This window comes from Triturus cristatus, chromosome 8, assembly GCF_964204655.1.
Source record: "Triturus cristatus chromosome 8, aTriCri1.1, whole genome shotgun sequence".
Classification (NCBI taxonomy): domain Eukaryota; kingdom Metazoa; phylum Chordata; class Amphibia; order Caudata; family Salamandridae; genus Triturus; species Triturus cristatus.
In genome coordinates this window covers 1,424,342,466-1,424,486,644 of record NC_140591.1, presented here as the reverse complement: position 1 = coordinate 1,424,486,644, position 144,179 = coordinate 1,424,342,466, and the positions used below count along the sequence as shown (strand labels likewise).

The 144,179-nt window shown below is 45.8% G+C and overlaps 1 protein-coding gene across 1 annotated transcript; it reads left to right on the top strand.

Moving 5' to 3' along the window:
• Positions 1–47,086: 47,086 nt before the first annotated feature.
• LOC146805863 (proteasome subunit alpha type-5-like) lies at positions 47,087–109,206 on the top strand. The gene is made up of 10 exons (XM_085623191.1): positions 47,087–47,301; positions 68,332–68,398; positions 76,271–76,397; positions 79,251–79,318; positions 81,682–81,789; positions 82,245–82,303; positions 82,534–82,636; positions 90,059–90,145; positions 90,787–90,902; positions 108,159–109,206. Exons 1-9 carry the CDS (start codon positions 47,273–47,275, stop codon positions 90,862–90,864), a joined length of 726 nt encoding a protein of 241 aa, XP_085479317.1. The 5' UTR covers positions 47,087–47,272; the 3' UTR covers positions 90,865–90,902; positions 108,159–109,206.
• Positions 109,207–144,179: the final 34,973 nt, after the last annotated feature.

The window sequence follows — 144,179 nt, the reverse complement described above, 5'->3', positions numbered from 1 at the left end:
CCCCTGTTCCTGTTTAATAGCACTGCCGTGAGTCATTAAGCTGACGAACTCGTGGATGAAGCACCCGCTTGCCAGTGAGAGGTACCCATTACCTGAGAAAGATGTTGGCAGCCTACCCAGCAAACCCCACATTTGAAAGACTGTAATCTCTACTGATGACGGTTAAAGAACCAGAAACAATTGTCTAGAGATAAGCACTATCTGCGCAAACTGTGGCGAAACACTCGAACACTCTTGAAGCAAGCAAGTAACTGAAACTGCTATTACCACAATGTCAGGGGCGAACCGTGCTGGGAGGTGAAGCGGTGTGCTTCCACCCCTGTTCCTGTTTAATAGTACTCCCGTGAGTCATTGAGCTGACAATCTCGTGGATGAAGCACCCGCATGCCTGTGAGAGGTACCTGACCTGAGAAAGATGTTGGCAGCCTACTCAGCAAACCCCACATTGGAAAGACTAATCTCTACTGATGATGGTTAAAGAACCAGAAACACGTGTCTAGAGATCCGCACTATCTGCGCCAACTGTAGCGAAACACTCGAACACTCTTGAAGCAAGCAAGTAACTGAAACTGCAATTACCACAATGTCAGGGGCGAACCGTGCTGGGAGGTGAAGCGGTGTGCTTCCACCCCTGTTCCTGTTTAATAGTACTCCCGTGAGTCATTGAGCTGACAATCTCGTGGATGAAGCACCCGCATGCCTGTGAGAGGTACCTGACCTGAGAAAGATGTTGGCAGCCTACTCAGCAAACCCCACATTGGAAAGACTAATCTCTACTGATGATGGTTAAAGAACCAGAAACACGTGTCTAGAGATCCGCACTATCTGCGCCAACTGTAGCGAAACACTCGAACACTCTTGAAGCAAGCAAGTAACTGAAACTGCAATTACCACAATGTCAGGGGCGAACCTTGCTGGGAGGTGAAGCGGTGTGCTTCCACCCCTGTTCCTGTTTAATAGTACTCCCGTGAGTCATTGAGCTGACAATCTCGTGGATGAAGCACCCGCATGCCTGTGAGAGGTACCTGACCTGAGAAAGATGTTGGCAGCCTACTCAGCAAATCCCACATTTGAAAGACTGTAATCTCTACTGATGACGGTTAAAGAACCAGAACCACGTGTCTAGAGATCAGCACTATCTGCGCCTACTGTGGCGAAACACTCGACACTCTTGAAGCAACCAAGTAACTGAAACTGCATTTACCACAATGCCAGGGGCGAACCTTGCTGGGAGGTGAAGCGGTGTGCTTCCACCCCTGTTCCTGTTTAATAGTACTCCCGTGAGTCATTGAGCTGATGAGCTCGTGGATGAAGCCCTCGCATGCCTGTGAGAGGTACCTGACCTGAGAAAGATGTTGGCAGCCTACTCAGAAAACCCCACATTTGAAAGACTGTAATATCTACTGATGACGGTTAAAGAACCAGAAACACGTGTATAGAGATCATCACTATCTGCACCAACTGTGGCGAAACACTTGACACTCTTGAAGCAAGCAAGTAACTGAAACTGCATTTACCACAATGCCAGGGGCGAACCTTGCTGGGATGTGAAGCGGTGTGCTCCCACCCCTGTTCCTGTTTAATAGTACTCCTGTGAGTCATTGAGCTGACGAGCTGATGGATGAAGCACCCGAATGCCTGTGAGAGGTACCTGACCTGAGAAAGATGTTGGCAGCCTACCCAGCAAACCCCACATTTGAAAGACTGTAATCTCTACTGATGACGGTTAAAGAACCAGAAACACGTGTCTAGAGATAAGCACCATCTGCGCAAACTGTGGCGAAACACTTGAACACTCTAGAAGCAAGCAAGTAACTGAAACTGCATTTACCACAATGCCAGGGGCGAACCTTGCTGGGAGGTGAAGCGTTGTGCTTCCACCCCTGTTCCTGTTTAATAGTACTCCTGTGAGTCATTGAGCTGACGAGCTCGTGGATGAAGCACCCGTATGCCTGTGAGAGGTACCTGACCTGAGAAAGATGTTGGCAGCCTACCCAGCAAACCCCACATTTGAAAGACTGCAATCTCTACTGATGACAGTTAAAGAACCAGAAACACGTGTCTAGAGATCAGCACTATCAGCGCCAACTATGGCGGAACACTCGAACACTCTTGAAGCAAGCAAGTAACTGAAACTGCATTTACCACAATCTCAGGTACGAACCTTGCTAGGAGGTGAAGCGGTGTGCTCCCACCTCTGTTCCTGTTTAATAGTACTCCCGTGAGTCATTGAGCTGACGAGCTCGTGGATGAAGCACCCGCATGTCTGTGAGAGATACCTGACCTGAGAAAGATGTTGGCAGCCTACTCAGCAAACCCCACATTTGAAAGACTGTAATCTCTACTGATGACGGTTAAAGAAACAGAAACACGTGTCTAGAGATCAGCACTATCTGTGCCAACTGTGGTGAAACACTCGAACACTCTTGAAGCAAGCAAGTAACTGAAACTGCAATTACCACAATGTCAGGGGCGAACCTTGCTGGGAGGTGAAGCGGTGTGCTTCCACCCCTGTTCCTGTTTAATAGTACTCCCGTGAGTCATTGAGCTGACAATCTCGTGGATGAAGCACCCGCATGCCTGTGAGAGGTACCTGACCTGAGAAAGATGTTGGCAGCCTACTCAGCAAATCCCACATTTGAAAGACTGTAATCTCTACTGATGACGGTTAAAGAACCAGAACCACGTGTCTAGAGATCAGCACTATCTGCGCCTACTGTGGCGAAACATTCGACACTCTTGAAGTAACCAAGTAACTGAAACTGCATTTACCACAATGCCAGGGGCGAACCTTGCTGGGAGGTGAAGCGGTGTGCTTCCACCCCTGTTCCTGTTTAATAGTACTCCCGTGAGTCATTGAGCTGATGAGCTCGTGGATGAAGCCCTCGCATGCCTGTGAGAGGTACCTGACCTGAGAAAGATGTTGGCAGCCTACTCAGAAAACCCCACATTTGAAAGACTGTAATATCTACTGATGACGGTTAAAGAACCAGAAACACGTGTCTAGAGATCATCACTATCTGCACCAACTGTGGCGAAACATTTGACACTCTTGAAGCAAGCAAGTAACTGAAACTGCATTTACCACAATGCCAGGGGCGAACCTTGCTGGGATGTGAAGCGTTGTGCTCCCACCCCTGTTCCTGTTTAATAGTACTCCTGTGAGTCATTGAGCTGACGAGCTGATGGATGAAGCACCCGAATGCCTGTGAGAGGTACCTGACCTGAGAAAGATGTTGGCAGCCTACCCAGCAAACCCCACATTTGAAAGACTGTAATCTCTACTGATGACGGTTAAAGAACCAGAAACACGTGTCTAGAGATAAGCACTATCTGCGCAAACTGTGGCGAAACACTTGAACACTCTAGAAGCAAGCAAGTAACTGAAATTGCAATTACCACAATGTCAGGGGCGAACCTTGCTGTGAGGTGAAGCGGTGTGCTTCCACCCCTGTTCCTGTTTAATAGTACTCCCGTGAGTCATTGAGCTGACGAGCTCGTGGATGAAGCACCCGCATGACTGTGAGAGGTACCTGACCTGAGAAAGATGTTGGCAGCCCACTCAGCAAACCCCACATTGGAAAGACTAATCTCTACTGATGATGGTTAAAGAACCAGAAACACGTGTCTAGAGATCAGCACTATCTGCGCCAACTGTAGCGAAACACTCGAACACTCTTGAAGCAAGCAAGTAACTGAAACTGCATTAACCACAATGCCAGGGGCGAACCTTGCGGGGAGGTGAAGCGGTGTGCTCCCACCCCTGTTCCTGTTTAATAGTACTCCCGTGAGTCATTGAGCTGACGAGCTCATGGATGAAGCACCCGCATGCCTGTGAGAGGTACCTTACCTGAGAAAGATGTTGGCAGCCTACTCAGCAAACCCCACATTAGAAAGACTGTAATCTCTACTGATGACGGTTAAAGAACCAGAAACATGTGTCTAGAGATCAGCACTATCTGCGTCAACTGTGGCGAAACACTTGAACACTCTTGAAGCACGCAAGTAACTGAAACTGCAATTACCACAATGTCAGGGGTGAACCTTGCTGGGAGGTGAAGCAGTGTGCTCCCACCTCTGTTTCTGTTTAATAGTACTCCCGTGAGTCATTGAGCTGACGAGCTCATAGATGAAGTACCCGCATGCCTGTGAGAGGTACCTTACCTGAAAAAGATGTTGGCAGCCTACTCAGCAAACCCCACATTTGAAAGACTGTAATCTCTATTGATGACGGTTAAAGAACCAGAAACACGTGTCTAGAGATCAGCACTATCAGCGCCAACTATGGCGAAACACTCGAACACTCTTGAAGCAAGCAAGTAACCGAAACTGCATTTACCACAATGCCAGGGGCGAACCAGGCTGGGAGGTGAAGCGATGTACTCACACCCCTGTTCCTGTTTAATAGTACTCCCATGAGTCATTGAGCTGGCAAGCTCGTGGATGAAGCTCCCGCATGCCTGTGAGAGGTACCTGACCTGAGGAAGATGTTGGCAGCCTACTCAGCAAACCCCACATTTGAAAGACTGTAATCTCTACTGATGACGGTTAAAGAACCAGAACTGCATTTACCACAATCCCAGGGGCGAAACTTGCTGGGAGGTAAAGCGGTGTGCTCCCACCCCTGTTCCTGTTTAATAGTACTCCCATGAGTCATTGAGCTAACGAGCTCGTGGATAAGGCACCCGCATGCCTGTGAGAGGTGCCTGACCTGAGAAAGATGTTGGCAGCCTACTCAGCAAACCCCACATTGGAAAGACTGTAATCTCTACTGATGATGGTTAAAGAACCAGAAACACGTGTCTAGAGATCAGCACTATCAGCGCCAACTGTGGCGAAACAGTCGAACACTCTTGAAGCAAGCAAGTAACGGAAACTGCATTTACCACAATGCCAGGGGCGAACCTTGCTGGGAGGTGAAGCGGTGTGCTCCCACCCCTGTTCCTGTTTAATAATACTCCCGTGAGTCATTGAGCTGACGAGCTCGTGGATAAGGCACCCACATGCCTGTGAGAGGTAACTGACCTGAGAAAGATGTTGGCAGCCTATTCAGCAAACCCCAAATTTCAAAGACTGTAATCTCTACTGATTACGGTTAAAGAACCAGAAACACGACTCTAGAGATCAGCACTATCTGCGCCAACTGTGGCGAAACACTCGAACACTCTTGAAGCAAGCAAGTAACTGAAACTGCAATTACCAAAATGTCAGGGGTGAACCTTGCTCGGAGGTGAAGCGGTGTGCTTCCACCCCTGTTCCTGTTTAATAGTACTCCTGTGAGTCATTGAGCTGACGAGCTCGTGGATGAAGCACCCGCATGCCTGTGAGAGGTACCTGTCCTGAGAAAGATGTTGGCAGCCTACTCAGCAAACCCCACATTTGAAAGACTGTAATCTCTACTGATGACGGTTAAAGAACCAGAAACACGTGTCTAGAGATCAGCACTATCTGCGCCAACTGTGGCGAAACACTCGACACTCTTGAAGAAAGCAAGTAACTGAAACTGCATTTACCACAATGCCAGTGGCGAACCTTGCTAGGAGGTGAAGCGGTGTGCTCCCACCCCTTTTCCTGTATAATAGTACTCCCATGAGACATTGAGCTGACGAGCTAGTGGATGAAGCACCCGCATGCCTGTGAGAGGTACCTGACCTGAGAAAGATGTTGGCAGCCTACTCAGCAAACCCCACATTTGAAAGACTGTAATCTCTACTGATGACTGTTAAAGAACCAGAAACACGTGTCTAGAGATCAGCACTCTCTGCGCCAACTGTGGCGAAACAATTGACACTCTTGAAGCAAGCAAGTAACTGAAACTGCATTTACCACAATGCCAGGGGCGAACCTTGCTGGGAGGTGAAGCGGTGTGCTCCCACCCCTGTTCCTGTTTAATAATACTCCCGTGAGTCATTGAGCTGACGAGCTCGTGGATGAAGCACCCGCATGCCTGTGAGAGGTAACTGACCTGAGAAAGATGTTGGCAGCCTACTCAGCAAACCCCAAATTTCAAAGACTGTAATCTCTACTGATGATGGTTAAAGAACCAGAACTGCATTTACCACAATGCCAGGGGCGAACCTTGCTGGGAGGTGAAGCGGTGTGCTCACACCCCTGTTCCTGTTTAATAGTACTCCCATGAGTCATTGAGCTGACGATCTCGTGGATGAAGCACCCGCATGCCTGTGAGAGGTACCTGACCTGAGAAAGATGTTGGCAGCCTACTCAGCAAACCCCACATTGGAAAGACTGTAATCTCTACTGATGATGGTTAAAGAACCAGAAACACGTGTCTAGAGATCAGCATTATCAGCTCCAACTGTGGCGAAACACTCGCACACTCTTGAAGCAAGCAAGTAACTGAAACTGCAATTACCACAATGTCAGGGGTGAACCTTGCTGGGAGGTGAAGCGGTGTGCTCCCACCCCTGTTCCTGTTTAATAGTACTCCCTTGAGTCATTGAGCTGACAAGCTCGTGGATGAAGCTCCCGCATGCCTGTGAGAGGTACCTGACCTGAGAAAGATGTTGGCAGCCTACTCAGAAAACCCCACATTTGAAAGACTGTAATCTCTACTGATGACGGTTAAAGAACCAGAACTGCATTTACCACAATGCCAGGGGCGAAACTTGCTGGGAGGTGAAGCGGTGTGCTCCCACCCCTGTTCCTGTTTAATAGTACTCCCATGAGTCATTGAGCTAACGAGCTCGTGGATGAAGCACCCGCATGCCTGTGAGAGGTAACTGACCTGTGGAAGATGTTGGCAGCCTACTCAGCAAACCCAACATTTGAAAGACTGTAATCTCTACTGATGACGGTTAAAGAACCAGAAACACGTGTCTAGAGATCAGCACTATCTGCGCCAACTGTGGTGAAACACTCGAACACTCTAGAAGCAAGCAAGTAACTGAAACTGCAATTACCACAATGTCAGGGGTGAACCTTGCTGGGAGGTGAAGCGGTGTGCTTCCACCCCTGTTCCTGTTTAATAGTACTCCCGTGAGTCATTGAGCTGACGAGCTCGTGGATGAAGCACCTGCATGCCTGTGAGAGGTACCTGTCCTGAGAAAGATGTTGGCAGCCTACTCAGCAAACCCCACATTTGAAAGACTGTAATCTCTACTGATGACGGTTAAAGAACCAGAAACACGTGTCTAGAGATCAACACTATCTGCGCCAACTGTGGCGAAACACTCGACACTCTTGAAGAAAGCAAGTAACTGAAACTGCATTTACCACAATGCCAGTGGCGAACCTTGCTAGGAGGTGAAGCGGTGTGCTCCCACCCCTGTTCCTGTATAATAGTACTCCCGTGAGACACTGAGCTGACGAGCTAGTGGATGAAGCACCCGCATGCCTGTGAGAGGTACCTGACCTGAGAAAGATGTTGGCAGCCTACTCAGCCAACCCCACATTTGAAAGACTGTAATCTCTACTGATGACGGTTAAAGAACCAAAAACACGTGTCTAGAGATCAGCACTATCTGTTCCAACTGTGGCGAAACACTCGAACACTCTTGAAGCAAGCAAATAACCGAAATTGCATTTACCACAATGCCAGGGGCGAACCAGGCTGGGAGGTGAAGCGGTGTGCTCCCACCTCTGTTCCTGTTTAATAGTACTCCTGTGAGTCATTGAGCTGACGAGGTCATGGATGAAGCACCAGCATGCCTGTGAGAGGTACCTTACCTGAGAAAGATGTTGGCAGCCTACTCAGCAAACCCCACATTTGAAAGACTGTAATCTCTACTGATGACGGTTAAAGAACCAGAAACACGTGTCTAGAGATCAGCACTATCTGCGCCAACTGTGGCGAAACACTCGAACACTCTTGAAGCAAACAAGTAACTGAAACTGCATTTACCACAATGCCAGGGGCGAACCTTGCTGGGAGGTGAAGCAGTGTGCTCCCACCCCTGTTCCTGTTTAATAGTACTCCCGTGAGTCATTGAGCTGACGAGCTCGTGGATGAAGCACCCGCATGCCTGTGAGAGGTACCTGACCTGAGAAAGATGTTGGCAGCCTACTCAGCAAACCCCACATTTGAAAGACTGTAATCTCTACTGATGACGGTTAAAGAACCAGAAACACGTGTCTAGAGATCAGCACTGTTAGACCTGCCAGCCCTTTGGCTGTCCCCTCCTCATTCTTCTTCCTTTACCCTCTAATTTTTCTGTCCACTAATTTTTTTGGTGTTGACTTAGAGGCTCTGGGTGCCCCATTATCACTAATTGATGGTGTGGCGCAAGGTACTTCCCTAAAATGGAGGGAGAGTGAGTGCTCCTCTACAAAATGGTGGCCTAAACTATCACCTCAGAGACTGGGCCATAGGCTGACATGAGGAGTTCCAGAACCTTCTCGGCCACTCTGGACAGTCAGGGCCCAGGCTATATATAGAGGTGAGGTGCGTCGGCCATTTTGTGTGAAGTTAGGTAGTCAGGAGTAAGGCACCTGAGTGGGGAGGTAGGTGCGCTGGAGGGGGGAAACTGACTGTTCTTAGGGCCTGCTTTCTTCCCCCCTCGGTTGACACTGCCCCCTACCTCGTGACCTAGCCCTGCCGTCAGCCTCTGACCCTGGGATCACGTTAACCTTTCTGTGCTCCCCGCCTAGCCAGGACCCCTGAGGAGAACCGGGGAAAGGAGTTAACACCTACGACCTAATCTTCTACTTCCCTGACTGGGCTTGGGCCCCCCCCCCCCTATCTTGATCTGCCTCTGGCGTGTGGACTGCCACCTCCAACCCACCTGCCCTGAGCCAGGGCATCGCTGTGAGGAAGAAGGGATCGCTAGGCACTGAGAACATCGCCACCCCTTAATTTGTGTGAGGAAGAAGGGAGCGCTAGGCGCTGAGAACATCGCCACCCCTTAATTTGTGTGAGGAAGAAGGGAGCGCTAGGCGCTGAGAACATCGCCACCCCTTAATTTGTGCCACCCCCGTCGGGGCTGCACCAGAGGGTAACTTACCGCCGTGGCCCTGGGCCGTTTCGCCTGTTCCTGCCATCCTTGGGCCCGCGGGGAGGTCCGGGGCCCCGTCGCTGCCGTCCTTGCCTCATCGACGCGGCTCTCTGTGAGGAGAGGGCCGCCGGAGTTCAAAGAAGCCCGCGTAGGCCTGAAGCTGTGATCCACCGTCACGTGACGGGGGCAGACTGCACGACGCCGCCCCCGCCGCTGCAGGATTCAATCTGTGAGCCGCGCCCCCGCAGGCCGCACTGCCATTGGCGGCTGCGGGTGCGCCTCTGCCGGATCCCTCCCCGGTGCGGAGCTGACGGGGAGATCTGCCGGAGTCCCCGCAACGCAGGACTCCCAGCCGACATCTGTGGGCCCGGGCCCGAAGCCTCAGAGACCGGCGCAAGGGCCTGAAAAAGGCCGAAGATACAGGTAATCTCCTGGGAGGAGGGCGGGAGGCCCACAAGGCCCGGAGCACGCCCCTCCCCCGGGGAGATCCAACGTGAGGCCCCCTTCGACCCCAGAGCGTGACTGAACTGGACCACGGTCCCCCTTCACGAGGTGCCCCACGGGGAGAAGGGTCCAGTAGGTGCCTCAAAGACTTGCCATTTGTTAAAGCGCTATTGATTCCTGGATCACTACGTTATGCTGGAGGGCCACATCTGACGTGTTATTGTTTCCATAATTGAAGTGCGAATGTTCTGCCAGGTGCAGCGCTATGTGCAGCACTAAGTCTAATAACTCTATTTAAGGTGCTATGAAATCGCTATGTGCAGCACTAAGTCTAATAACTCTATTTAAGGTGCTATGAAATCGCTATGTGCAGCGCTAAGTTTAATAACTCTATTTAAGGTGCTATGAAATCGCTATGTGCAGAGCTAAGTTTAATAACTCTATTTAAGGTGCTATGAAATCGCTATGTGCACCGCTATGTTTAATAACTCTATTTAAGGTGCTCTGAAATCGTTATGTGCAGCGCTATGTTTAATAACTCTATTTAAGGTGCTATGAAAGCGCTATGAGCAGCGCTATGTTTAATAACTCTATTTAAAGCACTATGGAATTTGCTGTGCTGTGTTTGACCACCAGATGATGCGCTTGATTTCATACCAGGTCTAAGATATTTATGCAATGCCAATCTAGTCACGATGAAATGTTTTGACCCTAACGTGATGTAGGTAAAAACTGATTGGTTTCATTTGATCGAAAAGAAAAACATGATAGAAGGAAAGATAAAGCTTTTCTAATTTTTCTAAATTCTCTGGTGTAGTGTCGTTTTTAGTGGTGGTACGCTGGAGTGCTGAGGTGAGTGGGATGCAAGCACGACATGTTACTCTGGAATGAGGCCTTTCCACTTGAGCCAAGCTACCCTAGAACTTTAGGTCCAACAAGTTGGTGTTCAGCGGTGGGATTCTGAGCTTGTGCTTGCGTCCACTCATCAGCAATTCAGTGTGCGCCACGCACCCTACACCTGATTTTTGTTTTTATTGGAGTTTTCTCCAGGTTGTCTCCCTGATTGGATTCTTTTGGATTTTCCGAAATTATCCCAGTCCTGTGGTGTGGCTTTCTTTTGAAAGAAGATTCCTCTTACCTTGAGAGTTCTTTTCCGCATTGTTAGGGCCCCACCTGACAGGATGGAGTTTGAGCTGGGTAGTCTAGAAGAGTACACTATAACTCAGCTAAAGGAATTCTGCCAGGAGAGGGGGGTATTTTTCAAGCGGGGAGCAAAAAGAGAGGAGCTCCAGACTAGCTTGAGAGCCTGGGTGATGGCCCACCCTAGCGGGGGACGGGAGGAGGAGGGACCGGGACCGGACACCACGGAAGGGGCAGAGTCACTTCTTCCCACTGAGAGCAGCAATAGGGTTGCAGGACCCAGGGCGCCTTCAAGCGCCGGTAGTAGCGCTTCAGGGGGAAGCCTTTCTTCGGCTGACTTAGCCGACAGGAGGGAGGAGAGGTAGTTCAGGATGGAATTAGCCCGCTTGGAGAAGGAGAGGGAAGAGCGGAGGTTCCTTCATGAGCTCCATTTAAAAGAATTGGATCTCAAGGCCCTTCAGTTAGGGACCCCCAGTAGTCCTGTTGGTGGCAGTGTACAGAAAGAAGTTCCCAGGGAGCCTAGACCCCACTTACCAAAGGACGTAGTTGCCAGCTATGGTGTTGGGGATGACATCGCCAAGTGGTTGGCTGCCTATGAGGTCTCCTTACGAGCCCATGGGATCCCGGAAGCTCAGTGGGGGGGTGGTCTGTACAGGTACATGCCTCCAGTGGGGAGGGATGCCCTTTTAGCCCTAGAACAACGGGAGCAGACCAATTACCCCACCATGAGGGTCGCCTTGATTAGGAAATTTGGGCTGACCCCTGAGAAGTACAGAGATTCCGGGGTAGCCAGAAGCTGGACGCCCAGAATTGGGTGGACTTCCTGGACTACGCCAAAAAGGCTTTGGAGGGCTGGGTGCAGGGCAGTGAGATGAAAGACTACAAGGGGTTGTATAACCTGTTTTTGAGGGAGCACCTCCTCGAGAAAAGTTTTCCGGAGCTGCGTCAACACCTGGTGGACAGCAAGCTGACTAATCCTAGGAAGCTTGCAGAGGAGGCGGACATCTGGGCTAGTACCCGGGTGTCTTCAAAAGGAACAGGGGGGGATTCCCAAAGGACTGGACAGGGCGCTCCCCAGAAGAAAGAGGGGGGAGACAAAAAGAAGGAGTTCCCTAAAGGCCCCCAAAAGAGTTCGCAGGGAAAGGGATCAGGTTTCCCCTTTAAGGTTGGCCCCCACAAACCCCCTTATCCTGACCGTGGTCAGCAGCCTAGGGTTGTCCGTTGCTATGAGTGTGGCGAGATTGGGCACTACAAGGGGGATACCAAGTGTCCCAAGAGACCACACCCTCCCACTGGAGGAAAGACCCCAGGGGTGGCGAGTGTAGTGCTCGGGGAGGAGTTGCCCCTAGATAAGGGAGGTGAATGGGCAGGGCTAACATTAGTGTCCCTGGGAGACTGCGAGATGGTTCCTAAGACCCATGAGCCCTCGAATACTAGCAAGTACAGGCAATGGGTCACCATCAATGCCCAGAGGGTGGAGGCTCTGAGGGACACAGGAGCCAGTAGGACTATGGTAAGGAGTCAGCTGGTGTCCCCAGAGCAGGTGGTTCCCAACGTAGTCCACCCGGTTGTGATGGCTGACAACCGAGAGGGTCACTATCCGGTGGCCCAGATTCCCTTTGAGTGGGGAGGGGTTGCGGGTCCTCTTCGAGTTGCGGTAAGCCCTGCCATGCCAGTCGACTGTCTGTTGGGAAATGACCTTGAACATACGGCCTGGAAGGAGGTTGAGTTCAAGGCTCATTTGGAGATGTTGGGGTCGCCTGAGTGGACCTGTGCCAACACGCGGTCCGTGACTGCCCGGAGGGGGAGTTCACAGAGTTTGGAGCCTGGGACAAAGGCCCAACCAGCTGCCAACAAGGGTAGATGGGGACAGGGGAAGCCTGCCCCGGCATCTGCACCTCGTAAGATGGATGGGGCAACTGAGGTGGTCTCGGAGTCCACAGAGCGGGATGTGACTTCCCTGGAGGGCTTACCTACCCCTGCAGAATGGCAGGTGGAGGGAGGACCTACCAGGGAGGAGGTTTGTCGGGCCCAGAAGGAGTGCCCCACCCTTGAGGGCTTACGGCAACAGGCCGAAGCCCAGGCAGCGGGTAACGATCCGGGGAACTTCCACATATATTGGGAAGATGGTCTCCTCTATAGCGAACCTAAGGCTCCGGTGCATGGATCATCCCGGGCCTTGGTGGTTCCCCAGCGTTACCGAGCCTTCCTTTTGGAATTGGCTCACGAGATACCCTTGGCAGGACACTTGGGACAGGACAAGACCTTTGCTCGGCTTGTCCCTCACTTCTACTGGCCTCAGATGAGGATTACGTCCGACACTTTTTGTAGGACATGTGTCACCTGCCAAGCTAGTGGGAAAACAGGGGTGAAGCTGAAAGCTCCCCTGGAACCACTGCCTGTCGTTGGCACCCCCTTTGAGAGGGTGGGCATCGACATTGTTGGGCCATTGGATCCACTAACGTCTGCCGGTCACAGGTTTATCCTGGTTCTGGTGGATCATGCCACCCGGTACCCAGAGGCTATTCCTCTGAGGACCATTACCGCACCTGCGGTGGCACGGGCCCTGATGGGGATTTTCACCCGGATGGGGTTCCCCAAGGAACTTGTGTCTGACAGAGGTACCAACTTCATGTCAGCATACATGCGGGCTATGTGGAAGGAGTGTTGAGTTACCTACCGGTTCTCCACCCCTTATCACCCTCAGATCAATGGTCTGGTGGAGAGGTTTAATAAAACCTTGAAGGGCATGATCAGGAGTCTGCCCGAGAGCCTGCGGAGGAAATGGGACGTCCTCCTGCCTTGTCTACTGTTCTCCTACAGGGAGGTACCGCAGAAGGGAGTGGGCTTCAGCCCCTTCGAGCTGTTGTACGGGCACCCTGTACGAGGACCCCTCAGCCTGGTGAAGGATGGATGGGAAAAGACTCCCAGAAAACTTCCCCCGGATGTGGTGAGCTACATGCTGGCCTTTCGTAGCCAAATGGCTAGGTTGTGGAAACAAGCTTTCGAAAACCTGGAAGCCAGCCAGACGGTCATGAAGGAGTGGTATGACCAAAATACTCACCTGGTGGAGCTGGAGCCTGGCCAGAAGGTGTGGGTCATGGAGCCTGGAGAGCTTAGCGCCCTCCAGGATCGTTGGTCAGGCCCCTTTGAGGTGATTGAGAAGAAGGGCAAGGTCACCTATGTGGTGGATCTTAAGACCCCCAGGCAGCCCCATCAGGTGCTCCATGTCAACCGCCTCAAGCCCCACCAAGAGAGATCAGAGGTCACTTTGATGATGGTGACTGATGGGTCAGAGGAAGAGGAAAGTGAACCTCTCCCTGATCTTTTCGCGTCCCAAAAGAAGGATGGGTCAGTAGAGGGAGTGATCCTCTCACCATCTCTAACTCCTGAACAGCGGAGAGACTGCCGCCAGGTTCTGGAGCAGTACGCTTCACTGTTCTCACTTATCCCGGGAAGGACTCATCTGTGTACCCATGATGTGGACACAGGGGACAGCCCACCTGTGAAGTCCAAGTCCTACCGCTTGTCGGATAAGGTGAAGGCTAGCATCCATGGTGAAGTCACTAAGATGCTGGAGCTGGGAGTAATTGAACCTTCAAGCAGTCCCTGGCCCAGTCCGGTGGTACTGGTACCCAAAGCTGCCCCGCCGGGCACTACCCCAGAACTCCGGTTCTGCGTCAATTACAGGGGACTGACCTCTGTGACAAAGACCGATGCTCATCCTATCCCGAGGGCGGATGAGCTCATTGACCGGTTGGGAGCTGCCCAATATCTGAGTACCTTTGACCTTACATCCGGGTACTGGCAGATCTTCTTGACAGATGGAGCAAAGGAAAGGTCAGCCTTCTCCACACCTGAGGGTCACTACCAGTTCTGCGTGATGCCCTTTGGGCTCAAGAACGCCCCCGCCACTTTTCAGAGGCTGGTGAACCAGGTCCTCTCCGGGATGGAGGCTTTCTCGGTTGCTTACCTGGATGACATCGCCGTCTTCAGCAGCAGCTGGGAGGACCATTTGGGTCACCTTCAGGCTGTCCTTCAGGCCCTGCAGCAGGCAGGCCTGACGATCAAGGCCAGCAAGTGCCAGATCGGGCAGGGGTCGGTAGTGTATCTCGGTCACTTGGTGAGTCGGGGCAGGGTGCAACCCCTCCAGGCCAAGATTGAAACCATCATGGCCTGGGAACCCCCCAAGACTCAGACGGAGGTCCGAGCCTTTCTGGGCCTCACCGGTTACTACCGACGCTTCGTCAAGGGGTATGGTACTATCGTGGCTCCCTTGACTGAGCTTACATCAAAGAAGCACCCTCGACGGGTAATCTGGACCGAGGTGTGTCAACGAGCCTTTGACACCTTGAAACAAGCAATGTGTGCGGCGCCTGTCCTCAGGGCCCCTGACTTCTCCAAGGAGTTCATCGTCAAAACGGATGCGTCGGAGCATGGCATCGGGGCAGTGCTGTCGCAGCTCAATGAAGAGGGTCTGGACCAACCTGTGGTTTTCCTATCCAGGAGACTACTCCCCCAGGAACAGAGGTGGAGTGCGATCGAACGGGAGGCTTTCGCGGTGGTGTGTGCTCTGAAGAAGTTGCGGCCATACCTGTTTGGCTTGCACTTCCTGGTTCAGGTTCAACCGGCCGAAAGGTCCTACAAGCGGCCCACAAGTAAGGAAACCCCTGGGGAGGAGGGCGGAAGGCCGGAGTGGCCCTGGATTCGCCCCTCCCCCGGGGAAGTCTCTCCTTAAGCCCGGTGAGCCCCATTGCCCAGCAGAAAGAGTAACTTGGCTCCTGGCCCCTCCATTCTCACCCTGTGGAAGACGTGGTATACACATAGTAAGCCGGGCACTTTGGGGGTGTACAGGAGTTTGCTAATGAATGCCAGATTAATGTCCTGAAAGGCCAGTTTGCCTGCTTCAAGGGAAAGCCATGTTCTATGCTGCAAAGACCAGCCAGGTGTCATGAGCATATTTAAGGTTATATTTCATGCATCGAGGTATTGCCAGAATTGTATGCTATGTGCAGCGCTTAATGTAACAACCTGATTTTACGCGCATTGTGATTTCTTTGTGCAGTGCTTAATGTAACAACCTGATTTTACGCGCATTGTGATTTCTTTGTGCCGTGCTTAATGTAACAACCTGATTTTAAGCGCATTGTGATTTCTTTGTGCAGTGCTTAATGTGATAACCTGATTTGAAGCGCATTGTGTATGCTATGTGCAGTGCTTAATGTAATAACCTGATTTCCAGCGCATTGTAAATGCTTTGTGTAGCGCTACGTTTAGGGACTTTATTTAAGGCGCCATTGAGTTTACTGTGTTGGATTGAATCACCAAGTGGCGCACTTAATTTCATACCAGTCGAAAGTAGAATAGTACTGCTAATTTAGACACAATGATATGTTTTGATCCTGATATGCAGAAGATAAAAACTGATTGACCTCACTTGAAAGGAAAGGAGATACATGATATAAGGAAAGATAAAGCTTTTCTACCTTTTCAAATTAATTGGTGTAGCGTCATTTTTAGTCGTGGAACGCTGGAGTGTGGAGTGTGTGTGATGCAAGCACGACATGTAACTCTGGAGTAAGGCCTTTCCACCTGAGCCAAGCTACCCTAGGACTCCAGGTCCAACAGACACACCACCAATATTGAAAAAAAGCAAAAGAAAGTGGTATTTAAAACAATCTGTTCAAGAATCATTTAATGCCATCAGGGCAAGGCTCTGCAGAACAGAGCTGGTTTTATCAGGGGGCCCCCTGAAAGTCTGGGGCCCTGGGCCGGAGCCCACTTTGCCCATGCCTTAAAACGTCTCTGGATGGCATCGGCCTTCAATGGATGCAACAATCTCCCATCCAGAAATGGCAGCTTCCGAGGCAGCAATTGTGACCTGGGGAAAGAAAGGAGGCCTTGGCAATAGTCGATCCCAATGATATGGCTCGACAAACATGACAAGTGGCAGAGCACTTAGAATCAGGCCTGGGCCCTGGCATGGAACAGGAGCTGACAATTTACTGTACGTGAAAGAAAATGTGAGGGAAGATAGCAGCCCATCACGAAATGGTGGGCATGTAAATGCAAGTAACAGGGTGGCCAGAGACACTCCTGCAGGCAAAAGGGCACCAAAACCCACACACCAAAATAATTTGAAAAGGTGACTCACAGCCCCTCGCGTTGGATCGCAACTTGGAAAACCAAAGGCATGCACATTTTAGTAAGAAGCACCCAAAGCTGCTCAAGCGGCAAATGATTTCTAACAAATAGTAGCTAGTTATAAGTTTGAATGTGGAAAGATATTTATATTGAAGTGTTTTAGGATGTTCAGAGTAAAGCTGGGGATGATATTGATAGCGTGGTTAGTTGTTAAAGGAAAAAGTAAGATTCCGATCACCTTCCTTTCTCTTTTCCCAATGAATGCAATATAATTTTAGAAGGGAGTGAAGCAAACTATATTATGGGGTTTGTTATGCACAGTGATGGACATATCCTTTTTTCCACAGAGAGGTTATTGTGAAGATGAATCCCTGATCTTCAAAAATGTAGATGAATTTTGCACATTCGGTGAATGATTAACATCAATTAACACAAACTTCAAACACAACACATTAAATAGAACATTTTGCTTACATCTAACTAAGCACAGACATGACCTTTGGGCCGTGGGACATATTTTACATAGAATGCACGTAACCTAACATGTAATTGCTGTCCCTATAGTTGTGTGGCTCTATTTATAACTTGGTCATCGGAATGTGCTACAAAGACGATGATGCTGGGCTGGTAAACAGGAGAGAGGAGAGGGGCAATACATCTTCACTATTGAGAGGCTCAGAAGCGCACCATTCAATTTATGAGGTCAGGACTGTTGCACCCATGCGCCCTACAACTACTGCGCTGATGGGGACCCTGGAGGCTGGAACATGGGGGCTGCGGGGCCTATATTACGTTCTACGCCTGGCCCTATGATGCATGTGACTGGCGTGTCCGGTATGCTGCCCATTATACTGCAGACTCGGGGCTTGTGCAGAGCCGGTGTTACACCGCAGGTTCGGCAGGTACCGTCTGGTGTGCATGTAACACTCGGGGCTTGTGCAGAGCTGGTGTTACACCACAGCCTCGGTAGGTACCGTCCAGTGTGCATGTAACACTCGGGGCTTGTGCAGAGCTGGTGTTACACCACAGCCTTGGTAGGCACCGTCCAGTGTGCATGTAACACTCGGGGCTTGTGCACAGCCGGTGTTACACCGCAGGTTCGGCAGGTACCGTCTGGTGTGCATGTAACACTCGGGGCTTGTGCAGAGCTGGTGTTACACCACAGCCTCGGTAGGTACTGTCCAGTGTACATGTAACACTGAGCCGTGCAGTCTCTAATTCATCAGTACCCTTTATCCATCCAGATGTGTAATAGTTTGTCTTCCTGCAGGTAGCTCAGTTCTTTCACTGAGATCCCCATCCACGTCCTTTCCTTCCCTCCAGCTGTGGCCGATAATTTTGGAGCATTTAGCAGAAGTCATTCGCTGGCAGTGGCAGTTATATTGCAGGTGTATATTTAAAAATCTGCTTGCATAAAATTTTTAAAGTTTACCAACCTCTCTCCTTTTCCCTACTCACAGGGACTGCGCACAGTGGTAGTAGAACAGAGATGGGGAAACTTTCACTTCCGGGTTTACTTGTCATTAGTATAACAGGCTAGGTGTGCACGAAGGTGCCCCTGTGGTTGAGTACAGTATGTGTGGGGTGAACAAGGGAGTGGTGCATTGCTTTCACAATTAGTGCAATTACTATAGCGCCACGCGGTCCGATAAAATATCTTCAGCTGTGACTCCACCCCCCACCCTCTGAGACTCCTCTGACAGACTCACCTGAGGCCTGGCCTGCAGCTTCAGTAGCAGAAGACTGGGAAGGTTTGCAGGGGGCTAGCAGTAATTAAATTATGGCCGCACGGTCTCTCTGAGCCATTGCACTTCGCTCACACTTTTAATGGTACCCTATGCTCCACCCTAATGGTGAGGACCGCGCAGACGCGCATCATTTACTTAATGACGGTGAGCGTAACGTAAGTTATGTAACTTACATCCCAGACGGATGTGTGTAGTCACCAGGTCTCTAACTCTTTCTGTGTAGTGAGAGCTACTTCTGCTCAATGAAAATCGTCGTGAGCTACTAAAGGCCAAGCAACTCGCGTATTTTCACAAGAGATTCTACCATGCCCAGCTTCATTGACTTTAAGCCTAATTCCTTTGGAGCTCATAAAGTGGTTTGAACAAAATACTCAATTACCTTTTGGCATCACAAAATTAAAGCTGGTGTGGGCAACTAAAGAGGAGCACAGCAGAATGGCAATGTTCAACGGCTCGTTTAACTTTAAGAGAGTCCCGCCCTGTGAACAGCTCAGGGTACTTGAGACAGATCGGCACCCACTTGGGATGAATATTCAAGAAACTATTGAGACCAGAATGCCCCTGGGCATACGCCCATCAAGGGCGGGACTCTCTTTCAGTTAAACGAGCCGTTGAACATTGCCGGTTTGATCACTCACCTTTCAGCCCGTGAACAAGAGCACAGGAGTGCTCGAAACGCGTTGGGCATCAAATTTTGATTTGAAGGGGTTTCAGATACTGTTGCACTGCTGTCCATCATTAAAGGCTGTGAAACTTCCCCGCGAGGTGGCGTTTTTCAAGGGCAACCTGTTTTGTGATATATATATATATATATATATATATATATATATATATATATATATATATATAGTTTTATTAAAAAAAGGCATGATAGATACATAGAAAATTCGCGGTCAGGTTGACATATAGTGGAACTGCAGCTTCTCCAGCAGCACACCCGCAAATCCACCAAGCAGGACAGCACGCAACCACCTCAGATGCATACTCCTGAACACCCGCTCCGCACGCAAACACGCCGTCAAACTCTGGGACTTGCTCAACACGTCCTCCCCGACTCGCCTTCCTGACAGAGCCTTGGATGAACGACTCCTCGGCCCCTGACATCGCCATAGCCATCGCGGATGGCTACAAGATCACCCGCAGAGACAGCACCAACGGAGTAGGAGGTGGAATCACCATCATCCACAAATCCACGCTCAAGGTCTCAACCAACTCCGACGACACCCTCAACACCGCCAAACACCTGCACTTCCAGTTCTGCACTGATCCCAACACCACCCTAAGAGAAACTCTGATCTACAGGCCCCCCGGACCCAGACCACAGTTCAGCGACTCCATCGCCGACTTCGTCAGCACGCACGCCCTTGAGTCCACGGACTACATCCTCCTCGGGGACCTGAACTTCCACCTCGAGAACAACAACTCCACCACCCTGCTCGACAACCTCGCCAACCTCGGACTTAAACAACTTGTCACGACTCCCACCCACTCTGCCGGACACATGCTTGATCCCATCTTCTCCGCAAGCTCCCACGTCTCCTTCAGCCACACCACCGAACTCCACTGGACCGATCATCGCTGTGTCCACTTCACCTTCGAGAAGCCTACCACGCACCACCGCACCCAACAGATCCGCTGCCACTGCTGGAGCAAAATCACCGAAGACCAGCTACACACCCCGCTCGCCCATGTTGCCAGACTGCACAACCTCAACATCATCTCTTACGCCGACTACACACAACTGATCCTCTCGCTCACCAAGGACCCTCTCATCGCCAAATCCAACCTCCACGAAGGAATGAAAGCCATCGCCGAATGGATGAAGAACAGCCACCTAAAGCTGAACTCGGACAAGACGGAGGTCCTCATCCTCGGCTCCACCCCCTCTGCCGGGGACAACTCCTGGTGGCCGACCGCCCTGGGAGCAGCACCAACACCCACCTGTTTCAACACCCTCCGCATGCTCTGAAAGATCTACAGGTGGATCCCCACCGACACTAGAAGAACGGTCACCCAGGCCCTCGTCAGCAGCAAACTGGACTATGAAAACGCCCTCAATGCGAGAGCCCCGGCCAAACTGCTGAAACAACTGCAACGCATACAGAACGCCTCTGCACGCCTGATCCTCGACATCCCTCACCACAGCCACATCACACCCCTCCTGAGAGACCTGCACTAGCTTCCCGTCAACAAGAGGATCACCTTCAAGCTCCTCACCCACACACACAAAGCACTCCACAACACCGGACCAGCATACCTCAAAAAACGGCTCACATTCTACACCCTGAACCACCAGCTACTCTCCGCCGACCTCGCCCTCGCCACCATCCCCCGCATCCGGAGAGCGACCACCGGCAGCAGATCATTCTCCTACCTCGCTGCCAAGGCCTGTAACACCCTCCCCATCCTCCTACGGCAGACCGAAGACCTACTTACCTTCAGGAGGCTACTCAAGACCTGGATGTTCGAGCAATAGCAGCAACCCCCCCCCCCCCCAGCACCTTGAGACCCTCACGGGTGAGTAGCACGCTTTACAAATGTCTTGATTGATTGATTGATATTTACAACATTTGCCCTTAGATACACGTGACAATAATCAGACAACTCATTTGTTTAAACAGCTACATGATCCTCTGTGACAGTGTCTCTAGTCCGTGGGGGCGCACAGATTTCCGCTCTATAGGTGTTCCACAGGCCCCAGACATTCATCCACTTGTTCGGGCATCCCCATGCCTCGTAGATGGGTTTCTCTGTTACCATGCACCAGTCCATGTCATTGGACCAGTCCACGATTGTCTGCGGATTTGGAGCCCTCCAAAGCCGTACAATGTTCCGTTTTGCAACTCAAGCGTCACCCAAATCCGCTCCCTAGAGTTCAGGTCGGTCGGGTCCCAGATGTTTAACAACGCCAACTTGATGTTGCCGTGAATCCCCTGCCCCAGTGCCTCTTCCATGCGGCCCACCACCCGTTCCCAGTACCCCTGGATAACTGCACATTCCCAGATAACATGTATGAAAGTGCCATCTTGCCAACAATTTCTCGTACAGCAACCATCCTGGATATATCCCATGCGAACCAACAGCGGCCCTGACAGATAGGATCTATGAAGCAGCTTAAGTTGAACCAGTCAGAGCCAGGAGGAGATGGCTACCTCACAAGGAGAGGCCACCACCGCCCGCCGCTCCTCGTCATCCAAACCCACAACATCGTGGTCCCATCTAGCCCTCAGGCTGATCAGAGGGTCAACCATATTGTTAATGAGCTTCTTATAGATAAGGGAGATGGCCTTTTCAGACAGATCCCCATCAAGTATTCTGTCCTCAAGCGGGGAGGAGTCAGGGAGGTCAGAGCCTCTGGGAAGAACCGCAAGCAAAGCATGTCTAATTTGAAGATACCAAAAGTATTCTGCTTTGGCAAGTTCATACTCCCACTGCAACCGTGCGAAGGGCACCACATCCCCAGACTTCCATAGGTCGCCAATCCATGATATGCCAATGGTGTTGCATTTGTCAAAACCTTCAGACCGGATCAGCCTGCCGAGCTGATCACTGTGCCATAGTGGGGTGGCTTGTGTGAGCCTACCCTCCCACCCCAGACTCCTGTTGGCCGCCTTCCAAATAGCCACTGCATGCCCCGTTGGGCCAGTAGGGACAGGTCGTAAGGGCCGAGCATAGAGCGCACACTTGAAGCTGCCCCCCAGGAGGAGCCATCGGTCAATATGATATGCGAGGTCGTTAGGCGACCGATATGTGCACTGATTGATAGCCGCTAATTTGGCAGCCCAGTAATATTTCTTAACATTAGGGAGCACTATCCCCCCATCGAACCAGCCAAGCGTAAGTTTGTGAGTGGCAATACGTGGTGGTCTGCCCTCCCACAGGAGATCCCGAATTACATCAATGAGGTCTCGGAAGTAGGCTGCAGGGACCGAGATAGGAGCGCTTTGCAATGCGTGTAAAAATCTGGGCAAGAACATCATTTTGAACAGGGCAGCATGCCCCAGGAGCGGGAGCATCTTCCAATGCAAAACGTCGACCCTGAAGCGCGCCAGCGGCGGTAAAAGATTGCTTTCATAGGACCAGGAGAGGTCCCTTGAAACCCAGATACCCAGATATCTGAAGCCATCAGCCGCTTCAGTCAGCTGACAGCCCCGGGGAAACCTGGGCCGGTCACCAGAAAGGACATAGAGCACCGATTTGGACCAATTAATGGAATACCCTGAGAACCTGCCAAAGACACAGAATATATCCAAGACTACGTTGAGGGAGGCCGCGGGGGAGGCTAGGTAGAGCACGATATCATCCGCATAGAGCGAAATGCGGTCCTCCCATCCATGAGTCCATCTCAGACCCCGGATTGCGGGGTCCTGACGGACCCAGGTGGCCAAGGGCTCCAGGGCCAACGCGAAAAGAAGCGGTGATAACGGACAGCCCTGACAAGTGCCTCTTTCAAGAGCGAAAACGGGGGACTTCCTGTTATTGATAACCACTTGTGCCAATGGCTGGCAATAGAGAAGGCACACCCAGCCGATGAACTCAGGTCCAAACCCCAGTTTGAGGAGTACTGCAAACAAATAAGGCCATTCAATGGTGTCAAAGGCTGACGCAGCGTCCAGGGACACCACGACTGCGTCCTCTCTTAGCATGTCTACCCTGCCCAGAGCCCCGTGGAGCCTGCGCAGATTGAGAGAGGTATTTCTTGCCGGTATAAAACCCGACTGGTCCGGCTGGACCAGGCGTGGTAGGACCTTGAGTAAACGGGTGGCGAGGAGCTTCACCGGGACTTTAGTTTTGCAGTTGAGCAATGAGATGGATCTGTGCGATGAGCATTTATGAGAGGGTTTGCCCACTTTGGGAATGACGACCATGTTCGCGAGCCTCTGATCCTCAGGCAGAATGCCCCTGTCCTTACTATCCTGAAACATGGCCACAAGATAAGGCGCACACTTGTTCGCCTTGATCTTGAACAGTTCTATCGGTATACCGTTAGGACCCAATGCCTTCCCACCCCGCAAGTCATGGATGGCCTTCACAACCTCCTCCACCGTAATTACAAGATCCAAGTCAGTGCGCTCCTCCTCAGTGAGGAGCGGCATTGAGAAATATCACAGAGAAGCGAAGCGGCATCATCTTCAGAGTGCACCGTGCGAGATGTGTAAAGGGACTGGTAATATTGGCCAAACGCATCTGCTATGTCCTGGGGCGCGGTGAGAAGGGTCGGGGTATCCGTCTCCAGTTCCACCACCACTCGCTGGGCCCTATCCCTACGGTCCAACCAAGCCAGCAATTTGCCCGCCTTGTCACCCACATCATATATCCTACTGAGTGTGGCCTGATGGTGCGCTTTAGCGTCACCGAGGCCAGATCGGAAAACTCTTTGATTTTTACACGGAGCTTCTGGCATACTTCGACTGAGTTGTTCGATCGCACCTTACATTCCAGGTCGAGGATCTCCCTCTCAAGGCAAGCCATAGCGGCCCTACTTTCATTTCGTCGCCCCACAATATGGGCCAGTACTAACCCCCGAATTACGACCCTGTAAACCTCCCAAAGTACCGTCGATGAGTCAACCGATCCATTGTTATCTGGAAAATAGAGATCCATCTCGGCCAGAATTTTATCTCTAGCAGAAGGATCCATAAGATACCAGGAGTTGATCGGGGCCACTCGGCCCACTATTGGCTCCCCAACTTCCACAAGACAGAGGATGGGCAAATGGTCGGAGATTCCCCGGGCGAGAAGTTGAATATCCCTGACCATATATAACTGATGGGCAAGCGTCAATACATAATCGATCTAGGACATGCTACGAGGCAGCCCGACAGAAACGTGCATTGGTATCGGTAGGGTGTAGGCCCCTCCAAACATCAACAAGGCCCATTGTGCCAAGAAAACTATGGATCCGCTTACGAGAGGGCGGCAGATCTCTCTGAGTCCATCTATCAAGTGAGTCAGAAACAATAGAACTAAAGTCGCACCCAATCAGTAATCTGCCATCCGGCAAGCCCAGAATGAGGTCACCAAGGTCAATAAAGGCTTGGGAGTGATGGCCAGGAGGTGTATAAACCAAAACAAGGTTGAGCGTGCACCCCTCCCACGTCCCCGAGATGGCTACAAATCTGCCCAGAGCATCGTTACGGACCGAGGCCACAGTCAGGGGGAACGATTTGCGGACCAGGATGCCCACTCCCCGAGAGCCGGAGCTGAAGGCCGAGTGGGCCACCAAATGGAATCCCCAGCGGGAAAGGGCTTTGCAGGCATTGCCTAACAAGTGCGTCTCCTGCAGTAACACCACATCCGGGGCATGACGCTTCACAAACTGGAGAACCACACCCCTTTTAATTTTATCGGCCAACCCGTTGACATTCCATGTCAGCAACTTAAGCTTCTGTCTGGTCGCCGTACCCATTGATCCTCACTAAAGGAAACAGAAGACCGGAGAGATCCACCAGGGGCGACCCTCGTAGGGAGAGTGCCCTGAAGGCCACACGTCTGTCATGGAATTATTCCCTAAAGACGAAAACCCTGCCACCGCCCACGCGTGAGACCTGTCGATCATGTCATGCCTGTAAAACGAAGAAAAAACAACATGCTATAAAACATGTCCCCCCCCAACCCAGAAACCAGGCCCAAAAGTCCCCTCCTTGCTTGGCGGTGTCAAAATCTCCCGCCCCCCCCCCCCCAAACTAGCGGAGTGCCTATCGCCCACCCTCACTAAACTTGTGGGTGATTGCGTCAACCGAATACCCGTCCTAACAACTAGCAACTGGTACATATATTGCAACAAGGTGAGATTAAGTAGAAGCAGCTGGCAAACCCCCCAGAAAACTATTTAAGACACTATAAAGGGCCCAAGGATCTATGAGAAGTCACATGAAGTCCGCTGCGGAAAAGTCCATAAAGAGGCTCCGCCCCAGCCCAAAAACGCAGCCCACATCGCAAAAATGGGGGGGGGGCAATGTTATGTTAAGTCCCCGGATAAAGGAGAATCCCCACCATAACTATGGAGCCTATATACAGACTGGTCACTCCAGTCCACCAGCCGCAGCGTTGTGTTCCTCAGGGGGGGCACCCCTGCCGGGAGGGCTCGAGCCCCTCTCCATCCTCGCTCTCCGAACACAATTACTCTTCGGGCCAGCCTCACGCCACCCATCGAGCCAGTCCCAGACCTCCTCAGGGGTGGTGAAAAACCACGCCTTCCCCTCCGATTCCACCCTCAGCTTGGCATGGAAGAGCATGGCATATTTCAGTTCTTTCTCACGTAGCGCCTTCTTCAGATCCAAAAAGCTGCACCGTTGACGTTGCACCTTGAGGGTGAAATCTGGGAAGAAAGTCATGCAGCTGTTCTGGAAGGCCACAGGAGTTGCTGACCGGGCACATTGCAGGAAAGCATCGCAGTCCTGAAAGTTGAAGATTCTGGCTATCAACGGCCGAGGGGGAGCCCCAGGCCGTGGCCGTCCGCCCGGCACTCGATGAGCCCTCTCAACAGAAAAGAAATTGGAAAGACCAGTCGGTTTCAAGTAGGTCGTGATCAATTCCTCCACAAAAAGGTCTGCAGACAGCCCCTCCGCCCGCTCCGGCACCCCGATTATGCGGACATTATTGCGTCGGGAGCGCCCCTCATATTCGTCCAGTTGAGCCTCCAGTTTCGCAACGTGCGCTTGCATGGCCTCCGTCTTGCCCTGCAAGTCAGATGTGTCCTCGATCAGAGAACTCGTCTTCACTTCCACATCTTCAAGCCTTGAATTCATTGAAAGCATGTCCACCCATATGAGGGACACCTCCGAGGACACAGCAACAATGCGTGACTGCAATGACGTATGCACCGTCGTGATGGCCTCCATAATGTCCTGCAGTGTCAGCTCTGTCTTTTTACCATCCGCCGGTGGTTTCACGGGTATGTCAGGTCCCTCCTTCAGGCTCGCACTGGGGCCACCATCCCAGGTAAATTTAGTCAACTTGGCTAGCACCGCCGCCTTCGAGCTTCATCCCCCCGCCATCGTAGCAAAGTAGAGAAATGAGGGGTGGAGGATTGAATGTAGGCTGCGCACAATCTAGTACACCCAATGAGCTGCAGCCAGCCAGCTCCGGTGAGACAATGTGGATCAGTGGGCACCAGGACAGACAGGCTCTGACTACACCCTCGGGCACACCTAGCGGGGTATCGTGCTCCGCCGCGTCCCAAAGTGAAGCTCATACCAGGGCTCGGGCCTAATAGGTCCATGCGGCCCCTGAGTAGGTCGGGGCCCAGCACCCCCAACAGCACCCAGAGGCCCGAGCAGGCCGCAGCACACTATGCCCTTCCCCCAGTCCCACGGGGGGAATCAGGACAGTTCCAGGTGTGTTCGGCAGTTGCCCGAAACCAGCGCACCGCCGCTAGTCAGAGCAATACCCCAGCCGAGACACAGGCAGCGCAGCACCGAGGAAGCGGGAGATCCAGAGGGGGGGCAGCACCAGAAAAGAAGTCACCCCACTCCAGGGGGGCGCTGGGCCACAAACTGTCCAGATTGGCTGCCCCTACTCCCAAACAGCACGGGTGGTGCCGGGCACAACCCCCGGCCGGACAATTGACCAAAGGGCCGCCACTCACCAGGACCGCCAATGGAGGCAGGTGAAGTCCCCAGCAACCGGCGATGAGCAGGCAGTCTGGTGGACTCAGGAAAGACGCTGCTTCTGCAGCTGAGGTCGGGCGCCGCCTCTGAGTATGCCAGAGCACATAAATCGGCAAGCCCCAGCCATTGGGATTGTCCGCCAGCCGTCAGAGCACCACAGGGCTGCTGGAGCCGGGCCGCAGGTCTTCACGTTACACGGACCGCGTCTGCTGAAGGGCGGCACCTCCCCCGGCAAAACCAGCGATCGGCGAAAGCTCAACTAGTCCGGGACGGAGGGTCACCGGAGTAACAGCATCAGATCCCCAGGGTCACCGGTGGCATAACGGAGCAGCACTGCACCAGCTGCCGGATTGATTAAAGATGGATATTCACAGAGAACGGGCGCGCTCTGACGGAGTCGCCTCAAGAAGCGGCCATTTCCCCTGACGGTTGGCCGCGCCCCGCTTTATATCTAATATAGCGCGGTGGCAGCTGACGTTAAAATCAAAGGGCCTTGCCTGTACCGAGCCGCTTTCAATGACTACTACATGATAGGCGTAGGTGGGGAATTGTCTGGACCCATCGAAATTGGAAGAGGAGTTAGACAGGGGTGCGTTTTAGCACCCCTGCTTTTTATTATTTATATAAATGGGCTCAGTAATTATCTCGCAAAGTCTAGACCGGACGTACCCTTAATAAATGGCAAAACCATACCCGCTCTTCTATATGCAGACGATACGGTGTTAATGGGCCGTACGCCAAACTCACTCCGTTCTTTGGTTCTTAATTTTACCACATTTATGGATGACCTGGACTTACGAGTCAATTTTAAAACATCTTCTATAATGGCATGTGGTCCAGTTTAACGACAATTGAGTCCCATACAGGTCGGGGGAGAAATACTTATTGTAACCAATACCTTCCCATATTTGGGCGTGACCTTTGCTGCGAATGGCTCATGGTCTGGGCATTTGGTCCAGTCCTCGAGCAAATTCTCAAAGGCCGCGAACTCGATTTTAAGTATTCCCAAACCAAAGAGATCAGGAGTTACTAAGGCGATTGTTAAGATTTTTAAACTTCAATGTGTCCCAGTGGGAACTTATGGAGCAGAAGTATGGGGCATTGGGAACAGCATCTCCATTCAGCAAGTAGAAAATCGGTTTTGTAGGAGACTATTAAATGTGCCAATTTTTACGTCCAATTTTATCACACATCATGAATTAAATTTAAATTTTATCTCGGATTTTGTCAGTTCCCGACCAGTGCTATTTTGGCACTCGGTCTGGATGAACAAATCAGCGTTACTTACGCAAGAGATATTAACTGATTGTTTAATTTGTGATAGGGGGTTGAAGATCCCGTGGATTTCCTATATATATACAAATTTGCGAGAAATAGGCATGGATAACATCTTTATTAATCCTACCCATGCCAGTAAAATTAAGAAATCCGAATTAAAAGAGGCATTAAGTGCACTGTACTCCTTAAGGAGACTTAGGAGGGAGCAAGAGAAACTCACAGTTACGAGGTACATGGATATAGCAGTACCCAGATACCCCCTTGCATTATATTTAACATTACAATTGACAAATTGGGAAAGAAGTCTTCTATGTCGTCTGAGGGCTGGAACCATTAGGTACCTGTTAAATTTTCCTTTGGGCTACCAGGAAAGTACGACCATGATGAGCTGTCCCTGTAATGGGCAAAGTAAACAAAGTGATTTGCACTTCTTTTTTTTCTGTAATTTCTACTTGAAATATACAAAACGGTTCTTAATTTCTTATTTTAAAAAATTTAGACCAATTAATTTGGTCAAATCTTATCAGGCACTGCTAACACTTGAAAATGAGGAAATAATCCTTTGTGTTTGTACTTTTTTAAAGATTGCTGTCCATGCGCGTAGAACGATGGAAATGTGTAAATAATAATGCGTTTTAATCTATATGCTTTTAGGGAAATTAGATTTATTCGTGTGTTAAAAGATGTGCTTTTATGAGTTGTTACAATTCGAATAAAGATTTTTGAAACTGAAACTGAAACTGACTACTACATGAAGGCAGATAAAAAGTGCAGTGTAGTTAGTGAAAGCAGCTCAGTGCATGCAAGGCCCTTTGATTTTAATGTTGGCTGCCACCGCGTTTTACATCAGGCAATGCTGGGACTGAGGCGCTTGCACTGAGCGGCATGCACTGAGCCGCTTTACATCTTTGGTAACCATGCTTTATATCTAATAAAGCTTGGTGGCAGCTGACGTTAAAATCAAAGGGCCTTGCTTGCACTGAGCCGCTTCGCCATCCGTGGTAACCACGCTTTATATCTAATAAAGCGTGGTGCCAGCTGACGTTAAAATCAGAGGGCCTTGCATGCACTGAGCCGCTTCACATCTTTGGTAACCACGCTTTATATCTAATAAAGCGTGGTGGCAGCGGACGTTAAAATCGAAGGTCCTTGCATGGGCTGAGTTGCTTCACATCTCTGATACCATGCTTTATATCTAATAAAGCGTGGTGCAGCTGACTTTAAAAACGAAGGGCCTTGCATGTGCTGAGCCGCTTCACATCTCTGGTAACCACGCTTTATATCTAATAAAGCGCGGTGACAGCTGACGTTAAAATCGAAGGGCCTTGCATGCCCTGAGTGGCTTCACATCTCTGGTAACCACGCTTTATATCTAATAAAGCGCGGTGGTAGCTGACGTTGAAAATCGAAGGGCCTTCCATGCGCTAAGCCGCTTCACATCTCTGGTATGCGCTGAAATCAAAGGGCCTTGCATGCACTGAGCCGCTTCACATCTCTGGTAACCACGCTTTATATCTAATAAAGCGCGGTGGCAGCCGACGTTAAAATCGTAGGGTCTTGCCTGCGCTGAGCTGCTTCACATCTCTGGTAACCAAGCTTTATATATAATAAAGCGCGGTGGCAGCTGATGTTGAAATCGAAGGGCCTTGCATGCGCTGAGCCGCTTCACATCTCTGATACCACGCTTTATATCTAATATAGCACGGTGGCAGCTGACGGTAAAATCGAAGGGCCTTGTTTGCGCTGAGCCGCTTCACATCTCTGATGCCACGCTTTATATCTAATAAAGCGCGGTGGCAGCTGAGGTTGAAATCGAAGGGCCTTGCATGCGCTGAGCCGCTTCACATCTTTGGTAACCACGCTGTATATCTAATAAAGGCAGGTGGCAGCCGAGGTTGAAATCAAAGGGCCTTGCATGTGCCGAGCCGCTTCACATCTCTGGTAATCACGCATTATATCTAATAAAGCGCGGTGGCAGCCGACGTTAAAATCCAAGGGCCTTACATGCACCGAGCCGCTTCACATCTCTGGTAACCACGCTTTATATCTAATAAAGCGCGCTGGCAGCCGACGTTAAAATCCAAGGGCCTTGCATGCACCGAGCCGCTTCACATCTCTGGTAACCACGCTTTATATCTAATAAAACGCGGTGGCAGCCGACGTTAAAATCCAAGGGCCTTGCATGCACCGAGCCGTTTTACATCTCTGGTAACCAATAACTGCAGATACAAAGCGTGGTCAGTGAAAATGGCTCAGGGCACGCAAGGCCCTTTGATTTTAACGTCTTCTTCTACTGCTGTTTACATTGAAAGGCAGATATAAAGCACGGTGCGGTGCCAGTCCATTAAAATCAAATGGCTTTGCAACCACGGAGCTGCTTTACATCTCTAGAAACTGTGCTTTAAATCTAGTAAAACACAGTGATAACCAGCGTTAAAATCAAAGGGCCTTACATGCACTGAAATGCTCCGGATTGGTGCATTAGTGTAAAGCCGCGCTAGGATTGGAGGAATACAGAGTGACGTAGACGCTCCGGATTGGTGTGTTAGTGTAGAGTCGCGCTGAGATTGGAGGATTGTAACAGTGACGTAGACGCTCCTGATTGGTGCATTAGTGAGAGTCGCGCTGTGATTAAATAGAATAGCGGTACCATTGTAAGAAGGCTAAACGGTACACGGAAACCGAGAAAATGTATTATCAACCACCGGAAAAGGAAAAGAAGACATGGTTTGGAAAAATTAAGAGATGGTTTAAGAAAGACAAACCAGTTAAGACTAGGGAAGGACAGTTACTTCCCCCACCGAAAACCCCCGCATCTCAAATGATTGCGAAATATGGGTATCATACTTGTATTTGGTTAGACAATTGGGTAAAATACACCAAGGACGATGGAGTCCTGGCGTTTCCAGAACATGGTTCCTTTAATTTGGCGGTTTTAAGGAATCTACATGACAGAATGGTGAATTTAGAGCCAAGTCCTAGACCAACGCAGTTTGAGGCATTGACGGAATGGGAAGACGAAATGCATGAACGAGAAAGGCAGAGAAGTGGTAGGGCCTACCGATATATGTTCGGTAGACCGTACGGACATTAGACACATGACGATCGAATGAAAAGGTGGCGGAATGCAAGCATGACTGAGGGTATGTTTCCTATAAGAATGGCAGGAGAGAATGAAGGGAGAAAATGCACAGAGAAAAGGCGAAATGTGGAATCGAGTGGGTATGAGGCGAATGAATCGGAAGATGATGTTCTAAATGATGTGTTTTATAAAAACCCACCACCGTATCGACCAGAACCAAAGGCATTGTCACCAAGTGCCCCGATGAGAGAGACATTACGTACAATTAAAGCAGAAACCATGTCACCAGAATTAGGGAAAAATAACTCAGCAAGAGAGGTAGAAAGACAGACAGAAAGCAGAATAAATAGCAAAAATTCAACAGAACTGGCCAAAACTACTCTAGAATTGACTGAGAAAATAAGAGAATTGACCAAAAATCTAGAAGCAGTAACGGTCCCGGTAATGATAGGTCCAGTAATGCCTATATTTGAGAAGCAAAAGGATAGCGAACATTGCTTAACACTACCATATAGGAGCCAAAGTCAAATTGAAAGCCCAGAACGGACTCAAATTGAGAATCCGTGGGGACCGACAATAAATATGTTTGAACCGAGTGTTTCAAATAATCCATTTGTGAATCAAATTTATGCTGAAAAGAGTAGAATGACAGTGGAGACATTATTAGAACCACAAAAAGCCCCAGAACAAAATAATGTAGAAAACCCGGTAGGGCCCTCTGTAGAAGAATTAAGTGAATGGCTCAGGGGGCTACAGAAAAGGGATCAGGAATCCCAGTCAATAGATGTGGCCAAATTACGAATGATATTAGAAGAATTAATAGTAGGAACTATCCCTACTAAAAAATTGAAAAACTATCAGGATGAAGAATTGTTGTTTCTCTGCAAGAGTGCAACATGGAGAGCGAAAAACTTGCATGAAAGATTAGAGGAAATTGCAAATGAGATGGGAGTAGATTTTGACAAAGTAAAAGCACTGCAAAAACCTTATCGAGTTGATTTCACTGAAAAGGACATAGAAAATATGAATACTACAGGAAGGATAGGTCAGATTAAGGACATAATCAGTTTGTTGAGAAAATGGGGAGATGTGGACAAATGGAGAAGTAAGTGGTATAAAAGACACGATAATACCACAGAAAAGACAGCTGCAGCATTTCCAGTTAGAGAAAAAGAGAAGGTTGCGACAGAATACCCTATGAGAGAGATTTCAGGAGGAGGATATGTACATGTTCCATGGACAAGACAGGACATTTTGTCTTTCACAAATGATTTCCCTCGACTACGCGAAAAGCCCGTCGAGTGGTATCGGCAGGTAGACAGATTTGTAAAATTGTCAAAGGTATTATGGATAGATCTGAATAGTCTATTCGATATAATAGTACCAGCAGATTTGTGGACAGAGTGCAAGTTGATGATCAACTGGCCAACTCAGGAGTACCCTAGGGATCCTAAAACAGGAGCTCCGGACCCTGAGGTAATGAAAAAATATGAACAGTTTATGGCATTTCTGAAAAATAAGGAACCCCCTAAAGAGACTGATTGGGTAAAAATTGACAGAACCCATCAGGAAAGCAAAGAGTCAGTACATGCATATTATGAAAGGCTAATTCAGGCTTTTAAGCAATTTAGTGGAGATGAGAACCTGAGTGATAAAGATGTGAGTCATTTTGTATAGAGATTTGTATATGGTTTACGCCCAGAAATTGGTGATATGATAAAGCAGCATACAGTTGATTGGCAAAACAAGAAAATAGATGAAGTATCGAGACATGCTAAGTACTTCAGTGATGAGACTGAGGCAAACCAGCGAAAATTGAAAGAAAAGGCAATGTGGGCACAGATGAAGGTAGCTGAACGACAGGAAGCTCAGTTGGTAGAACAAGCAAATAATCCGGGAGCAAGACCGAGATTTGGCCCAGGGAAAGGGAAAGGCAATATAGAAGAAGCTAAAAAGAAGTTCCCTTGTCACAATTGCGGTGAGTTAGGGCATTGGAAATCCGAGTGTAAAAACCCTCCAAATACTAATAATGAAAATCGATCATTGAATCCACAGGTGCAGAAAGAGGTGGGTGGTCAACTGCAGCAACAGCAGCAGGTGGTTAACTCCCAGAATCAGGTGCCAAAACCACCTTTTCCACAGAAAAGAAACTCACAGAAGTATAGTAATGAATCGGATTCTACAATGAAGAACAGGTAAATAAACCATCACGCGCTTGCGCTGTTTCGCAGTACTGGCTGCAGAACGATGAGAGTGATTCAGAAATAGGTTATTGACGGTGCCGAAGGGAGGAAGATGAGTGCGTACTTGGCGCAACTCTAGAAGTAGACCAGACAGAACCATTTGTAGATGGAAAGGTTAATGATGAGAATATTACTTTCCTAGTGGACACTGGTGCTACTCGATCAACTGTTAGATCAGCTGATGTGAAGAATATTCCTCTCTTGGATGAAACGATCCAAGTAGTTGGTGTATCCAACCAACAGTTAAAAACATACCTTCCAGAACCAGTAAAGGTTAGTATAGGGAAATTCGCTGAAATGCACCGCTTTGTAGTGTGTGACAACAGTCCTGTAAATTTGCTAGGACGAGACCTCTTGTGCAAAATGAATTGCACCATATTTTGTACTCCGGATGGAATAGATTTTGAGACACCAGATGAGGATGTGTTGTATAAAATGACCATAGCTAACAGAGAATGTGAGACTGTTGGAACATATGCAGTGTTTAATCCAGATGAACTGCCTAAAGAATTGAAATTATCTGTGAAAGCTGAGGTTTGGGATTTTACCGGAGAAGATGTAGGGCTAATGAGAAATGTAGACCCAGTAAAATTTACTGTAAAGGAAGGAGTAAGTTATCCAAACATTCCTCAGTATAGATTGACACCTGAAATAATTGAAGGAGTTACTCCAATAATTGAGAAAATGATCAAGCTAGGAATTCTAAGAGAGATAATGAGTAGCCCATGCAATTCAACCATAATGGGCCTGAAAAAGCCGAATGGGAAATTCAGAATAGTACAAGACCTGAGAAAAGTGAACAAAATTGTGGTGCCATGTTGTCCCATCGTACCAAATCCATCAGTGATTTTGTATCAGATTCCCCATGATGCAGAATGGTATACAGTGATTGATCTGTGCCATGCGTTCTTTTCCATCCCCTTGCATCACGACAGTCAGCAAATTTTTGCATTTCGTTTTGGTGAACGTATTTTGGCATGGTGCCGAATCCCACAGGGGTATACAGAAAGCCCCTCAATATTTAATCAATTGTTGAAGACGTCATTAGAAAGTTTACAAATGCCCGAAAGTTCAGTACTAGTGCAGTACATTGATGATCTCCTTGTGGCGTCAAAAACTCGTGAAGCTTGTAAGGTAGACACTATAGCCTTACTAAATCACTTGGCAGATGGAGGACTAAAGGTATCCCCAGCCAAACTGCAGTACTGTAAGAAAGAAGTACAGTATTTGGGACATAACATCGAGAAAGGATTAAGGAAAATAACAATAGACAGAATCAGAATCATAAAAGGAATGAGAGCCCCCATGACCCAAAGAGAAGTGAGGATGCTTCTGGGAATGGTAGGGTACTGCCGCCAGTGGATCAGCAACTTTTCGCTGATTGCAAAACCTCTGGTACGGCTAACAAGGAATAATGTAAAAGATCCCCTTGAATTAAACAAGGAAGAATTGGCAGCATTCAAACAATTGAAAGATGGATTGTGTGAAGCCCCGGCATTGGGAATGCCTGATTATGAGAAGGAGTTTGAGTTATATTGCAGCGAGAGAAATGGATGTGCACTTTCTGTGTTGATTCAGAAACATGGAAGATTGAGGAGACCGATTGCATATTATTCATCGATGCTTGATCCAGTAGCTGTAGGCTTACCTGGATGTCTGAAAGCAGTGGCTGCAACATGTCAAAGCTTGGAACAGAGTGAAGGAATTGTGATGGGATACCCTTTGAAAGTGTATGTACCTCATGATGTGGCGATTCTTTTAACAAGGAGTCGTACTCAGTATATGACACATAGTCGGCTGACTAAGTATGAAAAGGTTATTCTAGGTGCAACAAATGTGAGCCTTGCAAGATGTGTGAATGTGAATCCTGCAACACTATTGCCTAATGGTGTAGAGGTGGAAGTCAAAGATGAAGCAGATCATGATTGTTTGGATGTACTTGAGTATTGCACAAAACCACGACCAGACATAAAAGATGTACCTTTGCCAGAAAGTGATTTTGTGATGTTCGTTGATGGGTCATGTTTGAGTACATAGGAAGGTGTGCTGAGTGCAGCATATGCAGTATGCACGGTTGCAGCTGTATTGGAAGCATCCTATCTGAAAGGCGTGAAATCTGCACAAGTAGCAGAATTAGTGGCCCTGACTCGAGCATGTAAGATTGGGAAAAGTGTGAGAGTGACTGTGATAACTGACAGCCAGTATGGATTCGGATTTGTCCACGATTTCGGCCAATTATGGCTACAGAGAGGTTTCCTGACCTCCATTGGAACTCCTATAAAGAATGCTGAAGTGGTTGGGAAGTTGCTTGAGGCGATACAGCTGCCTAAACAATTGGCTGTGGTGAAATGTGCTGCTCATAATCAAGGTGAAGACTATGTTACTGTTGGCAATAGGTATGCCAATGACATGGCACAGTACTGTGCTAGAAATCAGTATTCAATCAATCGGGGGAAAGAAAACGAGATGACTACTTATTCCTTAATGTTTACTAACGTTGTAGGGACATGGGAAGAAGTGAGACAATTGCAGGAGGAAGCAGGAGAGGAGGAAACAAGGCAGTGGGTAAAAGCAGGATGTGCACCAAGGGAAAAGGATCAGGTGTGGGTCTATCGAGATGGAAGACCAGTCATGCCAGATAGCATGTTGTCTACCATGGCACGGATGTATCATGGCCAGGGACACATAGGGAGAGATGCCATGATCAGGTCATTTAAGCAGACCTGGTACAACCCAAAATTCAGAATTATATCAGAAAGTCTATGTCAGAGATGTCTAATTTGTCAGCAATACAATCCTGGAAGAAAGACAGTGGTCAGCCTAGGAGTTATAGGCCGAGAGGGAGGTCCTTTTACCAGAATGCAGATGGATTTCATTGAGATGCCTCCTTGTAACAGACTGAGGTATGTACTGGTCATAGTCTGCCTATTCTCCAGATGGGTAGAAGCATACCCGACAAGGAGAAATGATGGATTGACAGTGGCAAAATTGCTTTTGAGGGAATTCATCCCTAGGTTCGGGTTCCCAGTGACCCTTGAATCAGACAGAGGAGGGCATTTCTACAATGAGATTGTAAAATTGGTCAGTGAAGCATTAAGCATACAGCAGAAACTGCACTGTGCCTACCGACCAGAGGCTTCTGGTGTGGTTGAGCAAATGAATGGTACAATTAAGAACAGAATTGGGAAAATGTGTTTAGCCACAGGAATGAAATGGCCTGATGTCTTGCCTCTTGTTCTGATGACCATACGTGCAACCCCAGATAGAACTACAGGGTTAAGTCCTCATGAAATAATCATGGGACGTGCTATGAGGCATGCTTATATTCCAGTCAACAAACTGATGACAATATCTGATGACTTGGTGTTGGAGTACTGTAAAGGCCTGGCTGACGCAGTTCATTCTGTGTTTCATCAGGTTGGAGCGGATGCCACCACCCTTGAAAGGAAGCCAGCCCATGATCTGAGCCCAGGAGATTGGGTGAGGATAAAGGTTCACACAAGAAGGAACTGTTTGGTTCCCAGGTGGGGAAAGCCAAGACAGTTATTCTGACTACGACCACAGCTGTGAAGTGTGCTGGATTGAAAAACTGGATCCATACCAGCCATACTCTGAGGATACCCAATCCAGTGGATTGCAAAGAGAAAGAGTACTATGACGACTCAGAGTCAAGTACTGAATCAGACAACGAAGTAACAAAAACACGAGTAAATCCTAAAAGGGGGAAAAGGAACCAAATCAGATCCTGGTCCCCAGAAGTGTCTCTCTGAGAAGCAGATTGCAGATTTCTGAAAGCTCAGACTCGGAAGACGAGCAAAGAAAGAAAGGTCCTGGAAAGGAACCTAAAAAGAAAGAAGGAAAAGATAAAGAAGAAGCAATAAAGGAAATTCAAAGAAAACCAGCCCCAGATGAAAAACTGAGAGAAATCCCACCTAAAATAATAGATTTGAGTGAAGAAGGGACAGGTACAGAGAGAGAGGGACAGATTGCGGAAGAACCCCGAGGAGGTGTAGGGAACTGCAACATCCAGCTAGGTGAAGGGACAAGTAGCCAGCAGGAAGATTGCATGTCGGAGACCCGAGGAGGGACAGAAGTAGGGAAACCAGAACAGGTGGTGAACAAAGAGACTGGTGAGAAGGAAAAGCAAGTTGGGACAGAGTCAGAAGAGAGTGAGAACGAAGTGCCCGAAGGTCGAGTTCTGAGAAAGAGAGCTTGGAGAGAGGAAAAGAATGAAAAGAATGTCAAAGAAAGTAAAGTAAAGAGGACTGTAAAACCAGAAGTTTGGCCGAACAAAATAAAGAGACAGAGATATCGGTTGACTCAAGTGAAATCACCCAGAGCTGAACAGGTGAATGAAATCACGAGTCAGGAAAAATCAAAGGAAGAAGAAACAGCTGTAACCAAAGAATTCAGAAGGACAAGGAAACCTAACCAGAAGTATAAGTCACCGGAATGGACGTACGTGGCTCTGCCTGAAGAGACCCAAGAGGTAGATAGTCAAGGAAATCCAGAGGAGGCTTTACTCAAAGTGGTAAAAGAAGAAGAAGAATCAGAAATCCTGAGAATTATCTTGTCCGACATTGGAGAAGAAGAAACAGAGATTCAGGAGAGTCTGTATCCTGATTGGGAGGAGAAGGCGAAAGATGATGAAATGCCAAACTGAATAAACAAGAAAAGCTGCTTATGTGGAAAACAATAACTTGAGTAAACGTAGAAATTGGTAGAACCTTGTAGGTGCTTAGAAGCCTTGGGTTAGAGACTGGTCAAAAGTAGAAGAGGCTAAGTCAAAAGACACGGTCCATTTAGTAAAGATGGCTAACATAGATGGTAGTAAAAGTAGATGTACATTCATGAAAATATGGTGTAAAACATGTTGCTGTTGTACAGGATTATTAATGCTTCTGAGGAGCATACTTGCTCTAGTAATTTCTTTTAAAGTTACAATAGATACAATAGAAGGACATGGTCAAAACAAAACTAACATAGGTAAAATTTCAAAGGTAGTACCGACTATAGAAACAAACATTCAATTGCATAAAGATAGGTCTATTAACGATTTTTCTAACAATGTATTTTCAAATGTGCTGTATGAATATGTAAAAACAATGGATGTAAGGGACTGCTACGTTTGCATGCAGTTACCTGCTTCTGTGGCAGAGGGAGTGACTTATCATCACCTTCCCGCTACTTATGGAATAACATGTAGTGTAATAGCTAGTTTGTTTTATCAAACAGGGAAATTAGAGTATTATTTTTCAGATATAGATAACATTTTTGCATTAGTGCCTGCTAATAATAAGTTGAATAAGGTGAAACCTGCTAAAGTATTAGGTGAATATTTCTTAGAGATTAGTGAACTAACATTAGAAGCTGTATTTAAATATAATTTGACATGCAGTTTACAGAAAGAAGAAAAGACATTATTGAATATGGTTGAGGAAAGAAGGCACAAGATGCACAAAAAGGCATCAGAAGGAAAGGTTGAGAAAACAGCTTGGGACATAGAGATGGAGAAACAGCTGACAAAGGGAGAAACTACAGCAACAATAGCACTAGATAGGCCTCAGAAAGGAAAATTTTGTATTAGAAGGAATCAAACTGCATACGATAATCTCTTTTTAGGTAATAGTGAGTGCCATGATACATACCGAATCATGGGTGGATGGGGATTTAAAGGTGGAAGAGATCCAGTATTTCCTGAACTGTATTTTATCTGTGGGAACAGGGCATATTTTCGTTTGCCAGACCATTGGTATGGCACATGTTATGTTGGCCTGGTATTTCCAAAGATCTTTCACATGGACAGAGAAGAAGGTGTAAATAGTTTAAATAGTCATTTAGTGCGCAGAAAGAGAGAATCTTGGGCAGAAATTGTGAGTGACATCTTTAGTGCATTGATACCAGCAGTGGGAATATCTCTGAATGCAGGAAAAATTAGAAAATTATCAACAGTAGTGGATCGCTTGTCAACAAGCACCGCTCATGGATTCTTATTGGTAAATACTGAAATGGTTGCCATGCGTGCTATGGTGATGCAAAATCGACTTGCCCTTGATATTTTATTGGCAAAAGAGGGTGGAGTCTGTGGAATGCTGAAAGTTCAACATTGTTGCACTTACATTCCAGACGAAAGTAAAGATCTAAAAGTCTACATTAAAAATATTACTAAATTGCATGACGAAATTGTACCACTGGAGGTTGAAGATGTATGGACAAGAATGGGAAAGAAAATAGCTGCTATTAAAAACTTCTTAGTTAAAATAGGTAGTACATTTATAGGTAAAATTTTGTTTCCATTATCCTGTGTGATAGTGGCATTGTTAGTTTTAAGATTAGGGTGTATGTGTTGTAGAAATAAGAAAACAAAGAATAAAACAAAAAGAGAAAATTTAAAAAGAAAAGAAAGGAGTGAAGATATAGAAATGGAAGAGATAAAATTGGATGAATTAAAAGAAAGCATGTGTAAAAAGGCAAAAAGAGAAGAATATGGAGAAACTGATTTATAAGCTATGAATAAGAAGTAATTTCGAGATTTCTGTAAAGGGTCTAAATTGGGTATTGTGTGGTGATATAATCACCAAACGGGGGATTGCTGGAGTGGGGTTTTCTTAAAAAGGTGTATACCCCTCCATTCTTCTGGGTTTGAATTAAAAAGAATATTGTTTTATAATAATAATATTAATGGTTTGCTGTGTTTTTTGACTAATCAACATTACTAATATAAAAGACACGTGGGAACTGCATTTGCATGGCCTAATTAATACGTAAACTAATTTTCGTACACATATTAATGATAGAGATATAGAAATTGTATGGTATATGTTGCTTATGTAATGTAAATTGTGATTTGTGCTTTTAAATGTGAGTATAAACTGCAATGCGTGTTGCATATTGCTAGATAAATACACACACATAAGGGGTTTAGTGAGGGAATAACATTTTAATAGTCATTTCCATGTATTAATTACGTTTTTGTGTTTCTTTGCTTAAGTTGACATCTCTGGAGTGGCCACAAAATGGCTGCCATCCCTATTTAACCGACAATGACAATACAAGAATTACTGGGTGAAGTGCGCCTGCGCTAAAAGATGAGCAACAATAACCTCGTCCTGACCCCAGGCAGACCGTCCCTGTGAAGGACACCCTGGGATGAACGCCAATCTTGGGACAATGGTCATTCGTGAAATGTGGATTGTTATATTTGATGACACCATGGACACCAACTCGTATGGGAAAGAAAATGACATGGACAAACCAGCAACTGTTGCAAAATCATTAATAAATATGAATTACCCCTAAAAAGAAACATCATGACCATGGGAGCAGGAAAAGACGATCCTGTTTCGACCAATAGAATTAGTTTAAAGAAATGTGTTGTTACAATCTTTTGTAAATTTCATTATAAAAGGCCTAGACTAGAGAGGGAAAAAAACTCTTCCTTGACGAACATTCTTGATTTCCTGACGTTATGCTGACGGAGAGGACGGTGACACTGCGGGACAGCTGTCTGCCTAGGTCTCTGATGGACTGATCAGATGCCCAATTCCTTTACGAACTAATTGAATGCTTTATGGGCATAGAGACCAAAGATCTGAACCTGACTTAGAGGACGACTTTTAGCCAGAATAGGTAAATATGCTAACCAGGATATTAAATGCTTTATGACATTTTTTCCATGCTTTATTTTAGATAAACTTAATTGATTATAAGAATTGTGTTGGGTTATTATTTGAGAAATGTGTTTTATATATATTGTTTGGAGAATTAACGTTGCTCTACCCAGCAACTCAGCTGATCCATGGCCTATCCATGGGAGGATTTACTGGTTTAATGACTAGATCCTGGAGAGGTAGGGAAAGATAACTGAATCTATTGCTCATTAGGGATTTGTGTATTTTTTTCCTCACATTATTTCCCAGCGTATGGAGTAGAGAAAGATCACCTCTCAAGGAACTGTAGGTCTCTGAGTGAATGAATGTTGGTGTTATGGGCCCCACCAGTGAATGAGTGAATGAATATGGTTGTAATAGATCTATGGTCTGTGACGCAAAGAGGGATTTAAGCACTCCGCGCTGGAACAGGTGGTTAGGTGGTTATATGTTATTTGAGAGGATTGCATACAAGCAAGTTTCTTAAACACGAAACCTTGCTCCATCACTATGCTTCCTTAGTATGCCTCATGCGAGCTGCTGCTCACGCTAGGTTGTGTGCTGTGACTAGCATTGCCAGTGCCAGCTACAAGATAGGACCACAACTCAGAGCCTGTTCCGCACCATGCACTGCAGGAGCTAAGGTGACCCTTTGCTGATTCTCACTGAGAAGTATCTGGCAGCTTAGATGAGTCTTCATAGTCTGACTCCCGACAGTAAGAGTCAGACTGTGATGCCCTTTCACAATGGGGAGTTTTTCCCTCAGGACTCACCCTGCAAAGGACAAGGGATACTCTCCTGGCTCAGTATGACGCTCCTCTACACCCACCTCTTCCCCTGCCAGCCTATGTGACCAAACATGGGCATTTCAGAACGGGCACACATCTCCAGAGAGAAAAGCTGGTAAACTCAGTTTAGCTGAGAAAGAGGTCCAACTGTACAGTGCATATAGGACTTTGATACTGATGCGGGATGAGGCACTCAGGCAACATCACAAGAGGCACTTCAATTATCATAGCTTCAAAGTTATGTGTGATCAAAGATCTTAAACATGTGTTATATCTGACAACTTCACCCAATCCTGATTACACATGCTTTTAGATAGCATGACTTTGAGCTTTGGGTATTTAAAATCAAATTCCTACTTGGAAAGGTCAAACTACAAGGATACAATGCTGTGTGGACTGAAAGTCAGAACTGGCAAGAGGAGGCACACATAATAAATTGTCCCCTGCCAGTTAAACATTAATTCATAATACATTCTGATTTATTCACAAGATGAAAGGGATAAACAAGAAATTCATTGGCTGTTGCTGGAACAACAGAAAAACTATTAGTTACTGCTGAGCACTAGACATGTAAAGTTACTTTCCAAATTTCGAAAACCACAGGCATTGTCACCTAAGTAAAGCAAGATCTAGTGGCCTTTTAGAAGACACTACATGTTTTACTAGGCAGGATGTGATCAGGCAGGCACCTTTCAAAGCAAATGTTATTGCCTGGGGAGCGCTGAAGATTCCGCACACAACCTGCCAACTCATAAGGTGCCACCGTCTGTCACACAATATCAGCTCCCTTCACACGGTCACCCAGTGAGGAGACGATATCGCAAGGCAGGAGGGGAGACTGCTGAAAACCACTAAACAGAATGGGTTTCTATTTGTTTTTGGAAACTCTGAACTACTGATGTCCAGTAAGGGGTGTGAAAACACCTCAGGATATCAGTGTCAGCAGCCTCAGCAAGTATCTGTACTTTCTTTTGTTTGTTTTTGGAAGGGGAATTGTGGAGCAAGTGGGCAGAAGTACCTCTTAGCAGGTGGTTCTTGGCAGATGGCCCCGTCCCCTCTCCCCCAAGTCCATGCCCTCTCCACACACTATAATTATATATTTTTTAAGTTGTCAGTTCTGGTGCCCACTGATGTCAATTTGTTTAAATCGGATAACTCCTGCTGGTGTTAATGCAAGTCCTCTCCTGTTTGGCAGTGATTCAATTATGCAGGCATAATAAGGGTACTGATTATTTAACTACTTGGGCCACTGACTACATTTGCAATAGTTTTACGTGTAGTGTCTTTCGAGTTAGCAATGAGGAAACCCTTTTGGCTCCTGATGGACTCTGCAGAGCTGTGACGTAAATTTTAGAGCGGAATGCAATGAAGGCTGATTTAGAACGTTGAGTTCACAGTTACAAGCAGACTAATAAAAATGTGTAATACTAAGCTCCGTGTGTGGCCTAGTCTTTGGCGGGCATCCAGGCTATGGAAGATGCTACACTAGGTTTGCCACTTGGCCAGTTTTATACCAGCATGGCCAGTATTTTAATGTGCCTGCTGATTGCATGTCAACATTTTAGAAGAGGAAAGAGGGAGATCCTAAAAATTATATTTGGGAGAATGTATTTCCCGCCTTGACTTCTATTGGAGGGCAGGCAATTCCAGGCGGCAGACAGACAAAATAAAGCCATATTTGGCTTCAGTAATTGGGAGTCCGATTTACCGGTATGAATACTGCTAGTACAAAAATCACCTAAAGCTGGTATTTTCTCAGTGTATCACTACATACTCTAAACGTGTATAAGAAAACTTTTTAAAATGTATATAAGGTTCTACTTAAGAATTATGTCTGGGCCTTTACAGAATCTTAAAAAGTGAACAAATACCAGTATTTTTATTTGGAAAAGGTGGTAACCCTAAACAGCGGATTCAGGTGGGAAACTCCTAATTTTTTAAGCCAAAAATTGCTCTTTTTTATTTAGCTGTCTCCCCCTGGAACAACCTCTACTTCAATAGAAGTCAAAGGGGGAAATATACTCCTCCTTTTTTCAAACTTTCTGGCTTTCTTGCTAGATAAAGTTGCCATGCATGATAGTGTTACTTCAAGTTGCACACCTAAGATCAGCTGAACTAAATTCAATATACATTGATTCAACTGACTGGCGTACATACAGCTGTCCTCCTTGCGCCTTTTTAGGTCTCGCAGACCTAGTGTTGGAGCGCGCATGTGCTCCTCGCTCTGCGAGGCTTATTGTAATCAATAAGATTTCTGTAGTGGACTTGAACCTACGCCCATCTTTTTGATTGGCTGGCGCCACCGTTTATGCTAAACACTGGGTCGTGATTGAGAATGAGGCTTTTTCGTTACCGCCCAGTCTCCTTCTTGGATGGCCCATCCGGACTAGATCTTTCACTTGCGGCGTTACAAAGTGGCTTCATTAGTCAGTAGGCACTATGTTTTTTCAGTCAGTCCCGTGTTCTCTCCCGACCACCAGTTTCCGTCCCTCTCTCCTGATCACCAGTTTCTGTCCCTCGCTGCTCGTCAGGCTTTGTTCCAAACCCCTCCCCCTGCACGAACGCCCGCAAGTCGGGCATTGTCTTAATTTTAAACTTGCACGCAGTCCGCCTCAGCCGCGCTTGTTTATTTATTTTGCCATGCGGGCCGAAAGGGAGTGTTTCTCCTCAGTAATGCAGTCTGCATTTTATTGTTAGCGCGGTCCACCTCGGCCACGCTGGTTTATTGGGAAAAGGTGTCTGCTCTCTCTTAAACCGAGTGAACTATATCACAAGTACTCTGGTTACATATGGTCGTTAACAACTTTTAAACTTTTATTCATCCTGGTGTGCTTGTTTTATGCGTGGTGTGCTGAGGATGCGTCTCAGTAGCAAAATAATAGCTCCCCGCTGTCCCTACAGTGCAGAGGGAGGGCGAGCTCCAGGGGGCCCCCTCCGGCTCTGTGTTGGGGCGTCAGAGAGGATCTGGCCTGACACTGTTCTTGACTGGGTCCGGAGCGGGAGGGGCGGCCCTCTATGCCTCTGTGTACTATGCAGGTGTCGCTACGCCACTGATGCACACGCTTGCGTGTTTAGTTTTGAGAGCGCCTCTGACCACCTGTTGTGTAATGTAGGGCTAAGAGGTTGATAAAGCTTTGTGAAATGTATTTGGACGACCAATATTTTGTGAATTATTGAATCATCATCAATTGAAGATACCACGTTTGTGATAAATAAAGAAATTTAGAACACAGAAGACTAGAGTTCATGGACTTTTTTATGGTGTTCCTTCCTCACAATATTTAATGTTGGACATTGTTCATGTGTCCTTGTCTGCGCACCAATGCTCTGTTTGTAGTGTTCACATCTTTGTTAGGACCGCATGTAGATAGTGCATGTATATGTGCACATGAACATCTCTGTGGTGTAGGCTGATGAATTTCTAGTCTGTGTACCTCTGTTTTGTGCGTATTGCCTTTCTTTGTGGCCACCTAATCTGTTTGTGTTGTCGTAGTACGTGTGTGTACCTGTATAATGCGCATATATGCCTGTGTTCGTATGCTCCAGAGCCTCTGTTCTGTGTACGTCATCTTGTGTTCACATTGTGCCTCCCTTGGGTGTAGTGTGAATGTTATACATAATACATGTTACTGTCTGCAGTGTGAGGCCCTGAGTAACGAGCTGCAGAGGCATCTGTACTCTTTGTAGTTGGTGTGTTTGTGGTGGGTGTTTGTAGCTGTTTTCTGATGTCTAGACGGCAGTGTTGTATGTAATGTGTGTGTGTAGACGGCTGTGTTGTATAATGTGTGCTCCGTGGCAGTGTTGCGTGTGTGTCTGTCTGACTAGGTCGTAGGGGGGCGGAGGGCTCGGACCCATTACGGAGGTGATGCTGGGCACATCCACTGGGCCAGGGCAGCCCTGCACAAACCAGCCAGACCAGATGGGCAGAGCTCCGAGTGGGCAAGTGAGCAGCTGCGCCCAGGATCAGAGCTGGGGATGCAGCTCTTCCCCCCTCCCCCTACAGAGAGGTTGGGAACCTCCCTGAAACAACAGGCACTGAGTACCATAATTACCGATCTGTGCTGTATCAAAGCATAAAATACTAATCTTATGCTCATATGAAAACGAGGTCTGTGTTGTGGCATAAATGCACCTCTCTCCATGGTGCTATTTGCACAGAACTTGCACACTGGTTTCCATCTCTCTTGGTTTTAGCCGAGACTAATTCTATTATTTTCAAATTATATAATATTTGCTTTCGGTGCTGTGAAACAAATTAATGGCATTCGGTATGTTTCAAAGGGGGTTTCCTAGTAAGACTTTATTCATATTTTCATAATTTTTCTAAACTATCGATCCAATATTATTGAAGTTGTTTGCACTTAGCCACCACTAACTTGCACGCCAGGATTTTAAGCAAGCATTTGCAATGCGATAGGTCTCGTATTTGCGAGATTTTTAGCTAAATAGCATTGTAAGTGGCAGTGGCTTTTATTTATGTGTTTTGAAAACCTGCAAGCAAGGACTAGAAGTACAAAGTGCACATAAGTAAAAGGCATTGTAATTTACAATGCCAATAGGTCAAAGTTTAGAAAATACGAGACCTATTGCATTGTAAATGCTTGTTTTGTTTGCTGTGAGATAAAACAAACTATAATCTCCGTGATGCCTAGCGCGTTGTCCTCGTCAATGGCACAGCTTTCATCGCGAACATAGAGCCATCTTGGAAAATACATTTTCATACAAGAATCATTCGGGTTGTGCGATGAAGCCCCCTCCTCTATGTTTGTTTTGAATTGTGAGAACAATTTCTATTTAATCACTACGAATATTAAAATTTCATTTATATAGCGCTTACTGTCCCTGACGCGGTTTTTAAAAAACGTATCCATCACTATGACCTTGTTATTTCTCCTTTGCTTGCTCTGTTCCACTAATTTTGCTCTTATCAAGTAAATCTGTTCTTTCTAATATGGCGACAGTGCTCGCGATATGCCTCGTCATTCTTGCCCTTCCTTAGTTTCCAGTACGGTTGCTGGCAGGACCAATGGTTTGTAGCGACTGTGGGCCGCTGCACAGGCACACCGCGTGTTGGCGCACGCGTGTTGTGACTTAAACCGGCAAGCCTTTGCGGGCTGAGAGGTTTACTAGAGATTGACTGGTGATATAGCAAATCCAGCTGCAACACGGAACAAAGTCATCCAAGAGCCTACCATGTTTCTCACCCGCTCCGAATATGACAGGTAATATCTAAGGGTGCAAAGAGTTGGGATGGGGAACTGTCTCGAGCGATTGGTGGCATTAAGTGATTGTGTAGGCGCGAGGGGGCAGAAGGATCTTGTGTCTGGAGGCTCTCTTTCTGTAGGGTCTTGGGGTTCACCTCTCATAAGCCTTTTGGGGGGTTGACTGTTCAGAGGAGCCAACACTTCCAAGTCTCCAGAGGGTTATCGCACAATGAATCACGCTCCACCAATTCTTTATTAGCATCAAGCATTTACAATGCAATGGTCTCGGCATTGGTAAAGTTAGAGCTATTGGCATTGCTCATGATATTATTTTTGTTTATGTTTTTGTTTTTAAAACATTTAAAGAAACGGCATTGTTATTTACAATGTCAATAGCTTAATCACTCTCAAATGCCGAGACCGTTGCATTGTAAATGCTTGTTTGTGAACTATTGGTTTGCCAAGAAAAGCCCAGGGCACGGAAAGATTCCCTCTAAACGCTCATTATTCTGCTGAAGCCGCCTTCCCTTTATTAGGTCTCGCCTGAGACAGCGCTTTAGCGCTGCTCTGGCGAGACTTATAGTAAGCACTTTTGGAAGTGCAAACGAGTGCTTTCAGGCCGCCAACTACTGTGCATGTGTGCCGGGCGCGCGCACCATTTGGCAGCCTGAAAGCACTCGTCTTTCACTTTCGCCTGTCACACAGCCTTTGAAGTGTGATCGCGATTGCGATAACTTACATTTCGAGGGCGCTTTGATGTTTTCAGTGAGCCGCGCGGCCACTGAGGACATCAAAGAGCCCGTGAACACCATTTGCCACCCCCACCTCTAAAGCCAACTTACTCGCCATGTCTGCTCTGGATTCTTGTGCCTCTTTTTGTAACTCAGGAGCAGTAACATTGTCGTGGTGTCACTAGGGCTTCAAGTGGATGCTTTTTCAATAATATATACAAGCCACAGTTACTGCTAATTTATCTTATGCAACTAACAACGATTGACAAAGCCAATAGTCCTAACTTGTTGTAGGTATCATGTTACTTGTTGTGTGTAGCTGTAAACACGTAGCTACAGCCGCCCACCTAGTGCTTAATTTGTAACAAATAAGTGCTGGTGTTTTAATGAGGCAGAAGCTTTACACTTTATACTTTTTTTTTATTTTGCGTAACACAGAGGACATCAACTGAAATTTAATAGTGGCTTGGCTACAGCCACTTTCCCAGTGCTTAATTTGTAACAGAAGAGGTGCCGGGGCTCTGATTAGGTGGCAACTTTACACAGCATGTTGTTTTGTTTAGCCTGCCTAACACAGAGCACACAAACCGGAAAAATGGGGAGGGGATGTTCTTTAAAGTCCACTACTGCCAACCTACGAGTTTTGAAACCAGGTTTTAATGTCTGAATATGCTTAATAGCCTGTGATTGTGGACAAATTAGTTGATATTTCTATAGACACAAACATAAATATGACCTAAAGTGGAGCTACGTTATTATTTTATTTGTGTGTAGCTGCAAACACGTAGCTACAGCCACCCTCCTAGTGCTTAATTTGTAACAAAGGAAGTGCCGGTGTTTTGATGAGGCAGCAGCTTTACACTGTATATGTCTTTATTTAGTTTGCGTAACACAGAGCATATAAACTAAAATTCAATAGTGTCTTGGCTACAGCCACTTTCCTAGTGCTTAATTTGTAACCAAAGAGGTGCCGGGGCTTTTATCATGTTGAAGCTTTACAGAGCATGTTTGAATGGTTAGCCTGCCTAACACAGAGCACAGAAACCCTACAAATGGGGAGGACATGTTGTTTAAAGGCCAAAACTGCTACATGCCACACACTGCTGCATGCCACACACTGCTGCATGCCGCCACACACTGCTGCATGCCGCCACACACTGCTGCATGCCGCCACACACTGCTGCATGCCGCCACACACTGCTGCATGCCGCCACACACTGCTGCATGCCGCCACACACTGCTGCATGCCACCACACACTGCTGCATGCCACCACACACTGCTGCATGCCACCACACACTGCTGCATGCCACCACACACTGCTGCATGCCACCACACACTGCTGCACGCCACACGCTGCTGCACGCCACACACTGCTGCACGCCACACACTGCTGCACGCCACACACTGCTGCACGCCACACACTGCTGCACGCCACATACTGCTGCACGCCGCACACTGCTGCAACCGTGACACTGCTACATGCCACACACTGCTGCACGCCACACACTGCTGCATGCCACACACTGCTGCACGCCACACACTGCTGCATGCCGCTGCACGCCACACACTGCTGCACGCCACACACTGCTGCACGCCACACACTGCTGCACGCCACACACTGCTGCATGCCGCTGCACGCCACACACTGCTGCACGCCACACACTGCTGCACGCTGCACACTGCTGCATGCCGCACAATGCTGCACACCGCACACTGCTACACGAAACACTGCTGCAGGCCACACACTGCAGCACGCCACACACTGCTGCACGCCACACACTGCTGCATGCCGCTGCACGTCTCACACTGCTGCACGTCTCACACTGCTGCACGCCGCACACTGCTGCACGCCGCACACTGCTGCACGCCGCACACTGCTGCACGCCACACACTGCTGCAAGCCACACACTGCTGCATGACGCTGCCCGCCACACACTGCTGCCCGCCGCACACTGCTGCCCGCCGCACACTGCTGCACGCCGCACACTGCCCACATCTGCTGCACGCCGCACACTGCTGCACTCCCCACACTGCTTTTATGCGAGTTTATGCTACTGACATTGTAAATGACAATGCCTTTTGTTTGTTTTAAGACCAAAACATAAATAAAAGGAATTGTAATTTTACAATGCCAATAGCTCAAACTCTTATAATTGCGAGACCTATTGCATTGCAAATGCTTGTTATGTTAGGTTGGTCTTCGGTTCACCCCACTGACAGACAAGCATCTGGAATCACTGCATTGGGGGAGGGGCGGATGAGCCCGACCTGTGAGCCTAAGTCGGGTCTGGTGTTTGACATATGCCCCCTCGTCTGAAAGACCCTCGAACCTTTCCTAATAATTATAAAAACGATATAAGTGAGCCAATAAACTGGCAATAATCAGGGAGCAAAAGGCAACCCTAGAATAGAGAGAGGGGCCAGGTGAATGGATCTTCACATTTAATAAGATCACTGTCTACAACTGGATGACCCCATATTAAACTGTCGCTTTGCAAAATATTTAAACAGATCTGAACGGAATAAAAGTAAACTTGAACTGCAGAACACGGTTGGTGATAATTAGAGATTAAAAACTCCACCCTTGCTCCAGGGGCCAGGCTGCAAGCCAGGAAGAGAACATACACATCAATGCCCTTGGGCTACATCGGCTCCCTTGCGAACTCATAAGTGCACTCTATAAAGTTTGCGTACTCCCTCTTATGCTGGTAGTAATTCGCACTTTAAAGCAGTCTTTTATGTGAGGTGGTGCCCTATCTTTAATCTTTTATGTCTGAACAATTGTTCGATGTACCTTACCACTTGGTTTGCTTTGGACATCAATATGTTCCAGCCGGCTGCTCACGGGGACACTGACACTTTTCTTTTATTCTCATTTGTTAGTTTTAAAACGACTTTTTAAATCTGAATGTTTGAATATATTTATTGCAAGAGTTTTAATTAGCTTGTGCAAATAAAGTTTACTGACTCACTTAAAAGTAAAGTTTAAAAGAAGTAATGTTTCAACATGTAAAGTTTCAAATGTACTTTAAAAAAAAAAAAAGCCTTGAGGTGTCTATCACTAAGGGCACTAATGTCGGCTACATCACATACCACCGGATGATCGGCATGCACCCACGGAGTTCTGTGCCCAGTACTGGAATCTGTCACTAGCTGTACCTTTCGCTGTATCGAAGCAATTCGGTATTGAGCTGGTTTCGGATGCCAGTTTTCTTCACTTGGAGATATTTAGGTGGGAACGCCATGTGTCTACGGTGGGTGTCAAGCACCAGGCAGGAGTAACGACTACTAAGCAGGGCGCATGCTTCAGGGAAGGAGGGCAGCACTGTCCCTGAGAGACCGCCTGGTTCCCCGGACTTTTCTGGCACATGGTGAGATCCGGATCCAAGCAATACGCTATTGCGTGCACTCCCTTGATCAACCATGCTACATCAGGCACTTCCACTCCATGTTCTGTCGGGTGCCTACATTGTACGTCATCACGCACAGACCTCCGTTTGCGTGTGATAAGATAGAAACGGAAAACAATGCAACAAATCAGCGGCCATGTTTGTGAGCAATAACTATTGAAAATAAACAGGGAGGAGAAAAACAAATGCAACTTTTATTCAAATAAGGAGGATTTTTCTAGAAATAATAAATATTTTATGTTAACGTACTGAAGGCGTGAACAAATGAAAAATACGTTCTCTTAAAATGATAAATAAGATACATCTTTGTCCATTTTAAATGTGCTTTTCAGTTTCGTGGCTTTCCCGTTTCTGAAAGAAAAAGAACTTTAGACTTTCACGGTTGCCGTCCTACTTGATAATTGTGCTGGAAGCCAAACAAGCAGTCAGTATTGTTTTTCGTGTGCCACGTTAATTAGGTTCTCCTTTAGGACCTTGGAGTTCAGCCGAAGAAGTAGAGCGCTGCCAATTACTGATGCTTATTGAACAAGGCAGAGCAAAAGGCACACCACCGCCTTTCTCCGAGGCAGAGCAGAAATGCCTCGGAGAAACGCAGCGTCCATTTCGGATTCGGGGGCGTGTTTTGCTGTTATCTCCTCCAGCCATTGGCTGGAGGAGATAAAGAGACTTTCTGCAAAAAACACGCCCCCCGATCCGAAAAAGACGGGGCCTAATCGGAGTGACTGACCTCTTCTCCAGTGGCTGGCCAGCATTCAAGAGGCAAGCCAATGGAGAACAGGGGAGAAGAGGGGCGGGTTCAAGCCCCTCTTCTCCAAGTCATTAAATCTCACGAGCGACGCAAGCGCAGCCTTCGCTAGCCGAGACCTAAAAAAGGCCACTTTATTAAGACAGGATATAATTTTTTCTCCAAAACCATTTTCCATTGTCTGATAATCAAAACCCCCAAATTTTCATTGATATCTATAAGAACCTACCCCCCAATGTAGACCCCAAGCAGAAACAACTAAATGACTCCTTTTGATAGATCCCCCTCATTCTCATTTCCCGTCACCCTGACTGCGTCCCCCCACCTCCCCCGTTGGAGGATGGGCAATCCCGCTCCAGTCTGCCCACCCCCCCATCAAAAACCCGCCAAACAAAAACTAACTAACCAATACCTGTCTTATCGTGGCAAAAAGAAAAACAGAAAAACCTCAAAACCTGGCAGTAGCCAAGCCTGTTCTAAAACAAAAACTACGCAGGAAAGGGAAAAGCGCCTAAAAGAAAAACCTGAACAAAAGGGGAAGGGTGGGTGGGGAAAATTCGAAATCCTTCCTCCCCGCTCCCTGGACGTAAAGACCTTCCCGCCCTACGGCACCTCTATATAAAACCTCGCCTCCACGCGCCTCGCGCCTCCCTAATTACCCCTGCCCCTCACCTCGTGGCCGCTCCCACCGTGCGAAAACACCCAGGGGGAGACTGGCTCGCGGCCAGCGCCCCCTGGGTCCCCTCTTGATAAGCACATGCTTTTCATCTTTGATACAACTCCGGAAGTGACATTGTTGCAGCGTGGAATACAAATCCCTCCCTCTGTCACAGACCAAAGATTTCACTCGCACATTCAATCAAATACAGTCACTGGTGGGGCCCATAACACCAACATTCATTCTTCTTTAGTCTGTTATCTAGGGAGGTGGTTGTTCCATCCGCTGGAATGAAAGGAAATACCCCTTTGACCCTAATGAGCAATAGATCCACCTAACCTTCTTTAACTCATTAAGCCCTAAACTTCACCCTTCGATATTCCTTTCATGGATTGGCCATGGATCAGCTAGTTGCTGGTTTAGTCGATTTTCTAATTCTCTAATCACTTTGCATTAATACATTTCCTGGAAATAAACAACCCAACACATTTCTATAATGAATTAAATCAATTATTTATCTAATTAATGCAAATAAAATCATTTGTTAATTTAAGCAGCTGGCCATCATATTTACCTATTCTGGCTAATTGTCGTCCTCTAAGTCAAATTCAGTCGTTCTGTCACTCTACGCCCATTTAAATTTAAGATTTCTGTTCATCAGGAAATTGGGCATCTGATCAGTCCGTCAAAGATTCAGGAAACAGCTGTCCTGCAGTGTCACCGTCCTCTGTCAGCATAACGTCAGGAAATTGAAAAGCGACCGACGACGACCCCAACCTCTCTATTCTACGTGTTTTTATAAGGCAAAACGACATAATATTGTATCCAATATAGGTTTTCTCGTTCCCTGATTGGTCAGTTCAATATGGGATGACAGGTTCCCACCAAATAATGTCTCTTGGGTCATGACTTCTGTTTATTCCGGTTTCAAGAGTCACTTCTTTGTTTCTGGGGAAAGTTGGCTTGTGTCCCAAGGTGTCCTTGATGGGTACAGTCTGGCTAGGGTCACACCGAGGCCACAGTAGCTGGCATTAGCACAGGCGCACTTCACCCAGAACCTCGTGTTTGTCAAGACAGCCATGTTCAACGTCCTGGTCGGCCATTTTAACTAGGCCCGAATGGTCAACTTAAGAAACACAAAAACGTAATTAATACATAGAAATGATTAATAAAATGTTATTCCCTTGCTAATACCCATATGTGTGTGTATTTATCTAGCAAAAGCAACACACAAAGCGGGTTATACTCACTTTATATAGCACAAATCACCAATATATCACAAAAGCTATATATATCATGCGATATTCTAATTATCTATCATTGGTATGCGTACACAATTTAGTTCACATATTAATTAGGCCATGCAAATGCAAATCCCACGTGCATTTCATATATTAGTATGATTGGTAAATATCCACAGCAAACCAATTAATCCAATTACTATTAATCGATTATTCTTATTAATGTAAACATGCAGAATGGAGAGGGTATACACATTTTTTCTAAAATACCCGCTCCAGCAACATCTCAGAATGGTGTCACCAGAATTGACGTTTCTGAAGGGCACCAAGCAAGCTCTAGTGCTTTAGAAAATGAAAAAAAACATCTATTTCACAACTTGCGGGGTGCGCAATAAACCAATAAAGCTAACTTACTGGCATTAGAGTGGAATCTGTGATATTGAGCATACACACGGATTGCTGCTGAGGCATCCAACTGAGCTAACTCATTTGGTCTGGAGCTTGTTAACGGTAGTTTCTCAGTTCGTTGCATGTGTTTAACCCACTACTATTTTATTGCCACTGTTCTCGCATTGTGCCTGATACAACATCCAGAGACCTTGAAGTGTGGATGCATTGAAACAGCTCAAAGCCTAGATACTGCTCTGACAACAGTCCTCCCCTATCACGTGTACCCCTACTACTGCCCGAGTTACCCACAAATACCCTGAAAAATTGGGTGTAATTTCAGAACCAAGCTCAACCTAAAACATAAATAGTTTTATTTGCAATGAGAACTCAGCTACTTTAGGTGGACATAAGCAATTTAAAGACTTCTGGTGAATTATACTTGTTGCACTGCTAGTGTTACTGCATTGAGTTCCTGCCGCAATAACCCCTCGTTTCCTTTCCTTTCCTTTTAAAGATCATTACGTTAGTCTGTTACAGTCCTGTGGGTTCGAGTGAATTAAACCAAAAGTACAAATAACTTAATGCCCTAATATGGTAAATGATAGCCTGCAACTGGAAACATGCTCCTTTGTAATATGGAGGTATATGTGTGGAGCTGGACCTCAATATTTCCCTGAGCCCCAATGTTTTATGCACCCCAGTTTTTACCTAATGTAATCCGGCTCTGTTGTTCTCATTGGTCTAGTGGAAAGAGACTCCCCAACATTAAACCCATTAATTAGCAGAGTAAAATTCAAATAAGAACTGGAGCACTCAAAAACTTGAGTTTTATATCGGAAATTAATTTTAAGGCTTATTCGAACCTTCAAAACTAGGATTTTTTTTAATACACATTTTATGTATAAACAATTAGCAAAACTGCAGACTCATCATGACCTGTTCATGTTTAAATGACATTGGCAAATCCAAAGCCACTTCGTTCTAACTAAAACTCTTAGCACCAGCCCATTTCTTACTGTAAAAGAAAATCTTCTGTTTGCGTCCTGAGTAACTGCACTCTGGAGATGTACAACACAATATGAAACATTTCTCAAACAAAAGCTCATAAAATTATTGTTCTTCTGCAAGCCTTCAACAGAAGGTCCTGCAGAAGTCCTTCAAAATGAGCACTGGCTATACGTGAAAAGTTTCATTCACAATACATGCTTTCTAGTGGAAATCAGCATATACGTAATAGTGCACTGCAGAAACTGACTTGCAGCAGGTCTTTACATTGGGAGGAGGAATGACCAGGAGCAAGATGAGCTGAACATCCTAAACTTCATTCATTCTAATAAAATGGAGTCTAACAAGAAAATGTGGCATAACAATATCGCATTATTAATAACACTTATAAAGACCCTTATTTACATCTCGGCAGATGGAATACTCCTTCACAAATGTGACCGATATCTCGTCTGCCATACTAAGATATCCATAGGATATTATGGGATCGTAATACGGCGGACGAGATATGTCAAGTTTATGATGGTTTATTTCCCTCTGTGACGGTCTATATCGGGCTCTAGGCCATTTCCAGTGCATCATCATTAGTTTGTCAGTTACAACCAATGCACCATTAAAATAACCATTTCGCACAAGTAACTTGTCACCCATATTTGCACATAAGATACAACATAAACCCATGGTAGCCGCTATTTTTTAATTAACTTTTTCAAATACAGATGCTGGCAGATTTCAGTGATTTTAAGCAGTGCTACATATTTTACATAGTGTCTGTCACCCTCGTTTTGTAGCATTGTAAGGTAGGCTGTATAGATTACAAATAGTATAATAATAAATAATAGTGTGTGCTTTTGTAGGGTGCATCTTGGATCCCTCCCTCTTTGTTCTTTTTGGCATGGCCATAATCAAATGTTCACTTTCCCAGAGGAGGGTGCAACTCTTTCTTGACTATTTTTGGTGGGTGGTTTCAAGGGACCTATTAGATCCTGTGCCCCCTCCAAACTCCGCACCGCTGCCGGTGTTTGCAGCCAGACCTTTCAGACAGAGGTTCAGAATTATGCTGTAAGGGAAAGCAAACCATCTGGAAGTCAGTGAGTGGCTGAAATGGGTGATCGGTTTTGTGTAATAGGACTTTAGGGTGCAGTGCTTGGGTACTGGTGGCAATGCCATGAGAGTGATGGGCTTGGACTCATAATGCCCGAGGTTGCTGGTAGTCCTTTGAGTGAGAGGCTTGGTTGTTAAACAGTAGATGGGCTGTAATTAGTGATGAACTGTGATGGTGTTGAAGCTAGAGGAGTAGAGTGCCTTAGGGGGTTTGGAGGATGGAGCACACGTCCTCCGATTGCCAGATATATTTCCGGCTGATTCTATAGCAGGTTCAGTTTATTTTTGGCAGTTTTGTCGTAAAATGGCATTTGTAGCACTTGCTCATTGAAATGGGCAAGTTCTATGAATCTTCTGTATGGCTCAAGAGCAGTGATCTAAGGCTTGGACTGAGCATGGAATAATTTAAAAACGCATACACACACACATTCAAGCAGGGCCCGGGGCGCCTACTGTTTCTGTCCTCCGCCTTCTAAGCCAAATAACACACCTGCCTTTCACTCTCAGGACTGCATGGTAACTTACTGAATGTCCTCCTTGTGAGGTGAGGGTTAAGAAACGTAGTGAATGCTGAAGTTACTATTTGTTATCCAGAACCTAAGATACTGTCCTTTCAATTGGAAAACTTGCGCGAGAAGTGTTAGACCTGGTACCATTGGCGTGAGTCTCCCTTCCATTTTTTCTGATTGCCTCATCTGTTTTTTATATGTTTTGCTGGTTTAGATGCTTTGGGCACTGTGGCACTGCTATTCAGTGCCACACTGCAAGTGCTCCCTATGTTAAATTGATGTATTGATTAGTGACTCCATGATTGGGTTATTTGATTTACTTGTCAGACCCTAGTATAGTGCACCATGTGTGCCCAGGGCTTGTAAATCAAATGCTACTGGTGAGCTTGCAGCACTGGTTGTGCCACCCACAGAAGCAGCTTGTAAAGTGTGTCTCAGGTCTGCCATTGCAGAGCCTATGTGCAGTCCGGTACTGCCATGCTGACTGACCAAGTGCACCCACTTGCCAGTCCCTAAACCTTCCCTTAGCTTCATATCAGACACCCTTGTGGTAGGCCCAAGGGCAGGGTGCATTGTAAGTATAAGGTAGGACATGCCCTGGTGAGTGTGGCATGTCCTAATAGTGACTTACAGCTATTTTCGTTTTCACTATTGCAAGGCTCCCTGTTCCCCATAGGCCAGAATGAGCAGTTTGATTATTACATCTTATAATCCTAACTGACTCGGGGAACATGGTAGAAATTCGAGTTTAGTATGCCTGAACTCAGAATGATAAAATACATCTTTTAGTAAAGTTGGTTTTAACATTCTTTGTTTGAAAATACCACTTTTAGAAAGTAGGTATTTTCTTGCTTAACTGTCCAAGCCTGCCTCTGCTAGGTTGTGTATTGTGTGTCTGGTTCTGTGAGTGACAGGGGCTGGGGGATTCCAGGGGAGAGGGTGAGTCAGCACAGGGATGAATAGGAAGATTTGCATGTAGATGGGTGGGAGGAGTTGCACCTGGGACCTGAATAGGGCTGTGCCTTCCCTCCACAATGCTGGCTCCACCTCCTGTGGTGTGTCTGATGTCTCTGCCCTGCACTCTGAAAGGAAAGGAATCAGGTAAACAAAGTGCTCCGGGACTGACCAGAACTGGTTTGGACTAGGCAAAGGCCTCTCTGCCTTCAGAGAACAAAGAGAAAAGTAGTATAAATATGGGGACCCAGACCCCAAGACTTTAGATAACTTCTGGAACAAGAAGAAGAAACCTCTGCCAAGGAGAAGAACCAAAGGAAGCTGTAGTAGTGGACTGCCCCCCTGCCAGTGTGCTGTGTTGCTGGATTGGCCTACAGTGGTGTCTTCAGTGCCAAGGAGAGGAGAAGGAACTTTTGTGTGTCCTTCATCATCTTGCAGAATATTTCTCCAAGGGCTTGAACTTGTGCTTTCCTCCTGCTGAAGTCTCAGGGACAAAATACTTCACCACCAGCTCCCTCCTATATTTCCTTGCTGGGAATTCTATCCTGCATGTCACTGGGAGCTGGGCAACGCAACGAGAAGAAGCGTGTCTCCTCTGTAGCTGTAGTCATCGCATCGCAGGAGAAGCGTGCTGCCGTCGCATCTCCCAGAAGCGTGCCCTCGTCGCAGCTGTCTGCTGTGGCATCACCGGAAAAACTGCGTTGCACAAAAAAAAAAAAAACGAGGAAAGCACATTTTTCAAAGAGCTGAACTAAATTCTCTCCACATTACTGTGGACAGGGGTAAAAGTATAATTGCCTTTAGAAAAATCTAGAAGTTGGATATGAAACTTTTCAACTTTAGCAATTATTAGGAAGATCTCATTTTAAAGCAGTTGACGCTATAGAGAGAGATGTCTTGGGTGAGTGAAACTGGAAAGATATTTAACAAAGCCCTTCACAACCCTGCCAGACCCATAAGGATCACCAAAAGACGGAAAGTAATAAAATTCACTTGTCAGATATCTTGTGACAATTGTTTTTTTTTTTTTACAAAAGCCTGATTTTTAATATAGAAGAAAAGTAACTTTTACAATTTCTCTGCCTGCAGTGCCGCAGTTGCATTACCTCTCTAGCTTCTCCTAGTCATTAAGTAGCCTTGAATGTTTGTGAATAGGTGTGAAATGTCATCCAGGAGCAAACAATAGGCTGACCTGAATGGGTCGAGAGGGCTCCTCTGAACCTCACAGAATATGCAGGGTGTGTTCTGACGGCATCCTTTTTGCCACTAGTGTCGAATCCTGCTTGACAGGTCTGCTGGATTTACATACAACAGTTAAAAGAGCAGAGAACAGTATGCCACCACAATTCTTTTGGATCTACTGTCTGGTTGCTGAAGGACTCTCGCTTTGTCCTCCCAGAATTGTGTGTCTGGTGGGTACAGTGGCTGCCTCAAACTTTACTTTAATGTTAGATGTGGGAAGACACTAGGATTACCATAGTCTACTCCCTACACATAGCCCCAGCCTTCTGAGCCCAAGTTCAGTGTAGCACAAGACATTTGCCATCTTGAAAATTGCCAACGTGGGTCGGGGTGCCCCAGGGAACTCTTACCCCATTGGTTAGGGTGTTCCTATGAGTCATTCTCACCCACTAGCGCCAGGCATAAATGTGGCATCGCCAAGCACCCAATTCAGAACACTTCCTGGACCTATGGAATATCGAAAGGGGTTAGGACATGCTGTCTGTGACCTGAAGGGCTGAACCTGCTCCCTTTTGTAACCAGGAGAAATAAATGGCTCCAAGGGGTATAGGGCTGGCCTCCTGTTCAATCTTAAGGAATACAACAAGCTGCAAGAGGCCTTTTCCTGGAAGTACCCAGCTGACCAACGGCAACTGGACCTGGACCGGACCCTGCCTGACAACCTGCGAGTCTCTAAAAGCCGCCCCCCCCCCCTTCCCCAGGCTTTGGGAGGAGGGGGGACTTTAGACATTCTCCTGTGGTGGATTGTGATTTAAGTGACTAAGGACCTTAATTAGAGTTTGGCGTATGGGTTACTCAGTCACAAACATGATGAATATCCCAGATTACCAATGGAACTTGTAATACAGCAGGCAGGATAGCTCAAGTTTGTGACGAAGTAACCCATCCGCTGAACTCTAAATCAGACGTTAAGTCAGAAACTAAAATCTTTGACCAAAATGACCCTGGTTGGTGTATCCGACCCGCTCTCTATCATGGTCAGCCTCAAAATGCACCTATGTCCCGATATACAGCGCCATTGCCTACATTTGGTATTTTGTGCTTTTTGGCACCATTTCTGCTTGAAACTATAAAAATTAATATCTTAGGTTCCCCTTATTGGATTCTTGTCATTTCGTTTATTAAATGTTATTATAATTTTCTAATTCAGTTTGGTATTTTTATTGTTTTGTATTTTGACTTTATAACCATTTTGGTTTTGCATAAATACTTAATACCTGTCTGCTCTGTGCCATAGTTATCAAAGGGTTCAGGTTAGTTTTGTGATTTTGAAGGTTCACTCTGACAATGGTTGTGATTAGAGCGGCAGACCTGCAGAGGTCTAGCCTGGGACCAGGGTTCAATTCCCCGCCTCGGCGGGTCTTGGGCTCAAAAATTCCACGGACCTGATATTTCTTGCCTCGGTGCCTATTCCAATCATGGAGTCCCACTCTGCAACTCTGGGCAATAGCTTGCTTAATCTCCACAACGGCCCCCCCCACAACGCTAAGGATGCCTGGCTGCCACCTTGGGGGTGCCCAGGAGTGGATGCCTCACAGGGAAAGCCAGGATGGGTTCCACAGCGGTATTCGTACAAGCGCCTTGAGACCCTTGCGGGTGAGTAGTGCGCTATACAAGTATCAAATTTAGATTTATTTAATTGACATTTACTATACAGATGCATAAACACTTTTCTGACAACCAGCTACCAATTCGCTTGTCCCTGCTTTAGATAAAACAGGCTGGTTGGGGGTCATGCTAATTGGAAAGCCTTTATTGTTTTCCTGTATTGTAAGTTCACAGTGTGAAGAAGCGACATACACGTATACATAAGCAGATGGGGGCAGTATGTCTGCCTACGGCATATGAGTTTGATGGTAATAATGTTAGTTAATGGCTTTATTGACGTGTTGTGAGGCTTTAGTAACTGTTGTCATTTTTCATTGTGCGCCCTGACGCGGGTACCATTATTGTGCCGTGGACATTTAACCGCTGTTAATAAATGTAACATAAGTTAATAATGCTTAACTAAGAGTCTTCTGTCATACCATGAAGCCAAAACTGTGCATTTACTATCTAATACATCTGCTCCCATGCATAAGGGTGCTCGCTTACACCTGCAGATTGGCCTCTCAGTAAAACGTAAATTCCTGTCCCTTCTCCTGAATTTACAAATGCATTTTGTGAACACAAAATGTCAGTAATCCTGACTTTGTGAATGGAGATGGATTTTTTTGTTAGCAAACTGATTTGTTTGTGTGATCCGGGGCATTTCAATTTAGGTACTCAAAAACGGTGGTGAATCGGGTTAAAGACGTTAGAAATAAAATTCGATTAGTAGCTTGCAGTGATCTTCGTTTTTCTCTGCAAGTGTGTGGCCATTTTATTGGACCTCTGAGCCTAAGGCTGCTTCCTGAAGTGGCCATATTTTTTTTTTTATTTGGTTAGTCTGGACGGTTATTTTAATGCAAGCATTTTATATCCTGGCAAATTTACAGCTTTTATTTGACCAATGAATAGGTAAATAATGCATTCTTGTTTCAAATTACACTTTTATCATGACCACTACTGATATGATTGTAATGTTTTTTTAAAAACATTTTTTAATAGGCGATCAATAAAGGCTTTCCAATTAGCATGACCCCCAACCAGCCTGTTTTATCTAAAGCAGGGACAAGCGAATTGGTAGCTGGTTGTCAGAAAAGTGTTTATGCATCTGTATAGTAAATGTCAATTAAATAAATGTAAATTTGATACTTGTATAGCGCACTACTCGCCCGCAAGGGTCTCAAGGCGCTTGTACGAATACCGCTGTGGAACCCATCCTGGCTTTCCCTGTGAGGCATCCACTCCTGGGCACCCCCAAGGTGGCAGCCAGGCATCCTTAGCGTTGTGGGGGGGGCCGTTGTGGAGATTAAGCAAGCTATTGCCCAGAGTTGCAGAGTGGGACTCCATGATTGGAATAGGCACCGAGGCGAGAAATATCAGGTCCGTGGAATTTTTGAGCCCAAGACCCGCCGAGGCGGGGCATTGAACCCTGGTCCCAGGCTAGACCTCTGCAGGTCTGCCGCTCTAATCATTGAGCCACACTTCTCCACAGTAAGAAGCTGGATTAATCTTTGGCTCGGGTGACTACCGACCTGAAGGAATAATCACAACCATTGTCAGAGTGAACCTTCAAAATCACAAAACTAACCTGAACCCTTTGATAACTATGGCACAGAGCAGACAGGTATTAAGTATTTATGCAAAACCAAAATGGTTATAAAGTCAAAATACAAAACAATAAAAATACCAAACTGAATTAGAAAATTATAATAACATTTAATAAACGAAATGACAAGAATCCAATTAGGGGAACCTAAGATATTAATTTTTATAGTTTCAAGCAGAAATGGTGCCAAAAAGCACAAAATACCAAATTTAGGCAATGGCGCTGTATATCGGGACATAGGTGCATTTTGAGGCTGACCATGATAGAGAGCGGGTCGGATACACCAACCAGGGTCATTTTGGTCAAAGATTTTAGTTTCTGACTTAACGTCTGATTTAGAGTTCAGCGGATGGGTTACTTCGTCACAAACTTGAGCTATCCTGCCTGCTGTATTACAAGTTCCATTGGTAATCTGGGATATTCATCATGTTTGTGACTGAGTAACCCATACGCCAAACTCTAATTAAGGTCCTTAGTCACTTAAATCACAATCCACCACAGGAGAATGTCTAAAGTCCCCCCTCCTCCCAAAGCCTGGGGAAGGGGGAAGGGGTGGCTTTTAGAGACTCGCAGGTTGTCAGGCAGGGTCCGGTCCAGGTCCAGTTGCCGTTGGTCAGCTGGGTACTTCCAGGAAAAGGCCTCTTGCAGCTTGTTGTATTCCTTAAGATTGAACAGGAGGCCAGCCCTATACCCCTTGGAGCCATTTATTTCTCCTGGGTACAAAAGGGAGCAGGTTCAGCCCTTCAGGTCACAGACAGCATGTCCTAACCCCTTTCGATATTCCATAGGTCCAGGAAGTGTTCTGAATTGGGTGCTTGGCGATGCCACATTTATGCCTGGCGCTAGTGGGTGAGAATGACTCATAGGAACACCCTAACCAATGGGGTAAGAGTTCCCTGGGGCACCCCGACCCACGTTGGCAATTTTCAAGATGGCAAATGTCTTGTGCTACACTGAACTTGGGCTCAGAAGGCTGGGGCTATGTGTAGGGAGTAGACTATGGTAATCCTAGTGTCTTCCCACATCTAACATTAAAGTAAAGTTTGAGGCAGCCACTGTACCCACCAGACACACAATTCTGGGAGGACAAAGCGAGAGTCCTTCAGCAACCAGACAGTAGATCCAAAAGAATTGTGGTGGCATACTGTTCTCTGCTCTTTTAACTGTTGTATGTAAATCCAGCAGACCTGTCAAGCAGGATTCGACACTAGTGGCAAAAAGGATGCCGTCAGAACACACCCTGCATATTCTGTGAGGTTCAGAGGAGCCCTCTCGACCCATTCAGGTCAGCCTATTGTTTGCTCCTGGATGACATTTCACACCTATTCACAAACATTCAAGGCTACTTAATGACTAGGAGAAGCTAGAGAGGTAATGCAACTGCGGCACTGCAGACAGAGAAATTGTAAAAGTTACTTTTCTTCTATATTAAAAATCAGGCTTTTGTAAAAAAAAATTCAATTGTCACAAGATATCTGACAAGTGAATTTTATTACTTTCCGTCTTTTGGTGATCCTTATGGGTCTGGCAGGGTTGTGAAGGGCTTTGTTAAATATCTTTCCAGTTTCACTCACCCAAGACATCTCTCTCTATAGCGTCAACTGCTTCAAAATGAGATCTTCCTAATAATTGCTAAAGTTGAAAAGTTTCATATCCAACTTCTAGATTTTTCTAAAGGCAATTATACTTTTACCCCTGTCCACAGCAATGTGGAGAGAATTTAGTTCAGCTCTTTGAAAAATGTGCTTAAGATAGGATTTTGATTTGTAATGCTGCACTTTGACCATAAAAATGTCCCTGATTAATAAATATTCAAGAATGCCCGGAAATGGATGAGTACTCTTCTACAGTACCTGACAAGGCTAGAATTGAGCCACCAGAGACTGGAGGGAAAAAAATGATAGAATAGTTCAGGCTGCATATGTGTTTTGTTTACCACGCTTAATTTTTCTAGTAAGCGGTACCCTAATCCTGACTTCTTAAGCTTTAAAAAATTATGATGAACAAAAGTGAAGGTGGCATGTATCCTTTCTCTCTACCACTTTGTAGGTGGAAGTATTTGGATTCAATCCCACTTGGGTAAATATTGCACCTAGTTGAGCTTAACAGCACTAACATTTTCAGTAAATCTAATCTCTATCCCAATGCCATTTTAAATCCTTAAACATTTACCACTGCATCAGGTGGCCAAAATCCTTTTGCAGATCCAGACTAGCTGAAACCAGATATTGACCATTCCCCGACAGCCATGGTATTGTAGATCAGTCTGATATTGGTGGTGTCCTTTATAAGCAAACATTGGCAAAGTCAATTGGTCTCGCCTACGAGTACAAGAACAAGTAGGCGAGACCTATTGGCATGGCCAGTGCTTGTTTTATCCTTCTCAAAGCAGTGCCCAGCAGTGATATTGTACAACGTATGTGTGTCAGGGTATCTCTTTAGATTTTCTGTAATGTTTTAGCAAAAGACTGGTGTGGTCCTCATCCCATCTTTAAATGTTTATTTTGTGTTTGTTTGTGATCAGCCTAGGTCTTTCCTCATGTGGAACCAAAGCGTGCGTCACAAAACGATGTTTGGTGGCGCTATCCCGTTTCACCTTTTTAATTAGAGCTTATTCTTTTGTTGTTTCATAGTCGTGTGTCTGCTTTGCAACGTCAGATGAGCTTTGTTTTAGGAAAATAAACCTCCAACTGTAGGTGTCAATCTTGTGTGCATGATTTATCATAGCCAGCTTTTTAGGTCTCGCTGAGTCAGCGCATGCGCTGCTCTTCGAGACATTTAGTATTGGGTTTTCGAAGTGCTGCCACAGGCTTTTGGTGGCCTAGCGCTTGCGAGCGTGCAGCCGCCATCTGCCTCCCTTCCAGTGCGATCGCGCGCATCACTAGCGTGCTTTTTTTACATTCAATGCTTGTTATGTTTGTGTTTGTAAACTGAGCACAGACTCTAGTTATTTCTTTGTTTTCTTTGGTTATTACACCTTGGTGACGTGCAGCCTTTAACGCCGCTATCGCCCCACAGGACCCGACCCAACCCAAATACTGAGGATGCGACATGACAGGCCTCAGCAGCCACAGGCAGAAGCTGCCAGAGACACGTCTTCGTGTGTCAGATATGCCCTCGCAGCTCCTGTGCTCTAGGGGTTCCGCATCCTTCGAACATTCAGCGTATGATTGTCTATGAGATAGGAGGGTCTCGGGGGCTATCGACACTTGCTGCAGGGGGCGTTTAGGGGGGCTCAAAGGCCTACGGAATCCATTATTCGACCGATATTGATTTACAGATGAGAGTTCTGGCCACCCACACAATGAAAGGCGTTACATATTCATCAAACTCCACCTGCACAGCCACGTGGGCAGCTGATACTACATTCTAACTCCAGCCCCCACCCCGCGTCCATATGCCTTCCAGCTAAGTCCATATGACTTCCACCTTAAATCCATATGCTCTCCACCCTTGTGCAGAGCTAGTACTCTTTTTGTATGCATTAGTAGTACTGCTTGTGTTACAATCCGTTTGAGTACCACTGTCAGCGAATATGCAGTTGGAAAATAACCCACACATTCCTCCCACTTGAGTTTAGAGATGAATGTTTATTTTGACTCTCCCCCGCAGCAGTGCCAATAGATGTATCTCACAGACGCATCACTGCACCTGCGTCCCTGTTTGACCAGTGAACGCTTCCATCTGGCCCATACAAATGGAAGGGATGCTCCTATCTAAAACAAACATGCGCCCGCCACATTTGCTGCTTTGAGATGTATCGGTTTTTGCAGACAGGCGCAGGAGTTCTATCTGCACGTACCTCGACCTATTGCTTTCCTCTGCCGGGCTTAATTAGCCGATTTAAAAAAAAAAAAAAAAAAAAAAAAAAAGCACTTTTCAGATCAGGACTGCATCACAGAGAGAGCTCATCCCACTCGCCGGCTCTTATGTTGCATTTGTGGAAGAGACATTCATTTCCACATTACAAGGCAAAGGGTCTCCTTTACAAACGAATGTGCTTGCAGTGTTCGTTGCCCAGTGGTCCTTGATAGGTGTTCACTCATCTGCACAGCGGTGAAACGCCACACAATGAAGGACTCTGCATTCACCATGGGTTGACACTGCATGCGTTGAGCGGGCAACAGCACATGCCCTCTGGCTTGCGAGACACTGTTTTCAACAATAAAGGGATTGGAGCCGCCCATTGCTTACCATTTGTTGACTTCAGTGTCACTGTTGTTTGCAGCCTTCTAATCGGCCTGCACAGCCCATGTGTCAATGCTGTTGCTTTATTTGGAGCAGGGACCAAGCACAGATTGATTCAAAGTAATCAGAATCCGTCCGCTGTTTGCGCTGTGATTGAGGTACTATTTCTTCTCCCCTCCTGCACTTACACTTCCCCATCCTCTTCCTCCTGCTCACACCCCCCTAGTTTTGTTTTTTCCTTAGCCCCCTCCTTTTGCTGTCATTTTTGCTGCTCCTTTCTCCCTCTTGCTGCCCCCTTGCTTTTTTTAAAACCTAAAACGTGGCAAAAAAACAAGCATTGGCATAGCCAATAGGTCTTGCTTTTGGGACCTTATAAGTATTTAGTTATGCAGCACAATATCCTTTATTATTATTATTATTATTATTATTAATACAATTTATAGAGCGCAACAGCTACCCCAAGTAGGGGTGTCCCGGCGCTAGATAGTATCAGCTGAGTTGCGACAAATGGAAACAGAGGCCTAAAAAAGCAAAGTTTTTAAGGTCTTTCTAAAGCCGGCTTCAGTATTTGCCTGCCGCACGGACTCTGGTAGGGTATTCCACAGTGATGCTGCACCAACTGTGAAAGTCCTCCCTCCCAGACGAGCCTTCACAAAGCGAGGGGTTTGCAGCAGAGTCTGAGAGTTTGATCGTAACACCCGATTTTGTTTATATAAGCTCAGTCTTTGCTTTAGATAGCTAGGACAGTTTCCCTTTAGGGCCCGATAAGCCAGAGTCATGACCTTAAATTGAATTTGTTTCTCCACCTTCAACCAATGGAGCTTCTGAAGATACGGAGAGACATGGTGTTTGAAAGGTATTCGTAACACCAGTCTCGCAGCCGCATTCTGGATCATCTGGAGACGTCCTATGGCATATTTGGGCAGACCAAGATATAGACTGTTGGCGTAGTCTAACCTAGACGTGACTGTAGCGTGTACTATAGATTTCCGGCAATCCTCCGGTAGAAAGTGGAGGATTCTCCGCAGATTTTTCAGTGTGCTAAAACAGCCCGAAGACACCTGCTGGATTTGCTTGGATATCCTTGGTGCAACAACATTAACTGTTGCATGGCTAAACACTTATAAGGTCCCAAAGGCGAGACCTATTGGCTATACCAATGCTTGTGTCCCTTTCTTTCTATGCATTTCCTTTCAGTGCCATGGAAATATTGATAACTGTGGGGCGGCTCCTCCGCTACATGGAGGAGCGGTGTCTCACTGCCCGCAGAGGCAAACGAAAAATAAAATTATCTTAATGCAGATTATTTTATTTTTTGTCCTGCGGCGGAGTCTTGGGGGTGCGGGCCACAGCACTGCAGCAGGCAAGGAGGAGTGGTGGGCCCTGCTGTCAGTGCGCATGAGGGTTTGGCTGGCCGTGTAAGGCCAGCCAAACCATCATGCGCTGACATCCTCCAACCCGGCAGTATTGCTGAGTGGAGAGATCCACAGGCTCCAAGCGGCCAATGGAGCGCAAAACCAGTGCGCTCTTCCCAATCCCTACGCTGTTCTCATGGTGAGAGCAGCGTCTGGAGTGGACACAGGCGACGCTGGGGGCTTCAGCATAAAAAATAACATAAAATCTGATTGCCCCTCCTCCGAACACAGCCAAACAACATGTGTTTGTTTTCCTTGACAGGGGCGTCAATACTTTCTCTCCCGAAGGGCGGTTGTTTCAGGTGGAATACGCCATCGAGGCAATAAAGGTATTTACGGTTTCTTCTAAATACAGTCTTGCTATTTTCTTTCTCTTTGTTGTGCTTTCCAAGTTCTTACTTGTGCTGATTTGAACTGTTTTTTTACTTCCATAGCAATTATGGCATGTTTTATATCTAATGTGCAGTTTCTGTTCATCTGCTGCTCTCTTCTCAAATCTGGTCGTTTTCCAGTTTGCTGCGATAGAGAACTAGGCCTTGAAAATGTGCTGAGTCATTTGGCCACCACTTACAGTTGTTCCGAAACTGAAAGCGTGTTCTTGCTCTGGACTAAGGATTTAATATGCTTCCTACTGTCTTTGGAGACCATCCCATCTTCGTGCTCGAGCCTGTTCTAAAGAGCCAGATGTAACTTTTTAAAATACACTATCTTTGAATAAGCCCCTTTTCTGATTACTGAAAAGCTGACAAACTACCCATTGGGGGAAAAAACCTAACTTTTGTTGTAATTACACAGGGTGGTATTTGTGGATACCCGAGGGAGGCCACAATATTCCTCTCATTTTTGTTCACTGCCTAGTGCCCCAAGGTAGCTGAGGTTGCGCTGTTCAAAGCCTGGCTTCAGGGCACTGTATAATCGCGGTAGGGATTTACTTGGCTAACAGGTATACACACATTTGTTGCGATAAACAGACATAAAGAGGAAATAACAGGCCTGCAGTAAGCATGACCGGAAGAACTGCAAGATCTACGTGTCAAAAAGGCGTTCAGATGTCATAGTGAGTGGCAGGGCAGCGTGTCAAGAGTAATGTACAATAAGGGTAATAATTGTGCCAACCGAGGAAATGCTAAGACGAGTAGGCTGTAAGGCAAGCAGGGAGTTGCAAAAAGGGGTAACCCTGCACTGCTAGATGCTCAGTAGGGGATAAACCTTGATCCTTTGGCGTGAAGTAAATATGTAGGAGTTAAAAGAAACACTAGATGCTAGATTCCTAAGATCTAACACGCCCAGGCTCGGCACAGGTAGTTAGTGTCTTTGTTTTTAAAGAAGCAGTAATTTTTTTTTTTTAAGTGGTTTAAAAAAGTGAAAAGGAGGGGCATTTGTCATCTATAAAGAGACGCCATTCACATTTTGGGACTATTAGCAGGGAAGCACCCGAAAAATATGGTAGAAATATGGAGTAGTCTCTTGGTGGAAAACATCTCGAAGCATCATTATCTGTTATCGGCATAAAAAAAATTGTAATTTATTTAGGGCACACTCCTTCCTCCAGGACAGTCCTTGCATACTAATGTTCTGGGGTCGCTGATTGCACACGTGAATTACCTTTTAAGTTAACAAGAATTTTTTTTATCAAACTAGGTAATAAAGACAATAAAAATACGAGTAGGTTTTGATCTAGTTCCATCATTCTTTACTTTGCTTAATATTATTGGGGTCGGGATCAGTGTACCAAACAAAGCCTTCCATCCGTTTCCATGTTTCAGCCTTTGTCACGTGTGATAACTTCTCACGACGATCATATTAGCATTTTGTTTGTAGTCTAAAGGCCATGCTTCTGTTTAACGCGCAGGCTTTTCTTGATTTCTGTTCTTAATGTGCGTCCCAAGTAAAAGGCGGACAAATGTGATCGTTTACTTGCCTCTGGCACTTCTCAAATTTAAACTTTGATGCTAGGAGCTATACATTTTTCACAGTATGATTATTAGACATCATAGAGATCAAAAACTATTTTTAGTGCGATTATTTTTAAGATTGTTTTTTCCCTGTAGTCAAAAATTATTATTTTTTTTTTTTAAATAATGATCACCAACCCTTTTGATGGTTCCACATCTTCATTCCTTTCGCCTTTAAATGCATTTATTTATAACACTAAGCACAGAAGCTTTACTTAAACCTAAAATAGCTTGCGACACTTTTTTAAAGAGCAGTGATTATTTTACCATCCGATCCACAGATGTACTTATATAAAAAGCAACAAGAAAAAAAATCCCTACTTTTAATTCTTTCACTGTTATGAAATAATGGGGATCCCGGGCCTCGACATGGACCCAATAAAACGTTGGTCTGAGATTGTAGTGCAGGTCAACGCTCTCTGTTTTGAAAGAGGCTTGAGGGCTTTGAATGGAAGAACTCCAGGGGACAAGGAAGGGGCCAACACTTTTGACAATGGCCGTCGCAGGAGCAGAATTGATTATGTCCTCTGTGGCATGAGGTTATGGCAGCATGTAAAAGACATGGTAGTCGAACCTAGACCTGAAAGTGATCATAACCCCCTATGCGTAACGCATTGCTGGTGGAAAAATGGTGATGCTGAAGTAGAGGAGATGATACTCAAGCCACCTGAAATATTTCCCTCCAATGATATGCGCAGGCTTAAGTGGAATATGGTAAAGACTAATGAAAAAGTTGTTGATATAATTGACAACTTGCTGTCCAAATCAGTAGTGGAGTTCGAAAGCTGCAGATTCATCGACTCGGGTATCTCACTAATCACCGGTCTTCATGAAACATTTTTTAAGGAACTATGACAGTTTTTTCTTAAACCTGCTAGGAAAAATAATCGACTTCCCCCCAAAGCGCCTACGGTGGTATGACCAGGATTGCAAGAGTGCCAGAATTAATCTTACCACAGCTCTTTCTAGCGGTGACACTGATTGCGTGAGGCAAGCCCGCCAATCGTACAAAAAATGCATAGCTCAGGCTAAAAAGAACTGGGACGAGCTTTATTGGTCTGATTTAAAGGATGCTAGCGACGCGAGGGACTCACGGCTATTCTGGAACATTATTAAGCGGGGCAGGGGAAGGTTACCTGACCGACCCCCAAACCATGTTTCACAAGAAGACTGGGTAAATTACTTCAGACCCCAATATGCATGCGAGTCCCAGATAAATCTTGCAGGGGAGATACCCCTTGTTTTTTTCGCTAGTGGTCCTTTCAGCACCAAAGATTCTTTATTGGCTCTACGATCTATAGCAGCTGGGCGAGCTCCAGGACCGGATGGGATCCCATCTGATCTTTTCCTCCACAACAAAAAGACTTGGAGCGAATACATCACCTTACTGGCAAATGCTATTGCTGTAGGCGCCCCTGTCCCAAAATCCTGGGGGGGGGGGCTGTTATAATTCCCGTGTTCAAGAAGGGTGATCGAACCCTCCCTGGGAATTACCGACCAATAAGCCTAATCGATACCATGCAGAAGGTCATTGGGAGAATGATACTGAACCAGTTGTTAACATGGGTTGATGATAATCAGATTCTCTCTCCCTTTCAAGCTGGTTTCCACAAGTCAACCAGTACACTGGATCAGGTCTTTCGATTTGTACAACTCCACTGGAAAGTAGTTACCTTGGGGAAAGGCAGTCTCTATGTAGCCTTTGTGGACCTAAGATCTGCCTTTGACCTTGTCCCTCGCCATCGGTTGTGGGTGGTACTTCAAAAACTAGGGCTCCCAGTGGAAATTTTGACCCTGATCAAGAGACTCCATGACTCGAACTTTGCTAAAATCCAGTGGAGAGGTGCGGGCGAAGTCACCCCAGAATTCCCGGTTGAACGAGGTGTGCGGCAAGGCTGCACCATGGCCCCTACCCTCTTCTCCCTGTATATTAACGGGATAGCTCAATCTATGCTCAGTGCCATTACTGATGCTCCAAAGCTTGCCGGAGTCACTACCCCGATATTAATGTTTTCGGATGATACGCTCATCGTATCAAAAACCCCAAGTGGCTTACAGAGAGCTTTACTAGTCTTTGAGGATTTCTGCCTTGGCCACGGATTGGAGGTGAACGTGGCTAAGACGAAACTCATGGCCTTCAATCCGCATCCAAGTTTTAGAGGGAGAAAGTTCTTTTTGGACGGGCAACCAATAGAAATGGTCCCCAATTTTGTTTATTTGGGCATACATATAACCAGTAGTAACAAATGGGATAAGCATATTGAGGTAGCCGCCCTGAAACTCAGGCAAATCTCGGGAGCCTTAATTAAAGAACACAAAAAATCTTTCACCAAGCCCGTAAAACCTGTGCTTCAAGTTTATGAGGCGAAGGGCTTGGGTTCAGCTTTGTATGGGGTAGAACTATGGGGGTTTAATCGGCTGGTCCCTTTAGCCTTAGTCGAAAACTCATTCCTCCGCGGCATAACAAACCTCCCCCAGAGCTCCCCTATGGTTCCTGTGAGGTATGAGTTGGGTAAGAGGGCTATCGTGGATATTGCTAGACTTCGTCCGGTTTTATACTGGCGAAGGCTCTGGACTACTCCTGAGCTCACCCTGTATGCCCAAGGGCTCATGGATGTTGTTGTGTCAGATGTTTTTCACAAGATCGATTGGCTGAGGCAGCTCCGCCAGACCCTGACACTAATGGGCATGGTGGGGTTATGGAGCGACCCAGCAACTGCTCAGTTTCCCACAAAGAAAACCATAAAAGTTATTTATTGGGAATGTGTCGACCGACAGGTGTGGAGTCGAGCTAACCCTAACGGGATGGCCGGCCGCTATCTAGAGGTCAAGATCACGCCTGCTCTTGAACAATATTGGGACTTGATTGCGCATCCCAGAGACAGGAAACTCTACTTCCAGCTCAGAGCAGGTTCTCTACCGCTTAAGTCCCTCACAGGCAGGTGGTCTAGCCCCCGAGAGGTAACTTGCCCTGCCTGCGGGTTACAGGCAGAATCTATTGCCCATTTCTTGTTTGTTTGCCCTGTGCTAGCTCCTCCTAGACGAGTGTGGTTGTCACCACTGTGTAGAAATCTGGGCACTAGGAGCAGTGTTGTTGCTTTAAGAATCTTATGCACCAACACTTCCCCCCAACTATTTCTATACCGATGGCTAAATTCTTGGGTTGGGCATGGTCCCTAAGGGCGAATGCTTGTGCCAACTCCCTGAAAATCCCCCACCACACATCCCAACTTGCTGTTACCTAGTGTAAATTTTAATTAATTGTTCCCTCAAATTATTATAGTTGAAGGGGTTTTTTTTATTATGTATTGTCATACTTGTTGTCATTTTGACTAGTTTAATGTCTTTTAAAATGAATTTGTAAACTATTTATTCAAAATATTTTAATGTATCTCACATGTAATGTTTGTATTTATGCTTGTCTTTTATGATTTTTCTTTTAAATCGAATAAAGACTTATGATGATGATGATGAAATAATGAAACTGTCTTTTCTGACTTTTAAAATCAGCAGTTTTCAATGCACGCTTTCAAACCATGTTTGCACTAACTTAAGATCGAGTTACCCAGCATTTTTCCCTTGTAGCTTGTGACCAAGAATAGCCATGTGTTATTGACTCAGCTGTGCTCTGACCGGCAGGCGTCCATTTCTACGCCTTTCTCAGGAAAAAAACCCTTTGCTGTATTGAAATGTCCTGAAAAAGTTTAATCTCCTTTTGTTGTGTCAGACAGCTTCTTCTCAGTGAGACAGCTTAAACACAGCTGTTTGAAAGCTCTTTTCCTGGTGCAGGAAATTTAAGCACGGTTCAATCTATTTAAAAGTCAGGCATTGCAAGCCAGCCAAAATCTATCATTCTGAATGTTTGTACACAAGATGCGCTTTTATTTAACCCCTTCAGCGCGGCGCGGATTACCGCGCTGTGCTGAAGGTTCTATTGAGTGGACGGGCTCATGACGGAACAGTTCCGTCATGAGCGTCGAAGGGGTTAACCAGCAACTAATTACTCAGATAATGTGAATTCCTTTTAATATCTAATACAATGTATCTAAGGAAAATGCTGTAACATTTTATATTGAGTCCTAGGTGTGTAAAGCATTTATTCCTATTGATTGTGAATTCTAATTTATCTTTACCATTGTGGCAATTTGCACACATGTATAGTTTCTTACTCTTTCAATTTTAATGATAGCGTGCAGCTATTTAGCATGTTACAGAATTCATATCTTGAATTTTAAAATGTAATTCTTTCAATGACATTTGCATAACAGAATGACAAGAAAACCCCAATTGAGCTTATTCCCAAAAATTTCAACAAGGGGGTCATACACTCAGAACACACAACACTACTTGTTTAAAGAAAGCCATTCTCACACAAAAAACATAGTCTGCTTACTGAAACAAGTACTTGTCTGGGGAGACCGTGGGCAGCCAATGTCATGCGATCTGTTTCTTGGAGTGATTCCTATTCTGCAAGAGATCACAAATAGGAGAAGCAGGGCCCTAAATGACTATGGTTAGGCACACCCAAAGAAAATTCCCTGCCAACAAGCGGCTACCACTGTAGAGTAGAACTGATTTCTCTACCATAGTCACATATTTGATAAACTTTGATACAATCCTTATCATAGCCACTACCTTATCGCGTCACTACTGGTCACCGACTACAGACAGACTGCTCGTTTCTTCAAATGTTTGACTTGTGCAGCAAAGAAACTTAATGCTCCACCAGCAGAGCTCTCATAGACCGTCTCATGTATGGATGACAGTCAATTTAAGCCTTCAACTGGACAATCATTCTGCTAATTATTATGATGTATAGCTTGATCTCTTATTTATCTTTTGTTCTTTATGTAAAAACTCAAAATCTATCAATTTGAACTCCTGAAACATTGGCAAATCTTGAAGATTTATATGACTAGTACTTTGTGATTTTATTTTTTAGCGATTTTGTATACAATGGTTTTTAATAACCGAACATCTATATTTTATTTATAATATCTCTCACCTACTGGCGGTCGCCAGTAGGTAGTTTATAGTTAGGAGCTAGTTACCATAGGAAAATTGTAACATTCTTTTCCCAATAACTTTGGCGCCGGATGACGAATCTTCGCGAAATTTTCAAAACTGGTGGGGAGCTCCGGTCAGCTCCTATCCTGAAAGTTTCGGGGTGATTCGTCAAGCAGGGGCCGAGAAAAAAGGGGGGTCCCAAAACGCGTTTTCTCCATGTTATTTCCCATAGGAAATTTTGGAACAGGCTACAGCCCGAACTGCTTAACGAAATTACACCAAATTTTGCAAAAAGGTAGCCCTTGGCTCAGAAAGACTTTTTTTTTTTAATTGCGTAAATCCATTCAGTAGTTCCTGAGAAAATAAAAAAATAGAGTTAAAAAAAAGAAAATCGATTTTCACCAGTGCCTCACGAGTGGTTGGGGGGAGACTCGCGAGTTCTAACGCTTCATTGTAAAGCTTTACTAGCTTCGGCACCGAATGGCCCACAAAGAAGGCATACATTCAAGAGGGAGGCCATCTGCACTAGGGATTTTCCCCCATACAGTGTTTAACTGATGATCACAGCCCACCAGTTACTGTTAGTGAGCACCAAATCTCACGTGAACTCTTTAAGAGGACATTATTTAAACCATTAATTGCATAAGGAAGTTCACTTTACTGAATGCACCAACTCAATGCAGTTTGTACTTTCACACGATCGTGAAATTTAAAGGTGTCCGTTTTCGTTGCTTCATCCACAGTGGCTTAATGTTTTAATCTTTGATGGCCTTTGTAATTGTATTGGTTTCTCCATTACTGCCACTTGGTCCTGTGTCGCACCCTCTCAAACCATCTTTCATCGTCGCAGACAAACTGCCAGAATGTGATAGTCCTCATTACACACAACTTGTGATCTGCTGCACCAGCTCACATACACTTGTATTGGCCACTATCACCCTTCAGTGTCCCAAGAACAGTCACAAACACACTCGCGCCGAGGGAAGCGTGCATGTGTTGTAACTGAACTGTTTGTGTGTGGCAGTGTGCACTATTGCTATCTGTACTTAATACTGTCGCTCACCATGTTGTGCATGTGCTGTACTTTGATGGAGTGTCTAACTTTTCCTGCACTCTTGGAATGATGGAGTTCTGATTTCCCCGACTCTGTCGAGGCACCTTTTCCTCTGTGTACTGTATCCCCTCTTTGTATTGCCCTTCATGATGGGATGATGCTTATGGTTGCCCTCCTCTTTCTAGCTCGGTTCCACTGCTATCGGGATCCAGACCTCGGAGGGGGTATGTTTGGCTGTGGAGAAGAGGATCACGTCCCCACTCATGGAACCTGCCAGCATAGAAAAGATTGTGGAAATAGATTCTCACATTGGTAAGCATGCCATCTGCCCGGCCCTGGAACCGCCTGTGTGGGAGTATTACACCGCTTTACATCGAACTGGTGGTGTACTTTACTACCTGCTTTCTAATTTGCATGTGTAACATTCCTCACTATTTGCATTAAGATACATTTGTTTGCAAAGTGGTGCACCTGCTGTGCTGTGCCTCCCCTCGCCCAGTCTTTCATGTAAGCAAATACTGACCTCTCACTGTCACTAATGCGCGGCTGGAGTTCACAATGTGAGGCTGCACGTGAGCATAGTCCACCGGGCACAGGGTGCTCCGGTCTGGCATCTGTATCCGGGTGTAGGTCAGTGCCCGGTGCGGTACCCAGAAGGGAGGCTGTTTCAAGCAGGACGCAGCTGGCAGCAGTGGCCCAGGGTCCTGCTGGGTCCGGTCTCGGAGTCAGTAGAGTGCAGTGTTCATGGGTGAGGTTCCGCTGATGTGTGACGCAGGCATGCAGACATAGAGCAGTGCTTGGGGAAAGAATTGGCGTCGCACACTGCTGCATGGGGCGCAAAACCGACGTTCACAAGGAGGCTTGTTACTACATTTAAATCTGAGAGTGATCGGGCAAGCTACTACTGTGCTGCAACTGTGTAAGTAGCAGATCATAACCTGAGTTTTACCTTAATTCCTGCCCTCGTTCTGCAGACAGACGATTCTGGGGGTGCAGGGATTAGCTAATCAAAGGAAAATGACACCCTTTTATCTGTCTCATTATTTAATTTTGCATTAATACTTTCTCCTTCAGTGACTCCTTAAATTTACTCGAAAACCTATCTAGTACCTCCTTATCAAAGTGGTGCTCTGTTGTCAGTTTAAAAGATCAGCAGATGTGCATACACAGAAACCGGGCAGCCAATGGCTATATGAACAAATGGGTCGGAAGCCAGGAGTCAAACATATGTGGCTTAACGTAGATGTGCAGAGACCTTCCGTCCTTCACTCGGAATGGCCGGGCTTTGTGGTTAGTTGTAAGTCGTGTTGGACTCGTTGAAGAAAGTCTGGGCAGAAATGTTACGGCAACGAGGCAACCTCGACAGGCTCGTCAGATGCTGGGAAAGAAAGGGGGCTCTCTCATTGCAACTGGGGCCAAAATTCCAGTGTAATATAGCCACGAGTGAGAAGGTTCTGTACTAGGACATAGCTCGCGGCTGTTCAGGTGGTGTTGAGAAGCAGAACCAACGGTGTGGACAGTAGATATCACTGTGGCCAATCAAGGTATAAAGGGGCAGATTTACGTTCCCTGGCGCATCCCTGCAAATCAGCAGGGATGCGCCAGGGAAGATGCGTCACGCAAGTTTGCCCTTGCGCCACTGCAGATGCGCCGCATTTACAATGCGGTGCATCGTGGCGCAAGGACAAGCAGATGCGTGACGCATCTGCCTGTGTATGGATGGCGCAGTGCTGAAGTTGTGTCGCAAGCGCAACGCAACTCCAGCACTGTTCCAACCTGCCCGATCACTAACATGGTGCGTCACGCCTTATGCCTGCTTGAAGCAGGCGTAAGGATTTGACGCACCAGCGTCGGTAAAGTGACTGCGTGAAATCTCGTAGATTTCACTGCGTCACTTTTCAGAGGCTTTTTCCGACGTAACGCCCACCCTGCATACATTAAACCTGATGCAGGTTTAATGTGGCGCAGGGCTTTACAACGTGACGCATCTCCCTAGATGCGTCACGTTGTAAATCTGCCGCAGCATGGCGCTAGCTTTGCGCCGCCGCTGCGTCACAAAAGTGACGCAACGGCGGCGCAAAAGTGGTGCACAGGGCTTGTAAATCTGCCCCATAGTCTTGAAAACCAAGATGACTAACTTGAGCTACTTGGCGAGAAGCCAACCCACCCGATGGAACGGAAGATTGGAGACTGCTCGCACGGTCCTACCATGTCTACTTCTTTCATGAGGTCTGTTTTGCTAACCAGTTCCCCTACTCCCCACAGGCAACGAGACACCTTTACAGTGCTCCAGCACACGCAGTAGGCAGCCTGAATTGTGAAATATGAAACGACAAAACTCGAATGAAACACATTATGTCCTATGTCTCGCTCTTTCCACTACAGACACGGGATGCTTAAACGTTCTGCTCATGCTGGTTAGAACAGCTGTGAACAGTTGAATGGGCTTTGATGGCCTCTGTGATGTGCCCATTTAACAACCCCCCAAACACGCTGTTGTTGACTTTTTGTATTACATGTCTGCATACATTGATGGCATTAAGCCATAAAAGATATCTTCTATCCCCATGCTTTCATTGACTTTTGATGATTCCTTAAATTGCCCCCAATACATGTATGTCCCTCATTCAAGGGCCACCAAATTGAAGTCTGTCTGAAATGTCCGGTGAATGTATATTTACCGCTTACATTGATTTTTCTTTTAAATGACATCAGCTACTTCAACTTGATTTTTTTTAAGTCTTGAGTCGTTATTTCACCAAATAGTAGGCATTTTTAATTGCATGACCTATTTTTCTTGCGAATGCATTGTACACTTCACATGGTGCTGTATTTGCTTCCCGTCTTTGCAAGTGACCACAAAAATGTAAGATTGAATAAACTGTGGGCACTTAAATGTATAAAGTGTTCGTATTACAAGTAATCGATGAAATGCAAATTGTAATTGTTCCCAAGAGGCCTTCTTCCTTGACTCGGATGTCATTGAAGCTTAAGAAAATATGAATAATAAACATAGTTACCTCTGCCCTTTCACCTTTGACCCAAGTCCCCCGTGAAAAGGGTTTCAAATACTTTTTTTGGGTTTTTGCCTCCAGGGCACAATGTTGGATTTCTCACCTCTTTGAACCTGCTGAACGCAAACACTACTTCGACCTTCTCTTTCAGGCTGTGCCATGAGTGGATTAATAGCTGACGCAAAGACTTTAATAGACAAGGCAAGAGTGGAGACACAGGTAAACTTTCCTCTCTTTCAACGAAATTAGAGAGCACATTCTATCCGTTACCTGACCAAGAATATGGCCACATGCGTCGTTGCTCGAAATAAAAAAGCTTTCTGAGAATAACTGATCGCTTAAGTCACATATGGGGCATGTGTTTCAGGGCAAAGAATAGCTCAAGGCATGTGCTAGACATGTGAACTGTACTCTGCATAGCTGAGTCCTTTGGTCCAGTATTTTGGCACCAAGGCCTCTTCTCCTATGGTGTAAAGTGCCGAGCACCAATACCTTTAAAGGCAAGGCTCCCTTCGTTTCTTTATCTCTTCAGTGTTAGCTGCAGGGGAGCCTGCCAAATGCACCTGTTTCGGAGTTGTTTTCGGAATTAATTTCACGTTATTACACGAATTAAACGCCACTGACCACTTGGATATAGTTTTTTTTTTTTACTTGAGTTAGAACCGTCAATGAGAAGCGGTGGAAACCAAAACAGCGAAGCAGTTAGGATTCCAGAGATCCGAACCCGTCCTGGTTTACATAGTGTAATGTGCCAAAGCAGTGTAGTGGCTGCTGTCTGCACTGCTCTCGTGGGAGTATCACTCTGTGGGTGCGACTCTGTGAGTACACATGTCCTGGATCACCACCGTGCATCGCAGCCAGGCAGTGAAAGTAGACAAGGTATTGAAGGGTTCCAGAGAGATCGAGCACAACCGTCACCTTATATCTGGCACAGATTCCAAAGTTATTCAGTGGATTTCATTGATAGTGTCTGGTTTTAGGCTAAAAGTCTAACGTTTAAATAAACTGGAATTTAACGAGTTTGCTTGATAATTATGGACGTTTGAACTTTTGTTTGTGGTTCACAAAGTCTGGTTGGGGCTACCTTGTGAAAACAAATGACCTTTAACTTGTAACTGGCTTCTAACAGATTCCTAGGGTCTTGGAGATGTCCCTGTATGGGCTAATGAGAACCCTTACAAAAACTATATCTTGGATGATTTCTTAACTACTAGCTCCCAACTAACCTAACACACCTTTGGGTATAGGACTTGGTGCGTCCTGGCGCAGTGCGACCCCTGGTTACTGTAAGTGGGCCAAAGAAGATTACTGTTTGGATCTTATACTTGACTAACAGGTTCTAACCCTCCGCACCTTATCTGGTGTAACCCGTGCACTTTTTGGTCCTGGCCTGGATCTGCACCTCCCTTTCTGCTGGTCCTGACGGTGACTGCAATTGTGGCCTCTGCAGGAAGTTTGCCCTTGGATTTTCAGCAAAGTCTGGAGATCTGCAGGTGCTTGGAGAAAAAATCGGTACAAAAGGGGTTGGTGATGGACGGAGCATCAGAACCAATCAAACACTCACACCCAGCCAACAGATCTGGGTTTGATCCATCACCGTTCTTTAGCCCACTCTGCCACCCCAGTTCAGACATGGCCATATGCAAATCAGTCTGACCCTGTGCCTCATGGGAACAGTCCAGCCCGAACTGCCAAGCCATGCCTTCCCTGGACCGGAAACAAGCTTCCTAGGACCGGTTTCTGGCATTTCAGCCGTCTTCAGCCAGGCTTGCTTGAATCCAGTGGCAAAGTGAGCATGGGACTCACGTCTGAGCATACCCTGCCAACTTATGGCGAACAAAGCGGTACAAAAGGGGGTGGTGATGGACGGAGCATCAGAACCAATCAAACACTCACACCCAGCCAACAGATCTGGGTTTGATCCATCACCGTTCTTTAGCCCACTCTGCCACCCCAGTTCAGACATGGCCATATGCAAATCAGTCTGACCCTGTGCCTCATGGGAACAGTCCAGCCCGAACTGCCAATCCATGTCTTCCCTGGACCGGAAACAAGTTTCCTAGGACCGGTTTCTGGCATTTCAGCCGTCTTCAGCCAGGCTTGCTTGAATCCAGTTGCAAAGTGAGCAAGGGACTCACGTCTGAGCATACCCTGCCAATTTATGGAGAAAAAATGCTACACAGTGCGTCAAAATTGCCTGTGCGAGATGCATGCCCCACAAAAACTGCAAGTTGTGTGAAGTAGGTTTCTTTCCATGTAAAAATTGCTATGTCAGAGTTGACTCTTGAGCACAGCCTCTGTGAGAGAGTGTGTGCGGTATACTGCTAGTGTGTATTGAACCGAGGAGAGAGGCTTGGTGCTTATATAACGCATGTCAACAAAGTTCTGTGTCGCAGACCGAGCCATAGCCTGTGTGTGAGAGTTCAGTTTACCTCATAGAATGTGAAATTGGTCCCCAGACAAATCGTGGTTTGAGGATTTTATTAGGGTGGTCAATGTTAACGCATTCCCTTGTGTAACAAAGTTGTGGCTAGAGATTTGTAGTTTGGGCAGGTTCACTTCTCGCTCTGTCCTCTCTACAGAACCACTGGTTCACGTACAACGAGACGATGACTGTGGAAAGTGTGACTCAGGCCGTCTCCAATCTGGCCCTGCAGTTTGGGGAGGAAGATGCCGATCCCGGAGCCATGGTGAGTGCGCCTCGCTGGGGATATGATATAACGCCGCTCTTTCACAGCACGGGTTATTCTTCCAGATTCGTGTTGTCTTGTGTCTCATCTGCACGCACGGCACGTGCCGGTCTGTTCCCAGATGCCCTCTAATTGCCGAGAATTATCCTGGGAATCCTTGCTACTAAAGGCAGTCTCAGGCGGGTCCAAGCCTGTGAAGGAATGATCATTCTCCGCGGTTCCGAGCAAGCAAAAGCACCTGATGAGGACCGTTCCGGCTTGCAACAGTTTACCTTACAACTTTTGACATGGGCTGCTTAGAATGTACGGCAGTGCAAAGGTAGTCCTTGTGGCCTCCACGCGTGACCACCTATGCGGCTCTTAGACGCTGTACCTGTGGGTGGGTGTTGTCTCTGCGGCCCCTTCTGCAATTTCTCCCTAGTGATGTTTCTAGCTGTGTTTTTTTCTCTTTGCAGAGCCGCCCCTTCGGAGTGGCCCTACTGTTCGGAGGAACGGATGAGAAAGGGCCCCAGCTGTAAGTACAGACTTCTGATGCATGCACGATTATTTTAATGTAGGGGAACTTCACCCATTCTTGGGGCGTGCGAGGGTAGGGATGGGGTATGTAGGGGGGTGTGCGGAGGGTCGCCTGCGCGATAGGCTTTTCTCGACACTGGGTGGAGAGAAGAGCAGTAAGTGATCTCGTGCTGGCGGGGCAAGCGCAACCCCCTCAGACTCTAACCCCGTGCCCCATTTTCGTTTCAGCTTCCACATGGACCCTTCTGGGACCTTCGTCCAGTGTGACGCGCGAGCTATCGGCTCTGCCTCCGAGGGTGCGCAGAGCTCCTTACAGGAGGTGTACCACAAGGTAAGGAGTGCTGCCCTGCTCCGGTTCTGTGCCAGTCTCCCCCCCCCCCCCCCCCTCATGAATCCAGATGGTAAAGCGTCGAGCACGCATTCCATTGCAGGCTTTTCACATTATTGAGTTTTATTATGATCGATGAATAGACACACTGAGGCCCTGGTTTACGCAGTAACGTGGCGTTGCCCACAAGGTGGCACTGCTGAGCTGTGATCGCTTGTATGAGATTATTTTACAGGCACATAAAGCACCCCCACCTCGCCCCATCCCCTTCTTTTCCTAACCGTGTATAAAAGGCGCTTGTCAAGGCCACTGAAATTATGCAAATTTGCGTCCTTTGAATTTTCCGCATAGTTATGGATTTGCTACTTAATAAATCCTCTACTGCTTAACTTGCAAGTTTTTACCCCAAAAATTATTTCTAGCTCAGGCGGATCAAAAGTTACTAAAAATACAGCGACACTTTGCTGTGCAGTAAAAGTCAATTTGCAAAGGTTGACCGGTCACCTTTCTGTTGCTTATTGCTGGATTTCAGTGTTAAATTGGAACTAAGAATTGAAACCATTGCCCAGGGGGTGTTTACCTCCGTAAACAAGCATTTGCAATGCAAATAGCTCTCGTATTTGTGAGTTAGAGCTATTGACATTGTAAATGGCAATGTTTTTTACCTGCACGTTTTATTTTTGGAGTGAATGTATGTAGTGTGCAAAATCCCTTGGAAAGGTCCTGCACTTCATAATAAATATATTGAAAAAGACACTAAGTGAGGATTGTGTCAACAAATATTTGGCACGTACCTCATGGGTGAAGTGTCTCCATACATGCACACCGTGGTGCTTTACTAATGCGAAACTCATTAATAAAAGTAGTGCTTGCAGACTAACCAACGCGATCGGAGCATGTGAATCCGAATCCCGTCTTCTCTTTCATTTTCTAGACTATTTGACTCGCTCTCCTGCGTCTTGGTTATCCCCCAAACACTGGGAGGCAATGAAGTTTGCCAGGGGGGCTTCGGAGGTACATGAAAATGTATTCATTGCCTAGTTTTCAAAGGTCGCCCAGTGCTATTAGTTAAGTGTGCAGAATGCGTGTCAGTTTTCACAGTGTTTTAGACAGTACTGGTTGCTTAGTTTCATTGCATACATTTTTGTATTTACTCCTTTACACAACATCCAAAGTAGGTTACCTAACACCAAAGCCCCGAGTTGTTAAATGACCCATAGAAGGGAGTTTTTTTACAGTTGAGCAAATGTGTCCAAATGTAATTTTGGTAGTGCCATGGAATGATCAGCCAATGAGGTACTCGATGAGCAGGTTTTTAACTACACTTTCAAAACGTACGGTATTGTGGCTGTTAGTTTGTTTGTACACAACCACCTCTCTGAATGTGTTTAACACAGAGCTCCATATACCAGACAGTGCTCACAAAGGGCGACTAAAGCACAGAACAAAATGTATTCATTTATCCTGAGTGTGAAGGCACCCGGAAGGCTTCGGTGCCCGCCCGTAGAGGCTAGGGATCCCAGCACTTCTACAGACTCTGCTGTGCTCCTCTGCACCAGCAGGGCACACCTCTGAATCTACCGCTTCTGCTAAGAATAGGTGAGGGGGATGAGGTTGGGGCATGCGGGAGTTGCCGGCAGATTTCCAGGTTATTGAAAGTGATGATTCAGACGTGAGGCAATGGAGACTGACTTTGTCTGTTTGTCTGCGCCAGTTTATTTCTCTACCATCTACCGGGCTCACTGTCATGTATCCATTTATCTCTCTTTGTTAGAGGTGCGCGAGCCAATATATTAATTAGCAGGTAGAGCCAGCCGGAGACGAGCCAAGCGTATACGAGCCAGTGGGCGAGCCGTGAAAATGATCGGCATGTTTATCATACAGTAAACATGATGTAAATGTGCGATAATGTCTTCAGAATTCAAAAAAGTGCATTTCTTCACCTACGTACACACGATTATAGCACTGAACTGAGATGAAGTTATTAAAAGTACTTGTTTTAAGCTTGAGTTAAAACACTGCCGCTCCTCCCGCCCGACAACAATGCCATTTGTGAACTAAGAGGCGTCAGTTGCCATGCATACCCCAAATGTTGCCTAGAGTCTTATTATATTTAGAGTAACATTAAGATCTAGCTCATTAAACACGAGAAGTTTTTGTACAGCACGCATCTTGAACTCGCATATTTCAAGGTGGCAATAATAAAGATGAAAACGGAAGTGCCGGCAGGCAAGAAAACACGAACGGGAGGGAGGGGAGGGGGTCGGGGGAGGGTGAGAAGTCACAGACTGAGGAAGGGGGTGGTGGGGTGGGAAGACGGGGAAGAAAATAGTGTTAGGAGTAAAGGGGCCAATAGCCGTGGAAGGATACAAATGATGAATGAGGAGGGACTAACAAGCCCCAAACCAATCGGAAGGCACATGGGCGTAGGAAGTGTGGGGGACGCGGGGTATATATCCCCCCCAGATTTTGGAGTGGGGGGGACACGGGGGACAAGGGTGGGGGGGACGAGGGGACAAAGGAATTTCCCCTCTCCCTTCTGTTATCGCGGGGCCATTAGCACGCGAAAGCGCTACCTAATGGCCCTGCACTTGACCTGCCTGGAGTCAGAGGCCACCCGCCCTCTGCCTTTTGTTATGCTGCAGGAAGGCTCAGCCGTTCTGGGAAGGGTAGAGAACGGAGAAAAAATAAACGCTGTCTCTTTTCCTTCATGCTTCATGGCAAGGACCGTGTCCACTACTCCTGATCTGCCTATGGCGGCTGCCCTCCTCTCTTTATTCCTCCATCTCTTTCTGTCTCTGTCTCGCTCCTGCTTACATGCTGATTTCAAGAGGCAGCTCTTAAGGTACTCTCTCTTGCCTCTCCTTTTCTTTATTTGTTCCCCTGTGAAATTGATCCAAAAAAGGCTGAACACTTTGGCTGTAAATGTCCTCATTTTCTGACCGTTTTCTATTGAAAAGAAAAACCTCGGAATGGAGAGGAAAAAATAGTTAAATACCTAAATAAAGCAATACAGAGTGGACAGCAGACAGGCCAGACTGTTATTTACACCCACACACATTAGCGCCACTTTACAGAGTTTGCCAGTGAAAGCGCTACTTTCTTTTTATCTTCTTTCTTTGAACAACATTGTTTTCCCAGGGTGGGTAAGTGCGCCATTCCTAAAGGGACTGCCCTACCTGGTTGATGGAAACGTTTAATATGATCGTTTTCAACTTTTTAATTATTTTAGCTTATAAAATGCGGCTCTGTGTTTGGGGATGTGGTCTTTTTTAAACCAAACTGCATACATTTTGAAAGGATATAAGCAATGGACATTGAAAGGGGTCCCTTCCTGGTCCTGTAGCCATGTCTTGAACTTTTCAGGCAAAATCACTTACTGATTTCTGAATAATGAGTTTAAAACCGTTAAGGTAACCATGTTTTTTTCTGATTACAGTTCACATGCTTTGCTTATTCTTGCATTCCCTATGAGTGTTTGCTTTTTCCAGGGTGTTATTCATTTTTTTTTCAGGCAGCATTTTACTGTTGTCTAGTGCATAATTTGAATTTAGTCGCAGCACAACTGAGTTGTGCTGAAGGCAGTGCGAGTTTCTCTCAGTGGGGCAGTATGGTGTTCAGTGTGGGAGAGAATGTGGCACTCTGGCCAGAGCTGCTGAATTTGGAACTGGAGAACCATGTTCAGACCTTCATGACCAGTTCACCATACCACACATCCTGACATAGCTTATTCCGATGCTACACCTTAGAAGGCCCGATAGACCTTAGAAGCCCAGGTGTCTTAGCACCCGCAGGTGGACCTGTCCACCACAATCCATACTGCAGTTCACTTCCAGTCTTACGGGCAGGCATATGAAGAAGCACATCCTAGATCGACAGTGAATCTGTCACTGAGGTCACAAGACCCTTGAGGCCAGTCCACCTCACCCATTGGTACCTCCATTGGCCTTTTTCCAGCACTAGCAGTGCAACTTGCCAGTGGTTGGCAATGTAGGATTTGCATGCACACCAAACTTAGGGGGCGATTATAATGGCAGTGGGACCGCCACGTCACCCCATCGGTGGCGGTCCCACCGCCATTGGTGACTGCATCACAGCCCGCCATATTACAATGGCGGGTGGTTACTTGGCGGTCGGAAAGACCAACCACCACGCACCCGACGGGCTTCTTGAGCCCGCCGGTGTGGCGGAGGGGCTCGTGGTTCCTACAATGCTGGTGGTGCCTACCATGCACCACAGCAGGGATTACGATGTCCCTTACCCGCCAGCTTATCAATGGCGGTTCACCTGCCATGGAAATGCTGGCGAAAGGGACATTGGGGGCTTGTAGCAGGCCCCTTTACCCCTGGCCCCCAGACATGGGTCCTGGGGGGCATCTATGATGCCCTACAACATATCACTGCACCATGTGGCAGGCACCAATATATTTAACATGTTCCTTTTTTTTTTACTTTGCGGCGGATGATGCAGCCAGCAGCACCTGCTGCAATGTAAGAGATAGGCACTTCAAACACCGTAGTGGCAGTCGCATTGTGATGCCTATCGTGGGGCCTCCACCTTGAAGGCCAGCGGTCCCATTCCCCGATTCGATGGCGGTGGTACTGAAGTCCGCCTGCCATCGTAGTCAGCCCCTAAGTTTGCATTTTATGAATATGATTCAGCGGGAAATAAATTGATGTTTGCAATTTAATTGACTTTGGTTGGCCTCTTATCTATGAGATTTCCCTGTTGAATGTGCCTTTACATTATACATTTTCGGTTGTATGAATTGATTGCATACTACACTCTCCTACAGGTTTTAACTTGAGTGTCTGGGACCAATTGTTTTCTTAGGAATTGTTTTCTTTACTAACCTTTGCAAAGGGCCCTAAACTTCACAGCAACACAAGTCACATTTCTTTTAGTAATTTGGGATCCGTTTGAGCTACAAAATTGTTTTGGAGGAAATCGTTAGATTATGCAGCAGATGATGTATTATGTGGCAAATATGATACAGCCATAGTTAAGTGAAAAACATTTTTCCACTTAATTTTGCCCCAACATTGTAGTTGATCAATTTGTAAAGTTCCCCAAACCCAAAAGTCGAGTTTGGGCACAATTTGTATTTTAAAAGCAGCCCTATAACACAGAGCTACTTTTAAACTGACCTCAGGCTTCAGCAGTGCACACATGCAAGCGCAGAAAGGGCTGCTGGCCTCTAAACTGCCATGCCTTATTATATTCTAGGGACTTAAAAGTAGTTCTAATCCCCCTGCCCTATTATGTACTAGGGCCTTATAGGAGAGGTCATGCCAATCCTAGGGGTACCCTAACCCATAGTGCACCCTAGTGTATGTAGGTGTTTTCACTGTATTTTTAAGTGCCTCTTTCAGAATAGCACTGGCTGTTTAGGCAGAGGCCAGGGTCAGTCAGTCAGGTACCACCAGTACCAGTCAGCAAAAAGTTGGGGAGTGCCCAGGGCGGCTTTGCAACACTAGAGAAACACAAACTCAGAATGTAAAACATAACACCATGGTTGGGGGGTTCTCTTCAATAATCAGAGTTGATTTCTATCCTAATGAACCCATTTTCCAACATTAGGATAGGGAAAGACTGGGGAAAAATCATAACGTTCTAATCTATACATTGACGTTTTTATGCAGCTCTTTGATGACGGTTAATAGCTCACTGTTCAATGTTAGGATTTTAACTTATAAACTTCAAATACCAAAAGAATATCTCCGACAAAAGCAGTAACTCACTGACCTTTTGAATTAAAACTTTCACTAGGCAAGCCTTCGATCTCTCAAAAAAAGAACATTAATCACCAAAGTTATCTTCACATTTTTATTGTTGCCTGAAAATTGCTGGAGACCAGGAATGCAGCAGCAGGTACTTTTCAAACCATAATGCACTTGCAAACACGACGCCCCCACCCTAAGTCAGCGGCCTTTGTTTGCTTTGTGCATTAAGATGCAAGATTCATATATATATATTTTTTTAAACATTTGGTCTCATTACTATATGAATGTAAATAACAATAAAGCATACATGCAAACTGTGACTACATGCCTGCTTTTCTCAATATTTCACTTCGAAAGTATGCAATTGTATTTGTTTAACGGGCGGTGATTTGTATAGGGTCACTGGAAAGTGCACAAGGTTGTCCCTGTCCCCCCCAGAATATTTGTGTCTCCTACGCCCCTGGGAAGGCAGCATTTAAGACAAAAGCCAATGGGCAGAGAGTGGGCGGAGCTTCCACGAAGCTTCTACACTACAGTATATACTGCATGCCTCACAAAGCGATGGTAGCGCATTCGCACTGCAACTCTAGGCGTGACCTAAAAAGACAACATAATGAAGTAAAACTATGATAAAAGGTGTGCTACTCCGCATAATTTGATCTTTCTTGCTGCATAATTTAGTCAACCTTGCCACATAATTACAGTGGCTGTGGCTGCAGGGGAGCACTATAGCTGGCACAGGGCTTCGTGGATTCAGGCTGCCTCTCCCTGAGGAACACAATCTTGAAGAGTGGGAATAATTCACTTGCAACAGCTCCAGGGAAGAACCGCTATTGAGCATTAGTAAATTCACCAATGAAGAAGGAAATTGAGGAAAGGGAGGTATGAGTGTAAGTGCAAGTGGAAATTTGTAGGATTTTAGTAAGAGACTGTTCTCTTGAAACGTTAAAATGGCAGCATGTGAGGTTAAAACTGACCACTGTCACGGAGGACAAGATGTATAGATTATGAATCCCTCCCGTAATATTACCAATATTTGAAGAGGCTCCGTTTGAAACAGTTTGGTAAAAATAAATTAGAAGATTGGCTGTGCACGTACACCATCTGTTTCGGAAGGTGCATAAGTAAATGCAGAGAGTATCTCTTTTTTTTTTTACACCTTCTTAATCGAAATGTTAATTGAAAATCATCACAATTGATGGATTTAACCCCTTGTATGCCCATGACGAGCTGGACTCGTCATGGAGCACAGTCGCGCTGTGCCCATGACGAGTCCAGCTCGTCATGAGGCATACCCTAGGGAATCCCTCTGGTGAGTGAAAGGGAAATTTGTGTCAGCCCAGTGATGCCTCAACTTTCCCACACAAAAATGTGGGCCTAGACCAGCATACCCGGCTCGCTGGGATTACATGCGTGCACTGAGGGGCGCCCTTGCACTGACTAGAGCGTGTGTTCATGTGATAGTCGTCGTTGCAGTGCTATGTGCATCTGCGCTGCTGTGCTGAGATGATGCCGTTAGGGTTGCATGACCGCTCCATGTAGGCATAACAATGCGGGTCCACTCCTGGGTTTAATCTTACAATCTTTATTGAGTGGGTGCTTTCAGTTGGAATGAATGCAGAATGGTCAGATTTGTTAAATGAAAGGCCATGGCTAGCAGCCTGGTGCTCGGATATTGATTTTAAATTGTGTTTCGTTGCAGTCCATGACGTTGAAGGAGGCAATCAAGTCTGCCCTGACGATCTTGAAGCAGGTGATGGAGGAGAAGCTGAACGCCATCAACATTGAGGTAGCTGTGGTTGGATGTAATGATACTGCACAGGTGCAGCGTGTCCCACCATCCTGGACGGTCGCTGCGCCGTTCTGGCTGAGCCTCCTGAGAGTGGGGAAACCTTATGTTTGGAGGGTAAACTGCTGCTGGGGCCCCACTGTTACCCTTCAGCAGTGCAGACCCACAGGGCCCAAGCGCGGGAGTGTTCTGTGAAGCATCACTTGACATTCTCGTGGCTTCACTCGGAGATCACTGTATCTGAGCCCCTGGGAAGCAGTGCTTCGCCCACATGTAATATGCCTCCCCTCACCCCAGTACTGTACTGGTTATCACGTGGTACACAGCGTGTCTGGCACCGGCCTGTGCGCCAGGCCCCTGGCCGAAGGTGCGTCCCTGCTGCACAGCCATGTGCGGCTCTGCGTGCTCCTGCGACAAGGTGCTCTCTGTCTGCTGGATAGGGCGGGGATTCTGCCCGACACTGGTTATTCCTGGACCGGTGGTTTATTTTAAGCTGTGGGCGAGTGCCTGGCTCTGAGTGAGGCTGAGATTCCCCCATGAAAGCATTCATCAGCGGAGCCGCCGCAGCGGTTCGGCCGCGCGTTCATTGCATCACACTCTGTCCTGCCCCTGACCTGCCTCCTCTTTCTTTCCCTCCGCAGCTTGCAACAGTGGAGCCCGGCAAACTGTTCCACATGTACTCCAAGGAGGAGCTGGAGGAAGTCATCAAAGACATATGAGCCCCTGCAGCTCACCCCTCAGTCCGCGGCCCAGTGAGGTCATTCACTCGGGGGTGGGAGGGAGGGGGTGCATGGGCTGCTTTTCTATCTGTGATTTTTAGTGTCTGGTGTATGAGCGGATGCACCACACCGAACACAATTGTTTGTTTGGAGTTTGTTCTTAAAGATTCTGTACATAATTATAATTCTAGACTGGAAAAAAATGAACCATTTTGTTAGTCTTGTTTTTTCCTCATTGTTTTGCATGTTTGAAAATTCTTCTTCTTCCCTGCGACACCGCATGCACCTTTGCTTATGAGAGATGTACAAAAAGGAGCTTGGCGCCGCCCATAGCTTACCCTTGCTGGCTTCATTGTCACTCATTTTCTGCCTCCTAATTGGGCAGCATGTGCTGGCTTCAGTTCCTCTTCTTTCCTCCGGAGCATTGACCAAGTACAGATTGCTTTATCCTGAAATGGTCCTTCCGTTTCTGGTGCTGTGATTGAGGTACTATTGTTTTTTCTTTTTTTTCTTCCCGTCGTGTTGCTCATATATTCTATTCTATATCTATCTATCATATATATATATATATATATATATATATATATATATATATATATATATATATATATATATATATATATATATATATATATATATAACAAGAGGAGTTCCCAGACTCCAGTAGATAGCTGGAACAGGTACAGACCACCACACGCTGAAAAATGTATTACGAACAGGTTTATTCGTTAGAGTCAGTAGGCATGACGCGTTTCGGCCGTGTTGCCACGGCCTTGATCACATCATATATATATATATATATAACAACGAAGATTTTCTCTGCACCTCCGCAACAATGGCGAACAGAGACGCAAACCCAACGAATGAGGTTAGATGGAGTTTATTCTTATTGTCAACCTCGAACCTGACGCATTTCGGGCTACAAAAGCCCCTTGCTCACAAGTCAGCTTGAAACACTTTCGTCATTGTTTTTAAATACTATACAGTGATTGGAGTGTCAACACCACATGGTGCATAGACATAAAAAGTAGGTAAAACACTGCCAAACATTGGTGATGCGATAAGTCTGTTTTCTAAACATGTGCTAAATCATTACTGCATAAATGCTTGTAAATAGACAGTTGTTTTGCATTTTGCGACCAAATAATAATACCTAAAATCCTTCTAAAAGCTAATAAATATGCTAATAAATAGGATTTTTATAAAAATTATTTGTATAAAATAACACATTTATCCTCATTGCATGTAAAGTTGTCTAAGCATCAGATTTTCCACTTTTTTTGTAAAGAGATATATAACCATCAATGCAGCAATTCATAGGCTTAGAAAAGTATTACTCTTTTGATCGCACACCTGTCCCAACATGTTTTCTATAACAGCCTAAATGCTATATTGTTCAACCAGATCTTATATTAACAGACAAATCTATGCAGTGTTACATGCCTAAAAAGTGCTGACTACCTAATCCATCCATGGATCACCATAAAGGGCAAGTGCAATAAAAAACTGTAAAAATATGTGCATATAAATATCCAAACAACATCAAGAAATAGGTAAAAGAAGGCTAAAACCCACATTCAACAAAGTAAAAATTCGGGCTAAAACCTACCTAGAACCTTCTGATGTTATCATGTGCATATGGGAAAGGGAAGAAGAATTACAGTCACCTTTACTGAATAATAAAACCACAAATTAACGGAAACTCACAAAAATTAATAGAGATTGATAAAAATTGTTATTGTTCTCATTAATTAAAAAAACCTTCTTCTGTCATGTGTAAGACCCAATGTGTAACACTATGTTCTTTATAAAAAATGATACATCTCATCTGTGTTATTCAAACCATTCGGGGTCTTACTGTCCAATTCAACAATCATTTTGGATTCCAATTGCCTTAATCTTAATATATATATACGTTCTCTCTGTTTTATGCTCCTTTTACATGTGTGTTCTGCGCATACTGTATGCATTCTATACACTGTGCATTTGTGTATTACGTGCATGCTGTATGAGTATGGATTCTGTACAGCGTGGGCATGTGTTCTGCACACACTCTGTGCATACGTGTGTGTTCTCTGAACTCGAGGTACTGTGTGAGCTGCTAGTGCTGTATGTAAAAATAACTGTCTTGTTCTGCTTCTAAAAGGCGTGCATCAACTCTACCTGGGTCAAGATGAATGAAACTCAATACTTCCTTCTCAAATGAGTCAGGACTGTACTTTCAGCTCTAAAATTATTTTTACAAACTAGCATTGGCAATGCCAATATACCTTGTCTATGTTAGAGCTATTACTTTTTCCACTGTCTTTTAGCTAGGTTGTAGACATCATGGCTGCTATGCAGCATGGCTAAAATTTATATAAAAGTTGCTGTGAAAGTTGGGGGGCAAATGGTGATGTGACACAGGGAGGTTAAAAAACGTGCTATAAAGGTTTGTTTAAAAAACACTTTTAACCATGCTGCACAGAAGCTATGCTGCTCTGCAACATGGCTAAAAACATTGGCAAATCCAATAGCTCTCACGTAGGTGAGACCTATTGGCTTTACCAATGCATGTTTCTATTGGTTATGTGCAGTTTTGGCTTGGTATCTGGAAATCGTATGCTGTCAGATGAAAGGATTTAAAGCGTTGAAAGGGTGTGAGCTAGAGCTTGGTGATGATATGTCTGTGGTGTGGAGACTATACCATATGTCTACCTGTCCTTGGTAGTTTCTTTCGGTCCTCAACCGCACAGAAACCCAATTGTGTGCCTTCGCTAGTTGGTGCCTTGTCAGTATTCCCATCTTCTGGTCTGCAACTCATAAATCTGTCTGCCCTGTTTCGTGCTGGATGAGTCACCCTTCTATGGTCCTTAACTACTTGCTTTCACCTCTAGATGAGAGCCCCATACCCACAGGGCAATAGCTGAAAGTAATAAACAATCTGATGTTTAGAAGGTATGAAACCTGTTCGGTGATTCGTAGATCTGCTTCCTTGCTTTCAGTGTGCAATGGGTTGGCCTACTCTCGAGTCGGGAGGATTTTTCTTCTTCTCCATGTTGTAGTCTCACAAATGACTGTAGTGCAGGTGATATTTACTTCTCACATGTTCCATATGGTCTCATTCCTAAAAGGGAGTTACAGGAGTGGTTTCTTTTTGGCCTTTCTTTCAGAGAAACGTTCCAAAGGTACCGAACGCTGATCTGGGGATGGGTTCAGCTTTCAAAGAGTCTTTGAGTTTAGAGTTCCAGGCAGTTGTACAGTGTGTCCCTGAATAGATACCATTAGACCTCTGAATAGATCCCCTAGGCATGAAGAACTTTGTGCTGGTAGTCTGTGTTTGAAGAGGCTGGAGATGTCAAACGGTAGTTGTTAACTTGGCCCTCTCTGCAGGGTCACCCCCAAACTTTTTGCCTTTACTCCTTTTTTCTGAACCCTTTTTTGTTGGCTTTTAGCGCTCTGTGCACTTTACCACTGCTAAAGTGCTTGTGCTCTCTCCTTTAGACATGGTAAAACTGTTCTACTCCCAATTTGCACTTTTGATTTACTTATAAGTTCCTAGTAAAGGAGCCGTCACCTGCCACACTTACACATCACAACGGATCTACCTGAGCAGAGTCATAAAGGGTTTGACACTATTCTACTGTGAGCCCAGAAAAGCTGGGACCAGGATAGGGAGGCAGAAAATTCCAAGCATCTCCGGGGGAAGAAACCTAACCATTTGATGCCTGTGTCCTGGGTGCCTAACTAGGTGTAGTTCACAGTTGGCCTTTGTGAATTCCTGTTTTACAGAGAGACAATAGAGAGCCTTGATGTTGGCAGGATGGGACGGAGCTGTGCACAGCCCCACTTACACTTTAAAGATCCTGCCTCAACACACGCAGAGGACATCACTCGAAGGGAAGGACAATTGACCCCTACAAAAGGGGCAGCAAAGAAGAGGGGGGGGGGCAAACACACACTCCCTCTTTTTTGTGACTCCAGACATCTTGGGAGCAGGGCAGGGTGGCAGGAAATTCCAGACACTTCGGTGGGGTGGGGGGTTGGAGACTCCTGAAGTTTCTTGCACTTTAAAGCTGGCAACAGGTATAAAACTAGGACCCTCAGACCTGCTCTTCAGCTCACTTCTGAACCTGCATAGAACACGGAGGGCTGCTTAAGGACGGTACGCTGCTTGAATCCAGGACCTCCAGAGTGACTCCAAAGGTTAGTTTGCTGACCTTTTGATCAGAGCCTAAGGAATAGAAAAGGCTCCAGTCATCTTGAACCTGCACCTGTACCCATTCAGCATGAGTCCTGACCCTCCAAACTATGCCCCTCTAGTCCTGGACCCTGAGAAGTGGTGCTAATGGTGCCCAGATAGCCTAAATCCAAAACTTGGGTCTGCCCTGAGAAGCAAGGAGACTGGGGCCTCCCTGTTTGCTGATCCACCCCTAAGTCGCATCACCATGAATAAAGAAAACCGTGGTCTCTAAGGATTGGTTTGAGCACAAATCAATTTTATTAAATCAATTTAAAACAATAAGGTTAAAGTTATTTTTTTAATGCATTATATAGTAGTATTAAAAAATGCAACGGCGCAGTGATGGTGAAAAGGGTGAGTTTGTAAAGTGCTCAAGTGCTATACAGAGAAAATATGTACAAAACTTGTGACTGATATGGATACAATGTTGTTAAATACCACTCTGCATCAGAGTATCCCGTTACAAATCAGATTAAAAATAGTCCACTACTATCTTGTTTAAGTTTCAACCCCATTGAATTACTTATAAAAGGGTGAACTTCAAGATGGAGAGAGATTATTGGAAGGACCCAAAAATCGTGGTAACCCTTAGTGTAGCCTTATAATGCAACAATGTGCAGGGCTAATAACCATCATCGTCAGTAGCGAGCGGCAGCAAGTAGTAATGCAAAACAAATTCTAAGTGATGGGGAATTAAAGTGCAAGTCCTGTCAAAGGATAGGTGTGCCTAAATGATGAAAAGATTCCAATCACCGTTGATAAGAAAAGAAAAACACTGTTGGGCGACTGTTTTTTTCTATACCCTAATAAAACCACCATCAAGCAGCTGGTGCTTGGAGCGCAGCACTCAAGCTGTCTACACCTCTGGCTGTCAAATGTGTGTTACCAGTCAGCCTGACTTTGTGGTAGTTCACATTGCGTTCATCTCTGTAGCAGCAAATACTCTTCAGCAGCTCCTCTCTGGAACGGTATCCAGCCTTCTGAGAGCCCTCATCAGATGTAGCCTGCAGGCTCGTCCTGCTGGAGATTTTTGACTACCAAATAAGAACCTGGAAATCTTCATCCTGCGATGCCTCCTCTGACATTGCTGGCTGGCTTGACCTGCTGACCTTTTCAGACCTTTTTCTTCAAAATTACTTTTAAGACCAAAGGTAAGCGAAGAGCGGGCCCAATCCACTTTGTACATTGAATTGTGCTCTATCAAGGTCAGCAGTTCCTTTCGACTGTGCCTCGGTCTCGCGCGACTAGATGTCCGCAGTTGAGGCTTTGATCTTTTAGGTGCTATTTTCCACTCTACATTTTAACAATTCATAACTCCAGTTCTAATGCTTGGATCTTTGTCATTTTGGTGTCAAATACTTTATTTAAATTTGCTCTATTTGTCTAAATTGGTATGGGATTTCACTTTATTACTGTTTTAAATGCTGCATACATAATTTGCACAGTGCCTGACTGCTTTTGTGCCAAGCTAACAGAGGATTAAGCACAGAATAAGTTAGTGACTTTCTTGTGGTTCACACTGACTGATTGAGGCTGTTGCTTGAGTGAGGTTTCACTCCCCTCAACCAACAACACCATGTCTCACACCTATGTACTCACGTAGGGAATTCTTGACCCCTGCCAGTTTTATGCAGATTAAACAGAGATGAGTGAGAAATATAAATGAATTGAGAGGAAAAGTGAGGGAGGCACTGCATTACTATGTTTTGCTGTGAATTATTTTCTCAGAACAATATTGAGGTTTTCAATTTACACCATAAACCTTGTGTCCAACACTATGTTTTCCCCCCCATTACAGGAACTCTGAGATGTCGGTATTAACTGCATGGAGTGCCTCTAGAAAGGGTGCCTTTGCCTATGATTGCATGGTCATTGTGGGCAAAGCTTGACTGGAAACATTATTTGAAAATAACTTGTGATCGAGGGGGCAGGGGGTAAAATAGTGCAACCTGAGAGAATAAAACCATGCAAACACAATAGGAGCCATGACATGTGATTACAGGGAGTCTGAAAAGCTACTGATGGAGTTAACCCTGTTCCAAGTGCTACACTAAAACGTTGCACAGAAATTCAAAGATGACCCCCACAATTTCGGCGAAATTCACAAAAACCTAATCACTTATTAGCTAAACAGTCACAGAAGATTCAGGCAAAATGAAACTAGTTGGAAGGAAATCTAAGAAAATGGTTTCGTGACAACAGGCCCTGGGGATTGCAGAGGATTAACCAAAGAAGCAATTAGTTTAGCTAACTGTGGATGCTCTGGATCACTTGAATAATAAGAGGTAACATACAGTAAAGCATCCTGAGGTTGCGCAGTGATGTGAGTGGAAATGTAGTCTTCAAACCTGGATGTGTACCAAATCAAAGCAAGACAGTAAATAACCCCAGAGATGTATGTGTGTGGAGTGTTCTGTCCAAGGTGCACTCTTGGATGTGAGGCGAGGCACAGGATTAGATCTTTCTCAACTAGGCTGCTTATCTGCTGTATAAAATGTGTAGATAGATGTTAATGAGAACACGTTCTGCTGAGGGCAATGCAAACCTAACTGACTTTGTTTCATTAATGAGATCAATTTATCATTGACGTACTTAAGGAATCTCAGTTAGCACATTACCAACCCTTTCACTTGAAGATAGAGCAGATGGGAGAGGTCGTAGGTGCTGGATTCTGATCTGCTAGTGTACTGAAGTGGAGATTGTTGTTTCCTCGACTCATGTCTGTGATGGGGCTGGTGTGATTCCAGTGTTTCAGGCGTTGCTGTTTATGGGAAGTGATGTCAAGGGTAGTTCTATGCAGGGAGAGATGTAAAGTGAAAGTGGGGAAGAGGTGCCTTAGGATACTGATTGCTGAAGAAACCTTCCGGATTTTATTGATTTTATTTAAAGGATGGGAGCCTGTTTTTAAGTAGCATCCTTGAGATAACCAAGTCCTTTCAAATGTGGCCTCTAAAGTGGCGGACAGCATACCTGGTGTTGCCCAAACATTTGGCTGCAGCGTAATATAGGCCCCTCAAGCTCTTGTATGTAGGGGAGGGGGTGTTGAGTAGCCTATATTGACCAGACCAGCGTGAAGTGTAAGTAGGGAAAGATACACAAACCCCATAGTTAGGGCGGACTGAAAGGGTGAAGACCTTGAAGATTATGGACGAAAATGTGAAAAACAGTAGTTCAGGAATGATGGGGGGGGGAGGCGGGGGGTTGAAGCATAACAGAAACCCACCCCCTGACATAGAGCAACAGGTCTTTAATGGGGCCTTCCTCATGACCATAGATCTGATCCTCCAGACCTGAAACAGTATGGCAGTGTTGGCTCCTATACCTTGAAGCAATACACTAATAATGCCTCTGTGGCCAGAAACTGCACCACAGATGCGAAATTCAGGCCCTGATTGGGTAGACAACAAGTGTTGAGAATGGGTAAGTGTTCCAGCGGAACGCATCTGGGTCCATCCAAATCCTGTTGTGTGTTTTTGTTTTGGTGTGGTCGAGCCTGTCCGCGCGCATGCGCTGTCTGCAAGACCTGCTGTCATCAATAAAGCGACATTATTCCCACCTCCTACTTACTTTTGGTGCATTCCAGTGTCGCTCTTCAGCCTTCTGTCTCGTTTCTGCAGCCGATACCGCACTTCCTTTCAAGGCTGAGAAGCACCCATATAGTACAATGTACTTACGCTTGCCTTCCTCATCTCCTGTTTGGGAAAATGTTTTTTTTCCCCATATATTCGTCTGCCTTTGCTGCTTGTTTTGCCGTCCGCTTGCGTCGCTGCTTGTTTTTATAGCGCTTCTCACATCAAGTCGACGTCCGAGCACTTTACATTCCAGAAAGGCAATAAGAACCCCCTTCTTGAATATACAAAGACGGACGTGAGCTGTAGGGTTCATTTAGAAAGTGAGCTGCACACATACTACTCTTCGTAGGGAGCCAGCAGAGCATAATGTACTGAGTACTGTGGAGAGGGTGGATGTTAGTCCGGATACTGAATGCCGCCCCCGAGAAAGACCAATTCAGAGGGTTCTGCCTATTTAATGTCCAATCTAACCCCACCACCCTTCCATGTACATCTTCTGTACTGCACTGCTTACCCCTGTAACATAATAGTGCTCCAGTCAAGTGACCTGTGGTGTACCCCTCACGCTCACGGCGTGGGATATTAAGGTCATAAGTCATTTTGTGGCAGACCGCTCTCACTTTCAGGCCCTTTCCTGCGAGAATCTGAGCAATGCCCTGTACCACCCAACAAAAGCCTCTGCCCTCCTGGAAGTTGTCTACCCACTGGTCGTGACTTCACCCAGGGCACCGGAGGTCAGGGCCTCCTTGCTCCCTCAGCTCTGAGCTCAAGGCCCTGATAGCAGAAGCTTTTCTGGCAGGTCAGGCATCTTTTGTCCCAGAAACACTTGCCCACTGTGACTGGCACCACCCAGCTGGTGACTGCTCCCTGCACATATTAACCCATGCTCAGCTGCTCTAGCATCAGGCGGCTGATAACTTTTCCACAGTGTTCAGGAGAGCGCCTTCGAATGCGGCCTGCAGAGCCTGCCTTGGTGCAGGTGTGTCACCACCCTATGGGTACGATCCTTACTTCTACTCGCAGAGCTCTGCACAGGTAGTACCTCGTACCCAAAGAAGCTCCTACAAGTCTATTTGATAGCAAACATGTAATGCCTCTTTGCGTGTGTCTGTGTTGGACGTCCATCTTTCTGTAAGCTGAAAGGTGGAACTATCTCTTCGAGCTCTCCTGTGGGTTGATTCACTCTGGTGCTCAGCAAATGAATAAAAGCACCGCCTTACAAGCTTTTATTTTAATCCAGGAAGATGGCTTAGTGAGTTAAGTGCTTGCCTCTGGGCTCGTCTTCAGTGCATACATTTGAAACTGAGCAAAAGCTATCTCAACCTTGAGCCTTCTCAGGACAGTACACAAAATACCATTAAAACGGGTAAGAATAACAGCCTGGGAAGTGGCCTAAATGCAATAGGAAGCTCTATATACAAAGCCTATTCTTGCGCTTTCATTGCCTCTCGTCCAGTGCCCAGAAGCCCTTCTGTTTGTCTGCAGCGTTTAGAATGGAGGAGCACTGGGGTTCACTCAAACAACCATTTCCCATCACTACAATGCTGATATTGGGTTGGACCTGGTTTCACTCAAACATTAACAATTCACCGCCAATCCATACAACCGCACCACGCAACATAATTACAATCCACATAATACCACTCAACACCACACAATTCAACTCCACCTAATTACACACTACTCCATAGCGCATAAATACACCCAACATAAATCAATCAACTCTATAGCACATAATCCATATAAAAACACTCCACAGAATTCCACTCAGCGTAATTTCACTCTATAACACACTATTCAACTCCACACAGATCCGTTCCACCCCACAACACAATTCCACTACACACCACATATTTCCAATTTACAACACCTAATTCAACATCATACCATAAAATTCAATAGCACACCACGTAATTAAACTCCACTACATAACACTCCACAAAATACCATTCATCATAATTGCACTCCATTACACACAATCCCACTCCACATAATTCCAATACACTCAAAAATACATATTTACTATCCACCTAATACAACTGCACACCATGCCACACAATTCCACTTCATAAATCCACTCTACACCACACAATGCCACAACCAGCAATTCAACCCACATAATTTCACTACACACTACATACATCCACTCCAATCCATAACATATAAGTAAAAGACATGTACACCAATAGCTCTAGATCTTTTTTTTAAACACCCAAACACACAGATCTGAACCTTAGCTCCTCCTACCTTTTATTCTTTTTCATCACCAAACTGGAAAAGCTACCCACACAGTTGCACACCACACAATTCAACTCCACACATTTGCAATCCACACCACATAAATCGACACAAACCACATAATAAAACTCATGAAGACAATTACACAACACACCACATACATCTCATCCACACCACACAATTACACATTGTGCCACAATATTAAACAGCACACCATATAATTAAACTACTATATACCACTTCACAAAATACCATTCCGCATAATTGCACTCCATAACACACAATCCCACTCCACATGATTCCAGTACACTCAATACCATATATTCACTATACATAGAATTCCACAGCACACCATGCCACATAATTTCACTACACAAATTCCAAACTATGCCACACCACACAGTCCCTTGCCACCCAATTACACAACTAACTAATCCAAACCAACACACATAATTCCATTACACACCACTTACATACATTTTGTAACACATAGGTACAGACATTGCCATTTACAATGCCACTAGGTCTAACTCAAACAAATGCGAGACTGATAGCGTTTTCAGTGTTTGTTTTGTATGTCCTGTCTCAAGCCACTTAACTCCTCTACTCATCGTCGTGCCCCCAATGAGCCATGTATTGGGGATTTAAATAAATCATTTTCAAGTTGGTTAATAGAAAGCTGAATTGTTATCGAAGAAGAGGTACATTTGTGCTTTCCTAGGAAATATTGAAATTTATTAGACAGGTGTTTGTTTACAGCTAAGTAAGCCATATCTATCTGCAGCGTGACACGATTGGCAAGCAGTATAACTTGGTGAGTTAAGCACTTGCTGCTGACATCTGCTTAACAGGTCACAAGTTTGAATCTCAAACTAGCCGATTCCGTCTTTCACCTTACTAAGCTTGATAAACTGAATTATTTACAACACTAAATTATGGCAAATCTGGTGTGAGGCGCAATATAAAAACACATTGTTTATTATCTATTATTTGTGTTATAACCCTTTGCTCCTCTGTAGCACGCCTCCTCTAACTCTCGCCCCCCTCCCCCGATATATGATCTCACTTTGAAGGTTCTTATTTAGACGTCGTACTGAGGATCTGGTATGTGTAAATATTTTGGTTATAAATCACTTTGATTATTTCTTTAAATTAAATGCAAACCCTCTTGTCGTAGGATTTGTAGTTTAAAGGATCCTGTTAGCATGGTAAACATGACTGTATAATTTTGCTACCAGGGGGCATAGCTTGGTCAGTAATTGGAGGGGGGTATAATTTGTGGGTGGGTGTTTGAACTTCAAATTTCCCAAAAATCCCACCGGCATATCTTGTGAAAATAAATTAAATGAGAAGCAGGGCATGAGGGGAGCTTAAGGGGCATTGCGTTTTGTTGGGAGTACTTCAAATGCAATATTTTTCAAACTAACCAACATTTTTTTAAGACCTTCAAAACAAACGAGAGAGCGAGTGTGTGTTTTTGTCTTGTGCGTATGTAAAAAATCTGACCACCCAACCTAACTGAAAGCACTTGTATTAAACTATTTACTACAGAATGCGTTTTTTAGGGGATGCTATAACCACCCCTATACCCATACCATACCCCTGTTTGCCAAATGTACTTATGAAATGCATTGGATGTGCTTGCCAGCCTGATTCAGAATCTGCGGCATCATTTACAAAGGTATCACAACAAACACCTCTGTCTTGCAGAGAAGCCCCCCATCTCTCGTGGACCTGGGTACCTGCGACCAGGACCCTATCGGATGCAGAAACCATACATGATTTGTAGTGCAGTAGGCTGGGAAAGAAAGCATAACTTATGCAACAAATCCTAAAAACAAAAACACAGATTCTTTGATACAGTAGGTTTGTGCATCAGTTTGCCTTGCGAGAGGCAGTTAGGAGGACTGAACCATAAGTGGAAGGGGGTGGGGTGGGGGGGGGGGCGGGAGTTGCAGACAACACATTCACACAGAAACAGATGAACCTGTGTCTAACCAGCATGACTATCCCAGATCAAAAGGGGAAGTTCAGGGATAGCTCCCAGTTTCCTGGCTGTCAGCCACTATAATATGTAAGCAGCAGCGCTCGCGCCTCCAGGTGAGCTTGAAGCAGAACTAAGTCATCACTGTCGTCCTCTCCCAGACAGTCTGCCAAGGCACTCCAGAGCTCCAAATCATGGTCCGCATTTTCATCCGAGCTGACTTTCTGCAATCCGTGGTCTTCTGCCACTGCCCACTCCAGGAAATCAGTCCACCATTTAGTATGCATCGGAGGAGCCGGGCTAGCCCTGTGGATGACAATACGCCATCTAGTACCAGTCCCAGTTAGGCAAACCTATACTGCATTTTTCTGCCTTTCTTATGGAGAGGCAGCTGACCAAACAGGCAATGCCAGCTTGTCTCCGCCTTCAGTGCTGTCTTTCTGCTCCACCTCAAAAGAGCTGCATCTGCCTGCGATCCCATGTGACATGAGCAAATGTGGCCGGGGTCACCCCACAGCACGTACACTCAGCATTGTGCGTTGGGTAATCCCTATGAAGACACTGCAGTGTCAGATACACTGTACATGTAGTAAAAAAGAGATATTAAAACCTGGCATTGCTTGGCGCCTCTTGCACCTGTGCCTTAGCTCGCTCCCATTCCTCAGCAGTGAGTTGGGACTCCAGATCCCAGTTCCAAGATCTACATGCAGAGGATATATCCGTCTGTCATTTTTGAGGGCAGCATGTGGTCGAGAGATGACACCCCTGGGGGAGCTGGGCAGACCTTATTTTATTTTTAAATGTGTGCACCCAAGAGCTAGAACATACCCATACCACTGGAACTGCTCCAACGCTTATCCAATTTATAAAATAGTTGAAGAATCTCCTCTAAAGAAAACTACATCACAATACATTAACCACTGTCAACCCAGCCCCATGTCCTTTTTTAGGTCTCGCGAGCCAAAGGCTCGAAAGAGACATTTTATTACTGGGTTTTTCAAAGTGCTGCCGTGGCCTAAAGCTACAGTGCACGTGAACGTGCACGCGCACAGCCGCCAATCACTGCTGCGCGCGCACCACTCGCGTGCTTGCCACACAGCGCTCCCGTCCAAGCGATCGCGATCACTTTCGCTTTGCTCGCGATCGCTATTACTTTCGTTTTCGGCCGCGCGGCCGAATGCTTGTTTCCTTTGTTTCATGCTCGTATTTCGGCGTGTGCATGTTTCGCTTTGTCGCCCATAGCTGCTTGCATTTTATTGTACCATTGGTCCAGTTGCCTCCGTGTGTTTAATAGAAAAGAAAATGCTTGATACTATAGCTAGAATGATTTAATCCCCATCGTGATCGGTGTGTTTGTGAGGAGACTTGGACATGTCGGAACCACAGCAAAACCAGTATGCAGTTCACATTGAACTGCGTGTAAACATGTCGCCCATCTTGCATTTCAGTTTTGTGTGCAGGTGCAAAGCGAGCAACCAGTGGGCGCATTATGTTGTGTTTTTCGTTACTTAATAAATGCATTTCTAGTGTTGATATAAAAATTATTTGTGTGTTTCTTAAATCACCATTCATTTTTTAAAATAAAACTAATATGTATAATTGTGCGACATTTTATTTCAAATTGTTATCGAAGGGACTTATTTCATCGTTTTCGTTCTGGCCAGCAGACAGTGGCAGAATTGTGGCCAGTATCAGATTTTTACGGTTGCTTAAGGAAAGGCAGGGGCGGTCTAGCCTGTCTTCTATTGCCATTGCAGCCTGGGTCGAGGTTCACCGAGCCAGCTGGTCAGCGGCAGTTGTAATGTATTTCAGTGCAACCATTTAGAACTACGGGAACGGTAAATTCGCTGCTCACTTGTCTTATCTTTGCTCTCAGCATGGCTCCGGGGCTGCAGCTGCTGTTCGCCACTGTGGTCCAGGAGATCAAGGTGCCGCAGGACGCCTTGATATACTTTGTACACTGGGAGTTGGTGTCATAGGGCTATGGGTGTTTGCGTGCTGGGGACAAGGTGAGTGACCCGTTGTCCTCCGGAAGTGTTCGTGCTCCCACTCTTGGGAGTTTGCAAACCCTTATGTAGTATGTGACCCTCACCCTGGCAGAAACTATAATTTATATGCTCTATAGGTGACTGTTCGCACAGATACCTTTGGAGTGCCTTACGTTCTTATCATGGTTATGAACTGTTTTAAGGCTAAAGATGTTTTTCCTGCATGTGGTGTGTGTGCACGTAGGACCCAGCAAGATGCATTTGGAGAGTGCCACGGGCCTGGCTGTAGGTGATACCTGCCAGGCTCCCACACAGTTTCTGTGAATGTCACTGGTCGTGCCACGGCACGAGTACTAGTACAAGAGTGTTCATGGTCAAGCCAGGACAGAGTGGTTTTGTGGCTGTAATTGGTCAGGGCTCTGCACCCTTCATCCATGGCAGTACCTGGTGCCGCCGGCAGAACCTCGGCCGTGGTCCTGGCTATCTTTGCCCGTTACTATTTTCACTGGTCGCATCTAGGTCCTGTTTGGTTTCACAAACAGGACCTAGTTAAACTGGCTTTGTAACTAGATGATTTGGGTTTTTAATGTAGTTGGTAATGCATTGATAGTGTGATACATATTTTCAATTGTAATGGTGTCTCTGGTCAACCTGCTTTCTCAGCGATCTCAATTGTTTATTTTGAATTTTTTTTTTTAAATAAACTTATTGTCACATGGTAATTCAACATGTATGTGGATGGCTAGTGGTTTCTTTAATGTTACTGGTTTTGTCCCTGATATTGGTAGGGTTTAATTTCTTTTTGTTTCTTGTTTTATTGGTCAGACATAAATAGGGGGTAAAGCTGTCCCTCGGTCATTCATCCTGCCAGAGTAGGGGTTATTTTTAATGTTCGTGGCTTCGATGTTTAGACATTGAGCTCAGGTCGCGTTGTGTCCTCGGATACCATACCTCTAGTGCGCCGGCACTAGTCTTTGGTTTGGTCGGGGGTGAATTCATGTATTACCATAGAGTTGCAATAACGTTGGAGAAATTTCTGATGTTTCTGTGCTATACCCAATCCGCATCTTTTTCTATTTGTTCTGTGGCTTCTTCGCTTAAATTATCAGGCAAATTATTTATTTCACTGACACTTTTTTTTTTCTACATTATCGCGTATAAAAGTACTTCCAGATATTTGAGCTCAGAATACCAGTTGTACAAAAATAACACTTTAAATAAGTACTTCTTGATGCAGTGCTGTAAAGTGCCTATTAGTGTCAAAGCTTCCACGTTAAAGAACAGTAGATGCTGTAGCACCCAGGATAATGTGATGCATGGCTAAATACTTATAAGATCCAAAATGCAGGAAGTATTGGCTATGCTAATGCTTGTTGCTAATCTGTTTCTGGTCTCGATTTCAGAAGCAGACAAGTTACATTTGAAGTCATTGTGAACATTAGTTAATAGAATTCTGCATTGATACCCGACTACATTGTTGAACCTGAATACTTGAAATCATAGCCTTTCACAGAAAGCGCTTTAACCCTAGGAGGTCTAAGGTTTGATTGCCAGCAAAGTATCCTATAGTTGTTATGCACACTAGGTTGCACTGTAAATATGAAAAAAGATTGCCAGGTACCTCCTAAATAAAAAAGGTTCTGTGTACATATATAAACACATAGAAAGTTTAAGCAACTGCAATACCTAAGAGAGTACTGACCTTTCAGAAACATATTCTCCTTGTGATGTATCTCAGTCTCTTACATTGAGGACAGTTATGCGACTGTTGGGTGTGATGGCATCATGCGTTCATCTGGTTTCATATTCCCCCTACAAATGAGACAAATTGAGGAAGTAGGGATTGGTAGTATCCAATGTTTGAGTTGGTGGAACTCATGCAGTCTTGGCATTGACCAATGCAGCAGATGAATTCCAGCCTGGATTATCCAAGGGGGCTAATAGAGTCTCAAAGAGGCAGTGCAACAAATCAAAATGTTAAAGCTTGAGACAACGTAGCTGGTGTTAAAATGTAAGTATTAGGATGTGTATCGCAAGTGTTCACAGATGTAATATTGCAAAGCTTTATGTGCACAAGAAGGGGTGAGCAAGACATTTCCCCAGTCAGTGTTAGCACAGGAGATTTGGGGTTGGGTTTGATTCGCAACTTTCACTTCATTGCTTATCATCTCCTATCAGAGGACCATAAGTTGAGGAACAAGCGGAATAACAAATAGGATTTTTAAAATATTCATCAATAGGTTTTTTGTCTCAAAGAAAAATGCAAAGACTTCATGCTCAGGCTTCTACATTATTTTTAAATGGAAATGTGCTCTCAATGAGATGGTCCTAAATGTTTGCTAACGCTTTTTCACCTGTCTCATTTGATGTACATATAATTATCAGTACGCTCATTCTTGTGACTCCAGTGTGGGCGAGACAACCATGGTTTTCCGATCTCATGAAAAAGGTCATCTATAGCTCCCCATCACAAGTTCAGACTCTTTCCCAGCTTACTTGGAATGCAGGAAGGGAGAATATGTTGCCCTTAGCCACCTGCACCCATATTGCGAATATGGTTTGGGAGGTTTTAAGGTTTGGTCAACTTAATTTATCATAACGCCAAATAGCGCTAACAAGTGATGCTAGTAAACTTACAACTAGAATGTTATGCTGCATAAATACGTACCTATATACATATGTGTGTGGTCAGACAAATTCATAGTTACAATATCCACTCATGGTTATGAATGTGCTATGAATACAGGAAATTGTGTTCGACCTTGATCCAGAACTTACGTTCAAGATCTCAGTTACAAAAGCAGGGGGTAAAAAATTAAATACTTTAACCAGTAGTACTATCTGCAACAGGCGGATGTGTGATTGTAGATGAGAAATAAAGCCTTTGTAATAAACTCATTTTTTGTGTATATTTTTTTTTTTTATTGAGTCCTGGTAATCGGCTGTCTTTTTCCATCTATTATGAGTACTGTATAAATCCTGTCTACAATTACTGAATGTTATGTTATCTGAAGCAGTACATTATTTACATTTTGTGGTATGCTTTTATATTCTCTTGTTTATTGGTTTCTTACTGTTGTCAATGTTTTTGTTACATAGCCCTTTAGTCCTACACTTGGGCAATGTGAAGTTTTCAACAGCCGTGTGTAATAATTGTTTATTTTCCCCGAAACATTTTTCTCCATATGCTTTTTCTGCAGTCTTTCTTTTCTGGGCATTTTCGTTTGGGTGGTTGAGGCTCTTCCGCTCATGATTATGGTGACTTTGGGTGTCTTTTTCTTTTTTTTTAGAACTCAGGAAGCTCTTCAGTCATGAGGTCCAGCAAAGCGAATGACGCCTGGGCTTGCTTTCGTTCATGTATAGAGTGTCGGAAGCCCAGCACTTCGAACTGAACTCTTCCCGTTGACACCAGGCAAAGGCTGATTTTCATAAAGTTATTCCCCCTTTTACAGTAGGACAATGAGCAAAACAAGCATTTGCAATGCAATAGGTCTCACATTTACACGAGCTTAAGCTATTGGCATTGTGAATGACAATGCCTTTTATTTAGGTTTTAAAAACCAAAACATAAATAAAAGGCATTGTCATTTACAATGCCAATAGCTCAAACTCGAGTAAATGCGAGACCTATTGCATTGCAAATGCTTGTTACTTGTTGACTTTATGCTGCTCTTTGGCAATGTACTGTGCTGCTGCTGCCTTTAGTCTAGGTATGTGCTATAGAAATACCACCTACATGCAACAATCAAAAGAACATTCCAGCAAGAACCAATCACCTAAACCAAAACTAATTCACCACTTAACGAGCATCTCCTCTCCAAAATAATCAAGAAATCTTAAATAAGATACACAAATGATTATACTAAACAGTAGCACATTCTACCAACCTTAGCTAATGTTAGTCCATCATCTCTTTACCCTCCAAACAAACCAATAAATCTCATTTCCATTACAGCTGATTTAGTTAACATGCATTGATTCCCCTAGCAACAATCAAAATCTCCAAAGATCTTCGATGTATGCTGCTAATCTGTCTTGGTGCTCGCTGATGCCACGCCAGAAGCAAAGAATCAAAAACGTGGAACTACTGGGCAGTTGTGGATCTTTAAAGTAGGGGTCTTCAGCACTCCTGGTCGGCATCCTGCTACGCCACGTTTTGTTACTTAGCAGTGTGTGGTGATGTGCTCTGGTTTCTAGCACGTTCACATTCTGTGATATAATGTGGAATGTTATCTTTAGCCTGTTTGGAATGTGTAGAGTGACAGTTGCCTACAGGACTTTGGTGGTGCTTGGGGCGGCTCTCTGCATGTCTTAATAAACATCTACATTGAATCTCTACCGGCCTGTACGTCTTTTCAGTGGCGACAGAAGATGGGATACGAGTCACGCCTTACATCGAAGTTTACTGCGAAGCCTTGCGACACGCACTGAACCTTTTGTGAGACTTTTATAATTTCCTGTGTCGTGTTATAACTTGCCTCTTTTATGGTTGAGAGGTATTCTCGAGTTACTGCCATCGAGTCAATAGTGAGTACTTATTTTATTATTCTTTTCCCTAAACGCAGAGAGCCGTGCCCGTTTAAAAAAAATATATATATCTTTCTTGATTCGCTACAAATTGTTGATATGCGTAAAAATGCAGTTAAATTGTCTAATGGAAATTGGTGGAGTACTTCGCGTGTTGCGAAAGATCCGTGCATGTCGCATGAGGTTGTCCAAGTTAAACCAAGTTCGGTGAGTGAAGATAGTGTTAGGAAAAGTTCAGTGCAATGCATAGTTATTTGCACATACAATAATTACTGGTGTCTACACTAGCTGGATGTCTTCTTTCTGATCTTCGCCTGAGAATGTGTGGCCCGCATGTTCTTTTCACCCACAAAACATCCTTACAACCAGCAGTACACTAAGGTCCTGCATCCAACAGGTAATATTCGACAGAGCACCTCCTGCATCTGACACACTGAAGATACACAGTGTGGTTGGCTTACAGAGCACCCACACTGCTTTACGCAGTGGATGCCCTCATTGAGGGACCGCTTTGCGTCCCCTGGCTCACAAAACAACCAACCGCCTAAGAAACCCTCCGCGGTACACCCAAAATCTGAAAGAAATACATAGTCACTGTAGGAACCAGGAATGTAGATGGCGACATGAGTATGAACAGACTGAACTGACCAAGTTCAAAATAGCCCTTAAAAACTACCAGAATCAAATCAAAGCAGCCAAAAAATCTTATTTTACCGAAATGCTCAAAAGGGCAAACTCCAATAAAAAAACTATCTTCAAGGACAGTCAACTCCTTCACTAATCCCTTATCCCTTAAACAAGAGATCCCCCCCCCCTTCACAGTCCCCCTGTGACCGCATAGCGGATGACTTTGAACAGAAAGTCCAGTCACTACAACATAATTTCCCAGCACCCTCCACCCCCTCAGTCAACAACAAGGTCTACTTAGGGAACAACAAACCGTCCCTTCAATCTTTTGAGCCTCTCAGCCTAGACATAACTCGCTAGGCGACTCTTGCTGTCAAATCCGGTTCCCCTTTCGACCCTTGCCCCCCATCAATTCTACATGTGATGATTGATACTGTCAACCCAGTCATAATAAATGCATCCCTGTCATTAGCCAAAGTTCCCAATGAATGGAAGCTTGCTGCAGTTAAACTGCTCTAAAAGAAACCACTAGCCGACCCCACCACTCTTAATCTCCGACCCATCTCTCTCCTCGCATGTCTAAGCAAGATCACCGAAAAACGTATCAACTCTCAACTTATGACTTATCTGGAAGAAGCAAATATTTTACATCCCAACCAGGCCTCAGCACTCTACAGAATCAGCCCTCCCGTACACTGCTGAATTCCTTAATGCTACTCTCGATCAAGGAAAGAACGTTGGATTGGTCTTATTGGACCTATCGGCTGCTTTTGATACAGTCTCACATGTTATCCTTTTGGACCGTCTCTAATCCTACTGCATTTCTCATCTTGCCCTGGCCTGGCTAAAATCATTCTTGGAAAATCGTAGACCAGTCATTTCCCTTGGGCAATATCAGTCCGCTGAAAAAACCCTGCTTTCTGGGGTTCCACAAGGGTCTACCCTCAGCCCAGTGCTCTTTAATGCCAATATGGCTCCATTGATTAGTCTGATATCGTCCTTTAACATCGATACCATCTCATATGTGGATGATACGCAGCTAATCTTGGTTCTAGATAAAAACACCACACTGGCGGAAGAAAATCTCTGTCACTGCCTTACAGCGGTTTTCTACTGGATGAAAGCCAATCATCTAAAGTGCAACTCAGAGAGACCAAAATTATGCCTTTGGGACAAGGGAACATGTTTCCCCTAATCTATTGTGGCCTTCGGACCCACCACCCCCTCCCAATACAGTAAAGGTAGCCAGAAATTTCTGGGTCAAATTTGACTCAACACTATCCTCTCGCCAGCAATCATTAGCAGTAGCCGGGACCTGCTTCCGTGTGATAAAATCACTTAAAAAGTTCTTTGATGGGGGTGATAGAAGGCGCATGGCAAGATGGCCGCACCCTAGTTAGGCTCTCCCTGGCTGATCACTTATCCGACTAATATCTGCCCGAAATTGCTGCATCTCAGTACCTAAACTGTGCAATCTGTAGTGGAGTGCACCACTGCTTACACTAGCGGCAGTTTGGACCTCTGGAGGCCGCCGCAACGTCCTTATTTCAGGCAAGACTGGTTCCTGCGGTGTTTTGGCAAAATGGCGGCGGCCACGGGGCTTTGATGTCAGAGCTTGCCCGCTGACGCTCGTAATATAGGAGGCAAGAGGTGACCAGTCGACGGATCTAAGTGCCAGAGGGATGAGCGACGGACTGCCTGGGAGCTGCCGGTGGTGTGCGATCCCTGAAGCTGCTGAAACAGCGAGAGGGCGCCGCGCTCTTGTGGGAAATGGAGCCAATGCTGAAAGCTGCAAGTTGCGGAGGCCCAGCAGGAGTCAACGTAGCCCAGGAAGAGACGCGGAGAGGCCCGACTGAGCCATCAACGCGACTGGTACCAGCTGTGGGGAGTGGGGCGCGGTCTGGCCTGGGCCGGTAACTGCGGTGGCGGGCCTGGGCGCGGGCCGTGGCCTGCGAGCTGTGGCTGAGGGCCGGTGTACGGGAGAGGCCGGGGCCGGAGCCGGAGCATTCTACCGCCATTACTGTCAGGCGGTGCTGCAGATGACAGGCGGAGACTGATCTCGGGTCAACTCTGGCCCACTGTGCATTGCCGGGACGGGCGTGTGAAGTGCCTGCATCTACGCTACAGTTAACCATCTTCTTAAGGGTGCCGCATGGCTGCCCTCGGGATGCGGTAACACTGCTGCACGCCGCCATAAACGCTCCACGCCAGGATTTGGCTAAGTTGTTTTGCCCCCGTTTTGCAACATCACAGGGGAGGCTTGGTGTATCATTGAGCCCTGGTGCCCGCTTGTGATCTAACTGCCTGATTGATCTGGGTGCCCCTAAACTTCGTTACAGCGGCACAGTGAACGCTGGCTTGGACTGATTCTGGGGGCTCTGGGCGCTCTTTGCGCGCTGCTGAGACGATCTTGGGCGTGCCTGGACTCTGGATATATCGGTCCACGGCCCTACAATCGATACCTATCATACCTTTGCTGGGATTCATGTAGCTACATGCTGGACTGGCAGCACGACGACTAGTTTGACTCCATGCCTACATATCTATGGGTTGTGGATTAGTGGGCTAGTGTGCACTGGGGCTTTCATGGGGCTTCACTGCCTGCATTGCGCTGCCTATTACTGGGCCCTTCCCCCACGCATGGGCGAATGATCTGGGTGTGCACACGAGTGCACTCCTTCTGCAGCAGCGGTGCAGTTACACCACATGCGCACCCCTGAAGTGGCTCTGCCTTTGTAGTGGGCAGGTTGTGGGCCCTGTGGCGCTGGGCTCTGGAGCTTGCTGGCCCGCTGGACTTCTGGCGACTGGCTCTGTGGACGGCTGACTGGGTGGCCTCCTGACTAGGTGTGTCTCACTGCGTAGACCGCTATTTCCCAACTGCTGCACCCACCATCTACTATGGGGAAAACTGAGAAGACTCAGCCTCGCCTCACGTTTGAGGCGCGAAAATCCGGCAAGGCCCAGCAAAAAGCGGACTCAGAGGCGTAAATTCAGGGAGGTGGCCCGTCTATGCTAGAAACCACGCTGATGGCTATTCAGAAGAGCCTTCAATCAATTGAATGAATGAACTGTGTCGGCTATGAATCATAGACTGGATCACATGTCTGCACAACTGGCACAGCAGAGCGTGAGAATGGCCGAGGTGGAGCAAAGGGTCTCCACAACAGAGGAGGATCTCCGTGAGATCGCGGGTAAATCACTAAATATAGACAGGGTTCTGGTGCTGATACAGGTGAAAATTGAGGACTTGGAAGCCCGGTCCCTCCAAAATAACATCAGAATCACGGGCCTTCCGGAGTCCACGAACACTGGTAGGATGGAGACCTTCATAGAGACTCTGATAAAAGATCTCTTTAGCCCTTAAAGCCTGTCCTTCATGTTTATAGTCGAGCGAGCCCATCGGTCGCTGGCGGCGAGACCGGTGCCAGGTGCCCGGCCTTGCCCTTTAATCGCTCTGGCGGGGTGGGGTTACATGCAAATTCATTGATTGCGTTATTGTATTGAATTGTCGTTGCTGAAATAAAAGCGACCTTTTAACCCCCATCGGTCTGTGATGTGATTCATGGCCCGATCACTTTTGAGTTAGTTTCCATTAGCAAACTCAATGGGTCTTTAAGCAGCGACAGGTTGCCTTTCCCAATGCTCCATAGTGCCGTTGTCCTGTGGTGTGTTTCAGAATCACCGGCCTCTGTAATGGCGGTGCTACAGATGTTTCTCCAGACTCCAGTAGCGGCTGGTCGTCCATGAGTGTGGTAGGGCAACATAAGATGAGCGCCAGGATTGGCCTGAGCGGGCTTGTTTCCCACTCCAAATGGGACAGTGAGCCTACGCCTGCTGTTCTCTCCACCGGCAGTCCAGCTCGGGTTGAGGAGATGTCAATGCATATGACAGTTCGGCACGGCTAAGATGGCCGGCCAAACCATCATGTGCACTAACAGCAGTGCTGCAAACCACTCCCCTTCCATTTCCATGACTGTCATGGCCTCGCCCCAACGATTCCAAGAGAAAAATAAAATGATAATATTGGAGGTGGGGGGGCAAGGCTCTTCCGCAATAGCGGAGGGGCCGCCGCTGCCAGACTCCCTGGCAGAGTTAGACTCTGATACCATTTTGTTGTAGAGTTGATTTTGGTATAAAATAATCCTTGGAAGGGGACTACAACAGATAGGCTAGTGCTGAAACCCAAGCCTCCCTGTGTGGCTACAGAGTGCTCCCTCCTTTCCACTTACAAGCCTTAACAGTTAACCAACAGTAAAGCCTGTTGTAGTTCTTTAACGTTTTAGGGGTTTACTATCAGAAAGTTAGTTGTTACAATATACGTGGGAGTTTAAGGATTCTTAAAAAGTCAAGCCTGGTAGCAGACACCTTTCAACATGTCCACTAAGAACGCTCAGCGGGTTAATGCATCTGATGCACTGAATGGTGTTTTTTAAATTAATTTTTTGATTTCTTTTTACAGAGTTTTATATAACGCGAACTTGACCCGAATCGGCTATCAGAGCGCTTTACATGGCACCAGTTGCATTACATGAGAACATTCATTTTTTTTTTTGTTAGGCACGGGGAGATTAAGTAATTTGCCGAGAATCACAGGATGTAATTCACCAAAACACCAAATTAGCCCAGTCTCTAAATATAAACAGCCCAGTTCTTTTACATTTGTATGTGAAAACAAACAGATGATAAGATAAAATAGTGTATGGATTTCAAACGTGAGGTAGGCCCCTTAGGTAACCTTTGTGCTAACAACAGGTTTGAATCCAATCAGACTGTCAAACTTTTATGCTCTGAAAGGTGATAATAATGCATACCGCCGAGTTGCAAATAGCAACACATGTTAGTTACAATGCTGGTAATCTGGTAGAGTAGACTATCGCAGAAACTGATATATAACAAGCATTGGCAAAGCCAATAGGTCTCGCCTATGCAACATCTACTGGCTTTGTCAATGTTTACAGTCATTTTGGACAGCAGCATAACTGCACTGTACAATGGCTAAAGGTTTTTTAGGAAAGTGCTGCGACATGGTCAACGCTAGCCTCTTTATAGTGCTTTTTAGGTCTCGCTGAGCCAGCGCATGCGCTGCTCTGCAAGAAATTTAGTGAGTGGGTTTTGAAAGACAGGCTTTTGCTGGCCTCAAGCTTGTGTGCACGCGCGCAGCCGCCATGTGGGTTTCTGTCAAGGCTCATTAAGCCTTGCGTGCCTCTCTCCGCCTTGCTTGCGCTTCAATTCCGTCCCCCACCACAGATCGCGTCACCACTCGTGTGTTTTTTTAATTTTATTTCGGTTTATGGCACACGCACACAGCTCCCGGGCTTGTCTTATTCAGCATCGCGTCACCACTCGCGTGTTATTTCTACCCGCACCCCCTTCGATTCTCAGCCGTGCCCGTGCAGCCGTAACTGCCTCAGTGAAGTAAAAGTGATGACAATGCTGTGCCTCTGAGCGTCCGCAGCAACATAACAATGGATCTGGAGTCAGTTTGCGACTAAATTGCTCCTCTTTGCCCTGTGAGGATGACTCATTGAAGCACTACAAATTCCATTTCTTTTCAAGAGGTCATGTTACCTGCATTTGAAAATACACTGCCCAGGCCACGTGTGAAAGCAGATGCACGCACATTCCAATGATAAGCCAAGCTGCGAGACACCACTATGTTCATAACAGACATATTTAAATGAATTGCTGGATTAAGATTTCGTGTAATATTTGTAGATTTCCTGTTTGTTTACTTCACCTCGCTGCTCACTAGTACTCTCAGACTTCAACATTAGACAGAGCCGCCCATCGCTGCTTGCTTATTTTGGATCCCCTCCTCCTGTTCTGCACGATAAGCCCTGCCCCCACCCTGCGTGCACAAACATAGCATTTCCCTTCTCTCATTGGCAGGCCACAGTGGTGCAGGATGGATGCTGGGGCAGCGTCCCCCATTTGTATGTTTCTGTCAGGTTCCCCGTGTGCACTCACTATCCATGCCGCCTCGTCCTTCCTTTGTGTTGTATTGCAAATACATTTCTGCCATTTATTTATGTACATTTATTTTTGGGAGTTTTCTGTAGCGGGAACACGACCCAAAGTTATCTGAGCACTTTACATGAACACCAGTTGTTCTATTTCATTGTGCATCGTTACAGTTTCTTTTTCCGTGAGCAATTCCAACCTTTCGGTTTCTCGTTTTCCCCTATCTGCCTTCTGTTCTTCCTGCTCTCCCTGGCGCACCTGCTGAACTGGCTGCTCTGGCCTCTAATCTTGCCTCCATCCACTGACCATACTCTACGTCAGGGCATTTGTGCACAGAAGACCCTCAAACTAAAGTTCACTCTCATGGGAATGTGTCCCTGGCCCCACGCCGTTCATCTACACAGAAAACCAGGCTTTGGTGGCATTTTGTGAGGGCACCAGACGCTTCAAGTGACACCATGCAGACAAAGTGAAGTGCCTGTATGGGGCTGTTACTTAAAAAAAAGCTAGTCCTTAAAAAATGCCTCGGGTTGTAGGACCAGTGACACTTCAAGGTCCAACACATAACGGATGATCTGCTCTTCGCTATACAAAATACTGATGACAATGCTGTGCCCCTGAGCGTCCGCAGCAGCATAACAATGGACCTGGAGTCAGTTTGTGACTAAATTGCTCCTCTTCGCCCTGTGAGGAGGACTCATTGAAGCACTACAAATTCCATTTCTTTTCAAGAGGTCATGTTACCTGCGTGTGAAGATACACTGCCCAGGCCACGTATGAAAAAAGAATGCACGCACATTCCAACGATAAGCCAAGCTTCGAGCCACCACTATGTTCATAACTGATACATATTTAAATGAATTGCTGGATTAAGATTTCGTGTAACATTAGTAGATATCCTGTTTGTTTACTTCACCTCGCTGCTCACTAGTACTCTCAGACTTCAACATTAGACAGAGCCGACTTTTATGGGTTTTCCACTCTTCGTTTATTTGCAATGCGATTTATACTTGGTCGTAGCTCTGCGTCTCACACCGCTGTGGCCTACACTGAACTCAACATAATTGAGTTTTCATTCAAGTCAAACATTGAGATACGACTGGGCAGTTTTTAAGAGCATTATTAGCTTAGACACGGAGGAAACAAGCATTGGCATAGCCAATAGGTTTCGCCTTCGGGGCCTTATAAGTGTTTAACCATGCAACAGTTAATGTTGTTGCACCAAGGATATTGTGATGCATAACTAAATACTTATAAGGTCCCAAAAGCAAGACCTATTGGCTATGCCAATTCTTGTTTTTTACTTTCAACCAGGCTTTACAGCAGCCACACAGCTGTACAACATGGCAAAGAAAACACCGACAAAGCCAAATAGCCTTACTATTTGGCTATACAATGTTTTTTGAGCCTTGTTGTACAGCTGCGTAGCTGCTGTGAGGTATGGTTGAAAGTAGCACAACTTCGCTATGACACAGCCATCGTTGAAGGGGCTATAGCACTTTTTTATTTTATACTTTCAGCCGCTGCACTGCAGGTAGGCTTTTGTATAACATGCTTAAGAACATTGACAAAGCCAATAGGTCTCACATAGGTGAGACCTATTAGCTTTGCCAATGTTTGTTTGACCTAGGACCTGCTGTCAGGGGCAGGGCACATTGGATTGAAGGAGTTTACAATGGCTGATGAGGGACACGTTTTGCAAGAGCTGGGTGCGGCATAGACATGCTTTTTAAGGCCCTGCAGCAGGGGGCATGTCGAGTTCCAGAGTGCCTATTAACCAAGACCTATTGGCTTTGCCAATGTTTGTTTGACCTAGGACCTTCTGTCAGGGGCAGGGCACATCGGATTGAACGAGTTTACAGTGGCCGATGAGACATGCTTTTTAAGGCCCTGCAGCAGGGGGCATGTCGAGCTCGAGAGTGCCTATTAATCGCTATTGCCGTCTTCAATAAAATTAAGAAATGTAATGAAACAATGACTCAAAGTTAACAGGAAGTGCGTAGGCTTGCTTCTGATTTTATTCAAAGTGAAAGTGTCAGTAAGGTTGATGGGCTACATTCTCTGACAATAGGTTAAAGTGCTGTTTTTTAATGTGTGCATTTTTTTTTAAAATACAGACACCGTAAAGTTTCTCTCGATTTTGAGCACTTGCTCTCCTAAACAAGCATTTGCAATGCAATAGGTCTCGCATTTGCAAGAGTTTAAGCTATTGGCATTGTAACTGAGAATACCTTTTATTTATCTGTTGTTATAATTAACAAATAAATGAAAGCTATTGTCATTTACAATGCCAATAGCTCGGGGGGGGGGGGGGGGGGCGCTTTCCGAACTCGCGCATTTGAAGGTGCGGTCATTTGTGAGGTGCACAAAAGCGGCTTCGTGAAAAAGAATTTGGCCAAAATCACACAGTGCGGAAGCTGAGACGCCATGATTAAGCTCGGATTTAATACATGATCAAATAGCTTTAAAGTTAAAAGAATGCATTTCTGTAACATGTAGGCGCATTTCAGAGCTTTCTGAACTCGTGCATTGTGCAGTTCAACTTGCCCAAAATCAGACAGTGCAGAAGCAGAGATGCCGTTATTAAGCTCGGATTGTGGAGGAGATGAGGGAAGGGGAAGTGAGGGGAGGGAGAAAGCAAAGGGGAGGCGGGGAATAGGGAGAGAGCGAGCGAGGGAAGGGATGAAGGATGGCGAGCTGTGACACAAACAAATACATGATCAAATGTCTTTAAAAGTTAAAAGAATGCATTTCTGTAACATGTAGGCGCATTTCAGAGCTTTCCGAAGTCGTGCATTGTGCAGTTCTGTGCGGTGACGCCGCGCGAAAGCGCGCGCGCGCGCGCTTGGCGGGGGCTGGAGAGCGCATTCCAGGCGGGGGAGTGGACCCTTTGAAGTATGATCCTGAGGGCGCCAGTGGGCTGAAGCGCTTCCCTAAACGGATTGCATGGTGGCACGATGCACGTGATTGTGCGCTTTCTCGCCATGCAATCCACTTTTGGGAAAACTTTGAAATGCCCCTTTTACTAGAGTCTCGCATTGCGATTGCATAAACGCAATAGCTAGGCGAGACCTAAAAACGACTTGATGCCTATCGCCCCGCTCCGCTGCCTAAGCATGCTGACTTTTAAGAGATAATACAAGGAAGCTCTCTATATGAACTTGGGCGAAGATTAAATCCCACTGCAGCCGGGCCGGGCCCCCAGTGGCCTTCTCTGGCTCACCCTGCTCTGTGCACAACGATGCAGCGGAGCTCTCTATGTGAACTTGGGCGAAGATTAAATCACACTGCAGCCAGGCCCCCAGAGGCCATCTCTGGCTTACCCTGCTCCATGCACGATGATGCAGCGCTTGCCCTCGGCCTGCAGGCGCTTCACAGTGGCGGCTGCTCTCTGGAGCGCGTCCGGTTGCACAGTTTCCAGCTGCCGTTTGTGTGTCAGAGTGCTGCCTCCAAGCTTCACTAGACAGTCAACACCAGGCATGTCTTCGCGGGGTTCACCGGAGGCAGAAATAGCACAGGCAGCTATTGCAGCCCTTTTACTAGTGCGGACTTACCGTCAGCAGTGACATGAACAGGGGGCGTGGCCAAAGAAGCTTGATGAGACCCGCTGAAATCAAGGACGTGCAGGAAATACGACTCACGCGCTGAGAGCACAAAGCCGCTCTGAAACTTTTCCTTCACGCTGGGGCGCTTTCCTTTGTTTATGGAAAGCGCATGGACGCGCTTTCAACTGTGGGATCGTTCTTCGGGCTTCCTGTAAGATATTCTATTACGGGAGGCGCACGGCAGCGCTTCCTGAGAAAGAAGGAAGAGCTCCGTATTGTTATTTGAAATCGCCCGAACGCGCTCTTTGTTTTCACATCTTCGCGCTGGAGCGCATCATTTAAAACACAAAGCGCTCGGTCGCGCCTCTTGATTACCTGAAACCGGAAGGAATAATTCCATGGTACCAATGAGCTGTTGAGAGGCTCGGATTCTTGGTTTGATTACTTTCCTGTTCCATCTGTACATTCATTCTGCACGCAGAATGTGTAGAAAAGAAGAACCTTGTTTATTTGAACATTAAAGAATACAGACGCCATTTACCAGATGCCTACCTGGTAACAGATAAGTACATTGAATTATCTGATGTCAGAACGTCTATCTGTTTTTTGTACTACAGAGGCTATCCTAATACTGAGGAATGGTGATATATACATCACTTATTTTCTTTTCTTTATCTTTACTTTTTGTGCCTTTTGTATATGGAATGCATGCAGCAGTTCTAAATGTAAGTGTACTTCTGCACATAGTTACATTGATAGAGATTGAAGGGATTGTGTGGAAACTTATGTGTGGTATGTTGTGTCGCTATACAGGAAATACTGGGCTACGATAGGAGTGAGATCTACAAGACTCCAAGCCAACGCTCGGTTGAGTGTTTCCACTGCTGCAACTTTATTGTTTCGTTTGTCCCTTTTTACCCCTTCCCCTATTGTGGTGTTATCTGCTGAGTGTTTCCAGTACTCGCAGGTGGTTCCATATAGGGGGAAAAGGAAACATAGCATCTTCCATCGCTCCCGCTGTATCCGGTTGACCAGGTTAGTGTTAACCTATATTCATGTCATGACACCTGTACCTGTGGAACACTCAGAAGGACTGTTGTGCTGCTTCGTAAGAAGGACTGCTACTCTGTTGCCTTGCTCCCCTGCTGCTTGAGTGACAAGGACTGGATCTATATCTTGAACCCAGAACTACAAGAGTGGCTCCAAGGGCTAGTTGGCTGGCCTCCAGATCAGAGCCTCCGGGACGGTAAAGGCTCAAACCACCTTCGGAACTGCGACTGCATGACGCATCCTCGACACAGGACCTCGCATTGTAACCCCCTGCTTCCTCGGAATACCACTGCACAACGCATCCTCAATGCAGGCCTTTGCATCGCAAGCCCCTCATTGATGCCACCCTCAAAAGTGCCAGAGAATTTGCATTGCGTGGCACATCCTTGACTTGGGATCTCGCAACGCTACGCAAACCAGGATGGGAGGTACTTTATTCAGAAGACCTAAATTGGTCCATGCATCTGGCCCGAGCTCCATCGTGGTCTATCTGAACTTATGACTTTGTCTCAATCCAGCATCAGCGGATAACCACAGCTGGCGCTTTATGCTGCTAAGCACTGTTTTCACTTAAGTGTTAAAAATTGCTTGTCTCTGGGTTTACTACCTGGATTTTAGTTGTTTTGGTGTCAAATTATTTAATACAATTTCTTTGTTTTTCTAAATTGGTGTGGGATTTTCTTGTGTTGTGTTTTCACTTTATTACTGTTTGAAGTGCTGTATATTTGGGGTTTCCTTATGTTCCGCCCTGACAGAGATCGGGTTGCTGTTTGAGTAGGGGTTCACCCCCCTCAACCATTAACCCAATTTCTACATCATCCATACTGGTAGGCTGAATATTTTAAAAGTCTTTGGTCTAGAAAAGTACAAACTCAGGATTTAAAATGCACCACAGGGGTTTTGGTCAGCTTTACTGATATAATAATAAGAATGGATTTAGCAACATTAGGATAATGAAAGACTGGGAAACAACATAACATTCTAACCTATACCCAGCAGTTTGCATGCTGTTCTTTCAAGAGAGTTCATATATCGGTGTGCTATAGTAAGATGTAACTTATGAACTGCAAGTAACAAAATGTTCTCTGTGACAAAAGCAGTAACCCACTGAGCTATCCACATGAAATCAGTTCTATGATCTGCATAGTACACGTTCTTTGCTTCAGGCAAAACTGGCACTAGACAAACCTTAATCTCTATCCAACAGGAACATTAATCACCAGAGTTGTCTTGACATTTTTATTGTTTCCAGAAAACTGCTAGACACACAAGGAGTTCTGCAGCAGGTGCTTTTAAACCCAAATTGTATTTCACAGCGACTCCTCCAATCATTCCCCGAAACTCAGTGCCAGGTGCGACTGCACCGGTCAAACCACCCTAAAACCGAGTCTGGAGTGGAGCACAAAAAGGTGTTAGAGCCAGAGCCACAATGTAAAGAGGGTCAGCCGAGATGAAAATTACAGTCTCATCAATTGCGAGTCCCACTTTTTGGAGCACAGGTCAACTCATAGCTTGTAAGTCAGACTTCTCAGTTTCCCTCATGCACAATCTCTCTCAAAGGTACAAGTTCCAGGCCTTGGAAGACAGTCTCAGTCCCTGGGTGTGGGTTTCTCTTCTGGGAGCATAATGCTATTGAATGAGTTTGAACCTTAGCCACTGGAACTCAGTTGTATTCATTTGGTGTGAATCCCACAGCTTGGTGTAACATCCAATCCATATGTGTGACTTCCACACCTTGGGGCACATACAGAGCATGAGCCTGGGCTCCAAGGTGTGGGACTCCCACCAAATGAGTGAGATAGTGCACCAAGATTTGCGACTCACACCAAATGAACGAGACCTTTCCCCAAGAAATGCGTCTTATGAACAATTTGGATAAAAGTTCTTCACGAAGCAACATTTGCACAATTGTGCACATTCTCTTTCATTTGATGCAACCCTGCACCTTGGAGTAGTCACACACACTAGGTGTGATTTTCACTTTTTGAGTTTGAGGATTGCATCTTGGAGCATAGGCTCACTTATTAGATGTAACTCACACCTTGGCCTCACTCCTTTGGTGTGATTTACACTACTTAGTGCACAGTCTCACTCTCTGGATGAAGTCCCACTTCTTGGAGCAATGGGGCCAAATCTCACTCTTGGCCTTTCTCACTGGTCCCATTAGCGTTACCTTGAGTTGTGAACCACGGACTTCAGTGCAGTGCCCGCAAATCGCAGATCTGAGGACTGTTGGCCTTGATATTTCTGTTCAGGCTTTGACCACGACTGGGGTTATTAATGATTTTAAGCGTCAAGCACCTAAAGAGCGTGATTTCGGAAGAGAGTGTGGTTTGGAGTGATTAACACACCAAGCATTCGCAATGCAATCGTTCTCTCATTTTAGAAACTTAGACCTATTGGTATTCCAAATGACAATGCCTTTTATTATTGCAGTTTTTTTAAACACATAAATAAAAGTCATTGCCATTTACAATGCCAATAGCTCAAAATCTCGCAATTGCAAGACCTATTACATTGCAAATGCTTGTTGGATTTTTGTTCAAGTCAAGTTTTACTGTTTTTGTGTAATTTTTGTTATTAAAATGTACTATAGTATTCTAATTTGGTTTGGGGGTTTTATTGTTTGGGGTTTTGACTTTATTACTGTTTTTGCACTGCATACATTACTTTACACATTGGCCTAAATGTAGTCTTTCTGCTCAGTGTCACTGCCACCAGGAGGTAGAACTCAAGTTGAGTGATTTTTGACATTTATCTTGATGGGCAAGTTTAGTATTACTTGAAGTAGGTGACAGCCCACCCCAAATAATAATCTACTTTCGTACAGTTAGTGTTTTTTACATGTCATCTAACAGTACACACGCAAATATCTTTGTGAATCGAGCACCATATCGTTCAGTGCTGATTATATTCCTGTTTTGGCACTCTGAAACATAGACTGAATTCTACTGCGGTTGTTCCACAAGACTGTCACAAAGCTTAAATCCAGTTGTGAAAAAAGAGTCCCCACCTGGAATTCTCAGAAATGACAACTTATCATTCGTAGCTTTAGTCTAGAGAGACACAACTGTGACTGCTCACAGTAGCCGAGAGGTTTGATGTGTCCCAGTTTAAAATCACATTGCGGACTATCACACAATTGCACCACATGTGGTGGCGGTTAGCATACTATGCTTTCTGAGGGGGCGCTTTTTCACTGGTGGGCTCTAGAGGACGTATGCAGCCATCAGCTTCAGCTGACGCTGTGAAAAAAGTGATACCTCATAAAGTCATATTTAACCGTTTGAATCCCACGTGCACTTTGAGGCACGTTCATTTGTGGGTTCAAGAGCATTGCGTACAATACCCAACGCTCTTTTTGTGAGAATTAGAATGCCACAGCCACTGTGTAGCATCTGTTACCAAATGCAGTACACTTTCTCACATGTCGGAAATGCATCGTCATTTCTGTTCGTAGCCGTCTCCTCCCATAATCCTGTATGGAACGTCTTACGATAACTTTTTGAAAAAACGCTATTGTTGGGAGGGAGGGGGTCAAGCCAAACCAAGACCAATTTTGTGTGTGTAAAAGGCTGCTTCATTGAAACACTGGCAACTGACTTACAAAACTAAAACCTCACTTTACATAAAAAAAAAACTGATCTCCTGTTTCGCCTCCCTTTCTGCAACTGTAACTACCAAACATCTACTCTACACTTAGCCTACCTGCCTACCCTTTCCCTGCCCCTTCTCACACACTTCCAACAATTAACCAAATATTTCTGCCAATCCTGGCTAACTTTTAACAACCCCGCCACCCAGTGAAAAGTGGGAGCGTAGGCAGAAACGTCGTCTCCCATTTTTGCGGCCCCCCCTCTTCAACTCTGGAATTTAGTTTCTAGCAACCCTGCACATTCAACACCCAGGCCAATACTTCTCTGATTTCTAACAACTATAAATCAATGCCCATACGCGACAGGTGAACACCATCACCCCTGAAAAATTCTACTGCGTCAAATCTGATGTCTTTATGAGCGATCCTCCCAAACCAACTTCCCCGCAAAAACGAACCATTTCCGCATTGAGTTTCCTCCTGGGCCGGTTCACTGCCCCGGGGTTAACTGCGCCTCTCAATACTCTGCAGGGAATAAACTCTGTCCAAATGACACAGCGCCCGGATCACTGCTGCTTTATCCGGGCTAGGTCCCTTTTCATGCTCCTCATTAAGACTATCCCCTTCTCTCTTACCATGTCGTTCTCCCCTAAGTGAAGCAACAATATGTCGGGGCACCTACCAGTCACCAACAAACCATTCAGAGACTGTACAGGCTCCTTCCAGAGCATGCCCCCTCTTCCCCTCCAAGACACTTTAAACAGATCTTTATTAAAACCCAAATACTCTCCAAAGTAACTGCCTCGGGCCTGGACCTGGGCCCACTTCACAAAGGAATGACCTACTATCCAAATGGACATCTCTCTGGCGAGGGGGCCAGCCACAGAGCCTCAAACAAGAAAAATTGCGAGAACGTGAGGAAGAAAAACCACCGCGCTAAACCCCGCCCGGCTGCGCTGCGACCATACCGCCTGTAACAATCCGAGGACCATCTCCCCAGCCTCATAATGTCCCCCACCCCCCTGTTATTCGCTTCCGATGCTGCCCCAATCTTGAACGGATGAGTCCCAAATTCCCTACCATTGATGCCCAACTCTGTGAGCGCTTTCCGCAGGACCGCCAATAGTTGAAAAGCATTTACCCTACTTAAATTTGCATGCAAAAAGACCACCCCAGCCTGTGACCTAGATAGGGCCCTCCATTTCTTTTCCCACCTGCAAGGGCAAGTCAACTGTGGGTCTGAAGAGTGACACCCATTTTCCTGTGCTTCTCTGATCCGTCTTTGACTTAAGTAGCCATATGCACACACTGTCGTGACGTGGTACCACATCCTCCCAATCAAGACCACCCCCCAACCTCAATGGTTAGAGCGGCAGACCCTGATGCAGAGGTCTGGCCCGGGACCAGGGTTCAATTCCCCGCCCCGGCGGGTCTTGGGCTCAAAAATTCCACGGACCTGATATTTCTCGCCTCGGTGCCTATTCCAATCATGGAGTCCCACTCTGCAACTCTGGGCAATAGCTTGCTTAATCTCCACAACGGCCCCCACAACGCTAAGGATGCCTGGCCTCCACTTTGGGGGTGCCCAGGAGTGGACGCCTCACAGGGAAAGCCAGGATGGGTTCCACAGCGGTATTCGTACAAGCGCCTTGAGACGCTTGCGGGTGAGTAGTGCGCTATACAAGTATCAATTTACATTTATCAATTTACATTTACCTCGTGCCCAACAACTCTGATACCTGAAAAGCTCCAAAAAACATCCACACCATCACCGTGTAAAAAAGGCTCGCCTCATAGTCGTCCAAGCATACCATCGGCAATGTCTGTATCACCCTGCCCAGCAAGTTTCATGACTGCGGTTTTCTAGCCAGTCGCTCCTGACCCTGCTCTCTAGCCCACCCCTCCAGCATTTGTTTGCCGATCTCCCCAGCAGATGGTGTGTAACCCCATAACAATTTCCCTACAAATGCTATCCCTGCCAACTTACCTGCAATCATCACCCTGGATAGCCCCTTGTCAATCAAGTGCAGAATGAGCTGAATCACATCTTCCTTTCTAAGCTCCATCGTGGAACACCGCTGGGCTCCTGAGCATAGAAAATCCTCCCAAGCTAAGCTATATGTAGGGCTACCGGTTTCATGGTATTTATTTTTTCAACATTTCCGTCTGTATTTATCCATATTTATTTTGTGTATAAATGAAGTCGTAAAACTGTACATTTCTATATTTATTTAGCTGATAGACGCGTACTCATACTTTGATCTCTGTCGTGATTTAGCTATTTAAGCTGCCAAATATTATGTAACAATACATCCACTAAATATTAGCATTATACCACAAATGTATGATGACATATGCCATTATTTAAAGAAATGCCATCCTGCTTTTTAATTTCCAATGCTGTACATCTGCTTAGCTGTTGGGCTACAATTCATGAAAGATAACACTGAGAGTCACTTAAAAGAAGCACAATTTTCTGTATTTATCCACTTTTAAAAATAAAGGCAGACAGAAAACACATTGCTTTCTGTCTGAATTTATCTGTAAAAATCCGTAAAACGGAAAACGGGCGCCTTAGCTATATGCTATCCTCGTGAATTGTGCCAGGGACCCTACCACCAGTTGTAGCAACCTGGGTTGCCTACGTACCACAACTACTACGGCATGGGATTCGGAGTCCTGTCTGCGTCCTTGGCTACCCCATGGAATCTCGCCCACTGCGAACGAGACAAAGCATCCGCTATGTCATTGTCCACCCCAGGCACATGCAACACTCTGAAAGCTATATCATTGCACAAACAGCCCAAAATGAACACTCTCAGCAATTTCAGCACCTGTTCGTCCCTGGCGGACTGTCGGTTGATGATCTCTACAATTGCCATGTTGTCTATCCTGTAAGTCACCCTCTTATGCACCAACTGTTCCCCCCACAATGTCACCGCCACTACTAGAGGGAAGAACTCCAAAAATGCAATGCTCCTACCCCCCCACCCCATTCAGCTGACCACTGCTCTGCACACCACTTTCCCTGCCAATAAAGGCCAAAGCCTTTGCTGCCTGCTGCGTCCGAAAAAAATTCTACATCCCAAACCATGTCACCCTCCCTTGCCAAAGGGATGCCATTGAAGTCCTGCAAGAAAAACTTCCACATCCTCAAGTCTTCTTTCACCCCCGCTGGGAGGCGTACATGGTGGTGGGGTGGGCTCTGTCCTGTGGGTGCCCTGCCTAGTCTCCTACAAAATGTCCTCCCTACTCTCACTACCCGGCAAGCAAAATCGAGATGTCCCAGCAACACCTGAATCTCCCTCACAGTGACTTTGCTCTTTGCTCGCATCGCTGTCAGCAGCCCCAGCACTTGTTGTCGCTTGTCATCCGGCATGCGTGCCTGCATCAACTGTGAGTCCAGTTCAATGCCCAAAAAGGAAAGAGCCGTGCTTGGCCCCAACGACTTTTCCGGCGCCAAAGGCACACCTAGCTCTCTCATGATCTTTTTGAACGCTGTGGAAATATGGATTTTTCTGATCAGTTATGTCCCCTATCTTGGACCCCAACGGTTTCATGTATGAATCACAAGTACATGTATGTTCCCTCCAGTTCCAGTTATGAAGACGCAAACTCATGTGCGTCCACCGTCAACATGTCCTCTTTCAGATCCGCCATGAATAGGCTGGATATTCCATTCCTAAGTATGAAAGGCCGCCGGCTTTATATGGTTCACTTATGCCATTTTACAGTCCAGGCAAGTAGGCCCTGATTCTGTCATCAAGCTTTTCTTGCTTTCTGCCTCTGAAGCTCCAGTCTGAGCCTGCATCTGTGACCATGAACTTTGTCTCATTCCCTGCGCGGCTCACGATGCCTGACATCAGCCTGTTGCCTGCCAAGAAACTGTATTTCACCTTCGAAATTATCTGCTCCGCTCCCTGCCCAATGCATTCCTGTCTAGTAGTTTAAGTAAACATTCTTCCAGCTACCGAGCAAAGGCCCGGCTTCTCTGTCTTTATGCAAGTAATTCATAGCCCTATTACTATGGAAGACTTCTGCCCTCGCATCTAGTGTAGACACTTAGACGCTTGTACACGCACTAACAGTCAGTATAGTCAGTATAGAATAAGATTCTACTCTAAGAAGACCTCTCTTTTGGATAACATAGTTCTTTAAACATAGGATGTTAGATATGATTTGGGATTAGGTTGACTTGACCCTCCAGACTTCTGTCGCCACATGTAGAGCTAAATGTCAAGTCCCCTTCACCCCCTAGTTGCACGTCAATCACACGTCATGTTGCTGCGCGCGCATTTCTGCCAAGTATTTCTGCTGACATTGCGAAATTCTTTCATGGAACCACCCTATTATGACATCACACCTGATGACGTTCTTTAGTCACACCCAGTTACGCCTATTTTTGCTACGTATGTATCTCTTATCTACACTATCAATTGTTACGCCTCTTGCATTTGCTTCACTGTAATGCCTATTGTATAAAAGTGATTAATTATCAATAAAGTATGTACTTCACTTCCTGAACCTTCGTGGTGATGGAACTTGGAGCAACCGATTCGAATCGTCCATTGGAATAAAGCCCATTCCGAACCTCTAATACCACGGATTCTGCCTCTTATTTACTGAGCTATTTTTATTATGTTTCTGTATCAAATTAAGACCCGGTAATTAAATTATTTACCACAAGAATGGCGCCCGAATAGGGACACTTTCTCATCTCACGCGCCGGCGGTGCGTTGCAGGCCCGGTCTCCTGCCACAGCTGGACGGACAACAATGCGTACCAGCAGGATTTCCTGTATCTCCCTCCGGTCAAGCGGGGGCGACTGAGGCTGCGATCAACACCCAGACGAGGCGGTGAGAAGTGCGAAGTATCCCGACCAGAGCCTAGCTGAGAGAGCAAGATCCGAGGTATACAGGGGCCCACCAGGTTTCCGAAGCTCAGAAGTGTCCGAAGTTGTCGAGTCGAGTCCAGTCCGGTCCAGTTCAGTTCCGTTCCGAGGCCTTCCGTTCCGAGCTACCCGGTGAGTACCATTACTGGGGAGGCGTTCTGACGTGCACATAGGTTGTGCCGGTCAAGACGGGGTTGGGTACACAAATCCGGTCTGCACTGTTTTAGCAGTGTATCTGTACTGTTTAGCAGTATATCTAGTATATCAAGTATATAAATTCAGAATAATTCAGTTAATGTCGAGTATTATGTTTAGTGATTAAGTTTTTCCTTAGATCGTCATCATCATCGTTGCTCAGTTAAATGTTAAATGTTAAATGTTTTTAATACGTTCCGCATATTGTGGTGTGAATGACTGTTCATTATCGTGTTTTATTGTATTAAGTTTGTTCAAAATCAAGTACCAGATCAGTTCTCAATATGCCGCTCTTTTCGAAATTAAGACAGATCACAACTAGAAAAGGGGTACTCGAAGAAGCCGTTCCTATTCCTCCTAGGGACACTCCAGGGTACTTCATGTATCACAAACACGGCTTAGACGCTATATTATTTCTTGATTTATGGGTAGACTACACCAAGGAATTACCAGAAAGTCAGAGGTGGCCCGCAGCTGGGACCTGGGATGCAGAGTGCATCATGAAAGTAGAGGAAGAGTTATGGAAAAGGAAAGTCAGACAGTCACAGAAAGACGCCGTTGAGTTATGGCGTAAAGAATCTCATAGACGTACGGAAAAAGCACTCCGACAGGAAGAGAAAAATAAAGAGAATTCAAATAAAGACCGAGAAAATCTATTAATTGAAGAAGGTACACGAGTGAAATCAGAACAAGTAGACAGACAAAGAAATGCCCTTATGAATGGTATGTATCCCCTCCTGGCCGGGGGATTACCTAAGGCTACTCCGGAAATACCAAAAGACTTGCCATCCCCATTGTTTCCAATAAAAATACATCCTAAGGGGCATCCTAGAACCGCAGAAGATGTTTTTCTTTCCTCATATTTAGATGACGCAGCTCCCGAGTACGCTAATCCCGCCCCACATAGACCGCCTGCCAGGGAGGTTCAACGCCAAGATCCAGTATCTGTATCTCTACAGCAACAAATCCTGACACAAGTTCCGGCAAGCACATCTGTTTCTACATCTGTTCCTACAGCTACTTCTATAGCTGTGTCCACACCTATAGTTGCTGTATCGCGTTCAACGAATCCTTTCACGCCCGATACCCCAGACGGGGCTACGGGAGGTGCTACCAACATTTTTTCTACGCCACCCAGAATAAATAAACTTACTTTTCAAGAGTCAGCACATCCACGTACCCCCAAACTCATAAATGCCCGCACGCTTAAGGAACTTCTTATAGATTGTAGATATGACCCTGTGCCCGGCAAAGAGGACGAAATGATCATGGCATCATTACGTATCAGACGAGCTGCGGTGTATTTAGGGAAGATACCAGGAATGACTGTACATCTAGATAATATATATCATTTTGTCCAAACAGGGCGAGATTCTGAATGTATTAACAGAGCTATGGAATACCAGAAAGTGGAGATACAGGGGGAACTGTTACGTTTCCTCATAAATTGTGTGATCAGAAATCAAGACCGACCGGGGGTAGACCCGGAAGCAATGCAAACTCTTACCAGATGGAGCCAGAATATATCAGAAGGGAGACATGATAAGCAAAATTGTATAATAGCCATGTGCCGAAAGATCCGTAAAGAAATAGAACGCCTACACGAAGAGAGATTAGCGGTAGACCAGTTCGAACAAAGCGAGGAGGAAGGATCAGGACTGCCCACAGGACAGTCAGACACCATAGCCTATGTAGGTAGAGGAAGATCTTGTAATAGTACTAGATGTTTTATTGACCCGATACGTCCAACATGTCCAGATAATAACAGGAATTTCCAAACACCTATAATAAATATAAGGTCCCCCGAGCATTCGTTCCAAGCCGCTGACAAATTACTCCGAGAACGAAGGGGTTACCACTTACTCGATTCTATGGATGAACAAGAATTAGCCAGGTCAGCCGTTCATTGGGTTGACAGTCCCGGAAAATATGGTGATGATACAGTAGCACACACATTTCTTAACCTCACCCCAGATGAACAGCGTTTAGCTGGGATTTATATGATTCAACAACTCCTTATACTATATAAAAGCCAACATTCAGATCCTGGTCCCTTACCTGATATATTGACTGAACTACTCACGAATAGATGGAGAGGTTCAGGTACTAAGTTAATTAAGGAAATACTAGAATCAAGAAAGCAGTACATTCTTTTTGTATGCCCCGAACATGTCTCACTGCCCATCAAGGAAAGAACGACGTATTACATGGACAGACAGAATCCCTTACGAGAAGTACACCCAATAAAGGGCGAGGACAATGAGTTTAAACGTGTATTTGTATATACACCCATATCGAAAATAGAATTGTTAGAAATGAAGAAAGTGGTACCCAGTCATGACAAAGACCCAGCGGGTTTTCACCGTGAAATTAAAGACATGTTACTCATGGGAGAGTATACCTATCCCGACATTATGACAATATTAAAGGTATTAATGCCTGCTGGCATTTATGAAAAACTCAAGGAAAAAGAATGGGAGGTGGGAGACCAAAAGATAGACTGGACAGCATTAGAAGCAGAAGAAAAGGCCCGAACTGCAGGAGCAGGGCTTGGGGATAAAACTAAAGCACTACCAGGTTTACTAGTACAGGTACTGCCACGTTTATTAACTACGAAAAAGGAAGACTGGGGTGCAATCTCAGCCTGTAAACAAAAGCAAGATGAAGACACTAGTGATTTTTATGCCCGATTTGAAAAATGTTTTGGTATAAATAGTGGCATAAAAGCAAGTAGCGAATCATACCCACATCTGTTTGTGACAAAGTTAGTTGAAAATTCCTTGCCCCAAGTGAAGAATAGAGTATTAAAATTCGAGAGTACCTGGCAAGGTAACACCCCATCACAAATGTTACAAATGTTACAGTATCATCACAATAGAATTAGAGAGGAACAAGAACATGAACAGAGACGCATGAAAGACACGAAAATGAAAATGCTAGTCTCCCAGACAGTTCCAGCTGAAGGACATAAAAAGGGTGCGACACATTCCGGTGATTCAGCAGGACCTGTAAAAGGGACATGCAACTATTGTAAACAGCCAGGACATTATATACACGATTGCCCGGTCCTGAAGCGTAATATCGCCACAGGTATTACAAAAGAAAGACCACGGCCACTTAGACAGGATCAGAATGAACAAGGAGCCCCGCAGCATGCACAGTCCATGCCAGCTCCACCACAGTCTATACAGTTTGTGCCAGCTGCACCAGCGCTGCCTGTTGCTGCCACACAAACCACGACACGACAGCTGTACCAGACCGCACAGTACGACTATCCTGATTATCAACGATACGCATGAACCAGCCTAGAGAGGGAAGTTGACTTACCCCTTATCGAGGTCCCTGTAGACCAAGAAGGACCTTATGTACATAGTGAATTATTAGGCCAAGATAGAAAATTTTTACTCGATACAGGGGCAAGTCGAACAACCATAAAACGTAGTGAAGTTCCAGGGGCACCCCTCTCAGGCTCACAGAATATTTCCCTTGGTTTTTCAGGAAAACCTATTGTTAATGAAGTATCACAGCCTCTTCCACTTACGATAGGACCTTTGACCCGAACTACAGATTTATTGCTTACTAAATCATGTCCAGAAAACTTGTTAGGTATAAAAACACTGAAAGCTCTAGGAGCTATAATATGTTGTTCTCCGGAAGGAGTAAGATTGTTTTTACGTGATTTTAAAGGTCACTATGTGTCTAGAGACATGGATCCCCGACTGCAGACTTTACCTACACATCTATGGGCACAAGGCCCTACTGATGTTGGTTGCATGAATATTACACCATATCGAGTTACACTAAAGGCAGGAGTGGTACTACCACGAATGCGACAATACAAGTTACCACCAGATGCTGTAGTGGCTTTACTGCAAATCATTGACGAGCTCATTGCCCAAGGAGTGGTTATGGAAACAGACTCCAATTTATGTAATTCACCGATAATTCCGATTCTTAAACGAACAGATCCAAAGGCCCCGCCAGTATATCGATTGGTTATTGATCTGCGCGAATTGAACAAGTGCATTGTGCCACAATTCCCTGTGGTCCCAGATATCTCGTCATTACTGACTGCTATTGATTCCGAAGCAACATTCTTTACTGTAATTGATCTCAAGAATGCCCTTTTCAGCGTCCCAATAGATCCGGAAAGCCAATACTTGTTCGGATTTAGTTTAAATGGACGTAGCTTTAAATTCACACGCGCACCTCAAGGATTTACAGAAAGCCCCAGCATCTATAGCCAAGCACTGAAACGAGAACTCGACAGTATCCACATGCCAGTAAACACTGCCCTGCTTCAATATGTCGATGATCTGCTGATCACCGCTAGAAGCGAACCTGAATGTGAGAAAGCATCACTGACAGTTTTACAATTTCTAGCCGAAAAAGGGCACAAGGTGTCCCCTTCTAAGCTGCAATTCTGTGTCCAGCGAGTTGTTTATCTTGGACACTCGCTGTCCAAGGAGGGAAGGCAGCTTACACCCGACCGCATTCAGTTAATAGCTAACATGCCAATACCCAAGACACAAAAGGAGGTGCGGGCTTTTATAGGCCTCACTTCATATTGTAGGCAGTGGATCCCTCAGTATGCATTTCTAGCAAAACCACTCATTCAATTGACAACACAGGAGGCAGCCACATCGACTGTTCTCCCTTGGACTCAGGAACATGCACAAGCTTTTGAAAGCCTAAAGAAAGCCTTATGCCAAGCACCGGTTTTAGCAACACCATGTTACAATAAACAGTTTACACTCTTTGTTACAGAACGCGAAGGTACTGCCTTGTCAGTACTCACACAGGAACAGGCAGGATCCCACAAACCATGTGCTTATTTTTCTAGTACATTAGATCCCGTAGCTCAGGCTTTGCCTGCATGCCTAAAATCAGTGGCAGCAACAGCTTTAGCAATCAGACAAAGCGATGCCATAGTGTTAGGACATCCATTGACAGTTCAAGTACCACATGCAGTAGAGGTTCTTGTGAATCGAACGCAAACACAACATTTGACTATAGCGCGACTTACAGGGTATGAATTAACATTGTTTCAGCCACATATAGAAATCAGACGTTGTAACACATTGAATCCTGCCACACTTTTACCCGTAATCGGAACAGACCCACTAGCTCATGATTGTATTGATGTTATTACAATCACAACGAAACCCAGACAAGACTTGACAGATGTCCCATTGTCAGACCCAGACCTAACGTTGTATGTAGATGGTTCATGTATGAGAACAAGTACAGGAGAGTTAGTGGCCGCTTACGCAGTCACAACAGACACTGAAATCATTGAAACAAATTGCATAAATACCTTGTCCGCTCAAACAGCAGAGCTCGTCGCTCTGACACAAGCCTGTATTCAAGCCACAAATAAAAGAGTCAACATATACACTGATTCACGTTATGCATTCGGAGTTGTACATGACTTCGGCGTGCTGTGGCGAGAGAGAGGTTATTTAACTTCTCACGGTGCCCACATTCAGCACGGACCCCTCATTCATGCCTTATTAGATGCAATACATCTACCCACTGCAATATCAATTATGAAATGTAAAGCTCATACGAAAGTTACTGATATCATTTCTCAAGGCAATGATCTAGCTGACAGAACAGCTAAACAGACTGCTCAAACTCAAACATCCGACATGACAAAGACAAAAGTCCCGACGCCAACACATTGTATGACGGTTAAGGATCCCACTCTTGATGTAATTGACATACAGACACATGCTACTCCAGACGAAATAAAGAAATGGACTGAATTAGGAGGGATCCAAACGGATCAAGGATGGATGACGAAGGAGAAATCTGTGTGGTTCCTTCCTGATTCAATGGTCCAAGTTATAATTAACACTGTACATAGTCCAGCGCATCTAGGAGAAAAAGCTATGCTAGACAGCATTCAACACATTTGGTTCAATAAACATTTACGAGCAGCAGCTAAACAAAAAGTTCGTACCTGTATGATCTGTTGTCAGTTCAACCCAGGAAAAAGCATTCCCGTAGAACAGGGTGGATTTCAGCCTCCTGATCGCCCTTTTGAAGTCCTCCAGATGGATTATATCCAGATGGAACGATGTCGAGGATTCAAATATGTTCTCGTAGTTGTCTGTGCTCTTTCCCGTTGGACAGAGGCATACCCGGTTTCAGATTACACTGCCCCGACTACTGCCAAACAGTTGGTTCGAGAATTCTTCCCACGATACGGTTTACCACGTGTTGTCTACTCAGATAATGGCCAGCCGTTCTCATCCGAACTAATGAAACACGTTTCACTTTTGTTAGGTTATCAGTGGAAGTTTCACTGTGTCCGACACCCCGAGGCAGCAGGTCTCGTAGAAAGACATAATCAGGTCCTGAAAATCAGATTGTCCAAAATATGCAGAGAGAAAGGTGTCGACTGGGTAGTAGCGTTACCAGTTGCACTCTTTTACATGAGAATGGTAGCACACTCTCGAACAGGACTATCCCCGTATGAGGTGATCTTTGGCAGACCACCAAATATGTGGGGGACGCCCATACCACGCAAAATAACTGATATTGACTGTAATATGCTGACAGATTACTTGGCTTCCTTGATGTCTGCACTACAATCTTGTCGTTCACAGGTAGCTGCAGCTTTTCCTGACAACACTGAGGTGAAACCCCATGACGTAGTCCCGGGGGACCTGGTCTTAGTGAGGAACTTCGATCGGAAGACTCAGCTGGATCCTAGGTGGAGGTCGCCGCAACTGGTCTTGCTCACCACAAGGACAGCCGTGAAGATCGAGGGCAGGAAAGGCTGGATACATTCAAGTCATATCAAGAAATTTCATGGACTACCATCGGATGTAAATACCACACCTCGTGTGTCTTCACCCATTGACTCAAAACTTCTTTTGGTTGAAACGAGTAATCACGAACAATATAAACTAAAACTCAGATCTAATCAGTCAAGCAATTTGATTGTTTAAGTCCTCTCCAAGGTGAAGCGGTTGAATTGTCTCTGACATGTATCCCTTAGACCTGAATAGAGAACAACCCCGAAAAATGTTGAAACGACATGCGTACTGTAAATCACTGCGTAGTCATTGCACAGTGACGTTATTAATTTTGTTCTTCTTAAGTCTTTTAATAATTACTGCAAGTATATTGTTGCACATATATTATCCTATTTCTAGACATGTTTATAATATTACTGCTGAACATTCTTTTAGTGAATTACCTCCGCTTGAGTTGTCTTATAGATTTGCGCTGCGCAATAACACGTTTATTAGTATGTTACATCATTCCCATCAGGTTAGCAATGCTACAAATTGTTGGATATGTGGTCGACTCCCTCCCTATCAGAATTATAAAGGAATTCTACCTCTCTTTCCATACCCGTTCACACACAACGGCTCCTGTGGAGCATGGTTTAGTTTAATTAATTCCCTAGATTCGAATTCTGCAGTTTATCAGGATAACTGGGTATGGGGAAATTTGAACTTAGTTTTACTTAAAGTCTGCTATCCTAACAAGGAGGGACTTCCCCAGAGAACAGGAACTGATCTAGAAAATGAAGTGTATGGATTAGGTAATTTTACGCTTAATCTTATGATCCTAAATGTCGAATCCGAAGCTACTCCAATCTTGCCCGTCAATATTTCCAGTAAAAGGTGAATTATGTGTAAGAAAGAATGGTTCCATACATATGGGCCATAGTAGATGCACCACTGTAATAGAATTCAGTGATCAAGGCAAGTCGACATTTAGAGCTTCCCGCCATTCCTATTTTATATGTGGTCAGACGGCATATGTACGTTTGCCTCTAGATTGGGATGGTACCTGCTACATTGGATTCCTTTTGCCACCTGTTTTCCTAGCTCCTCCCGATTATCACAGAAATACTCATTTAGTACACAATAGAGAAAGGAGAAATCTCCCAATAGTCGATTACACTGAAACAGCATGGGAAAAATACACAGATTTCAATAAAGGTCTCTTTCCCTATATAGGTACCGTTACTAATAGTAAGTTGATACGTAGATTAACTAGAACCCTTGAAGCAGTAGTGAACGAAACTATTTCCGCCTTAGGCAATTTAACAGAAGAACAGTCTGCTATGCGGATTGTTGTGCTTCAAAATCGTCTTGTCCTTGACGTCATCCTGGCCGATAGGGGCGGAGCTTGTAGGGTCATCGGATCAAGTTGTTGCATTTTCATACCAGAAAATTCGCCATCTGTATATAAAGCCATAACTCGCCTTCATAAGATTGTAAGCCAGATACACCAGAATCCAGGCACCTGGACTTGGTCCGGTTGGTTTTGGAGTGTATTATCTACCTTTGGATGGAAGGTCCTATCCTTCCTAGGTATTGGCTTTCTCATACTATTCAGTTGCTGACTATGCCTACAATGTGGACCAGCGATTTGTGGTCTGTGTGCCACATCGTGTATTCCATCACCAAGATTTCATTCGTCCCAGAAGAAAAAAGAAGAACAAATGATGCTATATGAACAGATCAATGGATTGATGAAGATTGATATCTCTTGACGGGCAAGTAGGGGACAAGGAGGGAATGTGGAAATATGGATTTTTCTGATCAGTTATGTCCCCTATCTTGGACCCCAACGGTTTCATGTATGAATCACAAGTACATGTATGTTCCCTCCAGTTCCAGTTATGAAGACGCAAACTCATGTGCGTCCACCGTCAACATGTCCTCTTTCAGATCCGCCATGAATAGGCTGGATATTCCATTCCTAAGTATGAAAGGCCGCCGGCTTTATATGGTTCACTTATGCCATTTTACAGTCCAGGCAAGTAGGCCCTGATTCTGTCATCAAGCTTTTCTTGCTTTCTGCCTCTGAAGCTCCAGTCTGAGCCTGCATCTGTGACCATGAACTTTGTCTCATTCCCTGCGCGGCTCACGATGCCTGACATCAGCCTGTTGCCTGCCAAGAAACTGTATTTCACCTTCGAAATTATCTGCTCCGCTCCCTGCCCAATGCATTCCTGTCTAGTAGTTTAAGTAAACATTCTTCCAGCTACCGAGCAAAGGCCCGGCTTCTCTGTCTTTATGCAAGTAATTCATAGCCCTATTACTATGGAAGACTTCTGCCCTCGCATCTAGTGTAGACACTTAGACGCTTGTACACGCACTAACAGTCAGTATAGTCAGTATAGAATAAGATTCTACTCTAAGAAGACCTCTCTTTTGGATAACATAGTTCTTTAAACATAGGATGTTAGATATGATTTGGGATTAGGTTGACTTGACCCTCCAGACTTCTGTCGCCACATGTAGAGCTAAATGTCAAGTCCCCTTCACCCCCTAGTTGCACGTCAATCACACGTCATGTTGCTGCGCGCGCATTTCTGCCAAGTATTTCTGCTGACATTGCGAAATTCTTTCATGGAACCACCCTATTATGACATCACACCTGATGACGTTCTTTAGTCACACCCAGTTACGCCTATTTTTGCTACGTATGTATCTCTTATCTACACTATCAATTGTTACGCCTCTTGCATTTGCTTCACTGTAATGCCTATTGTATAAAAGTGATTAATTATCAATAAAGTATGTACTTCACTTCCTGAACCTTCGTGGTGATGGAACTTGGAGCAACCGATTCGAATCGTCCATTGGAATAAAGCCCATTCCGAACCTCTAATACCACGGATTCTGCCTCTTATTTACTGAGCTATTTTTATTATGTTTCTGTATCAAATTAAGACCCGGTAATTAAATTATTTACCACAGTCACACCTTGGAGTCTAAGGTGCCCATCAGAAAGAAGTCATCCAGGTAATGTGTCACCCACTGGTGACCCGTGCGCCTAGAAAATAACCACTGAAGAAACGTGCTAAAACACTAAAATAATGCGCATAACATAGAGCAGCCCATCGGTAATGCCTTGTCCACGTACCATTTACTGTTGAAATGGATACCCTGGAGATCCCAATCATCCGGGTGGACTGGAAGCAAATGGAAAGCTGATTTTATGGGGGGCGCTAGAGGGCGCACAGCAAGATGGCTGTGTTGTAGTGCCGGTCTGCTGACCGACTCGCTAAATCCGACATTATCCTGCTCCCAAGCCGCCATCCTCGATTAAAATCGAGTGGCAGTGTCTGGGCATTGCGGTGCAACCATTGGCGGCATCACTGGAGGGGATTATCGCCCCTGCTCTCCTTGAATCCCGCTGGCTGCCTGGATGTGCCGATAGAATGTGGCGGCTGTGGGAGATGTCCGGCGCCGCTGAGGCCCAGGGCCTGACTGTGTGTGTGACTCCGCTTAGGTTTATATGGCTGCTGGTATCGAGTGTGCATGCGGAGGGTCCTGACTCCACTTTCCACCTTCCATGGGGCGATCGGAACCGTCTGGACATCTGTGGTGAGGTGTGCGCCTGGACTTAGTCACCCGTGTTTGCAGAGAGCTAAAGGTTCCGGAGCTGTTGCCCGTGTGTCCGCTGTGGGTCTCCGAGTGCAGTGTGCAGAATGCTGAGCCATCGGGAGGGGGGGCTGCACCTGTTTTCCTCGTGGCTTCCCTCCCGGACAATTGCGGACCCCAGGTGTCGGTGTGCGCGTGGCGAGGCCTGGAGCTGGCATGGCTGCCATGCTGTGGGGGCGCTGATGCTTACACGCCAGAGACACATCGGGAGACAGGCGCTGCTGCTGGATCCAGCGCCTGGAGATCGACTCACCTGCCAAGGTCCCCTGCAGTTTCCAACCCGTTGAGGCATGTTGCTGAGTAGGGCGAGGTGCATAGCGGGGGGCTGCGGTAACGCCTGCGCCTTTCACTGAAGCGGGCCTGGTTACTAGTGTACGGTGCCCCCGGGCGGCCTCCTGGTCAATGATAGTGGTGGTGCCCAGCTGGGACATATCCTCTTTCAAGGGCCAGGGGGCTAGACTGCTCTTACTCACTGGCGCCAGCTACCAACCTGCTCAGTTTGAGCCTAAGGCTTCGTCTTATTCCTCCTATGCCAGAGAGGTTCTTATCTTGTTAAAGCGTGGTCTTTTATGTACACCGATAAACCGTACACTGATGATGAAGGGCGTTGTGCTATGGTACATGTCAAGCTGGGGGTCCTGCTACTGACTATTGTCAATGTTTATGGTCCCATTGCGGACGAACCTGAGGTGTTTGCACACATATTTAATGTATTACGGGATTGACCAGATGCTGAGATAATATGGGGGGGTTGATCTTAACACACACTTAGACCCGAGCGGGAGAAATCCAGTCAACAGGGTGGTCGCACTCATAGGGCTGCCCAATGCATTAGAGATGCCATGTTGGAGTTCAGGTTGATAGATGCTTGGCGGCTTCACAGCTGGGATACACTGGAGGGCATGAATGCCGCTCCAGTTTATGGTAGCTGGTCCAGGCTGGACTACTGGCTGCTAAGCAAGGGGGGTGCCTGGGTTACGGAGATAGAATCTCTCCCTCGTATATTATCCGATCACAATCCAGTTAGGCTCGCTGTCAATATCCCCACCAACACTCATCACCCATTTACCTGGAGATTCCATTCGAAAGCCCTATTGGACCCCATATATGCAGACACTATTAGGAAAGAAATTGATCAATATAAGGGGAGTCGGCATTAGTACCACAGCGGGTATTCTCAAAGATATCAGGGGACAACTTACCAGGATAGAGCACGCATTATTGAAGCTTGAAAAAGACTACTCCACAAATCCTGGTACAACCACACTTTCTCGTATTCACAAGTTGGTTTTAGAGTACGACAAAATGGCGGAAACTGAAATACGATACCTCTCTAGAAGACACGTTGCCCGTGCATATGGTGAAGGAGGTCGACCTATCCATAATTTAGCTACTAAGCTGAAATTCTATGCTGATGCAACCATCTCCAAAATCGTAGATGAACAAGGTGGGGAACACTATACACCACAGGCCATAGTCGGGCAATTTCATGACTGTTATGCCACCATGTACAAGTCGCGGGGGAGGGCGGACTCTCTGGCTTTGGACGAGTACCTCTCAGACATTGCATGTGCATTGCTGTCGAACGGCCACCGTGAATATCTAAATCAGCCAATTGAGGCGTCTGACATTCAGGCGGCAATACGCTCTTTACCGAATAAAAAAGCTCCAGGGCCAGATGGCCTCAAGGCAGAATTTTATAAAGAGAATGCCGAGCTACTAGTACCGCATTTATTAGAAGTTTATAGCAAGGCACATGAAACTGGAGGACTCCCACCGTCTCTCAGACAAGCTTTGATTATCACTTCACTTAAAAAGGACAAGTCACCTTCTTCTTGCGAGTCATACCGTCACTTATCCTTGATTAATTTGGATGCAAAAATCCTAGCACAAAATTCTTGCCCCCAGACTCCAGCCATTAATGCCCTATCTGGTCCTACAGGACCAATCTGGCTTTATACCGTAACGATCCACGTCCCATAATTTACGTACCATATTTCTGATGTTCTATGTCCTGGATCCTGCTCGCCCCCCGGCTGCTGTGATGTTGGATGCAGCGAAAGCATTTGACTCCCATTGAATGGTGTTACATGTTCTGGATCCTAATTAGGGAACCTCTAAGTGACCTATATCTCTTTTTGTGTGGCCACAATTGGCTCAAATTTGTCATCAACCCAACATCACTGTTATATAAAGCAATGAATCACAGAAATCTATGTATCATTTAATCAATGTTATATTTTGTAATATTTCTTTATACAAAACTTTTTTTTTAGTTAAATAATTTTTTCATTATACAAACAGTTCATTCATTTTGGTCGGAAAGTTAAATACAATACAATACACATCAAGAAAAGTGAATAAATACATCACCCCAAAAAGGCATCAACAAAACATTCTCACCATTCAAACCTACTCATATGAACTTACACACATGCATAAAAGGAGAGATTCAAACATAGGGGAGGTCCAGTATTCGTGTGAAAGGGACAGATATTTTTATGTATGTGTGAAGGTTCATATGCGTTTTTATTACCTTTTTTGTAACATCCCTATACAACTAACTAAACAATTTTTTAACACGATTCGGTCATCGTTACTGCGTTTAATATGGGGAGGCAAACAAGCTAGGGTGGGTTGGAATACGTTGAAGTTAGATTATGCCAAAGGAGGCTTCTGAGCACCAGACCTCTACACATATTATCTCTGCGCACAGGCGCAGTATGCATATAATTGGTACAACCCCCACGCCTTCACTCCTCATGTGGCAGTGGAGGATGGCGATGCGCACCCAGTCCTGCTCTCTGGCATTCTTACACACTCGCAGAGAGGCATTCCAAAGCACCAAATTAATGTGTTAGACACCACCATTGCCGCATGGCACGCTATTGGGAAACTGGCATCCAAGCTACCAATTTATGCTCCGACACTACCACTGGCACATAATTCAGCGCTCTCAGTTACGCAAAAGGAAGGCCCGATGCGTTTGCTGCGTGAGGTTGGTATTGATACGATGCACGATCTCTATCCTGACGGGAGTTTCGTCATGCATGACGAGCTTCAGTACATTACTAACCCAACGGTGCTATTCCAGTTGACTTTGCTCAGACTGCTCAGACTGAAGCTAGCTATAAAAACACTATATTACATTTACTGCTGAAACACCCTCTTTGCACTCACTGCAGTTGCTACTGGGTGCACCCACAAGATGCAAGCTAGTAACTAAATTGTATAGGGCGGTGCGAGAGGTTACTGGTGTAGATAGAAGTCTCGTCCGCTGGAATGACAGGCTTACTCCTCCGCTGCTTCCATCCGACTGGGAGCGCATTTGCAACCTCACTGGCACCCTCACTCCAAATGGCAATCTGCGGATTATCCATTTTAAATATATTCATCAAGTGTACCACACACCCCTTAAATTACACAGGTTGGACCTTCGAGACACAAGTAAATGCAAGTGCTGCGGCCAGATAGATGCGGACTTCTGGCATCTGGCATCGGTGTGCGGGCTTGTGTTTAGTTTTGGGAAGATGCAGCGCATACAGTCCATGTATGGGACCTCATTGCAATGTGTACCTCAGGTATGTCTATTATGTTATGTACCTCAGCTGAAAGGGACCATAGGCAGATTCATAAGAATTGTACTGCTGATGGCAAAGCGTTGGGTGGCACTGACAGGGGAGGGTACTCTGGCCCCCCGTGCAGACCACTGGGTCAAAGATTTGGTGTGTTGTAATGAAAACCTCGGACTCTACGCAGAAGTGCTTCCATCGTCTTCTAAGCCCAATGACATTTGGGAACCTTTACGTCAATTCCTTCGCACGCAAGCCCAGAACAGTTAATTGACTGATAAAAAGTGAAGTTAATATGTTTTTGTGTCCTCTATTAGCATGATGATGTCACTGTATATTATACGAAGCCAAAGTCAGGATATGGCGTGAGGTCAGTCAATCACATGATATTTCCTTGTTTGCCTGATGTTTGCATTGCCTTGCAGGGTAGCAATGCTATTTATGTTTCTATGAAAATTCAATAAAGAGATTTTTTTTAAAAAGCAGATTTTATGTCACATTTTGCCATTTGTGCCATTGCGCCCGCTGTCACAACCAGTGACATGGCCACGTCAACTGACGAATATGACACAGTAGCCTTCCTTTCATCCATTAAATCGCTAACAGAGCTACCTTCTGGCCATGACAAATGCTGAATTAGGCGGAACTGACCTTGTTCCTTCTTTGGTACAACTCCAATGGGAGAAACAATCACATTTTCCAAAAGCCAGTCCTCAAATGGGCCCGCCATGCGACCCTCGTGCACTTCTTTATTCAATTTGTCCTGCACTATTGTGGGGTTTTCCTTTGCCGAATGCAAATTGTCCGTCCTAGGTACCTCATACCCCAGGCAAAAACCCTGTTGCAACCCTTTTTGCTAAGTCTTTGTAGCCTTCTGGTTGCCATAACTCTGGAAGGCTGCTTAGAGTTTGTCTGCCCTAACCGGTG

Excerpts from the sequence above, each read along its gene's own strand:
- LOC146805863 (XM_085623191.1), top strand. The coding sequence starts at position 47,273 with ATGTTTCTCACCCGCTCCGAATATGACAG. Across the intron at positions 79,319-81,681 it reads AGGCAAGAGTGGAGACACAG|AACCACTGGTTCACGTACAA; the intron begins GTAAACTTTCCT and ends TCCTCTCTACAG. Across the intron at positions 82,304-82,533 it reads GATGAGAAAGGGCCCCAGCT|CTTCCACATGGACCCTTCTG; the intron begins GTAAGTACAGAC and ends TTTTCGTTTCAG.